This window comes from Phodopus roborovskii, unplaced genomic scaffold (assembly GCF_943737965.1).
Source record: "Phodopus roborovskii unplaced genomic scaffold, PHOROB, whole genome shotgun sequence".
NCBI lineage: Eukaryota > Metazoa > Chordata > Mammalia > Rodentia > Cricetidae > Phodopus > Phodopus roborovskii.
This window is the reverse complement of record NW_026126459.1, coordinates 13631456-13775634: the sequence shown is the minus strand read 5'-3', so window position 1 is coordinate 13775634 and position 144179 is coordinate 13631456. Positions and strand designations below refer to the sequence as shown.

Genomic DNA, 144179 nt, shown 5'->3' with positions numbered 1-144179 from the left:
ACATTTTAATTATCCATCCCTCAGTTTGTGGACATCAAGGCTGTTTCCACTCCCTGGCTAATGTGAAAAGAGCAGCAATGGACATGGATGGGCAGGTATCTCTGTAGTAGGATGTGGAGGCCTTTGGGAATGTACCCAAGGTTTTAAGCTCATAGAAATGGGATAATTTTTCTTCATTTATTTCTCAATAAGTGTGTGATTGGTGTCTAGAAATATATTCAATTTTGTATATTTATATCATATCCAATTACATTGCCAAAGGTGTTCTTCAAGTTTGAGTATTTTGCAACATAGTCGTTAGTGTTTTTCTAGTATAAGATTGTTTCATTTGCTCATAGGGATTGTGTGATTTCTTCCCTGTTTTATTTCTCTTTTTAATTCCTTTATCACTTTGATTTCTTTTCCTTATATTCTTATAGCTATGATGGCAAACACAGTATTGAATAAGAGCATAGAGAGTGGACACATTTGTGTCATTTCTGATTTTAGAGGAAATACTCAAAGTATTTTTCCATTTAGAACAGTGTTGGCTATACACCTGTCATATAGAATTTATTATAGCAAGTGTGTTCCTTCCATTCCTAGTATTTTTAGGACTCTTATTGTAAATGGATATATATTTTGTCATAAGACATTTGCCCATCAATCAAGATGGTCTTGCAACTTCTGTCTTTAAGTTTATTGATGCCTTATACACGTATTCATCTGTATATATTGAGTTATTTTTTCATCCTTAGAAAAAATAATTTTGGTAACAACATGGTTCTTTTAATGTATTTTTAAATTCAGTTTGCAAATATGTATGTGTGCTAATTTGGGAAATTAGTCTATACTATTTCTTTCATTGTTTTTATTGTTCTATATTAGATTTTGGTGTTAGAGCAATACTGGCTTCCTTGAATGAATTTGGTGGCCTCCTTTCCCTTTCTCATTTCATTCTTTCACATGTATATATCTGGTTTTCCAAGAACTATTTGTTGAATGTGTTGTCTCTTTTCTCCAGTATGTGTTTTGCCTCTATGTCAAAAAATCACAGCTGTGGCTGTGAGAACTCATGATTTGATCTTAAAGAATCTATTATTGACACTTTGCTGGATAAGCATAATCTCTTACTACATTCTAGAAGTTATCCTCATATGCATAAATAAGTTTAGCTGCCACCTCTCATCAAAGAATCCTCTTTACAACAAACAGAGACCATCACAGAAACCCACACTGGCCACAGGGATATACTTACATCACAGCTCCTGCTTCTATGGCTCAGGAAGCATTGCAGAAGAAGGGATAAAGATATTCTACAAGTTAGGACTCGTGTGAAATGGACTCTCCTAGAAATGACTGCACAAAATGGAACAATAGCAGTATCAATGGGCTCATTAGCATGGGAAGGAGAACAGTTTTGTGAAGCCTACCTCTAAACAATGAACTATAGGCAAATATTGACTCCTAGAAGAAGTATTAGCTTTTCTCAGTGATGAGCTCTCTCATTCCTCATCTGATGCAGAGTGATCAGCCTTGAAACTGTATATATACACACAGACAACAAAAATATACGCAGCAGGTTCCATTTACACACATGCACATATACACTCACGTGCATGCATACACACACACACACACACACAGACACACACACACTCAAAGATAAAGAGGTTATCAACTTGAGGAGGACATGGATGGGAGGGATTTGAGGGAAGTAACTGAGAGAACCTGTAGAGAAGGAGGGAGGGAGAAAGTGATGTAATTCTTCCAAATAATTGTTGGGACCCCAAAATCCGGGCCTCTACTAAAGATAGAGGGCTCAGCTGGAGAGTTCCAGTTTCCAGTGAGATCCGACTATCATGCAAAACCTTCCCAAGTTTCAGCTCAGCCTTTGTCCTCTTGCACCAGCTATTGGCTAGAGGTGAGTCTGGGCCCAATCTGGGCTGCCTCTCACCTACAACCTGTCCCCCATTCCCCCCCGAACTCCCTGGTTTGGCCCCTGATCCTGCTGCCCTGTGTCCTGTCCCCACCGAGAGCAACCTTGGAGCTCTGATACTCCCCCACCCATCCCCACTGCGAGCCTTCCCCACCCCACCCTGTGCCCTACCCTGCCCACTGTCCTGCCGCTCTGGTTGAGCACTGGGACAGAGGGTGGAGTCAACAGTCCATCCTACATTGGAGGCTCCTCAGAGCAACTCTGAACAAAGGAGACCTGCCTATCCACGCAGGACCACCCCTAATTTCCACCTGCTTGGTCTCTGACCCCACCTCCAGTCCTCTGCTGGAGTCCTGGGCCCCTCCCAGAGATCTGCCTATCTCTGCGGGTCCACTCTGAATTCCGGCCAGCAAGATCCTTGACCCCCAAATCAGGGCCTCTCCTAAAGAAAGAGGCCTCAGCTGGAGAGTCCCAGTTTCCAGTGAGATCCGACTATCCTGCAAACTTTTCCAAGTTTCAGCTCAGCCTTTGTCTTCTTCTGCCAGCCATTGGATAGAGCCATTGGCTAGTGGCATCTTCTACTGGATCCTCACCCTGACCCCATCCCTGGGTCCCTGTCTGTGGAGAGACCTCCTATAGAGCTTGGACCACCCAGAGCTACAGATATTGAATCTCTGGCCCACATAATCCCACCAGGGAAGTACCACAGAGAGAAGGGGAGAACACACCAACACCTACTGGAAGAAGCTATGGGAAGATGGCAATACAAGAAAACACCTAACAACAGAAAGACAAGCATGACACCACCAGAATCTAGGGAATCTACACCAACTAGAATGGAACACAACAACAAAGCAGAGGAAACATAAGGGAATGACTTAAAAATTACCATCATAAAAATGATAGAGGCCCTCAAAGAAGATGTGAGAAAATCTCTTAAAGAAATGGAGGAAAAAACAAACAAAAAAATGGAAGAAATGAACAAATTCCTTAAGGAAAGTACAGAAAGCCAAGAAAAAACAATTAAGCAGGTGAAGGAAACAGTTCAAGACTTGAAAAGTGAAATAGAAAAAATAAAGGCAACACAAACCGAAGGAATGGTAGAAATAGAAAAACTGGGCAAAAAATCAGGAACTACAGACACAAGCATAACCAACAGAATTCAAGACATGGAAGAGAAAATCTCAGGCGCAGAAGATAAACTAGAAGAAATAGATTCATTGACCAAAGAAAATCATAAATCCAACAAATCCTTAACACAAAACAACCAGGAAATGTGGGACACCATGAAAAGGCCAAACCTAAGAATAATAGGCATAGAGGAAGGTGCCAAAAACATTCAACAAAATCATCAAGGAAAAGTTTCCAAATCTGAAGAAGGACATGCCCATGAAAGTACAAGAAGCATTCGAAACCCCAAATAGGCTAGACCAAAAAAAAAAAAAGACCCCTCGACATATAATAATCAAAACACCTAGCATACAGAATAAAGAAAGAATATTAAGAGCAGCGAAGGAAAAAGGACAGGTAACATATAAAGGCAGACCTATCAAAATTACACCTGAGTTCTTCATGGAAACCCTCAAGGCCAGAAGGTCCTGGATAGATGTTCTAAAAGTATTAAGAGAACATGGATGCCAGCCTCGGCTATTATATCTAGCAAAACTCTCAAACACTATAGAAGGAGAAAACAAGATATTTAATGACAAAATCAGATTTTCCCAATGCGTATCTACAAATCCAGCCCTACAGAAAGTTTTGGAAGGAAAACTCCAACCCAAGGAAGGTAACTATGCCCACAATAATGTAGGCAACAGATACTCCAACTACACCAGAAACCAAGGGTAAAGCAGAACTGCCACCAACAAACCTAAATCAAACAAGCATTAACAATCAATGGTCCTTACTCACCCTCAAAATTAATGGTCTTAACTCACCTATAAAATGACACAAGCTAACAGAATGGATACGAAGACAGAATCCATCCTTCTGCTGCATACAAGAAACACAACTAAGCTTCAACAATAGACATTACCTCAGGGTAAAGGGTTGGGAAAAGATTTTCCAATCCAATGGAAATAAGAAGCAAGCAGGCGTAGCTATACTAATATCTAACAAGTTAGACTTCAAAATTAGTCAAAAGAGATGAAGATGGTCATTTCGTATTCATCTCAGGAGAAATCCATCAACACAAAGTCTCAGTTCTGAACATCTATGCCCCTAATACAAAGGCACCCATATTGATAAAAGAAACACTACTAAAACTCAAAGCTCATATAAAACCTCACACACTTATAGTGGGAGGCTTCAATACCACACTCTCAACACTAGACAGGACCACAAATCAGAAACTCAACAAAGAAACAAAAGAACTAACAGAAGTTATGTCTCAACTGGGGTTAACAGACATCTATAGAACATTCCATCCAAAGACAAAAGAATATACCTTCTTCTCTGCTCCACATGGAACCTTCTCTAAAATCGACCACATACTAGGTGGCATAACAAACCCCAAAAGATACAAGAGAATAGGAATAGTCCCCTGTATCTTATCGGACCACCAAGCCTTAAAATTGGAATTCAACAACAACACAAATAGCAGAAAACCTGCAAACTCATGGAAACTGAACAATGTGCAATTGCACCACTCCTGAGTCAAAGAAGAAATAAAGAAAGAAATTAAGGACTTTCTAATATTCAACAAGAATGAGGACACAACAAACCCGAACTTATGGGACACCTTGAAAGCAGTGCTATGAGAGAAGTTCATTGCACTAAGTGCCCATATGAAGAAAACAGAGGATAGTCACATAAGAGAATTAACAGCGCAACTGAAAGCCATAGAACAGAGAGAAGCAAACTCACCCCGGAGGAGTAGACACCAGGAAATAATCAACCTGAGGGCTGAAATCAACAAAATAGAAACCAGCAAAACAATACAAAAAAATCAATGCAACGAAGAGTTGGTTTTTTGAGAAAATCAACAAGATAGACAAATCTTTATCCAAATTAACGAAAATGCAGACAGCGAACATGCAAATTAACAAAATCAGAAATGAAAAGGAGAACATAACAACGGACACAGAGGAAATACAGACAATTTTCAGGTCATACTTTGAAAATTTGTATTCCACAAAAATTGAAACTTCAAAGGAAATGGACAAATTTCTGGATAACTATCACTTATCAAAATTAAATCAAGAACAGACAAACAACTTAAATAGACCTATAACCCGCAATGAAATAGAAGCAGTCATTGAAAGCCTTCCAACCAAAAAAAGTCCAGGGTCAGATGGATTCAATGCTGAATTCTACCAGACATTCAAGGAAGAACTAATACCACTACTCCTCAAATTGTTCCACAAGATAGAATCAGAAGGTGCATTGCCAAACTCTTTTTATGAGGCCACAATAACCTTGGTACCCAAGCCTCACAAAGACACAACTAAGAAAGAAAACTACAGACCAAAGCCCTGATGAACATCGATGCAAAAAATACTCAATAAAATACTGGCAAACTGAATTCAAGAATACATCAAAGAAATCTTCCACTATGACCAAGTTGGCTTCATCCCTGGAATGCAGGAATGGTTTAACATACAAAAATCTATCAACGTGATCCACCATATAAACAAACAGAAAAAGAAAAACCACATGATTATCTCCCTAGAAGCAAAAAAAGCCTTCGACAAAATTCAACACCCTTTCATGATAAAGGTCTTGGAGAGATCAGGGATAACAGGAACATACTTAAGCATAATAAGAGCAATATACAGCAAACCAACTGCCAACATCAAACTGAATGGAGAGAAACTTAAGCCAATTCCTCTAAAATCAGGAACAAGACAAGGCTGCCCTCTCTCTCCATATCTCTTCAATGTCGTACTGGAAGTTCTAGCTGATGCTATAAGACAACAAAAGGAGATCAAGAGGATCCAAATTGGAAAGGAAGAAGTCAAACTGTCTGTTCAGATGATATGATAGTTTACATAAGCAACCCAATAAACTCTAAAAGGGAACTCCTACAGCTTTTAAACACCTTTAGCAAACTACCAGGATATAAGATAAACTCAAAAAAATCAGTAGCTCTACTTTTTTCAGACGACAAAGAGACAGAGAAAGAAATCAGAGAAACATCACCTTTACAATAGCCACAAGCAACATAACATATCTTGGTGTAACCTTACCAAACAAGTAAAGACCTATATAATAAGAACTTTGTGGCTCTAAAGAAAGAAATTAAAGAAGATACCAGAAAATGGAAAGATCTCCCATGCTCTTGGATAGGTAGGATAAACATAGTAAAAATGGCTATCTTGCCAAAAGCAATCTACAGACTCAATGCAATCCCCATTAAAATCCCACCACAATTCTTCACCGACCTTGAAAGGATAATACTCAACTTTATATGGAAAAACTCAAGACCCAGGATAGCCAAAACAACCCTATACAATAAAAGAACTTCAGGAGGCAATGCCATTCCTGACTTTAAGCTCTGCTACAGAGCTATAGTTCTGAAAACAGCCTGGTATTGGCATAAAAATAGACAGGTAGACCAATGGAATCGAATTGAAAATCCTGATATTAATCCACACACCTATGAACACCTGATTTTCGACAAAACATCTAAAATTATACAATGGGTCAAGGACAGCATCTTCAAAAAATGGTGCTGGCACATTTGGATGAGGGTGTGTAGAAGACTGCAGATAGACCCATGTCTGTTGCCATGCACAAAACTCAAGTCCAAATGGATCAAAGACCTCAACAACAAGCCAGCCACATTGAACCTCTTAGAAGAGAAAGTAGGAGGTACCCTTGAACAAATTGGTATAGGAGACTAGGATACAAGGTGTATTCTAAGAGATTCATATAAAGTCCCTCACAGAACCGGGAAGGACAAGTCCCCCAGAGCATATGGGAAGTGGGGCGGGGGGGGGGGCAGCGAATGGAGAGAGAAGTAGGAGAATAAAAGGGGCAGGAAAGGAAAACATGTGTGACTAGGAAGATTGAGCCCAGTGAGGAATAGAAGACTGGAGAGCTGGGGGGGGGTAGAGAGAGACAGAGAGAGAGAGAAAGGGAGACAGAGAGAGAATACAAGAGGGAGCCAATATTGGTTTGAAGATAAAATTGAACACAAAGAAAGATCTAGAGAACTACAAGACTGCTCCCAACTAACAATTTGAGCTTCTGTGGAAAGGCTACCATAAATGCCCTTCCCGGATAGTGAGATCAACAACTAACTTATCCACGGAGCCCTTATCTAATACCTGTTGGAAACAGGAGTAAACACCCATACATAAACACTGAGTCGAAGTAGAACCCAGATGCAGACAGAGAGGACAAGACCAGGCTGCAGAAACACATAGAGACAGCTTACCTAAACAAGGAGGAGCTAACTAACAGGCCACCAGACTGATAGCTGGGAAGCCAGCATGGGACTGAATCAGGCCCCCCTGATTATGGGTCTCAGCCAGAAGGACTGAGCAGTCTAAGGGGCCTCAGACAGTGGAGCTAGGATGTATCCCTGGTGCACAAAAGGACTTTGGGAACACATCCCCCATGGAGGGATAACTGCCTTAACCTAGAGACAGGAGAGAAGCCCTAGTCCCTACTTCACATGACCTGTCAGATCTACATGGCCCCGACTGGATGGCATTCCCCTACATATGGAATTGGGGTGGGGAATGGGAGGGGAGGGTGGTTAGAGAGCATGTGAGAGGGCAGAGAGGGTAAAAGGGAGGGAAGGAGGGAGGGAGGAAGGGAGGGAGGGAGGGAGAGGTAACTGGGATCCATATGTAAAATAATAAATTAAATTTTAAAAAAATGCTTTGACTCCAAAATTTAAATTCAAGGACAAGTTACTGGGGCAAAGGATTTCTATTTTTGTTTCCACAGAAAATGAAAAGATGTGGATTCCTTCCAGACTAATGTGCTTTGATCAAGCCAGACCACCTGAAACAGAGTGCCAGGTGATCCTACATTCAAAACAGCTGGACAAAGCAGCCTGTCAGACTATAGCCAGGATTTCTGAATCTTCTTTGAATCCCCCATGACAGCACCCCTTACCTGCAGGAAGTAGTTTGGAAAGAACGACGCCCAAATTCCCAAATATTGTCTATAAATGTTTGTTTTCATTTAAATGGACTTGGTTATATAAAATAAATAAATAAAAGATGAACAAATAAAAAAAAAGAAAATAATTTTTGTAAGTTTATGTTATGTATTAGAGTTCTCTATATTTTAAGACACTTGTCTTAACAAACTTTCCCCTTAAAATTGCCTTTGCAGTATCTCAAAGCTTCTTATGTCATGTGTTCATTTTTACTCATGGTAGAAGTTTTTACTTTTCTCTCCAGTTTTTAAAGATAGCTTTGCTGGAAATAGTAATATTGGTTGGAATTTGTTTACTTTCAGGGCTTGAAGTATAATTTCCATGCTTTGCTCACTTTGGATTTCCTGTTGAAGGTTTGATATTACTGGGATCTGTTTGTCCTAGTGAGCTCTCATTTTTCTGTTACAGCCTTTAATGCTGTTTTTCCTTTAGGCATCTTGACAATAATATGTTTTAGAGGGGTTTTTCTCTAGGCGGGTGTATCTGGGGCTTTAAATATCTCTAGGCATTGGTTGTCCATTTCTTTCACTAGATTTAGGGAGGATTTTGCCATAAATACATTGGACAGATTTTTCCCTCGCCAGATTCTTTCCACACGGCTTCCAAGCTTCCCTTTCACATGAGCCTTCTATTTTTCTTCCTCAACTGATGTAGAATGTCACTGTGGGAGCCCTGAGCTGCTTGAATCTTTTCACTGACTCATCTTTCTATTTTTTTCAATACCTTTAAAGCTATCCTGTTGCTCCATTTGTGATTCCTAAATTTTTTTTATTCTTTATCACTGTAGAGCAATGTATTCTTTGTTATCCTGTTTCCTCATTGTCGTGCAGAATCAGCTTCTAATCTGTGGCTTTACCTAGACTTGGCTGAGCTAATTGAATTGAAAATGCCACAGTTAAATGTATAACTCAATGCTCACCATTAATGGTATTTTCTGGAACCAATACAACTAAGACATAGTGCCAAGAATACAATCTCAAAGACAAAAATGCTTCCATTTGCTTAATGTGATTGATTTGCAACTGTTGACCTGTGCACGCTCTTCATGATTGAAAAAGTTTTCACTGCGAGTAAATAACCCATTTTTGAAAATCAATTCCCGGGCTGGAAAAGTTTGTCAATGAAGAGCACTGGCTGTTTTTCAAATGGATTTGATTCCCAATACCCACAGAGTGGCTCACAACCATCTGTAACTCCAGTCCCAGGGAACCTGAATCCTCTTCTGTCCCTCCAGACATTGCACACACTCAGTACATAGACAAACATGAAGGCAAAATGCCCATTCACGTAAAATAAGTAAAATTTAAGAAATCAATTCCACTGTTACTGGATAATTGAAATAACTTATATGACTGAGTCATACAGCAGAGCTAATTTTAGTGTTTTGACGATAACTCCATACTGATTCCCAAAGTTACCAGGTTAGTTTGCACTCCCATCGGCAGTATAGAGGTGTTTCTTTCTTTGTCACAGTTATGAGTGTTTTCTTAAGGATTGTCATTCTGGCTAGGAATCTCAATGTAACTTTAATTTGCATTTCTGTGCTATGAATGAGGTTGCAGTCTGAGTCATATGTTTGTATTTCATGTTTTCAGAACTTCATGTTCACTGTCTTCACCCATTCATTGGTTCAATTATATGATTTGCTGTTTAGTTCTTGAATTCTTTGAACTTTCCAGATATTATGTAAAATTAGAGAAAGAGCTAGTAAAGATTCCCTTCAATTCATAAGCTACCTTTGCAGTCAGTTAATATTTCCTTTGTTGGGTGGGTGATTTTAAATTCTCTGAGGTCCCATTTGTAAACTATTGGCATTATTTGCTGAACAACTCGAGCACTATTCAAAAAGCCATTAAGTTGCTTGCATTAAATATTTTATTTTTCACATTGCACCATTTCAGTCCTTAAACGAAGATCTTGGCCATTAGTAGTCTCATATTCTGTGTATGGACATCCAGTTTCCCAGAATAATTTTATGAATTTCTCCAATGTATGTTTCCCTACATCTTTGTAAAAATTCATGTTTGCAGCTTGAGTTTAAATCTGAAGCTTCTGTTTTATGTCAATGAACTATGTGTCTTTTCTTGTTTCTATGAGTGTCAGCTTCAACAATATTCTTATTTTTAATCTAATTTAATTTATTTTATGTGTATGGATATTTAGGCTACTCATGTGTCTGAGTACCACATGTGTGGGTGAAGTGCCTGTAAAAGCCAGAATAGAGCACTGGACACTTGGAACTGGAATTACTGATGCCTGTGAGCTGCCATGTGGGAGTTGTTTATCAAATCTAGGTTCTCTAAAAGTAAAACAGTGTTCTGAACCATTGAGCAGTCTCTCCAGCCCCCATCTTTAGGATTAGTCTTTATGCTGAGGATCATTTTGGTTTTGCAATATCTTTTTATTATTTTATGAAGTTTTAGATTGTTTTCATATTCCTGGGAAGAATGGCATTTAATTTTGGTACCACTGAATTTGCAACCCATGAGAGGTCTTTCCATTTTCTGATGTCTTCTTCAGTATCTTTCTTGATTTTATTCAAGTTTTTAATGTGTTAAATCTTTCCATGCTTTTCCATAGGTTCATCTGTGGTATTTTTGTGGAATTATAAATTAGATTGTTACTCTGGTTACGTCTTTAGCCTGTTTTTATTGGAAAACAGGATACCTACTGTTTGTTGTATGTTAATTTTGTTTCATGACATTTTGCTAAAACTGTTTATCAAATCTAACAGTTTTCTTTTTTTCTGGTAGAGTTGTTAGAATATTTTATACATAGCCTCATAGTATGCACGTGTAAGAATACTTTGATTTCTTCCTTTCCTATTTGTAGCCTTTTCATCTTAGTCTTTTGTCTTCTTGACATAGCTAAAACTTCACACACTGGTACTGCCTTGTGTTTTTCCCAATTTATCATGTTGGAGTCCTGTTTTCATTACCTGTTAATGTAATAAAATACTAATAACAGAGAAGATGGAACCCTCCGAACTCTAGTTGAATGTTACTTGTAACAAAACACATACACAAACAAGCCTGATCTCCAAACACTAGAGAGGTGTTTGCTGTGTAAATGGTCATAACACATGAGACCCAGGGATTTAAACCAAAGCTCTCTTACCTGCTACATTCTCAGTAATGCTTTTGTTTTTGAAACAACAATGCTCTATCTATTCTTAATTCAATGTTGTCAATGTTGTTGAGACATTGGCCATTTCTGGGAGCACTCTCTACACACAAATCCATGCATATGCAAGACTCACATTTGCCTCTATTAAACCCAAGACATTCATGTGGCACCCAAAGGGCCTAGAATTTTCATCCTTAATTACAGTTCAGCCACCTGTTCAGGATCCTCTGTTGATTACGATGTTTGCTGAGTCTCTACATAATGGCTCATATTGACTAAGGTTGACAATATAATGGGTCTCCATAAGTGGTGTTAAAGTGTCCCTTCAATTGCACACATCATCCCTCATATCCCAGTGCCAGTTGGATCTGAAATTAGAATGGAAGAAAAAGTATCTTGTAGCCAGGGATATATAGAAAGAATAAGACATTAATATTCCTTTGTCAGTCAGAATATCATTAACCATCCTTATTGATGAAAATATCAGTGTTTTGCTCCTGAGACAGTGTTTATAATTTAATTGATTGTTGTGTCTGCTCAGTCCCATTCAATCTGACCATAATTGATTGCCATTTCCTTTAGCCTAACCAACAAATCAATCAAAAGTATCAAGGATGGCCCTGTCTCCTGGGTCACCATGCAATACCCATAAATATCTTCATGGAACTTTCTGATCCCAATTCTCACAGCTATTATTCAACAAAATCTGTTCATATGGTGACATGAACAAATAGGACAATGTGACTTGGACATAGTATAGGCTATCATAGGTCAGCCATAATGTAGCCCTAATATTACTACATGACCCTATTTAGGAGCTGCCTTGTGATATTTCACTTATAATATGTGCATGCTATGGGTAATTATTCCAATAGTGTGGTCAGTTAGCTTGAAAAGGCAGCAGAAAATTTGCCTCTGGCATTATCTCAAATAGTTATGTTATGACTTCAGCCTAAAAATCATCATCAGCGCAATTTACAGGTCAAGGCTATGATGGAAATGTATCCACAGGGCCTCTGGCTACTTATAGTCCTTGTGTTCCAGTAACAATGCCTAAGGTCACCTGGAGCTGTCAATGCAGAAACTAAAGTTGAAATTCACCAGCCTTCCAGGTGAGACTGCTATGGGTGGTGACTTCTATTCTGCTGGCGGCCTAGCTAAGTTCAACATAATTCAACCTCTTTGCAAAAAAGCACTGGTAGTAGTTGCTCTAAATGATTATGAGAATAACTAAATGTATTTGTTCCTGTCCTCTTTTAGATTGATCACATCTTCCAACATAATGGCATGTTCACAGAAAACATTTTCAAGCAAAGATATTGTGAACAGAAGGGTGCATTATGGTGAAACAAATAACAATTTGTCTTGCATTATTCAATGGTTTTTATGTAAGGTGTCACTTCTCCTCTTCTGGATAATTTTTTTTCATCAGGGCTACAGCATTATGAAAAGCTTTGAGAAACACTGAATGATCCACAGAGCAAGTCAAATTTGTTTACTGCCTTTGAAGAAAAATAATAGTGTTTTCATATGAAATCAAAAATAGCAAATGTTACTGTTTAGTGCAATAAAGATAGTTCCCCCTATGCACAGGAAATGGTAGACCATGCATTACAAAAGATTTAGTTTTCTAGAATTCAGAGTTTTCCTTATAAAACGTAGTCTGGTGTTTGTCTAATATTCACCTGTGTTGATGTTTGTTGATCCTATGAATCTACATTATACAAGTCAATTGTTCAGTGGGGTAATGTGATGTCATCAAGAGACATGGCAGTAAATACATGATTATTTTTTGTCAAGCATCATGCACTGTACTCACTGTTCTTTATGGGACTGGTAGTAGCGTCACTTACACATGCCTTGTAATGAACATGTGAACACCTTCAGAATGTGAGGGCTGTCACCTGGAGAGTGTGAGAGTTGTCACCTGGAGAGTATGAGAGCAGTGGTATGATCAGGTGATCAGAAACTCTTCTTCACTGTTATCTTACAGGGCTATGTATGGTGTGACGGGTATACTAGGCAAAAAAGCAATTAGTGGAGGAAGGGGTTTATTTCAGGTAAAGATCTCTGTCTAGTTCACATGTTGAGGGAAGTCAGGATAGGAACTCAAGCAGGAATTTGAAGGCAGGCCTACTTGTAACTCCACAAAACCTTATTTCTGATCAAGGAACTCCATTTACAGCCAATGAGTACAGCAGGAACAATGGAGGATTGCTGCTTGCTAGCTAGTTCACAGTCTCATGTGCAGCTAGATTTCTTATACAGCCCAGGGAATGGTGCTGCCCATAGTGGGATGGACTCTCCTATATCAGTTACCAATCCCCAACAGATGTGCTCACAGGCCAATCTGATGTAGGCAATTCCTTGATTGAGATTTTCCTCTCAGATGAATCTAGGCTAATTCAAATGGCCAGTTAACAATAACTAGGCTATCCTGTCACTGTGGATTTAGTGACACTGACTGAAATGGTGCTGTGCGTGGTATAGGTATACAAGCATGTACAAGCATGGATGTATAATACATGTATGTATGTATATAAAAGTAGGATAGTAGAGTACATGACTACTATTCCTTTATTTAAAAACCTGTGGTCATGCTTGCTGTATATCACAGGATTTCAACATACTAGTGTTCTCAACACTTTTGAGAAGACAACATCACTAAAATCCAGTGTGCAGATGAGCAGGTATGTTCCATTCCTCTGAATCTAATCAACTAGATCTTCATTAATCAAGTAAAGTGGCACAAAGAGAGCAGTAGTTCTCAATTAAAATAATTACAAGACCTACAGATCCCTCTGCTAGAGCACAAATAATTATATTTACAGAGGTTTTCTGCTCCATTAACACAAAAATCCCCACAGTAAATCCAAAAACAATAATACAAACAGCAAGGAGCTTAGGAAAACTAGACAAGTTCCCCTCTGAAGTTCCCATGACATTTTAGAATGGCAATAATGGCTCTAGAATTTCTGCTGTCACTGCTTGATGGCATTTATCTTTCAGTGGCAAGGTTTTAAGACAACTATATGCATACCAATCAAAGTAAGCAACTATAACCAATGTGTCCAGTAGACGTGTATGTATAGTATGATTGGGGAAAGATTGACACATCCTGGTGTCCAGTATGAGGACATTTGGATACCCTTCTCCATTACTCTTTGCCTTGTTCTCTTAAAATAGGTCCATTCATTGTCTCCAGCAAGCCCCTTATTCTCCTGTTTCCACTGCCCACAGTACAGGTTTTACATGAAAATGCTAATGTAGGGGCTGGGGAATTCAGTGTGTGGTTTTCACTCCTGTACAGCAACAGCTCTCACCTGTTGAACAACCTCCCCAACCTCCAGTTCCTTCTTTTCTTCACAAATGGCGAATCAAAAAGCAGTTAATGAAAATATAGATTGCACTGGATTCAAAATTATTTCTGAAACTGTTTACCCAATAAGTTTTATGGTTTAATAAATAATATACTTAACTTTCTTTTCCACCAGTTTTCAAATTAAAAAATCTTTAGATGTCACAGCTTCAACATCAACTTGACACAACCCAAAGTCACCTTGAGAGAGGGAATTTCAATTAATGAATTGCCATCATCTCAATGACCTGTGGGTATGTCTGTGGAAAAATTTCTTTTTTTCCTTTATTTGTGCCTTTCTTTTTTTCTTTTCTTTTCCCTGTGTGTGTGTGTGTGTGAGAGAAGAGAGAGAGAGAGAGAGAGAGAGAGAGAGAGAGAGAGAGAGAGAGAGGAAGAGAGAGAGAGAGAGAGAGAGAAGAGGGGGGTTCTCTGTGTAGTCCTGGCTGTTCTGGAAATTTCTCTGTATACCAGACTGGCCTTGAACTCAGGAGAACTGCCTGCCTCTGCCTCCCAAGTCTAGAGATTAAAGGGCGTGCGCCACCACCATCTGAGAATTTTCTTACTAGTATAGGAGGGTCAAGCCCACTGTGAGCAGTCCGGCTATGGACAGGTGAGAAAAGTAGCTGAGTTGATCCAGGGAAACAAGAGAGTAACCAGAACTTCTCCACAGCCTCTGCTTCAATGTCTTCTCCAGGTTCCTGCCCTGATTTCCCTTGATGATGAACTCTAACCTGAAAGCCAATTAAGCCCTTTCCTCCCTGTGTTGATTTTTGTAAGTGCTTTATCACAGGAACAGAAGCCAAAATTAAAATAGAAGGGTCAAAGAAAAGAAAGTTCTTGTTTTGTTTTGTTTTTTGTTTTTTTTTTTTTTCTCAACAATTCTTTCTCATTGAAACTGTAATAAATACTGAATGTTACTTTGGTTGTGTGTCCTAGACTTAATTGTCTCTGTTTCAGTTACTGTGGACAGATATTCAGTTAAAAGTTTTATCAACATTTTTCTTACATTGTTATAACCATAACAATTGGCTTTGTAGACTACGGGAAAACTATGGCTCTGTCTTTGACTACACTTTTCACATATAGCCCCTATATGTGAAATAAGCTAATGGAATGTTATTTGTTGAGTCCTATTCATGTTAAAGATACTTTATAGGCACTATCAACTTCATTACCTAAAACAATTATGGAAGGCACAGTAATACATCTATCTGTAGGACAAGGTGAAAGAACTTGATAATTCTGCATTTGTATCCAGGTATTAATGCCACTCATTGTATCTACTTGCTCAAGGTCACACAGGTAGAAAATGAAAGAATGCACAAAAACTGAAAGTAGACCAGTCTTGGGTATTTGTCTCAAGAAAGTGAAGTCAGTATAAAAATGTATCACTACATTTATTATGGTATTATTTAGAATACCCAAGACACAAAATCAGCTTAGATGCCTGTCAACTGATGATCTAACCCAAAAAAAATCACAGAAAATAAGGTCTGTAACACTATGGAATATTGTTTAACACTGATAAAATGGACTTAGAGCATTTGCAGTTTGGAGTTGAGAAAGGCACAAAAACGATCACATGCTCACTTTTATTTGTAGAAATATCTTTAATAGCTTTAGACTAGAAGAGGATCTATTAGTGACAAGAAAGGCACCAGGGGCAAGGAGGCAAGAGTGGCATCAGGGAGAGGTTAGAACATGGGCAGAGTGTGAAATGTGCTTGCATGGAAATGTCCCAGTCAACCAATTAATCTCCATGCACAATGTGCATGGTAGTTCTACTCCTAAAAGAAGCCAGCAGAGCTAAGGTCTGCACCCAGATCCATCTGGTTTAAAATCTTGGGGGTTTCTTTTTTATTGTAAGATGTACTATAAAAACTTTAGACTAATATCAAACAAACTTAATTGAATATATGCCAGATTTTTCTTCCTGCCAAAAGAATCTATTTTTTAAAAAAATGACAAATAGGAGGTAACTATTTTTAAGTAACTGGCAAACAACAGTAGGTGACAATGTTCTTTTTTATATATAATTTTTTATTAAAATTTGAAACAAGCTTGTTTTACATATAATTCCCAGTTCCTGCACCCTCCTGTCCTCTGTTCTCCTCATTATCCCTCATCCCATTCCCTTTCTGCTCCTCAGGGAGGGTGAGACCTTCCCTGGGGAGTCTTCAAAGTCTGTCATATCATTTGGAGCAAGGCCCAGCCCCCCTCCATGTGTCTAGGCTGAGGGAGTATTCCCCTATGTGGAATGGGCTCCCAAAGTCCATTCATATACTAGGGATAAATACTGATCCACTACCAGAGGCACCATAGACTGCCCAGTCCTCCCAACTAACATCATATTCAGAGAATCTGGGTCAGTCCTATGCTGGTTTCTCAGCTATCAGACTGGAGTCCATGAGCTCCCCCTTGTTCAGGTCAGCAGTCTCTGTGGGTTTCTTCAGCCTGGTCATGACCCCTTTGCTCATCACTCCTCCCTGTCTGTTACTGGATTCCAAGAGTTTGGCTCAGTATTTAGCTGTGGGTGTCTGCTTTTGCTTCCATCAGCTACTAGTTGAAGGCTTTTGGATGGCGTATAAGGTAGTCATCAATCTCATTGTCAGGGAAGGGCATTTAAGGTAGCCTCTCTACTATTGCTTAGATTCTTAGTTGGGGGTTATCCTTGTAGATCTCTAGACATTTCCCTAGTGCCAGATTTCTCTTTAAACCTATAATAACTCCCTCTATTATGGTATCTCTTTGCTTGTTCTCCTCTATTCTTTCCCTGACTCAATCTTTCTGCTCTTTCATGCCCATCTCTCCTCTACTTTTCCCCATAAATCCCTCTCCCCTCCCGCCCCCATGCTCCTAATTTTCTTGTTCTTTCCGCTTCTGCAGGGGACCATGTATGTCCTGCTTGTTTCCAGCTTTTCTGGTTGTATGGATTGTTGGCTGGTAATCCTTTGCTTTATGAGTGACAATGTTCTTTTAGAGAAAGAAAATCTTAGCATGAATTTCAAAAATCTCTCTGACTTTCAGTTGGGGGGATATTTGTGATATGAAGATACTAATTAAAGCCCCAATATAGCAGCAATATTGCTGAGCCCAGAATGAACACATTGGAGTTCAAAGGCAAGACATTAATCAAGGGAAAACTGTTCATGTGGAAATGCAATGCACACACCCAGAGTCAACAGAGTTCTCCAGATAACTAAGCCACACATGCATATAATACCTTAGAATGGTCAGCAGAACACACCTTGTCTGCACTGAAAACTGACCAGCGATAGCAGAGGTACTTCTACAGTGGGAGAGGGTAAAGAGTCAATCTACTAACACACAGAGAATTTATTGAACTTGTAGCTTGGACTCGAAGAAGCCTAAAATACATGGTTTAAGATTTGACTATACTGCCTAATAAAGAATATCAGAGCCCAACTCTACAAATCATCTGCCAATCATTTCACAGTGTTCCAGAAAAAGAGTTCAGCTCTGTTTAGAAGTAGCACCATTGGGGTTGGAGAGATAGCTAGGTGGATAAAGTGCTATCCATACATGCCTCAAGACAATAGTTTGGATCTGCAAAAACCACACAACTGTGCTAGTCATCTGGAATTCCAGCACTCCAATAGCAAGAAGGGAGCTAAAGACAGGAGAAGCCACAGAGCAAGCAAACAAGATGGAAGGTAACAAACCTCAGCCTTAACATATAAGGTTTTCCTGACTTCCATGTGCACACTAAGACATGTATGTCTGCCCTGGTGTACAAGAACACTAACAAACACAAATAAACAGATATAAACATTACATGCAAAAAAATTAAAAACCTAATGTGAATCACCTCTAGACTCCGTATGATGTGGAAATTGCATGTTTAAAATACAAAAATTAAATTTGACATGGGGAAGTTAAGATAACATTAAAATATTGATTAAACAAAGGCTTCCAAATAGTCAAGCTCCAGATGTTGGGATAAGTCTAGAAAGCATTTATACCAGACATAGTGCATGCTTTAAATTATTTAAAAGATGCATAATAAAAAGCAGAACCTCTTCTAAAACCAACTGAAAGTCTATATCTAAAAATGCAATGTCATTTTGTTTGATTACTTTTGGAGTGAGGGAACCAAACCATGGGCTCTCCACATACTATGCAATCACTGAGCCCCTGAGCTTTATCCAGTCACTAATATGTGACATCTAAATGAAAAACAAAAGATCAGGAAGAATGTAACAGTGAGAGTAAATTGAAAATAATATTGCAGCAATGAAGATATTAAACTTGAAACCAATTCTAGATAATATTCTAATAGTAAAATCATACAGTGTGAATAACAAAGAAATTATGAAGAAGAGTAGAAAGCTTGTCAGTGGCAAAGGAAACAATATTTATCAGTTTAACATCATTATAAGGGATTTCCAAAGGAAGAGGGACATTGGAAAATGAAGAGTACCTGGAAGTCATTCTCTTGAGGAGAAAAGGGGATGACGAGGAAGAATAAAGATTATTATATATTGGGCTTAATAGAAAGGATGTTAAACATTCTACTCATGAAAAAGAAGCACATAAAAATGAAGAGTTAGACTAGGACATGCTCAAAAGATTCACAGCACATAATCTAACACACTCATACCTAAAATATAAGAGCTATCCAAAACAATATTGTAATTAATATTAATAATTATCCTCTCTCCAAGCATGATCAAAAGACAGAGCTGTTCTCCCCATGAGAACATCTATATAAATAGCCAGTGGATGCATGAAACAATGTTAAAATCATAGTAAAATGGGATTCGATGTCCCCTGTAGTAGCTATATTTGAGAACTGTTCCTAAGTTGCTGTTACAATCAACCTAGGAAGAATTTGATACTTCTTAATATAAATAATCCTAACATAAGTAATCCAGTTCTGGCACAATTGCATTCAGGAGTATTTACCCAAGCATAAAAGAAAATAAATGCCTAACAATAGTCTCTAAGCTTGATGTTTGCAATTATATTTTAATAGCTAAATGTTTGTTACCAGGAGAATACATTAAAAGTTAAGATATATTCATTCAATGGAACCATTCTATAATCAGAAATATGTTATGAATATGCACCTCTAACCCCTATATTCTAGAATCCAGTGCATTCTGGCCATGAATACAGACATGCAAAAAAAAAAAAAAAACACACACACACACACACACACACACATATACACATAAAACAAGAGTAAATAAACCTTAAATTACTGTTTTAAACGAAGAGAATAGGAACACATAGTAATGCAAAGAAAAGACTACTAAGAACAATAAGAGCTGCATTGATCCACTAAGAAACTCTTGTCGTAAACATGAAATGGCTTTAAGGACAGTAAAGGAAGCAAAGGCACAAGGATGTTTGTAATCACAGCTTGGTTGTCATTATCTAAAACTATCACATCTATAAGATGCTGCCTGAAGACTCATGGAAACCAACACACAAGTGAAGAATCAATTCCACAAGTGGAATACTAATAAAAAAATCATTTAATGTAAAAAAAAAATGTCAAGAAAGCAACAGAGGATATGCTAACCATACAGAAAGTAATGAACACGTTTCAGAAGTCCTTTCTTGAGTATGAAATGGATTAAATTCTCCAATCTAAAAGAGGTGCTAAATACATTTTTAAAAATTCTGTTCTAAATATGGGCTGTTTGGTTTACCCTTATAAACACAAGTAAACTGAACAAACAGATAGAAGATAAAATAAAATTCCATGCAAGTGGAAAGAATAGAAGACTCGATGCTAACATTTGAAGTGATCAAAATCTATTTAAAAAATGAGTCATCCTACGTGAGTCAGAGGTTATAATAAAGCACAGTGATGGAATAAAAGACAAAAAGCCTATGATTACCTCAAAATGCCAGAAAAAAAGAGCGTTTTGACAAAGCACAGCATAGATTAACAAAAATTACCATAAGAAGGTACAGAAAGAAAATGATGTCAACATTGTCTATATGAAAATTTCACAGCTAACATCGTTGTAGAGACTTGAATATTCTTTTAAGATCACAAGATAAGAATGTTTCTTATTAAATATATGAAAGACTATGAAAAAGGTTTCTTTAATATGCATGTATGAGAGAGAAAGAAGAGTATGTATGTCTGTGTGTGTGTGTGTGTGTGTGTGTGTGTGTGTGTGTCTCCACATGTATGTGTGAGACCAGAAAGGGACTTTAGATGTCCTCTTCTATTTATATCTACCAGTTCTTTTTTGAGGCAGAGCATCTCCCTGAACCTCTTCTCGTGTTTACTGGACAAAGCAGGAAGACAGCAAGCCAGAGTGGCTCTCCTGCCTCCACCTTCAGGGCTGGGATAGGCTGGGATTATAGGCAAGCAAAAGGCACCTGGAGTGACACCTAAGTAGTGTAATCAAAGCAGCAAGTGCCCTTTACTACTGAGTCATCTCTCCAGCCTGAAAATGGATATATTGAAGAAATAGAGCCACTCCCAAGTTCAGTGAAGAATTATTCACAACAGCCAAAATAGAGACACACTCTATTTCCATTAAACACCCTCTCTCTCCTCTCTCTCTCTCTCTTTCTCTCTCTCTCTCTCTCTCTCTCTCTCTCTCTCACACACACACACACACACACACACACACACGGAATATTATTAAAGTTTTACAAAGAAGACATTGCACAGAGGAATTTGAATTGAATTATACATTGTGAAACTGGTCAGATAATTATACTGTATGGTAAAAAGTTGAACTCAGTGGCATAAGGGTACAATAATAGTTATTACTGACTAGAATTGGAGAAACAAGAGAGATACTAATCAAAGTATTAAAACTATTCTGAAATATAATGTAGAGTCAATACATCCTGATCTAACATTCAAAATGGTTATTATACATTTAGTAAAGAAATAGACCCTGAGCATTCTTACCAGGAACCAAAAATAGTAAATATATGAAATGGTAAACTAATAAAATTTATTGTTGTGTTCAATGCACAACATGCATATGTGTATATATGTTTGCATACTTTAAGTCATCATATTGCACAATAAATGATAATATAATTTACTAAATGGTTTAATTAAAACTGAATGACATATCATTATTTTTAAATAAATAAGTGCTATGTACTTAGATAAAGCAATAAAGAGCAGAAATTTATGACTGGGGCATAGGCAAAAGTAGAAAAAGTAACCATTTGAAAGGTATGCCTTTTGAAGAAATGAAGTTGATTGAGGTAGGAGAAAGTAAACCCAGGAAATTGACACTAGAACTGAAAGAAAAGCTGGGGTTGGTTATAAATCTTTTTAAAGGTAAAAAGGGGATTATGGTATAGATATGATTACTTTGTTTTGGAATGGATTTTCATTTATTGATACAATTTAAGGTCAATTTTGTGATATGTATATTTCTCCTCTTGTTTAAGTATTGTTTAGAAATGTAATGTATAATTCAATACAGATTATAGACAGTACCTATGATAGTCAGATCTTATAGTTAAGTTAGTTAAGATTTCTAGATACACAGACGTGTATTTGAGATAAATAGGCATTCTTCAAACCTTTCAAAGAATATGGCATTTAAAATGATTTAGGGTTTTTCTTGACAGTGAGACATAAATGCTCCTGGCAACACCACCTACAACAGAAAGGAAGGTGGACATCGAAGAAACGCGTTATGAAGTTTACTTCCAATATGACAAGACTAGCCATTTAGACAAGATACTGCTCTTGTCTGGACTGTTTGACTTTATGCTGTATAAACTGGACATACAGGACCCACAAAAAAGTGACTGCTGATTCAAGATGGACATTTCTACAGAATTTCTGCTTTATGGCAGAGTCTGCCAGTCTGTAGGACACAAAAATAAAAGTGACTGACAAACTGCCAATACAAGAAGACAGTTTAAAGTTTCCTACTTTACTAAAGAGTCTGCCAGACATACTATGGCCTATGGGCTAAAGATGAAAAATTACAGAAAAACTTCAGGTGACTGACAAGACAAGATGTCTCTGTCATTTCTAGCATTTATATATTATCCTTCTGTGGCCTTTGATGGAGTTGAAGACAAATAGTTATGGTCATAGTTTTCCTTAGTTAAACTTAAAGATAAGTTACATATAGGACTTTAAATTCACAAAAATAGGATGGATGATGAAATATTTTCTTCAAATGTTGCTAAATGTTAATAGACTAAATATTGTTAACTGTGATTCTTACTTGATAACTGTTGTGTATATATTTTGCTATGTTAAGGTTAAAACTCTTCTTTTTATTTTAGACAGAAAAAAGGAGATGATGGGAGATGTCATTCTGTATGTGTTTCTCATACTGGTTAATGAATAAAGCACTGTTGGCCAATAGGAAAGCTAGATAGGCGGGACTAGGAGATGAGGAGGAAAGAGGAAGTAGGAAGGACGAGTCAAGATGGAGAGACTGGGGAGACACTGGCCCCTTTCCCTGGTAAGAAGACCACGTGGAAATATTAGATTAACAGAAATGGGTTAATACTTGAGACAGAGCTAGCCGATAAGAAACAAGTAACGGGCCAACAGAATTATATCAAATACAGAGTTTCAGTGTGTTATTTGGGGTTGGCGTGGTGGCAGGACAAGACTAGGCGGCAGGCAGAAAAACCTTACTCCCTACAGAAAAGCTGGTGCTATGTTGTTCACACACCAAAGCCAAAGGTGTAATGCTGAGCTGCAATGCCTTTACTAACTTGAGTGTCTTTGGGGCACATCTTGTAAACCACCAAACTATACAAGATAAACAGAACAAAGTTTGTTTCTAGTTTTCACAGAAATCTTATTATCAGCAAACTTCTCACAAAGGAAAATTTCAGGTACATATGGTCTCCTTAGTTGATTCCTACATATAGTTAAGGCAGAAGTAAAATCAAAATGAGACATTTATTCAGAAAATAAAAGAAAGAGGAAGATTTCTATGATGTCAGTAGAAACCTGACATCAATCCTTAACATTGAAAGAAAGAAAAAGTGACCAAAGGCTTAGAAATCTATAAAGTAGGTAATATAGCACGATGAAATGATACAAAAATATCAAAGGAGGGGAAACTTTATATAATTATACATGAATATTTATAAAGACTAGTAATGAAAAGATAAGTAACATAAAATATCCTAGTAAGCATGTATCAAAGCATCACACTGGACCATAAATATATAGTATATTAGTATTTGTCCACTAAAGATAATAAAAATAAATTAAAAGTGGGTATACAAGACTTGATATAAAAATGTTGGATGGCAGGAAAAGAGGATGTTAGCACATGGCACAACCTGAACACAGATGGGTGCATTGGTTATCATTTTTCTCCTAATAGACTGTAAATGCTACTGGTCAGACTTGCAAATGTGGAATAACTAACTAGCAAAACCCACCTGTGATATCCAATGATCAGAATATTATCTTCAGAAAATAAAAAAGCTTTAGATCTTAAAAATGACATAACAAGATATATATGACTTATAACAAGATATGCTGAACATGAATATATTTTAAAGAGTAAAAGAATATCAAGTATGAATATTTGATAGAACTGTAATATTCTTGCCATCATAATACATAGATTAGAAATTTCCTTGTTTCCTGCTTGAGTTTTAAGCTAATTGTTAATTACATACTAAACACTATATAGTACATATGATGTTCCATATTTTAAAAATACCACATTATAATTACAAAATAGGCAATAAAGTCCTTTGAACAAAGAACTTGAGTTACAGGGGTATCTGAATCTTCAAAGCCATGTTCTTCCCACCCACCAACTGACCCCTCAAAGAAATCACATTCACATGACAGGATGCTAAAACCTTAGCCAAAGTCAGAACCTGTCTAGGGATGCTTTAACTGAGTAAAAGGAAGCTAGCTAGAGGTTGTCTCTCATTTTCTACCTTGAATTTCAGTTAATACCACACCCTGTTTGTGTTTCTCACTAGGCTAGAGAACTAATATTTGCACATCCTTCAGATGTCACTAAATTTAGTTTAATGTCCTTTATGATCTAAGTAGAAAAATGATTTTCATACCTTTAGTTCTTGAGAATCATAAGACATATTCGCTCTCCAGAAATATGAAAATGTAAATGGTCTATAGTGGGAACATAAAGCTAAGCTCAGGCCTTGGCAGTACCAATTCTATGATCATCCTCACATTTCCCTGATTACAGGTCTAGAAGTAAGCAAGCATCCATACTGGGAATTTCTCAGAGGCACCACATGGTGAGGAACTGGATTCTCTATGTGAGCTGAATCCATTCTCGGGCTGCTAGTAACAGTAATCCAAAAATAAGTATAATCATGCATTGCATAATAATGTCACTAATAGATTGCACATATGAAGGTGGTCCCATGGGATGCTAGCACCCACTGATGTCATAATTTTCTTACTTTGTGTTTTCCACAATGACAAAGTTGCCTAAATTATATTACTCAAAACATGTCTAAGAATGTATATCTGTGCTTAACTTCTATTCAAACCTGGTGAATAGACAAGAACATTGAGCTGTAACAAGAACACAATAAACCCAGTGTTGGTTTAGCCTTGTGAAATCTTGAGCAGAGAACCCCTGACTTCTGTAAATAGGTGATCTTTTTATTATTTTACATATCGATCCCAGTCCCCTTTCCTTCCTTCCCTCTCTCCGTCCTTCTCTCCCTCCCTCCCTCTCTCTCTCCCTCCCATGCCCCCCAACTACCCATGCCACCCTCCCATGCCTCCCATCCCATCGCCCCCCTCACTCCACAGGGAGGGTGATGCCTTCCAGGAGGGATCAACAAAATCTGTGGAGTCATTAGGAGTAGCAAATAGGCCCTCTCTCCTGCCTCTAGGTTAAGGGAGTATCCCTCCATGGGGAATGTGCTCCCAAAGTCCTTTAGTGCACCAAGGATACATCCTGGTTCCACTGTCAAAAGAGCTCCCTTAAACTGCCCAGGCCTTCTAACTGAGACCTATGTTCAGGAGGTCTGAGTTGGTCCAATGCTGGCTTCCCAACTATCAGTCTGGGGGTCCATGAGCTCCTCCTTGTTCAGGTCAGCTGTCTCTGTAGGTTTCTGTAGCCTGGTCTTGTCCTCCCTCTCTGCATTTGGATTCTAGTTCTAGTCAGTGTTTAGTAAAGAGGTGTTTTTTAAACAGCTAAATTTGCAGTTATTTGTAGTGAAGTAGTACATGAATAATGTGTGCTACATATCACTCATGAAAATTAAAAATCTGTAGTACATGCATGAGGTCTGAAATGTCCCCCAGAAGGTCACATGTTTAACAAGTTGATCCAAGCTGATCGTGCTATTTGGGGATGTTGCAAGAGTTTCAAAGGAGCTGCCTAGCTATCAGAGATGTGGGGAGGCTTTTACTTTCTCACCTGTCAAGATGTTTTCCAAGGAGCACAGCAACCCACCACCACCATAGTTGGAGGTATGGTCTGTTCTTGCCACTACAAACTGAATGAAGCACTCCACTCAGCACACTGTATTTTTAGTTTTAGTTTAAAGGTAACTTCAATTTAATCATACAAAGCAAAAACAGGAACTGAATGGCTACCCTATAAGAATTCAAACTTGATAAAGAGCGTATCATTCTGAGCTGACCTTTAAAATAATCTTCTTCAGGGATGGAGAGAAGGTTCACTGGGTAAGGACACTTGCATCTGGGTTTGAGAACCAAAATTTGATTCCCAGAACCCAAATGGTAAAAAGAGAGAGCCAACTCCTGGCAAGTGTCCTCTGACCTCCACAGGTGTCCCATGATCTGTATGACCCTCCCACACAAAATGACAAACACTAAAAAAATTAAAAATGATAAATGTGTTTTTATTGTTCTTTTTTTCCTTAGCTGTGGCCTGAAGGACTTGCTAATTCAAACCACCACAGGACCAATGACCCCAGGCTGATCTGTAGACCATTTAGGGTGTACTTAATGCTTGATAGAACTTTTATTCTACTGCTTCTGCAAAGGCATGGCTTTAAACAATCAGTGAAGTCACATCTTGTATGTTTTTTCAGAAGAACTTTTCCAACAGATATATGGCATGGCTGACAGCTCAAAACCAGACAAAACAGCTCCAATTTATTACCTAGTTGAGGATGGAGGGACAATTGCTGGTTGCCTGTGCAGACCTATGTGCCCATGGTTTTTGGTTGACATCCTGACCCCAATGCTCTCGTTTGGACCACCAAGCTCCATGGATGTTCGAACTATTGATGGGCTTCCCAGTGAATCTCTGGCTAACAAGACACTTTTTCTCCAGGAGATGAGAATATGACCCCATCCTTACGCAGATTGTATCATGGCTACGTTTCTTGCACCTGATGCCCTCGAAAGTAGAAGCACTTTCCCACCACTGTGAATCAAGAGCTCAGCCTTACTTAATCCATTCTTCAATTCCCAGACACACTGCCTTTTCTTTTGATGTTCATCTGTACCAACTGCAGCCTTAGTCATCCATGAAGGGGCATCATCTCTTCAAGTCTTCTCTTTGGTTTCTTTCCTTAAGGCCACAAAATAATTCATCTCAGTCATGTCCTCCTGACTTCACTTTGGCCAAGCAGAACCCTTTGACCATCCATCCTGCCTTGTGTACTTTGTGGTGGAGAACCTGAAGTAACACTTTTCAGTCCAGGAGGAACTTCAGCAGATCTCAATAGAAACATGCTGGTTCACATAATTATTGTGGATGCAAAGATGGAGACTCAGAGGGAGGAGAAACTGGCTACTAGGCTAAGCCATGTGCAAGAAGATGAGCTGCTGTCAACAGCTTGCCCAGGACCCCAGAACACCAACTGTTAAAGCTATATGACTAGGGTAGACAGTGACAAACACTCACACAGCCCACATGCCCCAATCCATGTCCTCTTTCTTGACCTCCACCTAGCCAGCCCTTGGTTTAGGAGAAAGGAAGGGGGTAGCCAGATTGCCCATCAAAATCCATTAAACCTCCACTTGTTCCTCCACTATAAAAGCTTGAGTGAGAATTATTTTGTGGAATATATTAAAATCATATCTTTCTTCTGGTAAACAATCTTGTTTTCCAATTTGTATAGTGTGGATGATTATAATACATCTTGACTCTTTTTGTTTGACTTGTCAAGGATCCCAGGGCTGATTTCTATTCTCAGACACAGAAATTTTGTCTTTGTCTAATAATTTCCTTTCTCCCTTTTCTTTATTCCACAATCCCTAATTATCATTATTCATTAACCTTATTATACAAGCATTGCATAATAACTTATATCTTAGAGTTCCTATTATATGTCAGCATACACAAGACATTTTATTATCATGACAAACCCTAATGATGAATATTATCAACCTACGTTTTGTTTGAGAAAGTGGATGTTTAAATAACCTCGAAATTTTGTCCAGAATCTTGCTGTTAGTAAGTGATGCATATAAAGTCTGAATAAGGAACCTGTTTTAAAAAATATATTGTCTATAGTCGTTTCCAGTTATATTGATACTTTTTAGTGTGGTATAAAATAATTTTTGAGTGGGAAGAGAAGAGACAAGAAAAGGTTGTACTAGATGAGAGCTCTATAATGGTAAATAAGTTAGTCATGAATCTCATTATCTGGTAAGGGCATTTAAGGTAGCCTTTCCACTGTTGCTCAGATTGGTAGTTAGGGTCATCCTTGTAGGTCTCTGGACATTTCTCTAGAGTGGTGTGTGGAGTGTGTGTGAGGAGGAATGGGATGGGAGGGTGGCCAGAGGGCATGGAAGGGAGGGAGGAGAAAAGAATGGAGGGAGGGAGAAAGGACTGGGATCGATATGTAAAATAAGAAAAATTAAAAATTAATATATATATATATATATAAAGAAGAGGCTGCACTGTAACAATTGATACTTTGCATATTTATTATGGTAACTATTCTGTTGTGTTATCCTCACACTTTCTTATCTTCACACCTGAAACAGGTAAGTGCACATACCAAAGTAGCACAGAACTTCATAGAATCTACCATCGTCCTGGAAAAAGAACCTTCCCAGGAAACAGGGACACTCTTCTCCAATTTAAGAATGGAAAATAGCTTCCTTTCACCTTGAGCAATGCCTCTGTGGACAGCTATGTAGTGTATGTCGAGTTCCTTCTCCACCTTCTTAGGAATAAGAGCCCATATACAGCCCCAGGAGATGGGTGGCAGGAATCACTCTGGCATCTGTTTCAGTTCTAGAACCCACGCAATGTCATAGGTGACTGACAATATCTCATACCTCAAATCTCCCGTATTTCCTGGATTTTGTGAATAGCACCCTATGTTTCCATTGACATGACAACACCTGGTCCCCATTTGTAACAATACCAGCAGGTTTGAATTAGTCACTCCACTAAGCCAAGTTGGCTCCTAAGGCTGTTATTATTGAACCAGTGACGGAGCAACTATGAAGTTGCAATGATGATAATGTATAAGGCTTTCTGAACCCCTATCACAGTCCAAATTCAGACAATAGGTTTCTCAAGATGGTTTGAGACTGACACACCCTGAGGATTTACCAGCATAACAGACAGCATTTTCCAAAGCCGGAATATTGTACAGTCATCCCAACAGCAAGAACCACCATTGGATGAACTGACAGCATCTCCTGGGACTGTTTCAGCTTTGTCTAATGGAAGGTAAATTCCCTTCTCACTATGCATGGGTGATGGCTCTACTTTTCTTACTATGTTTGTTGTCTCATGCTCCAAGAGTATACAAAGTTTCCATTTTTCTGGTGAATCCCAGCGTTACCTTCTGGTCTCCAGCTGGTTACACAGCTGTTACTTGGGTTTTATCTTGTGGGAGATCAGGTGAGTGCTGGGCGCATTTATTCAATCATCTTGGGTATCTCTGATTACCATTCAAAACAGTTTTTATTCTTTGGTTTAGGAGGGAAAAAACAGCTCATAGTCTTATTTAATAAACCATTCTCCATTTTCAGGGCTAATTTACTTTGTGTTTCTTATGTCTGAAGGGAATTGGTGCAGCACTGTTAAATTTGTTTCAAATACTTTTTCTGATGGATATTGTATGGCATCTCTCTGGGCTCTAGTCGGTGCTTTGTACTGAAATACGCAATAGAAACAGAATTATTTGGATGTCCTGAAACTGAGAAGGTTCTGTAAGGCAAAAGATACAGTCAACAAGACAAAACAGCACTTGACAGACTAGGAAAAGATCTTCAACAGCCCCACATCTGACAGAGTGCTGATTTCCAAAATATACAAAGACCTCATTCAAGAAGATAGTCACTGAAACACCAAAGAATCCAATTAACAGGTGGGGTACAGAACTAAATAGAGAATTCTCAATAGAGGAATCTAAATGGCTGAAAGACACTTAAGAAAGTGCTCAACATCCTTAGACAACAGGAAAATGCAAATTAAAACAACTCTGAGATACCATCTTGCTCTTGTCAGAAATGGCTAAAATCAAAAACATTAACAACAGTTTATGCTAGAGAGGATATGGAAAAAAGGGAACACTCCTCCACTGCTGGTGGTAGTGAAAACTTGTACAGCCACTTTGGAAATCAGTATAAAGGTTTCTCAGGAAAATGAGAATCACTCTACCACAAGATCCAGCAATTCCACTCTGAGGCATATACCCAAAGGATGCACATGTATACAACAAGGACATCTGTTCAACTATGTTCATAGCAGCATTATTTGTAATAGCCAGAACCAGGAAGCAATCTAGATGCCCCTTAACTGAAGAATTGAAAAAGAAAATGTGGTTTGTTTACACAACAGAGAACTAATCAATAGAAAAAAAACTAATGGAATCTTGAAATTCACAGGCAAATGGATAGAACTAGAAGAAACCATCATAAGTCATGTAACCCAGTCACAAAAAGACAAACATGGTATGTACTCACTCATATATGGATATTAGACATAGAGCAAAAGGTTAGCAGCCTACAATTCACACCTCCAGAGAAGCTAAGAAATAAGGAAGACCCTAACAGAGACATACATGGTCCCCCTGAGAAGGGGAAAGGGACAAGATCTGAGCAAATTGGGAGCATGGGGAGAAGGGAAAGGAAGGTAGGAGAAAGAGAAGTGGAGAAGAGGAGAGGAGAGGAGGACATGAGGGAAGATTGAGTCTGGGAAAGAATAAAGAAGAGCAAGAAAACAGATAGATACCACAATAGAGGGAACCATTATAGTTTTTAAAAAAATCTGCCACTAGGGAAATGTCCAGAGATCTACAAGGATGATCCCAACTAACAATCTAAGCAATGGTGGAGAGGCTACCTTAAATAACCTTCCCTGACAATGACATTGATGACTACTTTATATGCCATACTAGAGCCTTTTATCCAGTAGTTGGTGGAAGCAGAATCAGACACCCACAGCTAAGCACTGAGCAGAACTCCTGGAATCCAGTTGCTGAGAGGGAGGAGTGATGAGCAAAGAGGTCAACACCATGCTGGGGAAACCTACAGGAATAGCTGAGCTGAACAAGGGGGAGCTCATTGATATCTGGGATTAATAGCTGGGAAACCAGCATAGGACTGACCCGGACCCCCTGAACATGGGTATCAGTTAGGAGGTCTAAGCAATCCTCTGGTGGTGGATCAATATTCATCCCTAATATAGGAATAGACTTTGGGAGCCCATTCCACATAGAGGGATACTCAGCCTAGATACATGGGGAAGGGCCTAGTCCCTGCTCCAAATGATATGACAGACTTTGATGATCCCCCATGGGAGGGGGATCGGTGAAGGGCATGGGAGGATCAAGAGAGAGGGAATTGGAATTGATATGTAAAACAATATTGTTTCTAAATTAAACTTAATAAACATTAAATACAACATATCTATCTGATAACAATTCATTTCTTATTAAAGGCATATTGACTTTTCTATATAGGCTTGAATTGCAGAAGGAGAGAGAATATAAATAATATAAAACAAATTTCATATACTCCTATTAAGAAATCATACAAATTAAGGTATTAGAAAACAATGCTTTTATAATTTTGTCTACTTACCATCTTTTTCATACAGAGAGACACTGGAATTTCTATTACACTAACTGAAGATTTACTCTTTTTACTAATGCATGTTGTCACAAGCCTTTGAACTACACGTGACAGTATAATGTCATCTAGTTCAGTCTGAAACACCCATTGTGTATTTTAAGGTAACATTTAAATGTTTGCATATTTAGATATATAAAATCTTTCCATAATGTTGTCTGTGATTATGTATATTACACATAATAAATATGTAATAAATATTTATAATATATATGAAACATATTTCATATACTCTTGTTAGGAAATCATACAAACTATATATTACAGAATATAAACATCTTTTTATAGATTTTATTTAAATTAGAAAACAATATTATTTTACATATCAATCCTGGTTCCCTCTCATCCTCACATACTCCCCAATAACCTCCCTATCCCATCCCCCAACCACTCCCCAGGGAGGATATGGCCTTCGATGAAGGAGCATCAAAGTCTGTCAAGTCATCTGGACAGGGCCTAGGCCCTCCCACATATACCTAGGCTAAGACAGTATCCTTCCATGGGGAATGGGCTCCAGAAGTTCATTCATGCACTAGGGATAAATAATGATTCCACTGTCAGATGCCCTATAGATTGCCTGGGCCTCCTAGCTGACACTCATGTTTTGGGGGCCTGGTCCAGTCCTATGCTGGCCCCCCAGCTGTCAGACTGGGGTCTTTAAGCTCCCACTTGTTCAGGTCAGGTGTTTCTATGGGTTTCTCCAGCCTGGTCTTGACCCCTTTGTTCATTACCTCTCCTTCTCTACAACTGGATTCCAGGAGTTTAGCTCAGTGTTTAGCTATAGATCTCTGCTTCTGATTCCATCATATACTGGATGAAGGCTCTAGGATAGTAATTAAGGTAGTCATCATTCTCATTATAGAGGAAGGGCATTTAAGGTAGCCTCTCCACTATTGCTTAGATTGTTAGTTGGGGTCATCCTTGTAGATAGCTGGACATTTCCCTAGTGCCAGATTTCTCTTCAAACCTATAATGGCTCCCTCTTTTGTGGTATCTCTTTTCTTGCTTTCCTCTATTCTTCCCCTGACTCAATCTTCCTGATCCCTCATGTTCTCAACCCCTCCTCTTCTCCCCTCTTTCTCCTAACTCCCTCCCTCCTCCCACCATGCTCCCAATTTGTTCAGGAGATCTTGTCCCTTTCCTCTTCTCTGGGGGGACTATGTATGTCTCTCTTAGTGTCCTCCTTTGTGCCTAGCTTTTCTGGTGGTGTGGATTGTAGACTGTTAATCCTTTGTTCTATGTCTAATATCTATATATGAGTGAGTACACCATGTTTGTCTTTCTGTGACTGGGTAATCTCACTCAGGATGGTTTCTTTTAGCTCCATCCATTTCCCAGTGAATATCAAGATTTCATTGTTATTTTTTGCACTGAGTAGTACTCCATTATGTAAAAGTACCACTTTTTTTAAATCTATTCTTCCTTTGAGGGGCATCTAGGTTGCTTCCAGGTTCTGGCTATTACAAATAATGCTGCTATAAACATTTGAATATATGTCCTTATTATATGAATATGCATCCTTTGGGTATATGTCTAAGAGTGGAATTGCTGGATCTTGAGTTAGATTCCCATTTTCATGAGAAACTGCCATACTAATTTCCAAAGTGGCTATATGAGTTTGCACTCCCACCAGCAATGGAGGAGTGTTCCCTTTTCTCCACATCCTCTCCAACATAAACTGTTGATGTTTTTTTATTTTAGCCATTCTGATGAGTGTAAGATGGAATCTCAGAATAGTTTTGATTTGCATTTCCTTGTTGTCTAAGGATGTTGAGCACTTTCTTAAGTGTCTTTCAGCCATTTTAGAGTCCTCTATTGAGAATTCTCTATTCACTTCAGTACCCCACTTTTTAATTGGATTGTTTGGTGTTTTGGTGACTTGCTTCTTGAGTTCTTTGTGTATTTTGGAAATCAGCCCTCTGACAGATGTAAGGTTGGTGAAGATCTTTTCCCATTCTGTGGGTTTGTTCAGGACTTGGAGATTCCGAGGGTTAGAGTCCATGAACATCACAGCAGGGAGTATAGCAGCACATTGGCAGTCATGGCACTGGAGCAATAGCAGGAGCTCCCAACTTAAGACACAAGCATGTGGCAGAAAGAGTGAGATTTGGAACCTCAAGCCCACCCCCACTGACACAGCTCTCTAAAAGGCCACATTTACTAGTTCTTCCCAAACTATTTTGGAATCAAATTTTCACATATATGAACCTGTGGAGGTCGTGTTATCATTATTTTAAATAGACCTATAGTTACTGGGCTCTTTCATTTGTTCTTCATATCTGGTCAGGGTGATCAAACTTCCTTTCCTCATACCTTATCATTTTTTTTTCTCTAGCTGGCATATTGGGCAGATGGCCTAGCACAGACAACTGAAGCTACTGGAACTGAGGATTATTTTTATTTTAAAATTCAAATTATACAATAAATATAAGTAAATTTGGCTAATTTGTAGACTGTAATGTTTATAAGTGCTCAATTACCTTATAAAAGAAATTGAATCAAATCCCTCACTCTCTTCTCAAGCCTATTAGCAAACCATTTGCAGGGACCTGTCCATTCCTCTGTGACCCCCAACCCCCCCACCCCACCCCACCCCCGAGAATCCGGAGCTCCTAGTGGCAGATCCAGATTTGCTGCCTTCTGAGGGCTCTCTCTAGTCCATCCACATTCCTTCATGTCAGGTATTGCTGTCAAGAAACTCATTCTACCCAGGACTCTCAGCAGCCATACCTGGTAGGAGCTTTGAAGTACTCTATGCCAGACAACTCACACAAAACACACTCCTAAGGTCCACAGAGGGAAACAGAAGACAAGGAGTGTAACACCCACTCAATAAAGGCAAAAACAGATACCAACACTTGGAATTACAATAGCCCCAAACCCAGACACCTACATGTAAAAAACACAATAATAGATAGGACAGTGTGTCTCCTTCAGAATCCAGTAACCCCCCTATAGTAGGGCCTGAGAAATACAACATAGCTGAAGCACAAGGACACCAAAATAGCTATTACGGCTTCCAGTTTAGTGTTTTTATTGGATTCCTGAGTTGCAAACAAGTGTGTCTCCAATTCTTATACCTTCTTTTTGGCTCTTTTCCTTCTGTAGATTTCTCCTGTCCAACTTCAATGTGATAGTTTTTGTTTTATCTTATTATGTTATATTTTGTTATATTTAATTAGAAGCCTATTCTTTTTTAATGAGAGAAGGGGAATTGGGAGAGGAGGTGAAGAGGATCTCAGAGAGGTAGAGGGAAGGGAAACTGTAATCATAAGAAATGAATCTACTTTCAATAGGGAGCGGCATAAAAGAAAACACAAAAAAAAGGGTTGCCTATCTAGTTACAAGAAGCATATATAACACTAAATAGACAGGACCAGAACAGAATTTTCTGATACAACACATAATCAAAACACCAAATGTACAAAACAAAGAAAGGATATTAAAAGCTGCAAAGGGAAAAGATTGAGTAGCATATAAAAGCAGACCCATTAGAATAACACCTGATTTCTCAATGGAGACTATAAAAGTCAGGAGGGACTGGAAGGATGCTCTACAAACTCCAAGAGACCACAGACTTCTATACCCAGAAAAAAATATTTAAATTATAATAAATGGAGAAAGAAAACCATCCCTCAATAAAACCAAATTTAAGCAGTATAAATTTACAAATCCAGCACTATAGACATCACTAGAAGGAAATTTTCAACCTGAAGAGATTAACCCCAGAAGAAAAATTAATTCTAGAACAGTAAACCGAAAGGGAGCAGGGACCCATATCATACCAACAAAATAAGAGGAATCAACAAACATTGTTGATTGGTAATGCTGAACATCAATTGTCTCAGTTCCCCAATAAAAAGACACAGTCTAACAGAATGGATTGGAAAACAGGATCCATCCTTCTGAATTCAAGAAATACATCTTAACATTAAGGCTAGATATCATCTCAGGGTAAAAAGATGGAAAATGTGATTAGAGGCAAATGAACACAAGAAGCAAGTTGGTGTAACATTTTATAAAACTGACTTTTAAAAAAAGTTAAATATGCTTTGACTCCAAAATTTAAGTTCAAGGACAAGTTACTGGGGAAAAGGATTTCTATTTTTGTTTCCACAGAAAATGAAAAGCTGTGGATTCCTTCCAGACTAATGTGGTTTGATCAAGCCAGACCACCTGAAACAGAGTACCAGGTGATCCTACATTCAAAACAGCTGGACAAAGCAGCCTTACAGTCTACAGCCAGGATTTCTGTATCTTCTTCGAATCCCCCATGACAGCGCCCCTTACCAGCAGGAAGTAGTTTGGAAAGAACGACACCCAAATTCCCAAATATTGTCTATAAATGTTTGTTTTCATTTAAATGGACTTGGTAATATAAAATTAAAAAAAGTTAATCAGAAGATAAAAGGAGACACTAAAGTCATCAAAGGAATATCCACCAAAAGGACATTGAAATTCCAAACATTCATGTACTAAACACAAGAGCACCCATGTTCATAGAAGAAAAACTACTAGCAACTAGTATAACATATTGACCTTCACATAGTGATAGTGGATGACTTTGATACCCCTCTCTGGAACCAGAAGACAGGTAATTCATACAAAAACTAAACAGAGAAATTCTGAAGCTAAACAATGTCATAAATCAAATGAACCTAGGCGATATTTGCAAAACATTTCATCTAAACATCAAAAAACCAAAATTTACCTTCTTCTCAGTAGCTCATAGAACTTTCTCAAAACCTAGACACATATTTGAAAACAAAGAAAGTTTAAAAAGATAGAAAAAATTAAAATAACACCCTGTATCTTTGTGTGACCGCCATGGATTAAAACTGACACAAGAATAACAGAATAAAAGAGATGGAAGAGAGAATCACAGGTGCTGAAGATAAACTAGAGGACATAGATTCATCGACCAAAGAAAATCATAAATCCAACAAATCCTTAATACAAAGCATCCAGGAAATGTGGACACCATGAAAAGACCAAACCTACGAATAATAGGCATAGAGGAAGGCGAAGAAGCCCAGCTCAAAGGTACAGAAAACATATTCAACAAAATCATCAAAATCAAAATCAACAAAAACTTTCCCAATCTGAAGAAGGACATGCCCATGAAAGTACAAAAAGCAGCAATTTGTAACAGCAAAAACCTGGAAGCAACCTAGATGCTCCTCAATTAAAGAATGGTTAATGAAGATGTGGCACATCTACACAATGGAATACTACTCTGCAGAAAAAAATAATGGTATCTTGAAATTCGCAGGTAAGTGGATGGCACTTGAAGAAACCATCATGAATGAGGTAACCCAGTCACAAAAAGAGGAACATAGCATGTACTCACTCATATATGGATTTTAGACCTAGAGCAAAGGATCACCAGCCTATAATTCACACCACCAAAAGAACTAGGATACAAGGTGTATTCTAATAGATTCATATAAAGTCCCTCACAGAACCAGGAAGGGACAAGTCCCCCAGAGCATATGGGAAGTGGGGCGGGGGGGGGGGCAGCGAATGGAGAGAGAAGTAGGAGAAAAAAAGGGGCAGGAAAGGAAAACATGTGTGACTAGGAAGATTGAGCCCAGTTAGGAATAAAAGACTGGAGCTGGGGGAGAGAGAGAGAGAGAGAGAGAGAGAGAGAGAGAGAGAGAGAGAGAGAGAGAGAGAGAGAATACAAGAGGGAGCCAATATTGGTTTGAAGATAAAATTGAACACAAAGAAAGATCTAGAGAACTACAAGACTGCTCCCAACTAACAATTTGAGCTTCTGTGGAAAGGCTACCATAAATGCCCTTCCCGGATAGTGAGATCAACAACTAACTTATCCACGGAGCCCTTATCTAATACCTGTTGGAAACAGGAGTAAACACCCATACATAAACACTGAGTCGAAGTAGAACCCAGATGCAGACAGAGAGGACAAGACCAGGCTGCAGAAACACATAGAGACAGCTTACCTGAACAAGAAGGAGCTAAAAGGCCGCCAGAATGATAGCTGGGAAGCCAGCATGGGACTGAATCAGGCCCCCCTGAATATGGGTCTCAGCCAGAAGGACTGAGCTGTCAAAATGAAAAGATGTGGATTCCTTCCAGACTAATGTGGTTTGATCACACCAGACCGCCTGAAACAGAGTACAAGCTGATCCTACATTCCAAACAGCTGGACAAAACAGCCCTACAGACTACAGCTAGGATATCTGAATCTTCTTCGAATCCCCCAAGACAGCGCCCCTTACCAGCAGGAAGTAGTTTGGAAAGAACGACGCCCAAATTCCCAAATATTGTGTATAAATGTTTGTTTTCATTTAATTGGACTTTGTTATATAAAATTAAATAAAAAATACTCTATATGCATAAAAAAAAAAAAAAAAAGGACTGAGCTGTCTAAGGGGGCTCAGACAGTGGAGCCAGGATGTATCCCTGGTGCACAAAAGGACCTTGCTAACACATCCCCCATGGAGAGATAACTGCCTTAACCTAGAGACAGGAGAGAAGCCTTAGTCCCTACTTCACATGACCTGTCAGATTTACATGGCCCCAACTGGATGGTATTCCCCTACATATGGAATTGGGGTGGGGGGATGGGAGAGGGGTGGTTAGGGTACATGTGAGAGGGCAGAGAGGGTAAAAGAGAGGAAGGGAAGGAGGGAGGGAGGGAAGGAGAAGGAGAGGGAACTGGGATTGACATGTAAAATAATAAATTAAAAAAATGCTTTGACTCCAAAATTTAAGTTCAAGGACAAATTACTGGGGAAAAGGATTTCTATTTTTGTTTTCATAGAAAATGAAAAGCTGTGGATTCCTTCCAGACTAATGTGGTTTGATCAAGCCAGACTGCCTGACACAGAGTACCAGGTGATCCTACATTCAAAGCAGCCTGTCAGACTACAGCCAGAATTTCTGCATCTTCTTAGAATCCCCCATGACAACGCCCCTTACCAGCAGGATGTAGTTTGGAAAGAACGACACCCAAATTCCCAAATATTGTCTATAAATCTTTGTTTTCAGTTAAATGGACTTGGTTATATGAAAGAAAGAAAGAAAGAAAGAAAGAAAGAGAGAGAGAGAGAGAGAGAGAGAGAGAGAGAGAGAGAGAGAGAAAGGAAGGAAGGAAGGAAGGAAGGAAGGAAGGAAGGAAGAAATTAAAGAAGATAACACAAAATGGAAAGATCTCCCATGATCTTGGATAGGAAGGATAAACATAGTAAAAATGGCAATCTTGACAAAAGCAATCTACAGATTCAATGCAATCCCCATTAAAATCCCACCACAATTCTTCACTGACCTTGAAAAGATAATAATCAACTTTATATGGAAAAACAAAAGACCCAGGATAGCCAAACCAGCCCTGCACAATAAAGGAAATTCAGGAGGCATCATCATTCCTGATTGTAAGCTCTACTACAGAGCTATAGTTCTGAAAACAGCCTGATATTGGCACAAAAATAGACAGGTAGACCAATGGAATCGAATCGAAAATCCTGATATTAACCCATACACCTATGAACACCTGATTTTCAACAAAACAGCTAAAATTATACAATGGAGCAAAGACAGCATCTTCAACAAATGGTGCTGGCACATTTGGATGAGGGTATGTAGAAGACTACAGGTAGACCCATGTCTGTCACCATGAACTAAACTCAAGTCCAAATGGATCAAAGACCTCAACAAAAATCCAGCCACACTGAACCTCTTAGAACAGAAAGTTTGAGGTACCCTTGAACAAATTAGTATAGGAGACCACTTCCTGAACATAACTCCAGTAGCACAGAAACTGAGATCGGCAATTAATAGATGGGACCTCCTCAAACTTAGAAGCATCTGTAAGGCAATGGACACAGTCGACGAGACCAAACGGCAGCCCACAGACTGGGAAAAGATTTCCACTAATCCTATATATGACAAAGGGCTGATCTCCAAAATATACAAAGAACTCAAGAAGCTAGTCAACAAAACACCAAATAACCATATTAAAAAATGGGGTACAGAGCTGAATAGAGAACTCTTAATAGAGGAAATCAAAAAGGCTGAAAGACGCTTAAGAAAGTGCTCAATGTCCTTAGATATCAGGGAAATGCAAATCAAAACTACGTTGAGATACCATCTTACTCCTGCCAGAATGGCTAAAATTAGAAACACCAATGACATCTTATGCTGGAAAGGATGTGGAGAAAGGGGAACACTCCTGCACTGCTTGTGGGAGTGAAAACTTGTACAGCCTTTTTGAAGATCAATATGGAGGTTTCTCAGAAAAAAATGGGAATCCATCTACCACAAGATTCCACTCAGGGATATACTCAAGAGATGCACATTCATTCAAGGACATCTATTCAACTATGTTCATAACACCATTATTTGTAGTAGCAAGAACCTGGAAGCAACCTAGATGCTGCTCAACTGAAGAATGGATAATGAAGATTTAGGACATCTACACAATGGAATACTACTCTGTGGAAAAAAAACAACGGAATCTTGAAATTCACAGGCAACTGGGTGGAACTTGAAGAAACCATCCTGAGTGAGCTAACCCAGTCACAAAAAGAGGAACATAGTATGTAGTTGCTCATATATGGATTTTAGACATAGAGCAAAGGAACACTAGCCTATAATTCACACCACCAGAAAAACTAGGATACAAGGAGGAATCTAAGAGATTTATATAAGGTCCCTCACAGAAGGGGAAAGAGACAAGATCTCCAGAGCACATGGGGAGTGGGGGGGGAGTGAGTGGAGAGGGAACTAGGAGAAAGAGAAGGGGAGGAGAGGAAAGAACATGGGACTAGGAAGACTGAGTCAGGGGAGGAATAGAGGAGAGAAGAGAGAGAGAGAGACCATAAAAGAGGGAGCCATTATAGGTTTGAAGAAAAACTGAACCTAGAGAAAAGTCTACAGACTTACAAGACTGAACTCAGCTAACAATTTTAGCAACAGTGGAAAGACTACCATAAATGCCCTTCCCTGATAATGAGATTGATGACTAACTTATCCACCATCATGGAGCCCTCATCTAGTAGCTGATGGAAACAGAAGCAAACACAACTAAACACTGAGCCGAACTGGAATCCAGATGCAGAGAGGGAGTAGAAGACCAGGATGCAGAACCACATAGAGACAGCTGACCTGAACAAGGAGGAGATAATGCCCACCCCCCCCCCAGACTGATAGCTGGGAATCCAGCATGGGACTGACTCAGGACCCCTGAATATGGGTATCAGCTAGAAGGACTGAGCAGTCTAAGGGACCTCAGACAGTGGAACCAGGATGTATTCTTGGTGCACAAAAGGACCTTGCAGACACATCTCTCATGGAGGGATACTGCTTTAACCTAGAGACAGGAGAGAAGTCCTAGTCCCTACTTCAAATGACTTGACAGATTTAGATGACCCCTCCTGGAGGGCATCATCCTACATGTGGAGTGGGGGTGTATGAGAGAGGAAGGTGGTAGGGGGCATTAGAGGATGGGAGAGAGGGAAAGAGGGAGGGAGGGAGGAAGAGGGAACTGGGATCAATATGTAAAATAAAAATAAAAAATAAATTAAAAATTAAAATAAAATTAGAAATGAAAAAGAGGAGATAAAACACACATGAGGAAATCCAGAGAAATGTAAGGACATACTTTAAACATCTGTATCCCACCAAACTGAAAAAAGAAATGGATGATTCTCTTGATGTATACAACTACCAACATTAAATAATGATTAGATAAACAAGTTAAACAGACTCATAATCTCCAGGGAAATAGAAGCTCTACCTTAGTAATGGCTGATATTGTACTCTGAACTCATAATCTTCTGTAGCCTCGCAAAGTTTCCAGTGGTGGGACTGGGTCACATTCAGTTGAGATTCTGGCAAAGAGGGGGACTGTAGAGTCCTCCAAACAACCCAGATAGTTGCTAGAACACAGGATTGTTCCCTAAAACTGACAGATGGACACCATTGACAAGAACAACATCCATACAGTTCATTGAATGTAGAGATGCTGAACTGGTGCCTGCATGGAACATTTACCCTTACATTCTAGTCTTTTGGCATAGGAGGGTACTCTGCAGCCTATCAAAAGAGAAACCTGGACACCAACCTAGTAGGCACAAGACCTTCTACTTACAATGTATCCAGACTGCAAGATATGCTGGGGCAATGGTGGTACAGACATATTGTATAAAAGAAGAACCTATTTTCAATTTTTAAAAACTAATAAAGACCAGAACCAAATGGATTCAGCACAGAATTTTACCAGACTTTCAAAGCATTATTCCATAAAATATAAACAAAAGGAATATTGCCTAATTATTTTTACAAGACCACAATTATCCTTACCTTAAACCAAATAAAGATCAAACAAAGAGAATTATAGATTTTCCATATATACTCAATATATATATACTCAATAAAATATTTGCAAACTGAATCCAAGTACATTTCAAAGACTTCCTATGCCATGATCAAGCAGGCTTCATCCTAGATATGCAGGGTTGGTCTAACATATGTAAACTGGGTAACCCACCATATAAACAAACTGAAAGACAAAAACCATATGAGCATCTCATTAGATGAAGAAAAAAATCTTTGACAAAACTCAAATGCCCCTTCGTGACAAAAAGTCCTGGAAAGAATCGGATACAAGGGACATGTCTTAACATAATGAAGACAATTTACATCAAGCCCACAGCCAACATCAATATATAGAGAGAATCTCAAAGAATTTCCACTGAAATTAAGAACAAGACAGCATTGCCAATTATCCACATACATATTCAATGTAGTATATGAGGTCTTAGCTAGAGCAATAAGACAACTGAAGGAGATCAAGGGGATATAAATAGGAAGGGAATAAGTAAAACTATCTTTATTTGATTATGTGATTGCATACATAAGTGATCCTAAAATCTCTACCAAGAACTTCTATAGCTAATAAACACTTTCAACTAAGTTTTAAGATACAAGATTAACACAAAATCAATAGCCTTCCTATATGTAAGTGATAAACAGATTGAGAAAGAAATCATGGAAACAATATGTTTCACAATAGCCTCAAAACAAAATGTCTATGGTAACTCTATCCAAGCAAGTTAAAAGCTTGCATATTAAAAATTTTAACATATTAAAAAAGAAATCAGGGAAGATAACAGAAGACAGATAGGTCTTCCATGCTAATGGATTGGTAGCATTAATAGAATGAAAATTACCAGAAGTAATCTAAATATTCAATGTAATTGTGAGGAGTAGTTTTTTTCCTTGCCGGTCTGGTCCCACTGCCATGCCAGCCCCAAATAACACACAGAGATACTGTATTTGATATAATGCCATTAGCCTGTTACTAGCATTTTTTATTGGCTAGCTCTGTCTTCAATATTAACCCATTTCTATTAATCTAAGTATTTCCACGTGGTCTTATTTTACTGGAGAGAGGGCATGGACCTCTCTGCTTTCTCAAGTCTCTACATGTTGACTCCTCCCTACTCTTTCTCAAATCCTCCTTGTCTCCTAGTTCCACCTATCTTGCTTTCCTATTGGCCAACAGTGCTTTATTCATTAACCAATAAGAGAAACATATTTACAGAATGATATCTCCCATCATCTCCTCTTTTCTGTCTAAAATAAAAAAGGTTTTAACTTTGACAGAATAAAATATATAACAAAACAGTTATCAAATAAGAACCATAATTAACAATATTTAGTCCATTAACGTTTAGCAAGATTTAAAGAAAATATTTTATCATTTATCCTATCTTTGTGAGTCTAAAGTCTTATACGTAACTTATCTTTAATCTTAATTAAGGAAAACTATAATCATAACTATCTGTCTTTAACTCCATCAAAGACCACAGAAGAATAATATATAAACTCTAGAAATGACAGAGACAACTCACTGCCTGATCAGTCACCCTAAGTCCTTTTGTAAAGTTCCATCTTTACCCTATAGGCCATAGTGTGTCAGGCAGACTCCTCAGCAAAGTAGGAAACTTTAAACTGTCCACCTGTGTTGGCAGTTTGTCAGTCACTTTTCTCTGTGTCCTGCAGACTGTCTGGCAGACTCTTTTATGAAGCAGGAACCCTGTAGCAATGTCCATTTGTATCAGCAGTCACTTTCCTGTGGGTCCTGAATGTCCAGTTTATACAGCAAAAAGTCAAACAGTCCAGACAGGAGCAATATCTTGCCCAAATGGCCAGTCTTGCCATACTGAAAACAAACTCCATAACGCATTTCTTCAACGTTCGTCTTCTTTTTTGATGCAGGTGGTGTTGCCAGGAGCAGTTATGTCTCACTGTCAAGAAAAGCCCTAAACCATTTTAAATGCCATATTCTGTAGGTCTTTGAAAGGTTTGAATGTGTATCTAGAAAACGTCTAACTTAACTGTGTTTTGACTATCATAGGTAATTATCTATAATCTGTACTAAATTATATATTATATTTCTAAATCAGCTATATAAACACAATACCTAAAGAAGAGGAGAAATATACATATCACAAAATTGACCTTAAATTGAATCAATAAATGAAAATCTATTCCAAAACAATGTATTTATATCTATACCACAATCCCCCCCTTTTTTCACTTTTAAAGAGATTGGTTGTAGTCATTAACCATTTATAACCACCCCCATTTAAATGAAAACAAACATTTATACATAATATCTGGGAATTTGGATTGGTAGCATTCGTGAAAATGTGCATCCTACCGAAAGTAATCCAAATATTCAATGTAATTCTCATCAAATGTCCAACACAGTTCTTCAGAACTTGAATGGATAATTTTCACCTCATGTAGAAACAACAAAAAAAATCCAGATAGCTAAAACAATCCTGAGAAATAAAAGAACTGCTAGAAATGTCATGATCCCCAATTTCAAGTTTACTACAGAGCTATAATTACAAAGACAGCATGGTCTTGGAAAAAAAAAGAAAAGAAAAGAAAAAAAGATATGTGATCAATGACTCAAACTGAAGATCCAGACAAACTAAAGACGTGAAGACACACACCTATGGATACCTGGTTTCTTATAAAGGAACAAGAAATACACAGCATAAAAAGACAGCATCTGGTCAAACTAGGTGGCTGCATATAGAAGAATACAAAAAGACCCATATCTATCACCCTGCACAAAACTCAACTCCAGATGGATCAAACACCTCAACATAAAACCAGATGCACTGGACATAACAGAATAAAGTGCGGAATAGCCTTGAACTCATTGGCATGGGAAAAGGCTTTCTGAACATAACACCAGTAGTGCAGGCACTAAGATCCACAATTAATACATGGGACCTCATGAAAGTGAAAATGGTGAAGGATATCATCATTTAGATGAAGTGGCAGGCTACAGAATGGGGAAAGATTTTTCCAATTACATGTCTGATAGAGGGCTAGTTTCTAAATTACATAAGTAATTTAAAAACCTGGACATCAAGAAAATAAATTTAAACAATTTAAAATGGGGTACAGGAAGTATTCAAATGAGGGAACACAAGGACTGTGAAGCACTTAAAATGTTCATCTTTCTTCACCATCAGGGAAATGCAAATCAAAATCACTTTGAGATATCATATTACCCCAGTCAGAGTGGACAAGTCCAAAAAAAAAAAAAAAAAAAAAAAAAAAGAGATAGCTCAGGTTGGCAAGGATTGGGGTAAAGAAAATCCTCATCCATCTGGTGGGAGTGCAACTTGTACAGTCACTATGGAAATCACTGTAGCAGCTCCTTGGGAAGTTGGGGATAGAGCTAATATAAGACCTAGCTGTAATACTCTTGGGCACAGTGAGATAACTGTAAGTTTACTACAGATACTTTGCACAACCATGTTCATTACTGCTCATAGTAACCAGAAAATTGAAACAGACTAGCAGTCAGTCAATGGTTAATTGAATAAAGAAAATATGGTACATTCACACACACAAAGGAATATTACTCAGCTGTTTTTTTTTTTTAAAAAAAAAATGACATTTACAGATAAATGAGTGGAGCCAAAAAAAAAAATCATCCTGGCTAAGGTAACCCGATGACCCCAAGCAGAAATACAGCATGTATTCTTTTATTTGTGAGTGTTAGCCATTAAGTCTTTCATAAACAGACTGTAATAAATATAACCATGGAGGTTAGGTGTTGTTGGTATTTACTCTTTTGGCTTTTTGAGGGGCCCTGCCAACCAGCTCCCAAATAAATTTCACACAGAGGCTTATTCTTAGTTATAAGTGCCCTACCTTAGCTTGGCTTATTGCTGGCCAGCTTTGCTTATCTTAACCCATCTACCTTTTTCCTCTGGGCTTTCATCTTTTTTATTTCTGTCTATCTTTACTTCTGTAGATCTTTCCTTCTTACTCTGTGGCTGGCTGGGTGGCTGGGTGACTGGGTGACTGGGTAGCTGAGTGGCTGGATGACTGGGTGACTGGTTGGCTGAGTGGCTGGGTGACTGGGTGTCTGGGTGACTGGGTGGCTGGGTGGCTAGGTGGCTGAGTGGCTGGGTGGCTGGGTGGCTGGGTGTCTAGGTGAATGGGTGAATGGGTGAATGGGTGACTGGTTAGCTGGGTGGCTGGGTGGCTGGGTGACTGGGTGGCTGGGTGGCTGAGTGGCTGGGTGGCTGGGTGGCTGGGTGGCTGGGTGACTGGGTGGCTGGTTGGCTGGGTGGCTGGGTGGCTGGGTGGCTGGGTGACTGGGTGACTGGTTGGCTGAGTGGCTGGGTGACTGGGTGTCTGGGTGACTGGGTGGCTGGGTGGCTAGGTGGCTGGGTGGCTGGGTATCTAGGTGAATGGGTGAATGGGTGAATGGGTGAATGGGTGAATGGGTGACTGGTTAGCTGGGTGGCTGGGTGGCTGGGTGACTGGGTGGCTGGGTGGCTGAGTGGCTGGGTGGCTGGGTGGCTGGGTGGCTGGGTGGCTGGTTGGCTGGGTGGCTTGTTGGCTGAGTGGCTGGGTGACTGGGTGTCTGGGTGACTGGGTGGCTGGGTGGCTAGGTGGCTGGGTGGCTGGGTATCTAGGTGAATGGGTGAATGGGTGAATGGGTGACTGGTTAGCTGGGTGGCTGGGTGGCTGGGTGACTTGGTGGCTGGGTGGCTGAGTGGCTGGGTGGCTGGGTGGCTGGGTGGCTAGGTAAATGGGTGAATGGGTGAATGGGTGACTGGTTAGCTGGGTGGCTGGGTGGCTGGGTGACTGGGTGACTGGGTGGCTGGGTGGCTGAGTGGCTGGGGGCTGGGTGGCTGGGTGACTGGGTGGCTGAGTGGCTGGGTGGCTGAGTGGCTGGGTGGCTGGATACTAGTTGCTAGTAGTTTTTCTTCTATGAACATGGGTGCTCTTGTGTTTAGTACATGAATGTTTGGAATTTCAATGTCCTTTTGGTGGATATTCCTTTGATGACTTTAGTGTCTCCTTTTATCTTCTGATTAACTTTTTTAATTTTATATTACCAAGTCCATTTAAATGAAAACAAACATTTATAGACAATATTTGGGAATTTGGGTGTCGTTCTTTCCAAACTACTTCCTGCTGGTAAGGGGCGCTGTCATGGGGGATTCGAAAAAGATTCAGAAATCCTGGCTGTAGTCTGTAAGGCTGCTTTGTCCAGCTGTTTTGAATGTAGGATCACCTCATACTCTGTTTCAGGTGGTCTGGCTTGATCAAACCACATTAGTCTGGAAGGAATCCACAGCTTTTCATTTTCATTTCCTTTTCCCCAGTAATTTGTCCTTAAACTTAAACTTAAATTTATTATTTTACATGTCGATCCCAGTTCCCTCTCCCTCCCTCTTTCCCTCCCTCCCTTTTACCCTCTCTGTCCTCTCTCATGCACCCTAACCACCCCCCCAATTCCATATGTAGGAGAATGCCATCCAGTTGGGGTCATGTGAAGTAGGGACTAGGGCTTCTCTCCTGTCTCTAGGATAAGGCAGTTATCCCTCCATGGGGGATGTGTTAGCAAGGTCCTTTTGTGCACCAGGGATACATCCTGGCTCCACTGTCTGAGGTCCCTTAGACTGCTCAGTCCTTCTGGCTGAGACCCATATTCAGGGGGGCCTGAGTCAGTCCCATGCTGGATTCCCAGCTATCAGTCTAGTGGCCCATTAGTTCCTCCTTGTTCAGGTAAGCTGTCTCTATGTGTTTCTGCCGCATGGTCTTGTCCTCTCCATCTGCATCTGGGTTCTACTTTGACTCAGTGTTTGCTCCTGTTTCCAACAGGTATTAGATGAGGGCTCCGTGGATAAGTTAGTTGTTGATCTCACTATCCGGGAAGGGCATTTTTGGTAGCCTTTCCACGGAAGCTGAGATTGTTAGTTGGGAGCAGTCTTGTAGTTCTCTAGATCTTTCTTTGTGTTCAATTTTATCTTCAAACAAATATTGGCTCCCTCTTGTATTCTCTCTCTCTCCCTCTCTCTCTCTCTCTCTCTCTCTCTCTCTCTCTCTCTCTCTCTCTCCAGCTCTCCAGTCTTCTATTCCTAACCAAGCTCAATCTTCCTGGTCGCATGTGTTTTACTTTCCTGCCCCTCGTTTTCTCCTACTTCTCTCTCCATTCGCTGCCCCCCCCACTTCCCCTGAGCTCTGGGGGACTTGTCCCTTCCCGGTTCTGTGATGTACTTTATATGAATCTCTTAGAATACACCTTGTAACCACTTTTTTCATATAACATATTCTGGTCATGTCTGTTAGTTGGAAGAATATTAAGTCAGACAGAGGTGGACAAAATATAGCTATTGGAAGGACTAAAAGGCCCAGATATTGTAGCCCTGAGTCTCCAAAAGTCCAATCCGCCACAGCTGTGCAGCTCTACTCATTCAATCAGCCTTATAGAACTATTAATATAGATGATTTTTCTGGAAAACTCAGTGTAGACCATTCTACACTAAAATCTCCTTGATTTTAGTAATGAGTGGTTGACTCATTTCCATATAACACTATTTTAATCAGAAAATAAAAACTAGATGCCATCTATAGTAGAATTATAAAACTGAAAAAAAATCATAATCATGTAGATTATTCTTAAGGTTCAATTTTCCTTAGGTGTTTATTGAGATCCTTAAATACATTTGAATATATTCATTTGGTTTATCTTGAATAGTAATTACCTTTACAGTCAGATAACTGAAATTTGTTGTTGATGGAATGGGCATGTCTTTCTAGTGTCACTAAACTGTAAAACCTGTTGGGAAAATCCATTCACCTAAAACTTTTAGTGTTATTAACTTGATCAAAACAGGACAAATAAGAATCCGTTCATTCTGAGCACAAATGAACGAAGTAGACAAGGAATGAGAGGGAATCAGCTGCTTTTCCCTGACAGCTATGAGCAAGTGCTCTTTTTTTAATTTATCAACAGCTTCATTCATATTCTGTTTTGGTAATTTGCCTTTTGGCCCAGATCACTAACTGCTACCCAGCTTAGAATTAGCATTTGATAGGTGATGTCACTTCCTGTTTGTAAGAGGAAATGCTACAGGGTGCACCCTACTCTTCACCTCTGCTTTCAGCCTGAAGATGCTGGCTCCTCATGATCCTGCCTCTCTCTTCCTCCAAATTATGCACACCTGGTTTCTTCTCTCATCATACTGCTGGCATAATTTATCTTTTCAGCACTAGCTTCCTAACTTATGAGTACATGAATGCTTTCCCTCATGTTATAACTGGCATGCCCAGAAAGAATGTGGGCAAGATCATCACCACCAAGCCTTCCCAGAGGTCCTTTCCAAAGTGACTCAAGATCCCATGAAGTTGACAATTGAAATGAAACATTACACTGAGACATAGAGCAAAAATTTATTACAGTGTTTCCAAAATGTATCTAAAATTCTAAAGTGAATAAACAGGAGCTTAAGTTTATGTTAATAAGACAAAAAAAAGCCTCTAAATATTATACATGGAAATCTTTTTGCTAGATTATTGGGGTGGTATTGGGTTTTTTTTTTTTTTAGGAATACTTCTCATGCAAATGATAATGAGATTTTCATTATAGGTGTGACATATAACATGGTGGATGTATATGTCAAAGATCTTTACATTAAATTTTCTCTTTACAATGAAAACAAAGTGTAAGCCTTGCTTAAATGGTAGCTCAAGCCTAATCCTAGCTACTAAGGAGGCTAAGGCATAATTACAAATTCAAAGTCTACCTATCCAACTGTGTGAGAATTAACCTCAAAAATAAAATGCAAAAGATGCTAAAGATGTAGATCGGTATTGGGGTGCTCATCTAGCACACCATAGATGCAGTTCCCAGCACTGTAAAAGAGATAAATATGCATTAAAAATAGTTACAGAGTCAAAAGCACATTTGTTTTACACCTGTCCATATAAAGATTCCCAAAGAATAGAATGTATACATCAAGGCACTACAGCAAAGGGGCCTAGGGCCTATAATTCCATTGTGCCATCCTTTGGTTTTATTTGAATAAAAATTTCATAATAGAGCTATCAGATACTACTGGCCAATATCAACTATTTCTAGACACTATCTCTAAACCCCCCCCCGCGCCCCATGCCTGCAGTTTTGGAAAAGGTGTCTGAGGTATTCCAGACTTTGTTGACTCCCCAAGGGACTCCTTACCTGCTCTGAGGAGTAGATGGAGATGTGATGGGAGAGATGAGGAAGAGCAGGAGAAGGGGAGAAAGGGGAAACAGGCTGGTATGTAAAATGAATAAATAAATAAATAAATATAAACAACCTACCTTGACAGTCTCAGGGGGAAAAAAACAAAAAACAAAACAAATAAACAAAAAACCTTACAGTGGTAATACTAAGAATCAGCAGAAGATAGTCTAGATAAGAGTGAATCAGTAGACCTAAAATAAAAATTTTAAATATTGCATACTGAGGGGTTTTTCCCCATCTAATTTTGGTTTTCTTCCCCCCACTATCCCCTCTTAGGTAATTTTGTGTGTATATGCTCTGGAGAAGCCTTTATCTTTCTGTGTACTGACTTGGGATAGAAGTAAAAGTAGACATTAGAAGAATTTTTCTCAGTCATATTTACATTTTTTTTATTTTTGACATAGTTTTATTTATTTATTATGTATACAGTATTCTTTAAGCATGTATGCCTACACACCAGAAAAGGGCACCATATCTCATTACAGATGGTTATGAGCCACCATGTGGTTGCTGGGAATTGAACTCATGACCTCTGGAAGAGCAGCCAGTATTCTTAACCTCTGAGCCATCTCTCTAGCTTGACATTGTTTTAAATGTGCAAGAGACATTTTTTAAATGGCCCCAGACTTTTTTTTTTTGCATAAACATGAATAGAAATAAAGCTGGGTCAATGTCAAACCAGGTTAAAACAGCCAAGTACTGTATTTGAATAGCTTGGTACTGCAATTTTCTGTATGTGTTTCCCTTACCAAAGTAAGGAAGAAAAAGATCTAATTTATCCTATCTTACCGATTGATCAGTAGCCTTTATCTATTATTTAGGCTTTTCAGTAGTTTCTACCTTCATTTTAGGGGGAAAGATGGGTGTCATTTTGTTGCACAACAACATTGTGAGACCAATTAAAATGTCCTACACCAAGCTCAGAGCCCAAGAAGATGGATGAACATAAGCATCAATAACTATTCTTACCCAGGACCATTTGAAAATGTAATGCAGGGAAGAGAAAGAAATCCTAGCTCCACTGAGCTGACATTAAAGGATAAAATTTATCAGAATATTACCTTGCTTGACCCAAAACTTTCAGTGAAATGAATCTATGGGCATTAGAAATATAGTTCTTTGATGACCGTGATACTTCAAATTCTCAAGAAAAAATATTGTGTGTTCTGATCATATCAGAATTACAGCTTTTTATTATCTTATTATCATAGTTTATTTTTGGTTGGAGGTGTTCTATAACTAATATAAAAAAGATTACCTCCTTTGCTCTGCCTTCTTTGTTTGCTAGCCAGAGAGCAATGTGTTCCCATGGACGAAGTAAGAAATATGTGAATAGCCCGACTAACTATAATTTGTTCTGTTTTCTCCACAGTACATCCAGGAGGCAAAGCCAAGATAACATTTAAAGCTAAGTACATAGATTTTCTGTATTTCTTTATTAGAAAAAAATTGCCAGCATTTCAAATGGATGGAACAAGAAGAAACCATCCTAAGTGAGGTAACCCAGTCACAGAAAGACAAACATGGTATGTACTCACTCATCTATGGACATAGAGCAAAGGATTACAATCCACACCTCCAAAGAAGCTATGAAACAAGGACTGTAAGAAAGACATACATGGTCCCATGGTGAAGGGGAAAGGGACTAGATCTCCTGAACAAATTGGTAGGGGGCCACAGCAAGGAGAGAAGGAGTTAGAAAAAAGAGAAGTGGAAAAGAAAAGGGGAGAGGAGAACATGAGGGAGCAGGAAGATTGAGTCTGGGGAAGAATAGAGGCGAGCAAAAAAAGAGACACATCAATAGAGGAAGCCATTATAGGTTTAAAGAGAAATCTGGCACTAGGGAATTGTACAGAGATCCACAAGGATGACCCCCAACTAGGATTTCCAGCAATAGTGGAGAGGCTTCCTTAAATGCCTTTCCCCTATAATGAGAATGCTGATTACCTTAAATCCTTAAATGCCATCCTAGAGCCTTCATCCAGTGGCTGGTGGAAGCAGAAGAAGAGATCAGCTAAGCAATGAGCCAAACTCCTGGAACCCAGTGGTAGGAGGAAGGAATGACGAACAAAGGGGTCAAGACCATGCTGGGGAAACCCACAGAAACAGCTGGCCTGAGCAAGTGGGAACTCATGGACCTTAGTCTGATAGCTGGGGAACCAACACAGGACCACACCAGGCCCCCTGAAAGTGGGTGTCAGCAAGGAGCACTGGGCAGTCTATGGGGTCTCTGGCAGTGGAACCAGGATATATCCCTAGTGCAGGAATGGACTTCTTAGCCTAGATACACGAGAGAGGGGCTAGGCTCTGCCCCAAATAACTTGACAGATTTTGATGATCCCTCTTGGAAGACCTCATCCTCCCTGGAGAGTGGATGGGGGATGGGATGGGGGGGTCAGTGAGGAGCATGGGAGGGAGAGGGAACTGAGATTGATATGGAAAATAATATTGTTTCTAATTTAAATAAAATTTATAAAAAATAAAGGAAAAATTGCCTGAATTTTTAAATATGTAAAGACATTTGGGTAATAAGTTCAAACAGAGTGTCAGAGCTATTCTTTCTCCACTAAAGAACAATAATAGATTATGAAACATGTATTCAGGTGTTGTTTTGCCAGTGAAGATCTGAAGATATGAAATTATGTGGTTATAGTCTACTATCCCTAATTTTCCTCTGAAGTGATGCAAAAAAAATAAACAAAATATGATAACATATTAATTCTGATTTAGGGGATGTTTCAAGACAAGGTTTCTCTGTGTAACCTTGGCTCTTCTGGAACTCACTCTGTAAACCACGCTAGCCTCAAACTCACAGAGATCTGCCTGCCTCTGCTTCCCAAGTGCTAAGAGTTAAAAGTATGTGCCACTCTGCCTGGCTTTGACTCTGATTTTTATACCAGAACTGAATGCACAAATAAATTGTTGAAATATCCATTGTGTAGACCTAAATAGTGACTGGAATTTGTGACAAAACCAGCTTGCTTCAGATTAAATGACAGTAAAATGTCTTGTGATATATAGCCTGCAGTCACTGGAGCAGGCTCAACATCCTATTCTCTCTGTATGTTTAATATGTATTCATACAGAGTATATATGAATAAACATATGTAGTTCATTCTCTTCTCCAAGAACACTTGTTAAGAACACAAAAATAAGACACTGTGTTCCCTGTAACTTTAGCTCTTAGACAGAAGCCATAGATGCCTTAACCTAGTTTCAATCTTATCAGCCTTAATTTGACAAACAAAATACCACAACCAAGCAGGTTGAGCAGTAATAGATATACTCTCTTTAGTATAATTCCCTATTAGATTAGAATCTAATCCATCCATCCATGGGCCCCCAAAACATCCCATAATCTTTCTATAGAATTAGTGCTTACTAAACACCCATGATGTGTATTCACTACATAGAATAGATCCAGGCGAAAGCTACAAGCAATTAATTCAGAAGTCCTTTGAAAAACCCCATGTGATTAGAAGAGGTGGGTTATATAAGGACAGGCACAAGTCACATGAAAGGCAGATCACATGATTAATAACCAGACTGTGTGATCACAGTATCTCCAGAAATGTTTCTAAAATAGAATCTTTACCTCAGCTCCACCTTTGGTAAGGTTTACTTCCCATCTAGACTCATCCATGAAGAAAAAGCAGTCACACAACTAGTAAGAGCCAAGACATCCATCTCCTTAGGCTCAAGATTAGTGGAGGCAAAGATAATTAACAGATAATGTCAATGCGATGAAGTGTTGTCACAAGATAATGGTCTCCTGCCGCTATACAAATGTAAAGTGGAGCTCATTCTTCAGAAACAAATTTCAAAGTTGAGGAAGGGTTTTCATCCTGCAAAATAATAACCTTTACACAATGCTCTATTGCAGTAATGTATTTCTAGCACATTATACTTTGCTCTAAGAGAATGTTAGAAAAAAATAATAACCTGAGAACAGGGATGCAGTAATTGTATCACTTGTTATTTGTACAATAGTCAATGTTATGGTTATTCAACTTGGTCCGAATCTGGCTGTTTTTATTCTTGATCATCACAAAGCCTTCTTGCTAAGACAGCTAGTTCTTTCTCATGTGTGAGGGTTCCTTGTACAAGCTCACTTTGGTAGTACTGATTACAACGTGAGAGCCTGACTGACGGATTTATGCTCTGTCCCCATTATCAATAGGAGTGCCTTGCTATTAATGGGACATTTTAAAATTAATTATTACATTTAATCAGATATCATCAGTTAGCGTTATATTATAATATGTATATTTAGGAAAATAACTTAGTTTTTTTTCCTTTTAATAAATGCATCTTTCTAACTTCCTGATAATTGAAAGTAATATCATAGAACAAGAAAACAGCAAACAAATGAATAAAAAGCATTTTTAACAGAGATAAAATCATCTAATCTCATTAGTAGACTAATTTTGTGCCAGTTGCCTATTTACTGTCTCTCTGAAGAAACCTTGCCTTCGTTCCCTGCTGTGCAACAGCGCAGGTAAATCTTGATACACTTCTTCACTAGCTGACATGTATTATGCTTTGTTAGTGTTCAGTGATGGTGGGCAGTGTTGGGACAGGAAGACAAGCCTTCTTTTCCTTGCTTCATGGTGTTCCTTTCGGTAGACCTCAGAATGCAGCAGGTAAGGGTACTTCCCTGTGCATAGCTTCTCTCTCAAGGCATACTTATCAAATCCTGATCTTAGATTCTGATTTTTCATGATCAAATATGCTATTACAGGACTTTAAGTTCTTTAATACTATGTGTCATATCTACTCTATCTTTGGGTTTCTAGTGCTGCAATGAAACACCATAACCAAAAAGCAAGTTGGGGAGGAAAGGGTTTACATTTCAGGTTTGCTGTTCATCACTGAACAGGGCAGGATCCTAGAGGCAGAGGCCTCTATGGAGAGGCTTGTTTCCCATGGCTTGCTCAACCCACCTTCTTATAGAACCCAGGAACAACAGCCCAGGGATGGCACCGCCCACCATGAGCCAAGCCCTCCCACATTGATCGCTAAATGAGAAAATGCCTTACAGCTGTATCTCATGGAGGCATTTCCTCAACTGAGGCTCCTTCCTCTCTGATGACTCTAGATTGTGTAAAGTTGATGTACAAAACCAGCCAGTACACTATCTAGTTTGCCTTGAATTTTTATTATGAAAACATGTCAAATTTCATTAAATGATTGATCTAAATGGTTTATCCTGATTATGAGAGTTCTTTCCTTGTGTCTCATTACAGTGATTTTTTTTTTTTATCCAAGTTGAACCACTTTGTTGAAACAAAACCCCCAAAGTCACAATGTGCAATCTTTTTCATACTTGGTTTGCTAGAATTTTATAGATTATGTTTTCATATTTGTACAACAACCATTTAGTTTTGTTTATTATGGAGTCTTAATATAACTCTGCTAATGAGGTACTATTGGCCTAAACATGTTCCTCCACCTTTTAATTTTTAGGAAAGTTTTAAGTGGATTAGTTTTAATTCTTTAAATGTCTGATAGGAATATCAGACCCTGAATTTATTTTGTTGTTGTTGATTTATTGTGTGTGTATTGGAGATTGGCATGCGTGTATGTCTTGTGTGTGTGTGACTTGTGCCTGTGGAGGTCAGAAGAGGGCATCGCAGGTCCCTGGAACCGAAGTTACAAATGACTGTATGGGTGCTGGTAATCAAACCCAGGTCCTCTGAGAGAGCAGCCAATACTCTTAGCTACTGAGCCATCATTCTAGCTCCAAGGCATCCACTTTGGGAGGTTTCTGATGTAATGTTTTACCAGTTTAGCTGTGATGAATCCATTATGCTTCTTAAGTCAGTTTGATTCCTTAAGTATTTCAAAGAATCTTTCCACCTCATTCATTCCATCTAAATTGCTACCAGTATTCTTTTAGGACTCTTAATTTCTGTAAGGTTAGTATTAATTATTTTCTCATCTCAGTTTTGTTCACTTTCTTTTAATATGTCTAGATAAAGCTTTGTCAAATTTCTTACTGGTTTTTTTACTTTATTGACTCTTGTTTTTTCTATTTTCTACTTATCGTCATTATAATATTTCTGTTAAATTCTGGCTTATTGTTTTCATCTAATTATTATTGCATGAAGATAGGTAATTTTCCAGGTTAGTTTTCACAGCAGAAACAACATAGTCCCAGCTGGAAGAAAATCTCAATGAGGAATTATCTGGATCAGGATTGCCTATAGGAATGCCTGTAAGCCATTGTCTTGATCGTTAATTGAAATGTAAAGTTCACCCTGGATTTTGTTGGCACCATTTCAGGGACTTGGCCTTACTTACATTGTATAATAGTTAGGTGCTGAGCACAAACTATCAAGCTAAGATCTTTGCCTTTATTTTCTCTCTGCCTTGAAGTGTGAATTTGATACTTTAATTTTCTTCCTTGATTTACTCATAATAATGGACTATATCCTGAAATTATGAGCCTAAATAACCCCCTTTCCCTCCTAAATTGCTTGCTATCAGGATATTTTATCACAGAAACTGAAACAGAACTAAGACAATTATTGATTTGACATCTTTCTTCCTTACTTAAATCTATTCCTCCCCTACTGAGCATTACAAATGTTTTCATATAGTGTGATTTTGTTTTTCCATCAATACATTTTGTTCTTAAGCAATTTTATGATAATTTTTATTTAAATTTGAAACGAATTTGTTTTACATGTCAATCCCAGTTCCCTCATCCTCCCCTTCTCCCCTGTCACCCCTAACCCCCATCCTATTACCTTTCTCCTCCCCAGGGAGGGTGAGGCCTTCTGTGGGGAATCATCAAAGTCTGTCATATCATTTGCAGCAAGGCCTAGGCCCTCCCCCATGTGTCTTGGCTGAAAGAGTATCCCTTTCTGTGAAATGGGCTCCCAAAATCCATTAGTATACTAGGGATGAATACTGATCCACTACCAGAGGCCACATAGACTGCTCAGTCCTCCCAACTAAAACCACATTCAGGGAATCTGGATCAGTCCTTTGCTGGTTTCCCAGCTATCGGACTGGAGTCCATGAGCTCCCCATTGTTCAGGTCAGCTGCTTCTGTGGGTTTCTCTAGCCTAGTTTTGATTCCTTTGCTCATCACTCCTCCCTCTCTGCAACTGGATTCCAGGAGATCAGTTCAGTGTTTACATGTGATTTCATCAGCTACTGAATGAAGGCTATAGAATGGCATTTAAAGTAGTCATCATTCTCATTATAAGGGAAGGGCATTTAAGGTAGCCTCTCCACTATTGCTTAGATTGTTAGTTGGGGGTCATCCTGATAGATCTCTGAATATTTCCCTAGTTCCAGATTTCCCTTTAAACCTATAATGGCTCCCTCTATTATGCTTTCTCTTTTCTTGTTCTCCTCTATTCTTCCCCTAATTCAATCTTCCTGCTCCTTCATTTCTTCCTCTTCCCTCCTCTTTTCCACTTCTCTTTCTCCAAACTCCCTCTCCCTTTCCCACCATGCTCCCAATTTGCTCAGATCTTATCTCTTTCCCCTTCTCTGAGGGACCATGTATGTCTCTCTTTGGGTCCTCCTTGTTTCTTAGCTTTTCGGGTGGTGTGGATTGTAGGCTGGTGATCCTTTGCTCTATGTCTAAAAGCCATATATGAGTGAGTACATACCATGTTTGTCTTTTTGTGACTGGGTTACCTAACTCAGGATGGTTTCTTCTAGTTCTACCCACTTGACTGCAAATTTCAAGATTCTATTGTTTTTTTTTTCCATTGAGTAGTATTCCACTGGGTAAACGTGTCACATTTTCTCTATCCATTCTTCATTTCACAGGCCTCTAGGTTGCTTCCAAGTTCTGGTTATTACAAATACTGCTGTTATGAGCAGAGTTAAATAGATGTCCTTGAATGAATGTGCATCTCTTGAGTATGCCTGAGTGGAATTTCTGGATCTTGTGGTAGATGAATTCCCATTTTTCTGAGAAACCTCCATATTGATCTCCAAAATAGCTGTACAAGTTTGCACTCCCATCAGCAGTGGAGGAGTGTTCCCCCTTTCTCCACATCCTCTCCATCGTAAGTTGTCATTGGTGTTTCTAATTTTAGCCATTCTGGCACTAGTAAGAATTGTTTGGATTTGCATTTCCCTGATAGCTAAGGATGTTGAACACTTTCTTAAGTGTCTTTCAGCCTTTTTGATTTTCTCCATTGAGAATTCTCTATTTAGTTCTGTAACCCACTTTTTAATTAGATTATTTGGTGTTTTGGTAACTAGCTTCTTGAGTTCTTTGTATATTTTGGAAATCATCCCTGTGTCAGATGTGGGGAGGGGGAAGATCTTTTCCCATTCTGTGGGTTGCCATTATGTCTTGTTGACTGTGTCCTTTGCCTTACAAAAGCTTCTCAGTTTCAGGAGGTCCCATTTACTAATTGTTGATCTCAGTGCCTGTGCTACTGGTGTTATGTGAAGGAATCGGTCTCCTATACCAATTTGTTCAAGGGTTCCTCCCACTTTGTCTTCTAAGAGGTTCAGTGTGGCTGGATTTATGTTTAGGTCTTTGATCCATTTGGACTTAAGTTTTGTGCATGGCGATAGATATGGATCTATCTGCAGTCTTCTTCACACCAAAATCCAATTATGCCTTCCTGGAATTCCCCTGATCTTGCTTAAAAGAAGCATGTGAGTTTCTCTCAAGGTTGCTATTTGCTCATTTTGCTGAATAGTTTACCCCTTGCATGCATGGAAAAAATAAACACTCTTGTTAATTGCATATGTGACTGGTGGTCTTTTTGTGGGACTTCTCGAAGACCTTAATGTAAGGAGTATGGGTTTTTCCTCCCGCCGCCAGTCTTATCCCGCCGCCGCATGGCCCCAAATAATACACAGAGACTCTGTATTAAATATTATACTGTTGGCCAGTTACTACTTTCTTATCAGCTAGCTCTGTCTTAAGTATTAACCCATTTGTGTTAATCTATGTATTTCCACGTGGTCTTCTTACCAGGATCCGGCTGCTGCATACTGCTCTCTCCAGACCCTCCATCTTGACTCCTCCTTACTACTTCCTATTTCCTCCTTGTCTCCTAGTCCCTCCTATCTTCCTTTCCTATTGGCCAACAGTGCTTTTATTATTAACCAGTATGAGAAACATATATACATAATGACATCTCCCATCACCTTAACATTATTGGTAATGGTGGAGGCAGTGATGTGTGTGAGTGAGTGTGTGTGTGTGTGTGTTTGTGTGTGTGTGTGTGTTTGAGAGAAAAAAGAGACAGAGAGAGAGTTCGGGTGTGTGTGCTTTCCTTCTTTTGGTTTTTCTGGTATAAGATTATTTATTTCCTACACTTTCATGAATGTAGTTAATCTTTTATGTTGGAGTTTTCCTTCTAGTACCTTCTATAGCACTGGATTTGTGTATAGATATTGTTTAAATCATAGCCTGAGTACCCATGGGGTACCTTTGACCTACAATTTGATTAGATGTAATTCATTCCTGGAATGAAAGCTTCCTTTGGTGATAAGAGATAAGTTAGTCATTACTCCAATGTATGTTATTGACAGCCTTGTTTTTTTAATAAAAAATAGCTATAACCTTTGCATGTATTTATGGGTCTTCTATTCAATTGGTCTACATGTCTGTTTTTCCATCACTACCATGATCTTTTCACTACAGCTCAGTGAACTTTCCTGAAACCTAAGTTTCTTCACAACTAAGGAAGTCTCCTAACCTTAACCACAGCCCCAGAAATTGGATCGGTAAGCTTGGAAACTGTCTTGCTTGTCATGGGCACCCAATTCTAGACCATCTGGTCCCAAATTCCACCATGCAATTGCTGGTAATCATGGCAATTGCTTAACATCTGAATAAGTGGAAGTCTTATAAAGGAAGAGGTTATATCTGTGTTTAGACCTCAACCCACCTCTAGCCACAGGTGCTGCTGATCCTCCTTGAAAATCATATCTAACACCTGGGATTCCAAACTGGTTGGAAAGGAGACTTTCACATGTGTGTTCTCAGGCAAGCCTCTGCTCAGTTCCTGAATATCCCTCTCAGATGATGCCATCATCTTAACACACAATGATGCTGACTTCGGTCATCTCAGGATAAAGTAACAAAGGAAAATAATGACCTCTTCTCTAGTTTTTAGGTTAGAGCCAACAGCATGTAGAGGTAGAAAGTCCTGAACAGGAACACTTGTAAACACAGCAAAAATCTGTAAACAATAAACCTACCATCAGAACTATGATCATCACAAGAACAAATGCTTCTTGGATAGTGTCATACATAAGTCCACTTTTAGTCCCATATTCTGTGAATGTCCTGGGGAACCAGCAGCACTGTAATGAGGCCAAGGCTATGAATATGTCTATATGGACATCAAGGAACTGAGGAATCTCAATGAGAACAAGACATTGGTCCAAAAGATGCCCAAGAACTATGATGCCTTTATTCTGTCTCTGATCAAGCAGATCCCATAAATTCTAGGCACAGACCTGAACAAAGTTGCTAAGTTTCCTTTCCTGGTTATATACAATGGAAACATAATGGCCAAAGTCAGAAAAGTAAAATCCATACTCAAATTCCTTTGAAAAAAGTTCAATGCCATTGGTTATGTGAAGATGACAGGTGATGAGCTGGTCTACAACACCCACTTTGCGTTCTGTTCCTCAGTGTTATTATTGCTCAAGAACTAGAAGAATAGAAAGGCTTTATTCATCACCAGAACTATGGTCAAGCCCCAGCACCCATGTCGGGGAACACGTTAATAAATCCTACTCCTGCCAACCACAAGCAAATAAGAACAGAAAACAGTGAACTCAGAGGTGGAATTGACCAGCTCTGGGTACACATAAACAATCTAAATCTCTCAAGGAGACTTAGGGCTGAATAACTAGGCTCCATCCAAGCCCTTATCAAAATAAATGACTTACAACACAAGTTAGAGTCTCAGACTCTAAGAGTCTTGGCAATTGAAGTGAGGATACTTATTGGGAAAGATTCAATAATGTAACTTGGGATGGAGGACCCTGGTGAGGCTCAGGGCATTGAACTTTTAGATTATCATAGGTTCATTTTGACTGAAGAACTAATCTCCCTAGCATTAGTGATGGATGCATTCACATTTTCCTCCTCTGCAGTATTGCCCTCTCCAATCTTGCCTTGGGGAAATTAATCCTGTATTGCTTGTGAAATCAGCAATGACATTTGACTAAAGGAGATACCCAGGAAGACAGTGTTGATACTCTTCATGGCCTATGCATCTGCACCTTTAGACTTAGAACCACACTCAAGGCTGTGGTGATATATTGTTTATGATTTATTAAAGCCACTGGAGATCAAAATAGCAAAGCAGTCATACTAACTAGCCATAGAAGCCAGGCACATGTCTTTAGTCCCAGGACTCAAGATTAAGACGTAGATGGATCTCTATTAGTTCAAGGCCATGACTACATGAAATTGATCCAACCCTAAAAGAAACACTTCATGCAAAGGTGATCTCAGCCCCTGGGATCACATACCTTTAATTCCAGCACTAGAAAGGTGGAAACAGGAGTGATACGCCTGGGCTTAGAAAAAAATAAAGGCAGGAGACAGGATCTGAGAGCCTTTTTGCCTCTGAGAATTCCTTGGAATAGGATTGCCATTTTACCTGAGGTAGTGGTAAGATCTATTGGTTTGGCTGCTTTGCTTCTCTGATCTTTTATTTTTCATGTTACACAAGGCTCAACATGCTACTAGAGAGGAGGAAATTAGTGCAACCCTAAAGAACTTCCTGAGTTTTCTAATTCATTCTAGTGTAAGTCTGGATGGGAGTAGATTTTTTTATTTATTTAAATTAGAAACAATCTTATTTTGTATATCAATCACAGTTCCCTCTCCCTCCCATCCTCCGATGCCCCCCCACCAACCTCCATCCCATCCCTTTTCTTCTCCATAGGAAGGGTGAGGCCTTCTATGGGGGATCATTAAAGTCTGTCACATCATTTGGGGCAGGGTCTAGGCCCTCCACCATGTGTCTAGGCTGAAAGAGTATCCCTCTTTGTGGAGTTCATACTTAGTGTCCATTCATAACTAGGCCCAGGCCTCCTAACTGTCACCAATATGCAGGGGACCTAGTTCTGTCCTATGCTGGTTTCCAAGCTGTTAGTCTGGGGTCCATGAGCTCCCCCTTGTTCAGGTCAGCCGTTTCTGTGAGTTTGCCCAGCATGGTCTTAAGCCCTTTGCTCATCATTCCTTCTTCTCTACAACTGGATTCCAGGAGTTTGGCTCAGTGCTTAGCTGTGGGTCTCTGCTTCTGTTTCCATCAGTTACTGGATGAAGGCTCTAAGATGGCATATAAGCTAGTCATCAATCTCATTATAGGGGAAAGGCATTTAAGATAGCCTCTTCCCTATTGCTTAGATTCTTAGTTGGGTTCATCCTAGTATGTCTCTGAACACTTTGCTAGTGCCAGATTTCTCTCTAAAGCTATAATGGCTCCTTCTACTAAGGTATCTCTTTCCTTTCTCTCCTCTATTCTTCCCCTGACTCAATCTCCTTGCTCCCTCGTGTTTTCATGTTTTTCTCTCCCCTTCTCTTCTCCCCTTCTCTTTTTCCTAACTCCCACTTTCCTTCCCCACCACCACCACCACCAATGTTCCCAATTTTCTCAGGAGAAACTGTCCCTTTCTCCTTCTCCAGAGGACCATATATATCTCTCTTAGGGTCCTCTTTGTTTCTTAGCTTCTCTGGAGGTGTGGATTGGAAGCTGGTAGTCCTTTACTCTAGGTCTAATATCCATATATGAGTGAGGACATATTATGTTTGTCTTTTGTTATTGGGTTACCTCATTCAAGATGGTTTCTTCCAGTTCCATCCATTTGCCTATGAATTTTAAGATTTCATTGTATTTTTCTGCTGAGTAATACTCCATTGTGAAAATGTATCACATTTTCTCCATCCATTCTTCAGTTGAGGGGCATCTAGGCTGCTTCCAGGTTCTGGTTATTACAAATAATGCTGCTATTAACATAGTTGAACAACCATCCTTGTTGTATGAACATGCATCCTTTGGATATATGCCTAAAAGTGGAATTTCTGGATCATGAGTTATACTGATTCCATTTTCCGGAACCACCATACTGATTTCCAAAGTGGCTGTACAAGTTTGCACTCCCACCAGCAATGGAGGCATGTTCCCCTTTCTCCATACCCTTTCCAGCATAAACTGTCATTGGTGTTTTTTATTTTAGCCATCCTGACAGGAGTAAGATGTATCTCAGAATTGTCTGGATTTGCATTTCCCTGATGGCTAAGGATGTTGAGCACTTTCTTAAATGTCTTTCAGCCATTTTAGATTCCTCTGTTGAGAATTCTCTATTTAGTTCTGTACCCCACCTTTTAATTGGATTGTTTGGTGTTTTGGTGATTAGCTTCTTGAGTTCTTTGTATATTTTGGAAGTCAGCCCTCTATCAGATGTTGGGTTAGTGAAGATCTTTTCCCATTCTGTGGGCTGCCTTTTTGTCTTGTTGACTGTGTCCTTTGCCTTACAAAAGCTTCTCAGTTTCAGGAGGTCCCATTTATTGTCGATTTCAGTGCCTGTGCTCCTGGTGTTATGTTCAGGAAGCAGTCTCCTGTATCAGTTCTTTCAAGGATACCTGGGGGAGTAGATTTTTTAACAGTGGAATACTGGTAAAAGGAACCTAAAAGCTCATCAGGCATAGTTTATCAGTGTGGATATAATAAGAAGGTTAGATAAATACATATTTTGTTCTTTTCTATATACACCTAACAAAATAAAATCACTACTCTATTATGATAGCTTAATAGAAATCTATGCCTAAAACCATAGGATTATATGAGAGTCAGGTAAGCTGAGTTTTGCCAGCTTGTGAAAACCCCTGCCCCTTTTCTTGGGAAAGCAAACACCAGAAACTGCCTGAAGGAGAGTTTGTCAAAGCTACTAAGACTAAGATCCAAATGCAGATCTTATTTCTGTCTTCTAGATATGATTAGACTGATGCACCCATGAACTCACAGCAGTTGTGGTTGCCTGAACAAGACCTACACAAGATCCAGCTAATCAACATTCTAACCCAAGGGTTTGTGATCCCTTCCCTTCAGCTGAGAAGAAAGTGATAGCCAATGGCTTCTAGGGAAGAAAGACATTTTAAGTGAAGGTCCCTTGGTAGATCAACTGTGTGTGGCTTCATCACCATAATTATATCATCACTACAAATTGAACTTGGTGGCTTATTCTCTTCAAAAGTTTATAGAGGATCTATAGGAAGGAGTAAGGTGTGAATATGGTAAGAATACACTGTATGAAATTCTCAAAGAATAAAAGAATATTTTAAACAAAGTAGAGAGGCAATTATGGTCCTGAGTTGTGTGTAAAATGTAGAAAAGGAAAACACTAATTGAACTCTTGACTCTGATCTTTATTCAGGCTGATATTTCTTCTAATCACCCTCTTATTTCCCATCTTTGGGGTGGGATCAAGTAATATCCAGGAGTCTAGTCTTTGTAATTATTCCCATATATCTCTTATTGTATGACTTTTCCTCCTTGAGGCTTGGAAAAGGGCTTCAAAATGGGCAAAGAAGGAAACGGAAGAGTCTTCAGCAAATGGGACATAGGGGAAAATTACAACATTGAACATTCAAAATTAGCTCTAGGGATTGCTCTTGGAATCTTCATTTCCAAACCAGTTTCTCTTATACATCATACAGAAGCCACTGAAAAGTAGTGACAGAGGTCATAAGAAGGAATGGTTTTGCACTGTTGTTGTTGTTGTTGTTGTTGTTGTTGTTGTTTGACAGCATCTCATTATATAGCCCTGGCTTGGGATTCACAGATATGAGTGCCACCATGTTGTAACAAACAGTGCTCAATGGCTATCACTCTAAACAGTTCCCTACTTCAGGACCTCCTTCAATATGTGTGATCTGGACATGAAGGCATGTCTGTATAGCTGCATTTACTTTGTAAGCTGAAATAATTGGCAAGAAATAATAGTACTAAAGACTATAAATTTAAATTCTTGTCATCTTAACCTTTAACACTGGGGTGGGAGTTGGAGGGAGGACCTTGCATGTAGTGTGTTCACCAAACTCCTACTGAGCTAGTAACAAAGACAGGTAACAATGTTTTGATTCATTTGTTATAAATGATTTGTGGAAAGGGCCAAACAACCAAGAGAAAAGACAGAACTTTAGAGCATTCATTTTAGATGAAACCAGGAGGAGAGGAGGAGAAGAAGGGCTTCAAACAAATGAACAGCCATCTGAAGCCACAGATCTCAATTTGTGCTTCAAAACCTTTTGAGAGTGGAGTGACCCTCACAGGAGTAACCTAAGACCATTGAAAAATACATATAGTTATATTAAGATTCATAACAGTAGCAAAGTTAGTTATGAAGTAACAAAGATTTTATGGTTGGGGGGCCACCACAACACAAGGAAGTGTATCTAGTCACAGCACTAGGAGGGTTGAGAACCACTAAGAAGTTTATCCAGGTTACAAAAACACCAATGAGAGCAGCAATGGGCCAGGACACTGTAAACAAATACTTTCAGGATGCGTTTACTTAATGCTAAAGCAGAAATCAGTTATAAGAGGGTTACTAGAGGGATCTGCATCATTCTGCTTAAGCAAGTGGAGTCTGCAAGTGGCATAAAAGATAAATTACTCGTTTGTTCCTCCACATAGCATTTTGCTCACCCAGTGCTTTCAAAAGCAAACAATACACTGCACACTGTTCTGCCCAGACTGTAGACAAATGGAGGGCAGGGACGACTGAGAAATGCTCTACTAAAATGTGTTACTTAACTTTCAGCATACTGTAGATAGCATTTTTAAACTAGCACTTAAATTATTTTTTATTTCCAATTAGAAACCACCACTCATTATGCAATAAAGAAAAAACTCAAATGAAGCCAGCAGATTTTAGTGTCTCTTAATCCGTGGTAAAAATAGTCTCAGACCACCCAATTTTCCTATGAATCAGGTAAAAATGATTCAACTAATGAATACTTACAGCACTGCAGTACCTAGTACTTACCGTGAGATTTACCAGAGTGTCCATCCAACAGACAAGAACCATGGACTGACTAGTAGTTTAAAATAAATTATACATTTTGCCAGAATGGGCAAGCAATCATGTTCAGGATGTTCATTTTCAGAAATTATGTCTCCCTTACCTAATAATAATCAAACCCTCAGGTTACTATATGGGAACAAATCATGTGAAAATGTGGGTTTTTTTCTTCTATTTTCCTTTTATTGAAGATTTCTTATTCATACAATATATTCTGATTATGGTTTAATTCCCCCAACTCCTTCCAGATTCTCCCTATCTCACCTCCCATACAAATCCACACTCTTTCTTGCTCTCCCTTGTCAGAAAACAAACAGGCATCTCAAAACTAATAATAAAATAAAAGATAAAAAAGAGGAATGTGACAAAACAAACAAGAAAAAAGCCAATGAAAAACACTTATAGATGCAGAGACATACACATAACTCCCATAAAACACAAAACTATAAGCTATAATACATACACAAAGCAACTATAAGGTTAAAAAAAACTGAGACAAAGAACCTCCAAAAGCATGCCATTGAGTTGGTTTTGTCGTGACCATCTACTGCTGGACATATGGCCTGGCCTTAAGTGTGGTTTGTTCCCCCAGTGAGACTCAGTTGGAGAAAACTAATTTTTCAATTGCAAGCAGTTACTTCTCTTTTCAGCACTAGGACCCCAGTGTGGCCCAGACCTGTGCAGGCCCTCTTTGTGCTGCCTCCCTCTCTGTGAATTCATGTCTGCTGCTCACTGTGTTCAGAGGGCCTTGTTTCCTTGGTGCCCCCCATCCTCTCTGGATCCTACAATCTGCCTTCTTTTCTGCAGGGTTCCCTGAATCTTGAAAGCAGAGATTTGATGGAAACATCCCATTAAGGACTGGGTGTTCCAAAGTGTCTCATTCTATATATATTGTCTGACTGTGTATCTTGTAATTATCCCCATCTGCTGCAGGAGGAAGCTTCTCTGATGATGGCTGAGCAAGGAGGCACTGGTCTATGAGTATAGCAGAATGTCATTAGGAGTCCCTTATCTATCTAGTCTCAGGTTCTCGGCCACTCAAGCACCATTGTGTATGAGTTCCATTTCCTAGAGTAGGACATACATTCAATCAGATATTGGTTAGTTATTCCTGCAATTTTTGTACCACTACTGCCCCTGTGTATCTTGCAGGCAGGTCATAATTGTAGATGAAAGGGTTTGTAGCTGGGTTAGAGTTTACCTTTCTCTTTGGAAGCATTCTAAGTACCTTCCAGTAACACGAACACCAGTTCATAGGGGTGAAGGCCCTACGTAGGCAATAGCTCCACTTCTCCATGCTCAGTGGGTTGTGTAGGTGTTGAATGTATCAGTAGAGCTTTACTATCGGCTAGTGGAGAGCCACCAATAACCTTGGCAATATCTTGGGCTGTTTGGGAGTTCCCATGGGGCCCCTTTGAGCAACAACTCTATTAGATGTAACTTATTTCTAGAATAAGAGGCTTCCTTTGGGGGTAAGAGCCATTCAGGTGGGGCTCCGTTTCCTCCATTATTTGTGGATTTCAATAAGACCATTTTCATATATGTACATATTTTAGAAGCTTCTGTTATATTAAGTTTCTATATGACCCCTCAAATGGCTCTTAGTTTTAAGTGTCCCTCCCGGTATTTCCTCTCTTGTTTGACAGTCTATTCCAGTAACCCTCCCTTGTGGTGATTATAATGAGATTGACACCCCCACAGGGTCATAGATTTGAATACTTAGTCTCTGGGAAGTGGCACTAATTGAACAGGTTAGGTGTGCCTGGCAGGGAGTGTTTCTGAGACCCTGTCAGGAATGGCCACTGCGGTCTGAAGTAGAAAGTCTTCCTAGGTATTGGGAGCTGACCCAAGAAATGGGGATGGGCTAGAAGGAGTTGTGAGGCTGAGAGGACTCCTTGGAGGGAGGAAAGCTGGGTTTACTGGCAGGACCTAACTAGTACCCTGAGGATAAGGGGCAGAGAGGAAGGTGAGGTCCTAGCAGGTGGCCTGCTTCAGGTCTGGGGAGTGAGTCTAGGTAATCAGATTTGAAGGACAGAAAAAAAGTGAAGATTTGCCTCCCTGATTCCCGGGCTGGTGTAGCTAGAGGGTTTCCAGGGAGAACCTCCAGAGTTTGAGAGGAAGGGCGGGGGGGGGGGGGGGGGGGGATTGAGGGTCTGAGGCTGTGGGAGAGGCTGTCTGCATTGTTTCCCTGGGAATGGGGCAGAGACGAGGTGAGGCAGCAGCAGGTGGTCTGCTGCACAGCTCAGGAGAAGACTGAGGAACTGGACCTGGAATTAGTGAAGGGGAGAAGAGTGAAAATTGTCTACCTGACACACTGGCCAGACTGCGTGCAAATGGCTTTTAAAGTACGTAGTTGCAGTTGCGTTTATCACAGCCTGTGGCAACTGTTTCTAATTTTATTTTGTATCTTCAGCTTCATTGGTGGTTTACACCCATTTGAATTAGAGAAAGTCAGACAGGGGCATTCAAGACGCTCCAACTAAAGCCTTTTGTTCTAAACAGGCTGAGAAAAAGACATCAAAACAATTTCTTTACAACTAAGCGCATGCCTGCAGCAAATTGCGCTTAACTTAAACCCCCACATTCCTCCTTTTGACACAGAAGTCACGTTTAAGCGACTAGCGAGAAAGGAAGATCAAGCTGCGCCTCTCAGTCACCAATTGTGGTTTTAATAACTAAAACCCTGACGGGTGGCGTGTTTCGTTCTGTTATGTACCTGAGAGAGTTAAGTGTAATGAATTAAAAATATCTGTTCACAGCACCGGGTAAACCAGCTTCGGAAAAATTAAACTGCTGCAGCTGAAGTGCCCTCACTTAGGATGCTCCCTGTCCCTAAGTCATCATCGTCCCAAGTCGTTTGAAAACAAATTTTAAACAGGTGCTTTGTATGGACCTGTCCTCTGGTTACTCTTGTAATATATTCAGCAGGTCTGGAATGGGAAATTGCATTTATTATTATTATTATTATTATTATTATTATTATTATTATTATTATTATAGAGATGCAGAATCTGGGAGAGACCAGGGAAAGTTGGATTGAAAGGGGGAGATGACAAGAGAGTAAGCGGGCTTCAGATGGATGTGTGGGAACCGAGGGAGGACCGGGTCGCCTCTGCCCCCGCTGCCCCCGCTGCCCCCGCTGCCCCCGCTGCCCGCGCGAGCCTGCGATTGGCCCCGCCGACTGGCACCCGGGAGACGCCACTCTGCGCGCCGCCGCCCCTCGCTCCCCGCTGGCTGGGCTCGGCGCGCCTCCGAGCGCTCCGAGGAGAAGCGCAGACCTGGCAGCAGCTTCCGCCAGTCTGTGCGCGCCGCCCTCCTGCTCCCTCGCCCGCCATGGGGCCAACTCACAACTCCTAAGGCTCAGCCTCGGAACACGGGAAATCACAGAAGCAGCAAGCAGACGCCAAGATGAGTTTCCGCAAGGAGGATGGCGTGAGCAGCCTGTGCCAGAAAGCACTGCACATCATCACCGAGCTGTGCTTCGCGGGCCAGGTGGAGTGGGACAAGTGCTCGGGCATCTTTCCCGCTGATAGAGCCAGCCAGGGAGGAGGCGGCACAGGTAAGGGGATAGGCCTGCTCTGCCTGGGACAAGGGGTGTCTTTGGGGCAACCTTCCTAGCTGGCGCCTGTCTCGCCTGGCTAGGGCGACTTGCTCGCTTGGTTTGTTGCCAGCACCTGCTGGGTCACTGTTCCTAGGCGGCTCTAGCGCTCTCCCACCTGCTGCTGTGGCGCTTCAGGGACTCAGTGCCCTGGCTTGTCCTGCAGGTCGCAGCTGGACCACCCAGCCTTGCTGAAGAATCTGCGCTTGGCCTCAAGGAACCTGCGGGTTGAGTGGGCCCTAAATGCCAAGAGGATCCCTCAGCTCTAACTTTCTGATGCAACCTGTCGAGCTCTCCAAAGCTTCCGAGGCCTTTCATAACGCATATGTAATTTTCTAGTGCCTCTTGTTAATGATGGCTAAAGGGTAGGGGTTAATGATACCTGACACTCAAGTCACTTGTCAAGGAAAAGGAAAATATTCTAAACCCTTTTTACACTACTTACTGGCTTCCAGAACCATGGAAGCAAATGGCAGGGGGAAGAGACGTGACCAAATGACCCCAGGGTCACTTGATCTCATTGGGAGATGCACCATTGCCTTATGTAAAGTCTTGTGGCATTCACTTTGTTTTCTTTGGTCCTTTTGGTCTCTGGGCAAGGGTTTCTGGCTGGAGAGGGAGGATAGCCAGGGCAACAGGTAAACCCAACCACCAACTCAGGCTCCAGAGAGAAGTGCGAAGGTGAAGGGAGAGCACAGTTATTGCTCCAGTGTCTACCCTGAGTACTAGACAAAGGAAGGGAGTGTGTGGTGGGATGGGAATGGGTTCGGTTTAGCTGGGACTTGGGGTTGTTTACATGGACTGTCTCCAAGGTTTTCAAATGCTCTGCCGATGGCAACAGAAGCAAAGAGGGGGGTTGTCTGAGTCTGTCAGAACCAGAGGTTCATGAAGCAGAATGATACATTATTGCTGCTGTCAGTGTGATGGAAGCAGTCAGTTTTTGAATGTATAAACACAAGCCAATGTCATTTGTGTTGTTTAGTGGCTGCGAGATTCTTGAGATTAAAGGAAACTGAACAGTGGAAGGGGCCATTTAAACAGTGTGTGTGTGTTTGTGTATGCACCTGTGTGTGATATGTATAATGTACTAAGGGTGTGATAAAAACCGAAGTGCTAGGACTGTAGAGACCTCTGGAAAGAAAGTAAGTAAGCTTTACTGAAATGTCTTAAGCAACCATTAAGCCAAGGCTCAAAGTGCAGGAAGGGAAAATACTTAAATTCTAAGGGCATGTGTTTTGGTCACTAACATTTGATGCTGAAGTTATAGCTCCTAATTCTTAATCTTTCTTGGCCCTTGTGACCACACTAAGAAGTAGTTTCATGACTCTCATTGGCTAGCAATGTAGAAATTGCTTCACGATTGGAAACTAAAATAAGACTAGGTTCTAAACTGTCCAAAATGTGTGCTTGTGTAAATTTGTGGTAAAACAAGGTTTTCCTAGTCACTATAGTGCAGCATCATAGTCAATTCTGTAAAGACATTCACCTGGGAATGAAAATGAAGAAAAATGACTCTAAAACAATTGTGTGAATATTTTCCTCTCTTTAAGGAAAATGTGTACTAAGGATAATCTAACATGGGAACACACAAAATAGTTCTCACTAGAGAGTAGTCAACAAACTGCATATGACTATGAAGACAAACAAGATTCTTCTGCTTTTTCCATTTGTAAATTGTAAAATACTTAAAAACAAAGTAAGTGCTTTGATTTTAAGATAACATTCCAATATTAATGGATCATTGAAACAGATCCAATGATTATTCACTAGTTTTTTAATTACATCAAGTAGGCACTCAGATGCACGTCGTTCTATAGACTTTCTTACAGTATGTTCCCCTTATGATGTTTCCTACATAAAAGCACTTCCAATAGTTGATGTTGGCTGCATTGTAGGTAGGAGAACATCAATTACTTTTATGGATACAATAGTAGTTCACTTTTAAAGGAACCAGTTCATGGTGTTCGTTTAACCTTACAATAACAATCTTGAGATTTGAAATTGCATCACTGTTCATTCCTTCACACAGTCATAGCAAGAGAAAGGTTCATATAGTCCCAGATAAATTCAAGACCACAGAAAGGGAGTTAGAATTCAAACTTGTCACTAAGACAGAAATATGGTCCCCTGGGTCCACAGTCCAGCCTAACAAGCACATGTATTGGTAAAATGTTGAAGATTTAGGTTGTAGCAGCTAATGTTAATTACATTGCCCTTTTAAAATGCTTTGTAAAAGTCTCTCTGTGAATCAACATTACTAGCACTACAAATCCCATCATGTGTAAGTTTTAGAAAATTAGATGCGGGAGAAGTTTAAAAACAACAGCAACAAAAATCATTGATCGATTGACTGTCTTCTTCCTCAAAACGGATATGTTATCCTACAAATTCATTTAGTGCACAGCATGATATAATCGAGAAAGCTTACAGAAATTGAAAAAAATAGCTTGATCTTGGGTATTATTTCTAAAATACACTATACGTAATCATTTTAAAGTGGTTTTAGGCTCATTTCTGGACAGTCTCCCATTACTGTTTAGATGTTTATCGAGTTTAAGAAACTTGTATTGCTTGAAATCAGAGCTCCAAATCCACAGCTAATCAAGACCGTTGATGTTCACAGCCACACTCACATGACAGCTGTGGATAGCTAACCTTAAGATAAATATTCTAATAGGCATTTAACTCATTAGAGTTTCAGATTTGTTTTTTGTGCAATTTCAACATGGGAATATGGACAAATTATTCCAAGTTTGTTCTCTTCTTTAGATGCATATTATTGAGCAGATATTTAACAAAAAATTCCTTTCTGATTGATGTGGATACAGATAATATGCACATTAAGTTCATAAATATATGCCTAAAGAAATCTGGGTATATTCTAAAGATTCAATAAACATTTGCTGAGTGAGCAAAGTATCAAAAAGTAAATGTACTGAGTTTATTGAAATTCTAGCAAAGCAGGATTTTCTGTATAAGAGAGATATCCTTAAAGTTAAAGCGAGGTTGTGTCCCAATTGGAAGCTGATAGTCAATGTCTAAAGAGCACTTACTAAACCCAGCCCACTGAGCTAAAAGGGTGACCCACTTCATTCCCACCTATACTACATACGCTCAGATCATTTCTTCAGCCTGCAGCCAAGCATCGCAAGAAGATTATGCCAATATCATCAACTTAAGAAAAGGCCAGCAATCCAAATTCAAAATATGGTTTCTACCTTATCTCTTGTACCATTATAAAATAAAAAGGTCATGAATTGGAGCCACTCAGTGGCAATTGTCTATATTTTGAAAGCATAATAAGACTCTCTAGATTCATATTGATAAGATTAATGTGCACTTTAAATCACTACAATATTATGTCTTTGAAGACAGAGGTTTGTTTACTGTGTCCTCCCCAGTTCTGGAAACATCCAGGGCACAGACTAGAGACTTGGTAGATAATTTACTGAATAAACAAAATGGCTTCCTTAATGATCCCCAGTAGCAAAGGAAAGCATATGACTTTAAGTAGAAAGTACTTGATGTAATAAAAACCCATCATTAAAACTTTTGTTAGTTATTCCAGCTTAACCAGGAGTCATTGTTTTGCAGATGTGAAAACAGAAGCAAAAGAGAAAAAGGAAGAAAGAAAGAAAGAAAGAAAGAAAGAAAGAAAGAGAAGAATTTACATTTTAATCACAAATCACAACTAGTTTTTGAATATATTTAAGAGCCTTGGCCTTAAACCCCAGCCTTCTTAAATCTTAGCTGCCACAGCAAATACTGGTAAATGTGAAATTTTAACTATTTATGTGCTGTTTGCTATATAACATATGAGAAGGTGCCAACAAAATTTTTCCCACTTACAATTAACTCAAATCCAGAACCTTCCTTCATGTTAGATTTCCTAACACTCATATAGAACATAAGTTATTCATTTGTCATACTTGAATGTGCATTCATGTGCACCTAAGTGTATGTAACTATTTGTTCACCCATATTCTAGTCTAAATAGAATTGATTCATGTTAACAATAAAACTGTGTAAAAGATTACTATTATTATTACTATTTATGTATGGGTGTTTTCCCTGCATATGTCTATATACCATGTGTGAACAGCACCCACAAAGGCCAGAATGTCAGATCCCCTAGAACTATAATTACAAATGGCTGTCAGCTACCATGTGGGTGCTGGGAACTGAGGCTGGGTCCTCCACTGAGCAATCTCCCCAACCCAATGTAAAAAAAATTAGCATATTAAATGTATTAATGTTGAATTGAATTTTATGGGCACATAAAATAGATAAATGTATCATAGAGAAAGATGTTAGAGCAAAATAAATTATTTTTTCTAATTTTCCATTTTTTTTTTAAATCAGTAAAACTCTGATTTGTATATTTTCTTGCCAAATTTAGGAACTAACAGTCTATATTATTACTAAAATTAATTACTGTGAAACAATGAAAACAGTGTGACAATGGAAGAGAGCTAAATTACTCTTCTCAAAGGTTCTGAAACATAATTAGTTTATGCACTAAACTCCCTGATAACGAGTATTTTAATAAAGGTCAGTAAATTATACTCTCTCGTTTCTAACTTGTACAGTGTCAGTTGTACTGATCAAGTTGAGAGATTTAATCCCTGTGTGAAGGTGTAGTTTCTTATTACTAATACTAGATTTCCTTTGCCTCATAGCATCAAATATCTCATAAGGACCCCCCGGGCTGTAAATCTGAGAGGAATATTGGTCCAGTAGACCATCATGAAAAACTACATACACACATTCTATTACCTGTGAGCTCAATGCAAACTCATCCCCATAAGTCTGAGGGCTCCACACCGGTGGATGGAAAACACTTAGAGAAACAACTGTGTCTAGTTTGTGCAGATTCCTTTTCTTACCATTGCTCTTTGAACATGCAAGGTTGCAGCTATCGCATAGGCTATACATAATTCTAGGTACTGCAGGAAATCCATGGATGATTTAAAGTGCTCTGAAGGATGTGTGCTGGTCTGGCAATATTACTCCATTTTATGTAAGAGAATGGAGCAGCTGAACAACCATATCCACCCAATTCTGTGGAGTAGTTAATTCTCATCTGTCTCTCGGCAGGCCCTTCCTTCTTCTCCTCTGTGAAGTTGTGCTATGATGGTATTGTAGTCAGAAGGATAGAGTCATCTGGAATAAAAGAAAGAAAGGACCATTTATTATGTTACTGTTGAATAAAAAACATCACTGCCAGTTTTTAACTGTTGCCCTCTCCTTAGTCTTCCCTTAGTCCCATTTCAGAACTCAGAGAATTATAGCAAAAAAAAGCTAAATGTTCTAAATCTTATTGTCATTTCTAATCTATTGCAGTGGGAGTTGATAATACATCTAAAAGACAGCTTTAGCCTTGTGTTTCCATTCAAATGTGTGTTGAGTTCTTGCTGTGGGAAATATGATGCACCACTATTGTATATGGTATCAAGGAAACTAAGAGAATGTTGTCAATAAATTGGGGTTCAATGTTTTCTTTTTTACACTTAATTGATTGATTTTAAAATTATTTCTTTTATTTTTGAGCTCATACTACAATTATATCATTTTCTCCTTCCCTTTCTTCCCTCTAAACCAGTGGTTCTCACCCTTGTTAACACTGCAACCCTTTAATATAGTTCCTCATATTGTGGTAACATGCCAACCACAAAATTATTTTCATTTCTAATTCATAACTGTAATGTTGCTGTTATGAATCATAATGTAAATAAATATTGGTTTTCTGGTGGTCTTAGGCAACCCCTATGAAAAGGTCATTTGACTTCAAATGGGGTCACAACCCAAAGGTTGAGAACCACTGCTCTAAACCTTCCCACATACTTCTCTTCATGTTCTTTCAAATGCATGGCTTCTTTTTTCATTTATCAATACATGTATATATGTTCAGATATATGTATACATATGTATATTCCTAAGCAGAATCTGTACAGTCTCTATGTTATTTGTGTGTATGTTTGCAGGCTGACCATTTGGTAAAGATAGCCTCTTGGTGTGCTATTCCCTGGAGAAGACTATTTCTCCTACTCCTGGCTTTCTTCGGTTGCCTGTAGTTCTTTTTGTAGAGATGAGGCCTCCTGGGCTTTTCCCTATCCACTTGGGAACGTCCATCGTTGTTGTCCTTGTTCGGCTCATGTTCAGGCAGTCATGCTGGTGAGACTTTATGAGCATAGCTTCTGAGACACGGTATCACAGCAAACTCCCAAATATTCTGGCACTTCTGCTCCCTCTTCTACAATGTTTCCTAAGCCATGGGTGTGGGGTTCAGTGCTTTTTCATCACATGGAATTTTATTATCATACATGTGGAAAGATGTCTTTTAAACTTAAAAGTTTTTCTTTAAATCACATATCATTTTCCTAAACATGGAAGAAGAAAAAAATAAAAATAAACAAGTATATTGATGTAATTTTACAACCTAACATCTTTATATTTTCCTTTGCAGTGTTGGGAATTGAACCCAGGGTTTTATGTATGCCGTGCAACACTCTTAACACTGAGCTACAGCCCAGGCCTCACAACTAAAATTTTGTGTTCAATTTTTATAAAACAATATTGCATTTGTTCTTTAGCCATCTTCAGACTGTGTCATGGAGAGAATTGGAGCTTCATTTCTTTCTAAAAAGAATTCATATCAATAAAAAACATTAGTTATTGTTCTGTACAGCTTTCTGTGCAAAATGTTGAATGTTAGCAATGTTGCCAAATACATTTTATTCATCGCCTTTATTGCCAATTTCCACTAAGAACTTAGTGTGTGAGGATGAAGTACTATATTACCATTTGCTGAAGTACATTTTTTTCATCCTATGAAATTCTTACAGGGATTTGTATGTGGACACTTATACTTCAGTACAGACATAATAACTACACCACAGAAGCTTCCTGACTATAATAAACCATAACTAGTAATAAATATTGCAGTGGTTTTCAACCTTCCTAAAGCTGTGACCCTTTAATACAAGTTCCCTATGTTGTGATAACACAATAATAAATATTCATTGCTATTTTATAACTGTAATTTTGCTACTGTTGTGAATCATAATGTAAATATCTGATATACAGGATATCTGATACATGACCCCCAAAATGGTTGCAACCCACAGATTGAGAATTACTGATACATTGTGACCTCAGCAACAGGAAATATTTTAAAAATACACATTTTATCATTGGTAAGTATGGTATTAATGCAAACTTTTTTTCATTTACTGTAACTCAGAGGAAGAGCAAGGGGAAATGAAATTAAAATGGAGCTCTTCATAGGCACCGTGCAAGGGCACGCTGATTGCATTACAGGGCTAATGTAGAAATGAAGAACAGTAATTGTTTGCGAGTGTTCATATCCCCTTTCCCTTATAGAACTCTTTGTCCCCAGTTGAGTTTGTGGTGTGACCATCTGACTAAATTATGAAGATGTATGGGGACATTAGAATGTGAGCAGCAGTCTAATATGCCAAAAATTAAGGCTGTATCCTCCATAACCATGATGAGGTATTCCCTTGTCCTCCCTTCCCCTGGATATTTTCATTCAGACACCTGGGTGTAACACGATAAATAAAAGACCCAGAGACAAATATTGGGGTTCAAACTTCAAGCTAAAGATCAGAATAGCAAAGGAGCCAGTCACTAGCTCTTACCTCTACCTCAGTTCAGATCAAAGGGACGGTTCTCAGACTGCTCCTTGTTGTAATTTAAGAAATGCATCATTGGAAAGAAAGACACCATGTGACAGGGTTCAAGCAGAAAAATATTTTTATTAGGGAAGGGGATCATAAAAGGGGAAAGGGTAGGGGGAGACTGGCCTCCAGAGACAGAAGCAGCAGGAGAGAAGAGGGGCAGAGAGAGAATGAGACAGGCAGACAGACAGACAGAGTGAGAGAAAGAAATGAGAAAGGAGGATGGGAGGTGGGCAGGGTCCTTTTAAAAGTAAGCATAGTGAATAATATACACAGGTTGTGCTCTTAGTGGCAGCAGCTGAGGGTGTATCCTGTCAGGACCCCACTGGCAAGCCAGTGCAGATGCCTGAATACTAACACTCCTGACTTCACTGTTCCTCAGATTCACTCAGACTGCTATGCTCTACTCAACATGGCTAGAGACTCCTGAGGCTGACTACTGAAGATCTGCTCCTATCTTTTATACCTCTCTAGTGCTGGGATGAAAGGTGTGAGATCTGTTACTCTTTTAGACTGATTCAATTTCATTAGCCCTAGATGACCTTAAACTCAGAGAGATCCATCTGCCTTGGTCTCCAGAGTCCTGGGAGTGAAGATGTTGCCACCACTGCCTGATCTCTATAGCTTGAGGCTGACTTTGCCTTCTGAATCCTCAGGCATGCTTTAATAAATCATAAATAATGTCTTCACACCTGGGATGTGGGCATGGTAACTTTCTGTGTAAATTTGGAAAGAAAAACTGACCAGTAGAGAAAAACAAAATGAAACAAAACAAAGAAACATCCTTGGTGTTGCTGAGTCTGCCCTTAGCTACCTAAGTTGGCAGTCTCTCCCTTCCTGTCTAAGTCACTATTAATTTGGTCCTTTGTTATAGAAATCAGAACTGTGAGTTAGCTATTATAATGAGAATACCAAACCAATAGTATAAATAACTTCACCAATAATCCCCAAATGTCCTTTCATTTTATAAAATACATTGATCTGAGGTTTAGCCTCTTTTCCCTCTCACTGTGGTATGGTGACATAAACAAAGGTGTGACCTGTGATCTAGAGTCTGTGCTCATGCAATGAGGGAACAAAAATACCCATGAACAAAACTCATTAACTTTTTTTTTAATTTAAAGTAGAAACAATCTTGTTTTATATATCAATCCCAGTTCCCTCTCCCTCCCATTGTCCCATGCCCCCCATCCCATCCCACTTCTGCTCCATAGAAAGGGTGATACAAATAACTCATTAACTTTAAAATCACACTGTGACACATTCTGAAAAGGTAAAATGAGTATAACATTCCAAATTAAAAGCTAACATAAGAAGTCATGAATTTGAGAGGGAAAGGGGACATAGGAGTTGGGGAAGATAGGTATGATATAGATGCATTGTTCATAAATGGAGTTCTCAACAAAAAGTGAAAAACATAAAATAATCCAGAAAGGTACACATAGAAATAGTATTAACCAAGCAAAGACTGTTAAGTTGGGGGCATGACATTCATTGTATTCTTTTCTAAGCGATTACCACCAACTGTGTAGATCAAATTTCATCAGATCACCAGCCATAGTGAATCCTGAACTTTGAAATGTAAAGACCAAATCACTTGGTTTTCAACAAAGATTCCATTCATGTGGAAGTTTCTGAAGACACACGCCTCCTTAGAGTGGTCTTTCATCTTCTTTCAGAACGCTAATGCTTTATTTTGCTGTATTAAACATGCGAAAGAGTAAGTTAGAATATGTGTAGTCACACAGATGTCTCTATGTACACAGCCATAGAGCAGTGCTTATGCAAATTTATGTACTCAAACCACAGTTTGAATAATTTTAACCTGATTGTCTGCAAACCTAATCTAGTTTCTTTAAACTTTATTTACCGCCAATCTTATCAAGATATAATGCAATGACAGTTGTATAATGAAATCTTTTAAATTGTCTGGAGACTGAAAATGTCAGCTCCAGAGGTCCTGCTCAAGCTTGTCCATTGCAGTGGGTAGCTTGATTCAAAGTCAAGGTGCTCAGACTGTTATGGGGGCAGACTCTGGGCCTCTTTGCTTAGTGGTCCCCCTTGTCTTCCTTACCTCTCTTCATTAATGATCTCACCAAACTCAAACCACTGGAGATTAACAAATTTGAAATATTCCAATTCTCAAACCATGTGTCATGCTCCTCAATTGGAAACTGCCCCCCATTTGCCAATGTCCTTAAAGGAATCCCCTTACTAAGGACAGACTCATACTATGTCATTTCATAAATGTAAGCACTTATGCCCTTGGGGTTTACCACATTCTCCTGGGGAGCCAAATAGCAAACAAAATCAAAGTCATGGGTAGCTCCAGCTGACTCCAAACAGTCATGGCGTCCACATCGCTGAAGCAGACAGGTGTAGACACAAGCACCCTGTGTTTCCCATGCAGTTTTCTCCCTCCTTTCTTTATAGACCCTGGTTTTATTTTTTCACCCTCTTAAATTTCCGTAGACTCTCCCAAATAGATTGACAACTGACTGGAGAAATCATAGTTCTAAACAAAAACGTTTTACTTTTCCTGTCCTAAGACCTATCGTCACACCACCTTTCAGGATGTTTCTTGAAACACCAAGTGGGCCAATTCTTTCATCTTTGCCTCCAACCTTTCATGGCACTTCGGCTTTTGACCTTGGCCCACGCCTAATTTGGTATTGTTTATCAATTCCTTCACCAGTTTTAAGCATGCTGAAATATTTCATTTTAATGAAAAAAAAAAACCTGTATCAACTCCATATGCTACTCTAGTTATTGGCCTTCCCTTGACTCTTTCTCTGAGTAGTTTCTTGAAGTACTTCTCTCTGCCCACAGAATAATGCAATCCCTCCCTATCATTTGTTTCTTTATTACAATTTGTCTTTCAGATTTATTTTATGTGTGTGAGTGTTGTATGTCTGTGCACCACATACATGCCTGGTGCCCAAAGGGGACACCAGGACACAGGACTCCTTAGATCTAGACTCCTATGAGCTGTCATGAAGAGGCTGAGAATGACGTCCAGGTCCTGTGCAAGAGTTCTTAACTTTGCAGTCATCTCTTCAGCCCCTTTCATTTGTTTCTTAAACCATATTAATCATGTGTAATCACAATTACAAAAGTACCTTTTAAAGATTTCTAAATCCTCATTTCTTCAATGGTATTCTTACTCTATTGAATTAATTTTGTTGTAAAATATTAAATCATAAGCATTGACTCTCATTTTTAATACTTATACATAATAAAGTGCCAAATAATTTCTCTCAAGTTTCACAGTGGTAGAATAGATATCAACGCCAGTATCTGAATGGTGATGTAAGACAGATGTATTGTCTTATCTTCCTTGTAGAGGGATTTCTGCACATTCCCTCCAAATAAGCCTTTAGCTATCAAGCCAGCTAGAAATCAACAATGAAGAAGCTCCTTAAACATAAAGGTTTGAATCTCAAATGTACTCCACAAACTCATGTATTATGAACCAAATCTCCAGCTAGTGATACTATTTTTGGAATGTGTAGAAACTACAGTAGGTATAGCCCAGCTGAAGAAAGTAGGCCACTGAGGCTGTGTGTGTGTGTGTGTGTGTGTGTGTGTATTAATTTTTTGAGCCAGCATCTTACTGTGTAGCTCAGACTTCCTTGAACTTGCTCTGTAGTCTAAGCTTATCTCAAACTCCTGTGTTGTTCTTCCGTCCTGAGTGCTGGGATTATAGGCACCAGCAACCACTTGGGAGGCCATCTGTATCTTATCCCTGAGCCCTTTTTAATTGTCTACTTCCTGTGTACTATGAAGAACTTACACACTTGCATCAGCTTGGTGTTTTGCTCCAGCATGTGTGGCTAAGTGACCATGGGCTGAACCTTCTGAAACTCAGATACAGAAATCTCCTTTCATTTGGAGGTGTTCAATTAACTCCACAGAATTTTTTTTTTTTTTTTTTTTTTTTTTGACCATGCCATAGAAAACAGTCACTGAACTAGAAGGGTGAGCAAGTGTGTCTCCAGTCTGAAGTGTCAAGCGGTGGGGGTGTTGGCAAGATGATACTTGTTGAAGAGGGAAAACAAGAGTAAATTCACAGTCCATATTATGAAGCCCTCAAAACTCTGAAAGTTGATAATGAGTTTATGAAGTTTAGTAAGCTGACGCTAGTAACTTATGAGAGTTGGCATTAATTAATTAAGATTGTATGTTATCATAGCCTGTATAGTAATTCCACATATGTATATATCCAAATGAAAACGTACTTCAAATATATTATGTCTTAACAATTTGGATTAAAAGAATGGCGTGACAGACCAATTCATAATTATAATACTTGTGTCCAGTGTGTGTGCAAGAGAAAATCATGGAAAAGAGGCAGAAAGGAACCCATGGCATCATTGGGCCTTGCTATTATAGGATAAACATAAGTATACTTCGTGACAAAAAAAAAAAAAAAAAACAGGAGGGAAATGCATTAAACTTCAGGTGACCTCTAAATCACGACAAAGTAACACTGATCAGAGTAAAGAACAGATAGTGAAGATAGACCAGAGGCAGAATCACAAAGGTGCTGTCAGAGGTCCTAAGAAATTTGGATTTATCTAGAGGGATGTGAGACTGAGAGAGGTGGAGTGAACAAACATCTCAGCTGCAAGAAAAGACTTGTTGCTTTCTGCTCTCTTGTTTGTGCTGAGGGGGTAACCTATCATTATCAGAAATGTTCTCATGGTTTGCAGAAGCATTTGATGGCTTTTGAAATGTGATAATTTAGGCACAAAAAATAGTAGAAGAAAAATAGAAAATATACTCACATTTGCACAGGGCTCTGAACCTTTTTAAATGGAGTACTTTGAGTGCCAAAGCCATCTCTTTGGGTCAGTGCTATTAAAGGATTTTCCACTCAAACCTGTACCCCATTAGGAAAGGGAGAAAGAAGTATTTCCAATGACCACCGAAAACTTTGTTCATTTCACATAATCCTACAGGTCTACATCTTGGTTCTTGCCTTCAACTTTGTTAGAATAACTTGTTGAAAACTTTAATTTTAAAGTATACAGGATAATATAAGTCAAATGGTACAGAAAATACATGAAGACACAGAATTGAGTCTGTATGTTACTCCAATAATAACACAGATTACATAGTTGATAAATATAGGCTTTCTTCATAGTTATAAAGCTAATAAGTCTAATATCAAGGGCCTTTGTGCTGGGCCAGAATTCACGAGTCTACAATTACCGTTCGATTACTAACCACTCTTGGAACGATCACAATCCACAACTTAACCAGGGCCTTCAATGGCTATGGGACCTCTTATTGAGCCCCACTTTGCAGCCCTGCTGATTTTGTGATAATGTTTCCAAGATAAGAACCTTGGGGAATATTTTAGAAGCATAGCACATATACGATAATGTCTATTCATATTGCAAAATATAGTTGGTAGACAGAAAGCACATTAATCTAATGCATTTTTCTCTTTTCCTCAAGTTATGATGATAATAAGTAATACAACAATTTAAAAAAAGTAAAATTTAAAGTGTCAAATAAAGCCTTCCTTATTAAAAGGCTACAAATAGGAAGCATTCAGTAGTTACTCTAGTTTCATAAAGAAAGTTAAGAGAAATATTAGTGCCTATCACAATATGTCGGAGACATTTTGTTTTCATAATTAGGTATTAGCAAAAAATGGAAAATCATTAATTTCAGAATGGCCTCCCATTTCAGTCAGAAAATAACAAATTTGGCTTAAGCTATATATCTGTTATGATGAATTATTATAGAAAATTATATCAACATGAAATTATAACCCATTACTCAGGGCAAGCATATTGAAGGAAGAATTATACAATAAACAATTTATACTAAAATATATTATATAATTGTAAATATTTAAGATTTTATAAGATATATTTTATCTATAAGTGCCTGACTTAGACATACATATCCAGTTAGTATCAATGGTTAATTCCAAATAATGTGACATAATGTCACATTTGGATTTATTCAACATTGTTGTACTGGGACTGTCATAAAAATATACTCCTGAATGAATGGCCTCAAGAATAGGAATTTACTTCTCCATCCAGGCAACTAGAGTCTAAGGTCAAGGTATTAGCAGGGTTGAGTTCTTCTGAGGTTTCTGTCGTTAGCCAGTGTGATGGCTAGATTTATATCAACTTGACACAAGCTATAGTCATCTGAAAGAAGGGAACCTCAGCTAAGAAAATGCCTCCTCAAGATTGGGCTGTGAGTCACCCTGTAGAGCATTTTCTTAACCCAGCCCATTGTGTGTGGGGACACCCCTGAGAAGATAATCCTGGGTTCTATAAGAAAACAGGCTGAGCAAGCCATGGAGAGCAAGCCAATAAGCAGCACCCTTCCATGGCCTCTGCATCAGCTCCTGCCTCCAGGTTCCTTCTTGCTTGAATTCTTAGCCTGACTTCCTTCAATGATGAACATTGATACAGAATAGGTACATTGATACATAATAAGTAAATAAACCCTTTTCTGACTTTTTTTTTTTTTTTTTTTTTGGTCATGGTGTTTTGTTGCAGAAATAGAAACCCTGACTGATGACCATCACTATCACTATCATTATCTATGTCTTTATGGACTTTTCTATCTGTATGTATCTGTATCCTCATCTTGTCTCCTCTTTAACCTCCAGTAAATGGAGTAATACTAGTTTGTGTTACTTGATTTTACCATAATTACTAAAATTGCTTTTCTCAAATATAGTCACATTTTAAGTATTGACTGTTATTACGTAAAGAGACACATTTTGAAAAAGATAAGAGACAGACATGATCAGTTTGTGATATATTCCTAACATTTTTACTTAAAACAAACAGAGGAAATTGGATTTATATTTTATATTGAGGGTAAGTAAATTTGGAAATAGATAAGTATTAGGTTAATCAAATCTAGAAAAATCATCCTTTATTGAGAATCTATTTGACATTCAAAATTTTAATAATGCTATAATGCCATATGGCTAATTTGGGTCACTTTGGAAAGATAGAAATTAGAATTGGGAAGATAAATTTGTATTTGTTTAGACTTCATGTTTTCTAACAGTTTAAGACTTACAGGAAAACAACATAGTACAGACTTCTGTCATATCCATATCCAGTTTCTCCTCATACTTATGCCTTACACTGAAATGACACATTTGTTATTATTCATACACTGGTACTGGGAGATTAACTACAGCAAATACCTTTTTAAAATTTTGAGCTTTCCTTCACTTTTGGCTAATGCCCTTTAACTATTTCAGGACCCTATCCAAGAAGACTTGCAATATTTGGTGGTTAAGTCTGCTTAGATTCTCTTCGACTGGCACATTTTCCTCAGAACCTTTGTTGATGACCTCGTAGGAGTACTTGGTTAGGTGTTTTTAGAATGTCTATTTCTTAGAACTTGTCTGAGTATTTTTTTTCATGATTAGACTTGGGCTATTAGTATGAGGCATGATGACTACAGAAGTGAAGGACCATTTACATTATTCCATGTCAGGGTCACATACTGTGACTACAGGTCATCACTGTGGACTTCCATCACTTTCATTGTCAGTAGTACTCTTGGAGGGAATGTCACCCCAAAGGTATGCAGCTCACAACAAAAAAGAAAGGAGATATGTTTTCCCTGGAAAGTAAACTATATACATAAATTGCTTAGAATTCTTCTAAAGGGAACTTTTTTATTTTCTCCATTCATCTGTTTATTCAGCCTCAATCTTTAAACTGCATTTTTTTCTATCATTTTACATGACAAGCATATATTCTTAGTGTAATTATTTTAATGTGAATGTTTTTAAATTCCTGAGTAACAATATTTTAGCCTATTCAGATAGCTATTATCAAAAAGTAATAACTGGGCAGCATATAAAGAACAGAAATTTGTTTCTCAGAGTCTGCAGGATGGGAAGTTCAAGATTAAGTTACTGGCAGATTCAGTAGCTCATGGGAGTATTTCTTTGTTTTCTTTTACCACTGGAGAATACCTAAGATTGGCTAATGTGTGAAGGTAAGAGATTCATTTTGATTCATCATTCTGGAGACTGGTAAGACAACCTCCACCTAGTGAAGGCCTCTTGCCTCTCTGGCTCATAACAGACATTTAAAGATGGAAAGCAAGGAGCAACCTTGCTATTTTAAAAATTCCCTCTCAAACCCACTAGTCTACTCCTCAAAGAGTTAAAACTCTGGTATTACAGTGGAGCCATTCATGAAGGCTCTATCCTTGTCACCTGCACACTTCCCACAAGGCTCTTCCCTCCTAGAATTGGCATTGAAGAACTCAAGTTCTAATCCATGCACTTTGGAGGAAACACATTGTAATTGACCTTTATTCTCAGTTCATAGTTGGCAACTACTTTCTGTAGCCTCATGTGTTAGGAGGGCAAAACAGCTCCCTTGAACCTATCTTAAAGGGCACTATAATCCCATTAATGAAGGCTTCTCCTTCATGACCTAGTACCAACCCCAAAAGTGTATCTTCTATGTGCTAGCAACCATTGCATTGTTGTGTATATAATATCTGAGAGAACAACTTGAAGAAAAGAATGGTTTACTTTGTGTTTCAGTTGATCATTATAGGACAAGAAACTGAGAATAAGAATGTGAATGTCAAATATCATTTGACTTTCTCTTTCCTGTTTTTTCTTTTATGTCTCTAGATAGTATGATGGTATTATTTACATTCTAGGTAGTTCATCCTGCCTCACCCACCCATCCCCAGTTAGCCCTATCTAGAAATGTCCTTAGACATGACTAGGGGATGTGTCTTATAATCCAAGATTTAGGCAAGATAGTTGAAGTTAACCATTACATCCTAATAACACAGCCTGCCTTGGGATTTAGGATTACCATAAGAGTTTTAGGAGGATACATATATTCAGATGATAGCCCAATTCATTTATTAACTCAGGACTTAAAATTGTCTGCATACTAACTTAAAACTGCATACATACAAAATTATCAGAAAACACTTACTGAGTTTGAAAGCCTTGTTATAATCTAAGCAATAGTGGTGAAGCTACCTTAAATGCTCTTTTCCAATAATGAGATTGATGACTTATATGCCATCCTAGAGCCATCATCCAGTAGCTAATGGAAGTAGAAGCAGACACCCACAGCTGAACACTGAGCCAAACTCCTGGAATCCAGTTGCAGAGAGGGGGGAAGGGATTAGCAAAGGGGTCAAAACTACACTGAAGAAACCCACAAAAACAACTGACCTGAACAAGGGGGAGCTCATGGACCTCAGACTGATAGCTGGGAAACCAGCATTAGACCAACCCAGACCCTCTGAACATGGGTGTCTGTTAGGAAGCCTAGAAGTCTATGGTACCTCTGACAATGGAACCAGGATTTATCCCTGGTGCAGGAACAGACTTCAGGAGCAATTCCCCCATAGAGTGCTCATAGCATGGCGTTAGTACTTAATAATATTCCCTGCATAGACAGGAAAAAGAGCTCATTAAATAAAAAGAGGAAGCAAATAGTTTCTATTATAGACAACTTCAGAATTTAACTTCCTGGCTTTGTGGCAGAAGGCATGTTGGCTACTTTCACTTGGAAGATCTTGAATCCCTTGTGGTATGCTTGGGTATGGCATGAATATGTCCAGTGTTCCCTGAATACAGTTGGTAATTTCCCACTTACATCACCATTTCTGCTTCTTCTTTACAATGTTTATTGATGTTTCTTTGGTTGGGATTTTTTTTTCCAGATGTCTCAGTGAGCCTGTTGGCAGTTGTCGTGAGCTTCTGTGGCCTAGCCTTGTTGGTTGTCTCCCTTTTCGTCTTCTGGAAGTTGTGCTGGCCATGCTGGAAGAGCAAGCTTATGGCTCCCAGTGTCAGTGCCCTTCCGCAGAGCATTTCAAGTGCTCCAACTGAAGTTTTTGAGACTGAAGAGAAAAAAGAAGTTGAAGAAAATGAAAAGCCAGCACCAAAAGCTATTGAGCCTGCAATAAAAATCAGCCACACTTCCCCTGATATCCCAGCTGAAGTACAGACGGCTTTAAAGGAACATTTAATTAAACATGCTCGTGTGCAAAGACAAACCACTGAGCCTACGTCTTCATCCCGGTAAGGAAGGGTAGAGTTTGTGATCCCATGAGAGAGAGAACAGAAAAGAAACAAGAAAAATCAACAGTAAGAATGGGGGTGGACAACCATAAATAGCTCAGCCTGTTCCCATCCCCCAACCTCTCCCCTTTACATTCCATCCCAGCCCCCAGTTTACCCAGCAGAGCTCATCTCCTCCTCTGGGTGATCCATGTGGAGAGGGAGGAGGTATTATATGAGCAAGGGGTGGGATCAAAATTATGACCCGGGAAACCCACAGAGATAGACCTGAACTTGTGGGAGCTCTCTGACTCTAGACCTACAGCTGGGGAGCCTGTATGGGATTGCATGTAGGTGACGTTTTGTAGCCTGGCAGTGGGAACAGATCCTGGTGGGATGCCTTGCTCCACCTTTATGGGGATATGGGTGGGTTTGGGGGTAAGGGGGAGACTTTGTTGACTCTCCATTGAAGAGTGGATGGGGGTGGGTTAAGGGAGGTGGGAGGATAGGGAGGAGGGGAAGGTACATATGTTGTTGGTACATAAAATGAAAAAAAGACCAAAGGACCATAAAAAAAGAATAGAAGTATGATCAGGAGAAAAAAGAAAGGAGAAACAGGAAGGAAGAAGAAAACATGTAAACATATAAGGGAGTCAAGTGACAAGGGGTGGCACATAGAAAGGGACATAGAGAGAAAATTAAAGGCAAAGAACAGATAAAGTGGCATATGGAAAGGACTTGGTTGTAAAGAGTAGTTTTTCCGCCCACCATCTGGTCTTGTCCCGCCGCCGTGCCAGCCCCAAATAATACACAGAGACTCTGTATTTGATATTATGCTGTTGGCCACTCTGTATTTGATATTATGCTGTTGGCCAGTTACTTGTTTCTTATCGGCTAGCTCTGTCTTAAGTATTAACCCATTTCTATGTATTTCCACGTGGTCTTACCAAGAGAGGAGGAATGGCGGTTCTGTTCTCTCCCATCTCTCCATGCTGACTCCTCCTTCCTACTTCCTCTTTCCTCCTTGTCTCCTAGCCCCTCCTATCTTCCTTTCCTATTGGCCAACAGTGCTTTATTCATAAACCAGTATGAGAAACATATTTGAAATGTCATCAGCCCATAGCTGCCACTTTCAAGTTTTCAATTTAGTTTTGTTAACTAATAAGCAGTGTACAAACAGCCATTGAAAATTTATATCACAGAAGCACACACACACACACACACACACACACACACACACTGAGCCACTCACAATAAAAACAAATAGAAGATAGTTTTTAAGTCTGCAGTTAGTCAGCACCTAAACTGAAAACACAAAACTGCACTCCTTATCTGAGCCCATGTAGATGAAACTTTCATAATAGGCAATTCTACAGGAACCCAAATGCCACGGGCATACCGTGCAACACAGACTTCTTTCAGAAATGTGTTCTAAAGAGATGAGTAAGAGACTGTTTCCACTGAGATAAAAAACTTGAGGACAAGGAAAGCAGGTAGTACTATCACTCAGGCTAGCCTCCTGAACTGGTTAAAATGGGTAATCAAGCCCCAAATGCTAGCTAGTTATTTTGAGAACATTTTAACCAGTGGCATTTATGGTCATTTAAAACTGTGTGCATGTATGAAATGATCCCTATGCCTCCTTGATTATTATTCTATTATTTCTGAAAACCTCTGTAACATGAATAATAAAAACCCTGAGATAGATACTGGAGTTCAAGCTGAAAGATCAGAGAAGCAAAGCAGCTGGCTACTAGCTCTTACCTCTACCTCAGGGTGAAAGGGCTGTCCTGTCTTCAGTGCAACTGGAGAATAAAACTTACATGAGACACCTTGCTTCTTTCTTTTATACCTCTCAAATCCTTGAATTAAAGGTGTGGGATACCAAGTGCTGAGATCTCCTTTGTGTGAGCTGTTGCTCATTTAGACTGAATCAATTCATGTAGCTCAGTATGGCCTTGAACTAACAGAGATCTGTCTGCTTCTGTCTCCTGAGTCCTCGGGTTAAAGGTGTGTGCCTCCATTGCCTAGCTTCTATAGCTAGCTAACTAGTGTGTCTAGCTTTGCATTCTGATACTTCTGACAATCTTTTTTAAATCATAAATAATATATCACCACAAACCACAAAGCAGTTTTTAAAATAAGCAGATCCCTCTTTCCACCAGGGGTGTGTTCTAAGACCCCAGAGGATTCCTTAAAGCACTGAGCTTTATAAATGAGATAGTCTCCTGTTATACACACTTACAGTGTTAATAATTAAATAATAATGAATACTATGTGGATCTGGTCTCTGTCTCAAAATATTGCATTTATTATATACACAATAGCTTTCTTTTTGTTGCGATATGCAATGATATTCCCCCATGATGCAATAAAGGGAAATAAATGTTGCAGGTATTGTGACAGTGTTGTACTTCTGCATCAGAGTAACTTGATTGAATGCATGGTGGTACATAGATACAGCAGTGTATCTGACCACCAAGATGATATGTTAGTGACTGAGAAGCAGGCTACATAAATTGCATGGATGTGATAGGAAGTAGAGTGAACCACATACCCTGGGAGACAGAGTAAAGTGAGTAAAAATTCATCTCACCAGTCAGAACAGTATTCATTTTTACATTTATGAATTGTTTACTTCCGGAATTTTCCATTCAGTATTTCAAGCCTTCAGTTGGTCACCGGTAACCAAGACAACAGTTGACAAAGACCAGAGAACATAAAACAGGATAAGAGGAACTACTGTCCTAACAATTATGAATAAATGACAGCATAGTGTTTAGATTTAGTCAGCTTTAACTGGTAAGTTACACCTCACATAAATAAATTCAGGTGTTGAAGATGGTGCAGGTATTCTATTTGAGTGAAAATTTATCTCCAAAACACTATCAAAAGAGTACAAAGAGGCCATCTGACTGTCCCCAGCTAAGGGACAATGAAAGACTGTACTGAAAACGCATGTGAAGACTGAGCTTTGGCAATGGAATGGCCTCTTACAGTCAATGCAAATAATTTAATCTCAGGTTTTTCAGCAATTATATGCAAAAGAAAACAGCAATTAGGTCAGAAAATTTTTCTTCCCTCAGTCTTAGAAAACATAAAAATAAGTCGTATGCATCTGGTATTTTCTAAGTGAAAACAGACTGCACAAATCAGTGATTTAGCTGGAATGTTGCTGCTTGATGTACTTGTTGGAGTACCCTTATCTGCATGGGAGGTTGTGGAAGAAGAAAGGAAACCCCTTCCTTGCTGTGCCTTCACTATCACACAGAAAGTATTAGCGATTGTCTCTATTATTTGTGAATTAGCCAAAGCCAAGGGAGATTAAATATTTTGCCTGACATAATGAAAGCCTCCAGGACTGATAATTCAAATTTATCCATGGATGGAATGTTTCAATTTTTAAGTCTAATGTGGGTTTTATACAAAGAAAACTGAGTTACAAAGTCAGATGAAGACAAGCAGTTTGGAATTTAAAAATATCTTCCTTCTTGTTCCACTAAATTAAAGGTCTGAAATTGGGTGTGGCTACTAAATGCTTGGCATGGGGATGAATGCCTTGTAGACAATTTCATCACTCCTATTTCTCAAAATTCCTCTTCATCATGGATCACTTCATCATATTGCCTGTTCCCTTATACAAAGAAAAAGAGGAGACTGCAAAGTTCATTATGCAGTCACCTTAGACACGACATGGAAATTACGTTTTAATAAATCAAATTGTCCAGCTCAAATGCCAATTTTGCCTGACAAGGCAAAATCAGAGCTACATGCATATACATGTACACATTCCCAAAATAAACTTAACTTTAATTTTCCATTTCCACAACTTATTAGTTCAGACAAGAGATGACATCATGCTCTTTCAAGGTTCAGTTATCCCTTTCTCTATTGAAATAACATTTTGACAAATCTAGATATTAGCAACATTACTGGACACCGGGAAAATTTTCAATTTCTCATCCCCATTTTCAAATCCCTGGACATTTGAATCCTCCAGCTGTCTGACAAACTATTCAGCTTCACTTGTATGTTTCTTTGTTACTAAAATTTTCACATGTCCCTCCTGATTGGCCCTGCATTCTCACTTACATGTTTACTTCTGAGTGTAATAAATGTGTTCTGTCCTCTATCCACTCAAAGACTCTGAAAATCTATAAAGAAATTTACATTGTGTGATACTGACTTCAATGTAAGTAATTATAAATGTCACCTGTGTATTGGAGAAGGTGAACTTCAGAGCACAGAGAGGTTGTTTCCAGCAGAGTCATGAAGAAGTGTCACTAAGTTGAGAGACAAATATGAGTTCATAAATTTCCCATGGAGACTTAGCAGTTTATTGCTGATGGAAACACGTGGAGTCATAGAACACAAAGTTCAGCTAAAAAAAAAAAAGTGATTCGGGGGCAAAATAAGCAGAGTCAGCTGGAATCAAAATATATGAGGCCTTAAAATTATGGCTGAGATGTTCAAAGGCTGTCCTTTCAAATATGTGTCCAGTAGAAGTCACTTGTTTCCAAGAGTTATGTTTCAGAATAATTAACTCAGCAGCTGTTTATGGGAAAGACTATTATGGGATGACATGTCTTTTGAAATGCAGTAAATTTATAAAGGAAAGAAACAGGAGGTCTTATATCAAAACTTACTTAGATGATACTTTAGTGGTCATCTGTCTTGTTCAAACTTTCAGAAACTTGAAACTGCAAGATTCTGTAGTCTGACTTTACCAAAATTCTGGATGTTTCTACTTGTATAGTTCTGTGCATTTTCCTGATAGGTATTCACTTCTATTCTGCTTTTCATAGTAAAGAATGCACTACAGAAACTCTGCACAATGTAGTGAATTTGAAAAGTCAGTCAATGGATTCCATCTTCTTCCCATGCCCATCCAAATGAATAGTTCATGGTTACATACTCTTCTAAGCACCCTGAAAACCTAGACTTCTGTCTATTCTTGCTCATGTTGTTTTCCGTCTAATGGTGATCTTTTTATCTACTCTAAAATATTTACTGAAAATATATCTGAGTCTACTTGTCTTCCCAGACATAAGCTCTTATCCCTGTTATTTCAAACTGAAGTTATAATCTAGCATAGTGTCTCACTATTAAGATCGTAGAACTAAGTGCTAAATTCTCAAACTATAAGGACATGTAACCTACTTTTATACCCTCCTATCTTCCAGCACTGTGTAGGGACACAGCAATTATCAAAGGGTGTTTTTGATTGATTGATCATTGCTTCATTTCAGTTTAATCAGAAAGGCATCAGGTGGTAAAGGGGCACTGTGCTCAAATTAGAAGTAGGTTAATGGTGGTGCACTCACAGGATGAGTATGAAACCAATTTTCTGTTCATTCTTTCATGGTGTAAAGATTCATCACAGTTCAAGGACTCTAAGGACCCAGAAAAAAAAGATAAGGAAACATGAGAGCATGAACAAAAACAGGGAAATGTGTATAAGATAGATGCTGACCACATGTTCTGATGGAATTAGCTATGACTGATTATAAAACAATTCATGCAATGACCATGCACAATTTTATGAAGAATAATTCAATGTACCTTGTTATAAGGAAAATGAAAAATTATGTAAAACTGTGTGTAATTTTATTTACTGTAAGGTTTTTTTTATATAAATTAAATTTCTTTCAAAAGAGAACAAAAAAAAAACTGAAATTACTCATTCCAGGTCATTGTAAGGAATAGAAAACAAGATATAATAATGATAAAAAAGGAGCATTTGAAAAATATGTAGCTATTAAGAAGCAATGTTTGCCCAGAACATTAGAAAAAACTAAGGTCAATCTCCTTAAGCTGAAAGTTCATGAGACATGTGGTCATGTGCATAAGCTCTCATAAAAGGGGTATATTTGGTGTGTACACATGCTGCTTTTCTCAAATGTGGTACCCCCTTCAATCAGGTCTGTACCTAACACAACAACCAGAAGACAAATTCAAGTTTGAATCTATTTTAGTTTTCTGGCACTAATAGATAGTATTTTTTTCTCCAGAGAGACTAATTTTAGATTGACTGGATGCTTCTTTATGATGTAGGTAAGTCCTAGAGTATTTCATGGCTTTCGTCACAAGGATCCTATCATAAATCATTTATATAAACAGCCATTTTATAGCCCCATAAAGCTTTTAATTAAAAATATAGGAAGATAAATCATAATTTTGACATTATGAACACCACAGTCTAATAAAATACTGAAAATTGACAGACAGGAAAGAAAATGGGTAATTCCAATAGGTCAAGGACATTGTGCTAAAGGACGAGGAGGATAGAAAGTGGCAAATAGAAGGAGGTCAGCTCAGTTCAAGATGGCAACTGTTTTTCAGAACCTAGCTTGGCTCACCCAAGAGCTGGGCTCATGATGGTTAAAAGAGTGCTACTATATAAAGAAAGCCTAAACTGGCACACTGAGTATAGAAATTTAAGTCCAAAATACATTCAGTCAAAATGCTTTTGGAGGTTCTGGAAACAATATAAAATGAGTCTAAGATTTCTTCTATTAATCATGTTATTGATAATTTTTTTAAAAGTACTTCTTTTACTTTTGAGTGTTTAATGTAATTACATCATTCACCTCTTCCTCTCTCCAAACCTTCCTATATACCTATCTCTACTAGCTCTCTTTTAAGTTCATGAACTCTATTTTCATTAATTGTTATTTATGTATATGCACATATGCATATATATTTCTATAAATACAATCTGCTCAGTCTATGCAAAGTTACATGTTTTCAAGGCTGACAATTTGTTGTAGGATAACCAATTGGTGTGCTCATCCCTAGGAAAGACTATTTCTCTTGCTTTCAACTTTCATTAGTTGTCTATAGATCTTTATGTAGAGTTGAGGCCCTCTTGGCTTTCCTCATCCACTCTGGCATGTCTGTTGTTGTTCAGCTCATGTTTAGGCAGTCATGTTGGTGAGACTTTGTGAGGATAGCTTCTGTTATTTCTAGGAGACACAGTCTCACAGTGAACTCCTTGATCTTGCCACTTTTTTATTTATTTATTTTATATAACCAAGTCCATTTAAATGAAAACAAACATTTATAGACAATATTTTGGAATTTGGGTTTTTTCCCCCTCTTCTACAGTGTTCCCTGAGCCTTGGGTGCAGGAGTGTTTTTAGATGTATCGTTTAGGACTGGGCTCCACATCGATGCTTTTTCATTGGTTATGGTTTTATATAATGACCTTCCTCTGTTGCAAGGAGAAATTCCTTGGTGAGGGGTGAGAACTACACTTATCTGTAGGTATAAAGACAAATATTTGTAAATTATTTTAATAATTTTGCTGGGTTACTAATGTAGTTGTAGGATCTCTAATATTTATGACTTCACTAGTTCTGAGTCATTGGCTAGGTTTCCCATCCCAGGCATGGTTTCACATTTTATTGAGTCTCAGGTCTTGGAGAACTGTTGATTGCCTTGGAGAACTGTTGATGCGGCACTAATGCACCTTTTAAGTCTTCATGCTGGTCATTGTTGTGCTTCTTAAGTGCCATACCTGAGTAGGTCTTCTGGTTGCTTCCCTCCTTTGGAGGCTTGCATGGCAACTTCTGGTTTCATAAAAGCTAGATCTCAAGGCATAGGCTTTCAGGTCTTACCCATCTCAAGGCTTCTGGGCCCTGGGTCTAAAGTGCATGGATTCTTCAGCAATAACAACTTCCATCACAGGGGAATAACCAAAAGCAATAATAATATTCTATAATATTTGGGGAGTCTTTTGGAATACCCTGACTCAAAAGAGGGCTTTCCTCCTCCTCCTCCTCCTCCTTCTTCTTTTCTTGATGAAAGCCAATCATTATCTTTTTTACATGGACAGTCGGGTTTTTTTTCTTACTATTTTACATATCCCAGTTCCCTCTCCCTCCCTCCCATTACCCCCAACCGCCCTTCCCACCCACCCCCCACTCCACAGAAAGGGTGATGCCTTCCAGAAGGGATCATCAAAATCTGTCAAGTCATTTGGAGTAGGGTCTAGGCCCTCCCTCCTGCCTCTAAGCTAATGGAGTATCCCTCCATAGGGAATGTGCCCCCAAAGTCTTTTTGTGCACCAGGGATACATCCTGGTTCCACTGTCAGAGGTCCCTTAGACTGCCCAGGCCTTCTAACTGAGACCCAAGTTCAGGGGGTCCGAGTCGGTATAAAAGAGGGCTTTTTATGATTAGTGTTGTGGGTTTTGTTAGATAGCCTTTGGTTCTTGGAAGGAGTATTGTTAGCCAAGATAGAAAAATGTAATTTAAAGTATGATACACTGACTTACTTACATTTATATAAGTATTTTAATGTAGGTAATAATTTACTCCTTATGACTAGTTCAGACATCCTTACTTTGATTTTCCCTCCTCCATCTTTTGTATTTATCTCCCTCCTCCTCACAAATTTTCCCATTTCCCCTTTCAGATCACTGGTATTCTCTCTGGTAGTTCCTCTCCCTATTGCACCTCCACCCTGGAAGTGGTCCCTTTTTATTTTCCTGGTTTTTGTAGTTAATTCCAGGATACATACTCACATATGAAGATCTGGAGTTAGAAGCCTCAAAAGAACATGCAGTGTTTATCTTCCTGGGACTGGTAACTTTTCTAGTTCCACCATTTAACAGCAAATGTCATGGCTTCATTTTCTGTGTAGCCAGATAGTATATCATAATGTACGTGTATCACATTTTCATTATCCATTTGCCTGTTGAAGGGCATTAAAGATTGTTTCTATTTCCTAGGTGTTGTGAGTAAAAAGAGTATCAACAAACATGGCAAGTATCCATAGAGTAGAATATCTAATCCTTTACACATATGCCAATATGACATTAAAGCTGGATCACATGGTAGAGGGGTTTTTTGTTTTGGTTTGGTTTGGTTTTAGTTTTAGTTTTGGTTTGTTTTGTTTTGTTTTTTATTTCCAGAGTGGTTGGACCAGTGTTAAATCACCTAAACAGTGAATGAAGGTCATTTTCATCATGTGGCCCCCACCACTGCATCCCCCTAGTATTTGTTGTCAATTGTTTTGTTGATATTTGCCATTCTTACTGAGATAAAATTAAATCTTGAAGTTGTTTTGATTTTCATTGCCCTAATTGGTAAGGAAGATAGACATTTTTTATATATTTCTTAGGTTTCTTTTCTTCTTTTGAGAACTTTCTGTTCAGATCCCATGTCATTCGAGTCATTTGTTTTAAGACTTTTTTCTTAGCTCTTTGTATATTCTGGATATTAATACTCTTATCAAGTGGGTAACTAACTGACAGAGATTTTTCTCTCATTTGGTGTAATTCCTCTTCACCTGGTTGATCGATGTTTTGTTTTGTTTTAGTTGGTTTGATTTTTTGCTGTACAGAGCTGTTTTAGTTTTATGAAGTCCCACTTGTTAATTTTTGGTCTTACTTCTTGGGCAAATAGAGTCCTAGTCATAATGTTGTTTCCTACACCTATATCATTAGGGCCCTGCCTGTGTCCTCTTCTAGTGATTTCAGTGTTTCGAGTTCGACACGTAAGTCTTTGATCCATTTGCAGCCAGTGTTTGTACAGGTTGATAGGTAAGACTGTAATTTCATTCTGCAAGGGAACATCCAGTTTTCCTAGCACCATTTATTGAAGATACATTTTTTTTTCTTCATCTTATGTTTTTGGGATCTTTGTCAAATATTAAGTGCCTGAGGTTATTTGTACTCATGTTTGAGGCTTCAGTTTCATTCCATTGGTCTATGTGTCTGTTTCGGTGCCAGTAACATATTGCTTTATTAATATAACTCTGAAATATATGGCTTATGTCTTTTGATAGGAGAATTGAGACCATTAATATTTAAAATTATTATTGAAGTGTTTGTGTGTGTTAATTGCAGCCATCATATTGTTGGGGGTTTTTTGTGTGCATTGCTATTTGTGTTCTCAGTGGTACTTTGTGTTTTAGTAATTATGGCTTCATATTTCTTTCCATGATCTCTGTTAATGCTCATTCCTCTTTCCAGCCTTAAATGTGCTTCCCGTATTATCTTTGGGTTTCACTTGTTGTATCTAAATAGGTTTCAGGATGTTAATATTATTGAAAGTTTTCCTTTCTTCTTTAACTATGAGCGATAATTTTGCTGGATACATTCAAGTTTGGCCATCATGGTCTTTCAGGTCTTGGAATGCCCTGTCTGCTCCAGGCTCCTCCTGCATTCAAAGTTTCTACTGAAAAATCCTCTGTTATTCTGATGAGTTTTCCTTTATATGAGACTTGCATTCTTTTTCTCTTTGCAGTTTTCAATACATATTTCTTTTGCTCTGTATACTTAGTGTTTTAACTATGATAGGCTACAAGGATTTTCTTTTCTGGTCTTGTCTACTCAGTGTTTTGTGTGCTTCTTCTAACTGTATGTGTATGTTTTTCTTAGTTTGGGAAAGATTTCTTCTATGATTTTGTTGATGGTAGGTTCTATGCCATTGTCTTCCATTTCTTTTCTTTCATCTATGCCTATAATTCAATGGCATAGTCCTTGCTTATTCAGCCTAGATCTTCTACTTTATCTATGAGTTCTGATAGTCTGTCTTCTGCTTGATTCATCATTCTGCTTATAAGGCTTTCTATCCTTTGAATTTTGTAGTTCTGTTTTTACCTATGAACTTTAAGTTTGGGTTTGATTTGACTGTGATTATCCCCTGGTTCTTTGTTCTTGGCATAAGAAAACTTGTAACTTGTTTTTTGTTTGTTTGTTTGGGTTTTTTATTTTATATTTTATAAGAGCCAACTATTGAGAGGTTTTAGGTGTTTTAAAGAGGCTGAACATTTAAAATGGTTGAATTTTAGGACTGTGGGACTTCTAATGTTATTTATGCTTTATATTATAATATTAGTATTAATATGAGATCTTGGGATCGAGTAAAAAAAAGAATGTTTACCATTGAAGTGATGTATTTGTGTGCTAAATTTCAAGGAATCAAATGTCATGGGGTTTTTGTTGTTGTCATTTGTTTGTCTGTTTTTGTCAACTTGACACAAATTAGAGTTATCTGGGATGGAGAACCTCAATCCTCCAAATGCCTCCATCAAGACTACCTATAGCGAGTCTGTAAGGAATTTGCTTGATTAATGATTTAAGTGGGAGGATCCTGGCTTTTTGGGTGATGCAACTCCTCAGAAGGTGGTCCTGGGTTGTACAAGAAAGCAAACTGAGCAAACCATAAGAAGCAAGCCCCCCCCCAAAAAAAAATAAGGAAAAAATAAAAAAGAAGCAAGCCAATGCTTTCTGCTTCCATCCCTACCTCCAGGTTCCTGCCATGAATCCTTCACTGGATTCTGTCAGTAATAAACTGTTCCCAGGAAATGTAAGATAAAACAAACCCTTCCCTCTCCATGTTGTTTTTGGTCATGGTATTTTATCACAGTAGTGAAACCCTCCCTAAGACAACAATCAATGCCTTGATCTTGTACCAGATCATCACTTGTTGCTAAGTCTTCTTCTCCTTCATAACATCTAAAAATTCTTCTCTTTGACTCTGCATCATTAATTCTCTTTACTTGGTAATTCTTTGATCTCCAAAGAACATGGAAAGGTAGGAAATATGCACTAGAAGTATGCTCAAAGTTGGAGCTGTGGAATAGTTTCAGTTGATGATAAAAACAGAATCTAACTAGTCACATGGTAGTGATTAAAACAAAAGGCATCACAGTAGGGAAGTCAATCATTGAAATTAAAGATCAATCTTTGGGAAGTATATGGTGGCAAGCAGAATAGAAGTCTCCAAAATGATATGGAACCAGGAGACTAAAATAATGTAGTTTCAAGGGAATGATTCAAGTAACAATACAGGGCTAATAACAGATGATTGCCATGAAGAAGTGCTTAGCTGACAAATCACCCAACTATTTTATTTCTGAACTGAATAAACGTAGTAATGGGGGACAAGAGCTATGGAGTATTCCAGACCAAGGTGCAGTAGAATAAGAGATGTAGAGAAAACATCAGAAACCACATGAGAAGGCTAGAGCAGGTTTCTAACAAACAACTGTAAAAAAAAAAAAATCAGAAATCTATTCACTCAATTACTTGTGTAGTTAGCCTTTCTATGTAAGACAACTGAGCCCCAGTTGTAGTTCTTTACTGTCCAGCACTTCTCCCAGAGTGCTTGCATGGGCCTCTGGAAGTTTGAGGGGTAAGAGGTTCAGCAGTTCACATTTTCATTGTTTGAAAATTTGCTAATCACTGTCATTCCAAAAGAGAAAGAATGGAAGAGGGAGACACTGTGTATTGTTAATGGTGATAGTTCAACACTGTGTCATTGAACACTTTTGTTAACCTACTAGCTGAACTGACTTAGAATGTGCTCCATTTACCCTGTAATTAGGACACTGTGAGTTGTACAAAAGTGACACTACTGTTTTTGTTCCATTAGAAGGCACCCTGTAGACATGAATCCAATATGTAGCTTTACAACCATTAACATCACATTCAGAGAAATAAAGAAGAAATTTCTAAGTTTTGAAAGGACACAGAATTAAATTAAACTATATTTGAAAGTCTTTGAAATTATGAAAAAAGCTTATGACATTCAGTGATCAACTTCTCTCAGATTCTGTTTATATAAATCACAATTGTTGGACAAGTGAAAATGATTTTAATAGGAATATTGTTGTTTAATGAACCTTCTAAGGGCTACCCCCATTATGTACTGATGAGCACCCCAGACTTGATTTGCAAATTGGATTATAGTGAGTCACTTTTATGGTTCATAACAACAATGGAGCCTATGGGAATTGTACTGCTATTTCATAAATTCTCTCTGGCCTTACTCTGAATATAATGCAGGCTTCTGATCATTTATTTTGGGATAAGTTTAGGGTCAATATACATTAAGTGGAATGTCTAATGAATTATAATGGGATATGTCTAAGGAGATGATTGCTTCAGGGTTCACAGTCAAATCTTAGTAAAGACTGTTATATATATATATATATATATATATATATATATATATGTTTATATGCTCAGTTACAGAAACTTAAGTACTGAGTCCTAATTAATAGCTAATTTTTATCTGACCAAAGATTTTTTTTTCTTGTCACCCATATTGTATTTATTGTTTTAGCAATGACTGACTCCCTGAAAGTTTTTAAACAGGTTTGTGTAGTTTTTAACTACATCGAGAAAACTCCCTCAGCAACTATTTGTGAGTCTGTGACTTTTCTTTCTAAAATCTTTCTAAAATCTGAAAACTTTTTTTTAATTTATTTTATATAACAAAGTCTAATTAAATGAAAACAAACATTTATACACAATATTTGGGAATTTGGGCGTCGTTCTTTCCAAACTACTTCCTGCTGGTAAGGGGCGCTGTCATGGGGGATTCAAAGAAGATTCAGAAATCCTGGCTGTAGTCTGTAAGGCTGCTTTGTCCAGCTGTTTTGAATGTAGGATCAGCTTGTACTCTGTTTCAGGCAGTCTGGCGTGATCAAACCACATTAGTCTGGAAGGAATCCACATCTTTTCATTTTCTGTGGAAACAAAAATAGAAATCCTTTTCCCCAGTAACTTGTCCTTCAACTTAAATTTTGGAGTCAAAGCATTTTTTTTTTAATTTATTATTTTACATGTGGATCCCAGTTCCCTCTCCCTCCCTTCCCCCAGCCCTCCCTCCCTCCTTCCCTCCCTTTTACCCTCTCTGCCCTCTCACCTGCACTCTAACCACCCTCCCCTCCCATCCCCCCACCCCAATTCCATATGTAGGGGAAAGCCATCCAGTTGGGGTCATGTAGATCTGACAGGTCATGTGAAGTAGGGACTAGGGCTTCTCTCCTGTCTCTAGATTAAGGCAGTTATCCCTCCATGGGGGATATGTTTGCAAAGTCCTTTTGTGCACCAGGGATACATCCTGGCTCCACTATCTGAGGTCTCTTAGACTGCTCAGTCCTTCTGACTGAGACCCATATTCAGGGGGGCCTGACTGACCAAAGACTTCTTTGTATAAAAACAACTTTTAAATTATGGTCAAATGTTAAGTCATTATTATTATTTAATAGCAAAATTATTATAATATTTATGTTGCTGCTTTCAATACTTATTGAATATATAGGCATATTACAATATTATACTTTAATAATATACTTCATAGAATGTTTTACTCCATGGAATCATTATAATTTGGCTTACAAATTCAGTGTCCTTATGCCATTATGGTTTTAAATAGCTATTTAAAGAAGTGAAAAAAAATTCTAAAATTATACCTTATTCAACCAAGTAAGCTTTGAAGTTATATGTGTGTGTTTATGTAAAAATATTATATAAAGCATGTATGAATATTTTCAGTATTTTCATGATTACTTAATACAACACATTATTTAGTACTGCTAGAGACTGTAGGAAAGAAATTGCTCTGGCAGCAAAAAGAAGAAACTAATAAATTTGCTTGAATTTGGGGAGGGTTCTTAGGACATCAGTTTTGAAATCTTAGGGATTTAGCGACATGGGAGTAGAATTTTATATAGCTGTGACATATCTGAGGACTATCTAACTCAACCAGAAATTACAGTCCAAAACTGTAATTTTTGGATGGATAGAGTGAAGAGAGATAAGAACAAAAGACCTGGAATGGAGCCTGCAAGAGGTTTGCGGACTAGTTCATGCTAGACAGAAATAAAGAAGGATGTAAAAGAGAAATGGATCTCAATTCAATTTATACTTACATGACAAGATTAGTGTATTTAATATATTGAAATGTGAATGGGTAATTATGAGTATGATATATTCAGTTGGAATTTTAAGACTCATTTTTGCACCATTAAAATTGTTCACTTATTTTGTCCTTAAAGTTTCAAAGCCCACTTCAAATTAAACAAAGGAAATACACTCACTTGGGTTGTCACAACTCTGTTAATTTTAAAAGTGAATAATCTAGTTATCTTAAGGATGAGAAATAATTGGCATGTAAGAATATGTTTTATAGGATTTTGTTTTAGTAGCAGAGTTACTAAAACATGAAATTATCTAGATATTATCTAGACATAAAGAAGTAGACAAAGTGAAAAACTTTCTTCAGTCTAGATGTGAGAGATGAAGACATGCATAGTGTTTGCGGAACAGAACATTGTAGAGTATCCTGTTTCTTCACAATGGTGTTTAATAATGTGTTTATGAGGGGGAAAAGCAAAACATCTAAAATATGAATATGTGGGTTTCAATTATTATCAAATTTTAGGCTTTTTCTTTGACTACTGTCATTCTGGCTTTTCAAAATAGCTCTTTGCATCACATGAGGGTGGGGCAGTGTTGGTACAGACAGAGGTATAAAAATGACATTTTTCCTGATCCTGGATGGTGGGGAGGGTATGTGTGCCACTTTATAACTGCCATCAGAAGACTAACCAGAATGATTGTGTGTGTGTGTGTGTGTGTGTGTGTGTGTGTGTGTGTGTGTGTGTGTGTGTGTGTACAGCCACAACTCCTTCAGGAGACACCTACCAAGGCAAATGAACGTCTCCAGTGTTGACTTTACCATGGGCACTGAACCGGTTTTACAAAGAGGAGAAACAAGGACCAGCATCGGGAGGATCAAACCAGAGCTCTATAAGCAGAAATCAGTTGACTCCGAAGGCAACAGAAAAGATGACATCAAAACCTGTGGGAAACTTAACTTTATGCTCCAGTACGATTATGAAAATGAACTCCTCGTTGTTAATATTATCAAAGCTTTAGATCTCCCAGCTAAAGATTTTACAGGAACTTCTGATCCTTATGTGAAGATCTATCTTCTTCCAGACAGGAAAAAGAAATTTCAGACGCGTGTCCACAGGAAGACATTAAATCCTCTGTTTGATGAGATATTTCAATTCCCAGTGGCCTATGATCAACTAAGCAACCGGAAACTACACTTTAGCATATATGATTTTGACAGATTTTCCAGACACGACATGATTGGAGAAGTTATTCTTGATAATTTATTTGAAGTCTCCGACCTCTCAAGGGAAGCCACAGTATGGAAAGATATCCACTGTGCAACCACGGTAAGCAATAAATCCTCCAATTTCTCTTTGACTCCTGGTGATATTTAAGACCAACCATTACCCATATTATTAGATTAAACTCTATAAAGCTGTAGAACTTAAACCCCAAGTTCCTGTAATGGTACTATTTGATTATTTAGCAATATAACTTGGGTACCTAATACAGTATAGGAAACACATGCAGGTGTAAAAGCAAAGCAGCTTTTACACGTTGCTTTTTCTTTTTCTTTCTTTCTTTTTTTTTTTTTTTTTTTTTTTTTTTACAAAATACTTATGTATAACCTGTTCCCAGTACCAGTTTCTCCATAGATGATGCTGAATTTCATTATTTAAAGTAATTTTGTTTCACAGGTCAAATCTGAGATGTACACTGAGGCAATGTGGTTTGATCTAAAAAAACAGCCCATGACTTTAGAAGCTTCCATGGAATGGACATGGTTACAGTACATTACTGCGGTTAAATAAGGATCAGGATAAACAAATAGGCCAAATAGATGTTTATTCAGGGAGAAATTACAACCTAGACAGATGAACACCAGGAAATTCCACCCGATGCTCTCAGACCCTGTCTGAGTCTTGACAGCAAGAGAGCTTTTCCCGGCTTTCTCGGACCTCCCTCCACAGGTCACTTCCGCACATGGCTCCACCCCCAATGGGCGTGGTCAGTGCCACAGAAGGACTATCACGACAGTACATGGGATGCTAAAGAGCAAAAGATAATTTTCCATATTAGGATTATTTTTTCACAATGTGTATTTTTCAATTACAAAATGATACCAACTATAGTGCTGAAAATTTTGAAAGCAGTATCAACACAATAGAAACAAAGTAATCAACATTGCTACCAATTATGTAAATGTTTTAGGTATTACTATCCTGTTTCTGCTCTGAATACATTAAAAATAATTGTGAATTTTTACACTGAATTTTTATTTTCAAACTCACTTGATTCCATGATAATTTGTTTCCATCATGATCTTTATTGTTTTAAAATTGTAAGCTATGTGTGTGTGTGTGCACGCGCAGTCTATGAGGGTATATTTACCATGGCACACAATTATGGAGGTCAGAGGACCAGTCTGTGCAGTTGGTCTTTTTCTACCCTTAAATGGGTTTCAATAAATTGAATTCACATTCCCAGGCTTGCATTGCAAGTACCTTTACCTGTTGAACAATATTGTTGGGTACATAATGCATGATATCTAAATATGTTATCCATTACTTAGCCATTTTCTTGTTATGCACTTCAAAGAAGCATAAATTTTATTTTTTAAAAATGTGAGTTTTTTCAACTAACTTTTATAGGGCTGTGTATCACCACAGAATTACAGACTAGAAATTAGAGAATTGCTCGCAGGTTAGATTATTAACTTGTTTTGACTTAGTAATTCTAAAGTCTGACCATTTTACTTTTTACCAACAGATTGTCTTCATATATTTATTACTTTTTTGTAACATTTATTTTCTAACTCAGTGTTTGCCAAGTATTATTTGCAAGTATTATATAAAAGAGTTGACCTTGATTTGAAAAGTAAAAGGAATATTTTGTTCCTGGTGCCAACCATTCAGAGTACTGACTGCTCCCAGTGATCTTCCAATTGAATATAAATAAATACATTTTGTCATTTAATTATTAAATGTTTGAGTACTTAGATCTTTTAAAATAAATTTTCTCATTCTGGTGCAATATTCTTCATTTTACCTTCAGTTGTACTCGATCTATCACAGGATCAGAGTGATGCCTTTTTTAAAATTTGCTATTACAGAAGCTTCTAAGTTTGAGGAGGTCCCATTTATTAGTTGTTAATTTCAGTGTCTGTGCCCCTGGAGTTATGTTCAGGAAGCCGTCTCCTATAGCAATTTGTTCAAGGGTACCTCCTACTTTCTCTTCTAAGAGGTTCAATGTGGCTGGATTGATGTTGAGGTCTTTGATCCATTTGGACTTGAGTTTTGGGCATGGCAACAGACATGGGTCTATCTGCAGTCTTCTACACACCATCATCCAATTGTTCCAGCACCATTTGTTGAAGATGCTGTCCTTGCCCCATTGTATTCTTTTAGCTGTTTTGATGAAAATCAGGTGGGTTTATATCAGGATTTTCAATTCGATTCCATTGGTCTACCTGTCTATTTTTTGTGCCAATACCAGGCTATTTTCAGAACTATAACTCTGTAGTAGAGCTTAAAGTCAGGGATCGTGATGCCTCCTGAAGTTCTTAGCACATGGGAAGTGGTGGGGGGCAGTAAATGGAGAGACAAGTAGGAGAAAGAGAAGGGGAGGAGAGGAAAGCACGTGCAACTAGAAAGATTGTGTGTGTGTGTGTGAAAGAGAGAGAGAGAGACAGAGACAGAGAGAATAAAAGAGGAAGCCATTATTGGTTTGAAGAGAAAACTGGACCTAAAGAAAGGTCTAGAGACCTACAAGACTGCTGCCAAATAACAATTTGAGCAACCATGGAAAGGCTACCATAAATGCCCTTCCCGGATAGTGAGATCAACAACTAACTTATCCACCATCATGGAGCCCTCATCTAGTACCTGTTGGAAACAGAAGCAAACACCCATAACTAAACACTGAGTCAAACTAGAATCCAGATGCAGAGGGAGAGGACAAGACCAGGTTGCAGAAACACATAGAAACAGCTGACCTGAACAAGGAGGAGATAATGCCCACCCCCCCCCCAGACTGATAGCTGGGAATCCAGCATGGGACTGACTCAGGCCCCCCTGAATATGGGTCTCAGCTAGAAGGACTGAGCAGTCTAAGGGACCTCAGACAGTGGAACCAGGATGTATTCCTGGTGCACAAAAGGACCTTGCAGACACATCTCTCATGGAGGGATACTGCCTTAACCTAGAGACAGGAGAGAAGTCCTAGTCCCTACTTCAAATGACTTGACAGATTTACATGACCCCACCTGGATGGCATTGCCCTATATATGGAATTGGGGTGGGGGGGATGGGAGTGGAGAGGGGTCAGGGTGCATGTGAGGGGGCAGGGAAGATAAAAGGGAGGGAGGGAGGAAGGGAGGGAGGGAGAGGTAACTGGGATCAACATGTAAAATAAATAAATAAATAATTTTAAACATTTTAAAAAAGTTTTCTATTAATGAATTTTCTTCTAGGCTTTAACTATGAGATTGTATGTTCACTGATACAATTTTCTTTTCTTCTTTACCAAAATTTTTTTCTTCTTTTGTTTAATTTTACATATCGGATCCCAGTTCCCTCTTCCTCCCATCCTCCCATGTCCCCCACTGACCATCCCATCCCCCACACACTCGCCAGGGATGGTGAGGCCATCCATGAGGGATCATCAAAATCTGTTAAGTCATTTGGGGTAGGGCCTAGCCCTCTTCCTTGTCTCTAAGCTAAATGTCTCCTAACTGACACCCACTTTCTGGGGGTCTAGGTCAGTCCTATGCTAGTTTCCCAGCTATCAGACTGGGGTCCATGATGTCCCCCTTGTTCAGGTCAGCTATTTCTGTGAGTTTCTCCAGTCTGTTCTTGATCCCTTTACTCATCACTTCTCCCTCTCTGTAACTGGATTCGAGTTTGGCTCTCACTGATACAATTTTCACAATGACCATATTCCAATTTCCTTTTTAGTCTAAATGTTGGTGACTGGGGTGTTTGTTTCATCATTTAAACAGAATGGTAAACAGTAGTATAGGCACTGGCCACAGTTAGCAAAAACTCCTCCCTTGAGTTAATTAGTATTATTCATAAAAATTGGAACTCACCCGGACAGCAGAGAAAATTAAACTTGAGATAAAGTTCAGTTGACTGGATGTGTACTTTGTGTGCCCAAAGCCCAAAATTTAATTTCCAGCATCTTTTAACTGAGTGCAGTGGCATACATCTGCAATCCCTGAGAAATAAAGACGGAAAGATCAGAAGTTCAAGGCCATCCTTCATTATATAGAAAACAGACTGAGACCCTGTCTCACAAAACAGGAAAACAAGCAAACAACACCAGAATGCAGAAAATCCTCATTCCTTAGGTCCTTCAGATGACAGGCCATTTAGTATACAGCCAGTGTTATCAATGCCATTCAAATGGTATTGAATGACAATTTGAATTGCCCTGGACATGTTTCCTGCATGGCCTGGTCCTTGTCCATCCTCCTATCCCAAAGCCTCCTTGGATGCTTTCACAATGCAATCCACTTACTTCAATTTTCCTCAGATTATTCGACACCCTCCCTTGAAAATTAGAAACATTGCAAAGAATTGGGTAGGCTTTTCTTTAATCATTTTTCTATTATTTGAAGCCCCCCAAATCCCTAAGACGCTTTAAGATGATAGAGATCTGCATTTTTATTCTGTGTTGTCCCCTAATTTAATTGTGTGACATTTTGAAAGGTCAGGTACTCGTTCAGAATCAGCTATAAGAACCTTAGGAGACAGCATTTATCTTGATCACTAGTGTCCCCATGACCAGCCAGGTGCCTGGTGTTTGGGGGTGTGCTCACTTAACGTGAGCATGGTGATGGATGAACAAATCTTTAAAGATTGATAAGGTCTATGATACAGTTGGAACCAGAGTTTGGGAGCTATGAGAGTAAAATAAGAAATTCATGGTGATAATAATAATGATGATGATAAGCCACACTTTTAAGAGCCGTGTGTGTCATGAAGTTTGGACTTTATGTTGTAAGAGCTCTGTAAGACACACACTAGATTCCTTTGAAGGTTTTAACAGAATCAAGTGTTACTGGAGTTGTTGAAGGTCAGAGCCTTCAACTCATAGGCCCAGTAAACTATGTTCTGCCAGCTATACTTAGTAAACCAACTAATCAAACAGGAAATATTAAAAAGCAGTAAAAGCTGATTCAAAGTGGCCAGACTTGGGAAAGGAATAAAAAGATCCAGTGACACCATCTTCTCTCCTTTGCCAAGTCCCATCTTCAGAGTTCTGACATGAGGGTAAATTTTAAATTGAAGGAAGAGAGATAATGCATAACAAAGCAGTCTTGGTTCTGCCCAACATTGACCCAATCTGTCTCCCCTGCTGGGCAATCTTAAAAGTTGTTGGTAAAGTGTATCATCTCTGGAAAGAACCAGGATTCAGCCTTTATCTTTTCCCAGCATGAGATTTCTTGGAAAGAAATCCCAAGTCCCTGGGTGCATTGTTTCAATCGTCCAGGTTGTTAGTATGAGGGACACTGGGTCTCTTTAGAATGTCCTTATTCCTCCCAGGCTCTTAATTATACAAGCACAATATAAATAACACTGTACAACCATTAACCTTTATGGCTTTCCTCATTAGTCTCCACTTAAATGAGCCTAGATGCTGACTGATTTGAGAATTCCCACCTCCTTCATCAGGCACGTTCTGTAGCATTTGAAGTGATAGCTTTGTCTTGTGGCCACTTTTTCTTCTCTTGAATTTTAATGCTAATTGATTCTTTTCCAGCTTTCTCAACTCTCCACCTGCAAAAGCAAACAAACCTGAAACTGTTGTTCTGACTTTTTTTTTTTTTTTTTTTTTTTTTTTTTTTTTTTTAGGGTATTTCCTTTATGTGTATATGGGTTTTTTGGTTTTTGGTTTTTGCCTGCATGTAGGTCTGTGCACCATGTGTGTGTACGCCTGGTATCTGTGGTGGATCACAACAGGGTGTGAAATCTTTTGAGACCGGATTTGCAGGTGGTTGTGAACTACCTTGCTGGGAATTGAACCCTGGTCCTCTGGGCAAGTAACCAATTCTCTTACCTGCTGAGTCATCTCTCCAGCCCCAGGTTTAGATGTTCAGAGCATGCTTCAACCAGACATCTTCCAGTGCCTCAATTTTACTAGTGCTTACAGTTATAAACATTGAGCTGGGAAACAAATTATTCTACCTTATTTAACACCTTAATTTTATACCAAAGACAGAGAGGCCAAGGAAGTGTAGGTGGATTGTTGGAGATTAAATTCCATGAGTTGTGTCAAGAAAAACATAATAAAATTTTATAGTTCTTTGAATCCAGTACACCATTCTGATTTTCACTATAAATACATTTCCTTGGAGGTGGACAAAAGACTAGTAATTTGATGAAGGAGCTCACTTGATCTACTTAGTGTCACATCTTGCTTTTAGCAATATACTACAGAAAACCATCTGTTTTCTTACCCTCAAGGAAATGTGGAAGGCAGGCTACATTTAGGGTGCTAAGTAGATGTGATGACTGTTGTAACCATAGAAACCAGTGGCTTTTTGAGGTTTTTTTCAATAAGTCTTCATTAGTCTACTTCCCAATATATCCCTAATTCAGAGATTTTTCCTCAGCAAACACCCCCATCCTTATTTCACTTAATTTCCCTCTTCTCTCTTTTCTCCTCCAAACCGAGGTCACAAAAGGTAAAGACAGATTGAAAATAGTATTGCTATCATTATTGTGCTCTGTGTATCTGTTTACATAAACTGCTCGCATGACCTTGTAACGTAAAAGTTACTCCCATTTTACTTGCAATTAAACCCAGCTTTAAGGAGGTCAAGTTTTTTGCTTTATGTTTGGAATTAATATATGGAAGATGCATGGTTTTTGCTGGTGTCTATGTATACATTCATACATTTTGCGTTAGCATGCATGTAAAGGCCAGAGTTTGAGGTGGGGTATCTTCTTCAATCATTCTCCACGATATTTTTGGGACAGCGTCACTTGCTGAAACTAGAGATTAACTGTTTGGCAGGACCATCTGGCCAGCGAGCTCCAGAGATGCCCATGCCTTTACTTCCCTAGAAGTGGGATTACAGATGTACACTGTTCCACCAAGCTTTCGCATGGGTGTTCTGGGCGCTGGGGATTGAACACAGGTCCTCATCCCCAGATGGAAAATATTGTTATGATTGGCTCCTCTCACTAGTCCTGATGATTTACAGTTTCATCTCCATCATTTCTGACTGAGTCCTTTCCACCTTGCCAAGGTCCTGCTCTTCTAGCTCACTAACACAGTTGGATTCTAGCTTCCTTAGAAGCCATCAGCTGCCCATCCTAAGCCTCAGTGTACTACTCATTCTTGTTTTTGAATAGCTACCATAGTAGAGATATGTGTGTGTGTGTGTGTGTGTGTGTGTGTGTGTGTGTGTATTATTCTTTGTGAAATATCATCACTTTAATTTGTTTAACCTGTATAAAATGATGTTACAGCCAAGACAAAGAAGTCAAGTGCACAAACCCTTGCATCAGCCTCATGTAGGCAGTTTTCCCATCCTACTAGTCCACTTCCAAATTACCACACAGAGTCTTAATATTAACTATAAATGTTTGGCTAATAGCTCAGGCTTATTACTAACTAGCTCTTACATTTTAAATGAACCCAAATTCCTTATTTATGCTCTGCCATGTGGTACCTTTATCATAGCACATTTAACTCCTGTTCCCTCTGTATCTGGCATCTAGCTAGTGACTCCTCTCACTCCTGTGACTCCACCCTTTTTCTTCCCAGGATCTTCTTAGTCTGGATTTCCTGCAACCCCTCCTACCCAGCTATAGACCAGTCAGCTCTTTATTAGCCAATAAGAGTAATCCATATTCATAGTGTACAAAAAGATTGTTCCACAGCAGCCTTGTTGTTATCTTTCTTAATAGTCTTCATTTTCCAACTATGTACTTAGAGTATTGTCACAGCGAACACTTAACTAAGTTAGTGTGTATATGGACTAAATGAGTTAAAGATACTCCTTGAAAGAAAACTTATAGAATGCCAAGTATTAGACTTTCTGATAGGCTTTCAAGTAGTTTTTTCCCAGAGATACAAGAGTTTCTAAAGGGCTAAGAAAGGAACTCTTGCACAATACTGCAGAGATAAGGACTATGGAGGAATTTCCAGGTGCCCCTCAGAAGCCAGCCTCATTTCAAGCACTTTACAGAAAAGTACGTGCAGCAATAGTGCATTATTCCCTACTTAAGAAGAATATACAAAATACACTTCCTTGTCTTGATGACACAGGTCATCATTTGGTGTGCATTTTTGTTTACATTTCTAATAAAATGCTAAGAATATAATTGCTATGTATTTAGGGCTATTTCCCATTATTCATTATCATATTCAGAATGACTCTAGACTATTGTTTTTAGAATATTTGCTTCTTTTTTACCTACATTGTGTCTTTATAGGTCCTTTTTTATTTTTTGACAGCATTTTTATTTCTGCTATTAATTGTCTCCTTGGATTTCAAGTGAGTTTCCACCTTTTGTAGATTGGCATGGCAGACAAGCATTTTTGTTAGAGTTTTCTCTAAAATAATAATAATAAATAAGTATTTAACAAGCAGCCGTAGTCTCTTCAGGAAGAAGAACACTAATGTACATTTCCTGTATTTACGCTGAATGTTTAAAGCCCTTTCAACTAGACCCAGGGTTACTTACTGAGCACCACATTGTAGGGATTAAATGGGGCTTTGTAAGTCACCATGGTACTGGGGAGACTAAGAAGAGACTATAATTGGAACTCCACCTGTGTATTGCAGTAGACTAGCAACATAGGAGTGCCAGGGGCACTGCACTCAATTAGTGCAAACTACAGCCCAGAACATTGCAGCTGCACACACAGATCAGCTTTATATCAGATATGTGTGGGACCTTGCTTAAGGTCATATGGCTGTTCGTCTTCATTAAATTCATCTCTCATGACTGTGGTCATGATTGTCTCTTAGATAACTGTGCATTTTATTCATTCATATCTTTGCTTCGTGAATGAAAAACACACTTTCTTGGGGAATTCAACTTCTGTGACATTATTATGCATATGTACTACATCAGTTTTTACCACTTCATTGATTCACTTACCCCTAAAATTCCCCACCATAAGGAGTTTAAACATTTAAGCGGAACCTTATGACATAAGACATGAGATTCACTAAGTAGTGACTCAGAGCCTCTAGATAATGCACATTCATTGTGTGTTTTGCTTTCTTCTTACTCCACTGGATGCCTTGACCAAATCACCATTTTCATGTCTATGTTTACCTCAATAACAGTTAGCCAAATGATATTGTTGTGAAACCATGTAAAGAATCTTTGGATGATGAGATTTAGTCACCAATAAGTATAAAAAATTAATATAATAGATTGTGTGATGAAAGAAAGAACATAATCAGTTAGAGGTGTGACTGATTATTCATTAAACTGTTTAGATTACTCTGGTTTTGTACATTTTATCATTTCTTTTTCAAATATATTGTATTAATCATAGTTTCCTAGACAAACAGGGCTGGTAGGACAAATATATGAGTGGTTTATAGCTTATGATCCAACTATTCCAACAATGGCTGCCTGTATTTGGTCATTGTAGTTCCTCATTCATTTTAATCACAAGACGTGGTAGCACCAAGAAATAGCCAAAGGATCTCCTATACACTATACATAATCTTTCTTACCCCCATTGTGGAGAAGCAATACAATTTCCCCTTGGGAATCTAGATCAATCACCCCTCATAACACTGTTATTCCTTTATTAGCCTGTTGGTTTAAAGGCATCAGAAGCCCAGAGTAGTCAGAGAAGTCCAGGTTTCTGGTTCAATGTTTGTTGTGTTTCCTAGCAGGAGGGCTCCCTGACCTGGAACCAAAACTTCTAGGCCAGAAGAACTTAAGCTTATGGGAACAGGAAGCAATTCTTTTTCTAGTGTTTCAGTATGGTTGGTAGTGAGTGGAACTGCTTCCTTTCTCACCCCTTAATTTCTGTGCTCATAGATACCTGGCTATGGGAGAAACCACACCATATATTAGATGCTGATTCAAAGGGTATACCACCTTCTGGAGAACCCTGCCCCTCCCAGGTTTCTACCACCTAATTGACCCTGAAACTATATCTTCAAAGGGCCACTCCATTGTTATATCAGGCTATCTACTTTGGGATGACAGGGAACATGATAATATCAGTGGATTCTGTGATCATGGGCCTACTGACATACTTCTTCAACTGTGAAGTGAGTTCCTTGGTCAGAAGCAATACTGTGTTGCAAATACCATAACAGTGCATAAGACATTCTCTAATATCACAAATGGTAATTTGAGCAGAAGTACTTCATGCAGGAAAGGCAATTTCATAATCAGAATGAATAAGTATCTACTTCAGTAAGGACAAAGTGTTGTCCTTTCCACAGAGGAAGGGGTCTGTGTAATCAACCTGCAACCAAGTCATTGGGTGGTCACCCTGGGGAAGGGAGCATCAGTGTTGGTCTCTGCTGTTGGCCTATCTGGCACTCAGCAGTAGCTATAACCAGCCTTGGTGAGTGACAGTCAATGATGTCAAGCCCACATAACTCCATCTCTGCCATCATGGTCACTTTGTTCATGGGTCTGTTATGCAATGATAGGGATAGCTAGGAAAAGAGACTGACTGTCCACATAATATGTCATCCTATCTACTGGATTATTGAACTCCTCCTCAGCTGACATCACCTTTTTATGAGCATTTACATGGGACACAAGAATCTTCACATCCTTCACTCATTTGGAGAGATCTGTCCATATATTCTTCCCCAAATGTCTTTCTCACAAATTTTCCAATCATGGCCCTTGCAAGTCCTTGACCATCCAGGCAATCCATTGGTTACAGGCAATGAATAATCATACATATGACCATTCCTTCTTCCAGACAAAATATAAGACATGTGTACTGCCCAAAATTCTGTTCATTGCAAAGATTTCAAAGATTTCCCTTTGATAGTGTCATTCAGACTTCTCCCAGAAAGGGGTTATAATGCTACAGCTGTCCACTTCTGGGTGATGCCTGCATAACATGCAGAACCATCGGCAAATCATGCCATAGTCTTCCCTTCCCAGCTGATCATGTGGAATACCCCAGGAGGCTACAGGTGCATGCTTGGAAACAGACAGCATTGTAATGGGAGCAGAAACCATAAACATTTGGTGAGTTTCTTATGTAACTTGCTTGTGCCTTCAGGACTGTCTCAGGTCTGATCACATGTATACCACTTCACTTGATAATAGATTGCTGTTGTATATGTCATACTCTATGTTTTGACAGGTTAGAATACCCAGCTTATGGTGGACAGCTCATGATGGCCTCATGGTACCTTGGTGGCCTATTGTTAAACATTCAGTTTCAACTAAGACCCAATAGCAGGCCAAGAGCTGTCTCTCAAAGGCAGGGTAGCTACTTGCAGATGATAGTAGAATCTTGCTCCAAAATCCCAAGGATCTCCTGATTCAACTATAAGGGCCTGCCAAAGGTTCCAGACAGCATTGCTATCAGCCACTGGCACCTTAAGTACTACAAGTACTGCTGGACCATGGTTCAAATGGTTGAGCAGCTTGCACAGCAGCCTGGACCTGTTAAAGCACTTTCTCCTGTTCTAGGCCCCACTCAAAGATAGCAGCTGTCCAAGTCACATGAGGCAGAGTAACACACTCAAGTGAGGGGTGTGCTGTCATCCAGTAAGGCAGCTGCAATTGGAGTCACTACTTGATTGGTAATTTGATTGTCAACTGTCATTCTCATTCTCTTTTGCACTGGCCAGATAGGAGAGGAAAATGTGATGGAAACTACCACCCCTGCATGTTTCAAGTCCTTGGCAGTTGCACAAATTTCTGCAATTCCTTCCTGGATGTAGTGTTGTCTTTGATTCACTATTTTCCCTGATAGAGGCAACTCCGGTGCCCTTTGGCTTTTTCAACCATAATAGCATGAACTTCCCAGATCAGAGAATCAGTGTGGGAATTAGGCCAACTTCTAAATGCATCTTCCCCAATTACACATTCTGGAACTGGAGAAATAACTACAGGATTATTTCAGGGAATCACTGGACCTACTGTAATTTGAACTTCAGCCAAAACACAATTGGTCACCTGACCGCCATGAGCCTCTCCTTTAACTAGAGGGGATGCTTCCTTGAGTCTCCAATAGTCAGAGTCATTTCTGAACCAGTATCCAATAGACTCCAAGACATCTGAATGGATAGAAAGACTTCTATTTCAATAATGGCTATCTCCCAGTGGAAAGGCAAGAATCCAGTAGTTGTTCCGTTCACTAGAATGGATGTCTCAGGTGTTCTTCAGACTCCCAAAGAAGGCTCTAATACCAGTAGAGAAATGAACTTACCAGAGAGAGTGAGGGCAAGCTGGCAAAGAACAAGAGCATCCATCTTCCATGTCCTTTGTATGGGCTGCCACCAGAGGTGTGGTCCAGATTAAAGGAGGATTTTCCTACCTCAAAAGATACAGATTTATGGTAGGTCTTCCCAATTAAAATAATTCAGTTATGAAAATTCCCTACACAGGTGTATCTAGCTGCTTAAAATTTAGTTAATTCCAGATGAGTCAAGTTAATAACCAAGAATAGCCATCACACTACTTGGTCTTTGACAATTTCATACATATATACAGTGTATTTTGATCATATCTTCCCCCCCCGCCAATTACCCTCTTCTAGTCCTCTGAACACTTCCCCTTCCCCAGCCATCCCATCTTCCCTTTCCAGCAGTACTCTCCATCTCCCATCTCATTTTCATTTTTTTCTTTTTACATAATATATCCTAATTACAGTTCTCTTTAAAGAATTTTTACCACTTCTTCCAAGAGGGTCCCAGAGACTTTGCAGCAAAGATATGATACAGATGTTCCATTTAGGACTGGCCCTTTACACTCAATTATTCTCTGTATTTTGACCAGTTGTGGACCTTTGTAGTAACCTCTGTCCACTACAATAATAAGTTTCTCTGGTGAGGTGCAAGAACCATACTACTCTATGGCACAGGGACAAGTAGAGTGCCTCTAGAGTCTTATGTTCATTGAACAAAATATATTAATAGTAGGTTCTCCCCTTGTGACTATGGCCTCCCCAGCCAGGGACTACAGTACAGCAGGCTTTAAATTTAATTTTAAAAATTATGTTAACTATCTCCATGACTTTATGCCACTATGTCCCCTAAGGGCATATCTTGTAATTATGGCCCCCAGGGTTCACAGCTAGATAAGACAGTTCTTGATTTTTCTCCCTGAACAGTCTCCACAGCACCTTCCTGCCATACCACCCTGAATGCACGTGATTGTGCCTGTGCATTTTTAATACTCATTACCCTACATCCTCATCTGCTCAGACCTCTCCCTGTTTGAATCTTTCTGTATCCAATTTACCATCTTCTCTCCTTCATTTTATCTACATGCTATTTAATCTGTGTGCTACCACCCACTTCCTTTAAGGCAAGACACGTCTAGACCTTTCATCTATATTCTAGTGCCCTGGTTTTGAGAGGAACTCCAAAGTAAAACCCACAATTAAAGAGTCAGGTCTAGGAACTGAATAGAAGGGAGAACATGAGTGTTTTTGTTTCTGAGGGTAGTTTACCCCATTAAGTATAGTTTTATTTCATTTTTCTTTAGAGCTGAATATAATTCCTCTGTATATATTTTCCACATTGCCATTCTCCATTCAACTGGACAACTGGACTAATTCCGTTTCCTTTTGACTGTGAATAGAGTGGCAATGAGCATGGATGTGCTAAAATAAAAAGCTCCATATTGAGATATAGAGTCATTTGAGCATGTGCCAAGTACTGGTCATGTGGCAGATTTACTTTGGAAAGACCTCCAGATTTATTTCCAAAGTGACAGTAGTAGTTTGCATCCCCACTAACAGTGGAAAAAGTTCTTCTTTCCTTGTGTCCACACCAAAATTTATTATCATTAGTACAATGATAACATGAGATATAATCTTAGACTAGTTTTAGTCCGCATTCCCTTGAATGCTAAGAACACTGGATACTTTCTGAGTGTTTCCTAACCTAGGGAGAACTTCCTGCTCAGTTCAAAATCCCATTTTTCAGTTGGGTTGTTTACCTTGAGTTTAGTTTTGTGTATTTCTTGTATATTCTAGTTATCAATCCTGTATCATTCTATTCACTCCATTAACAATTTTCTTTGCTGTAGAGAAGCCTTTGAGGTTGATGAGGTTCCATGTGTCAAGCATTGGTCTCATTTCCCATGTTACTAGAATCCTGTTTAGAAAATCATTATCTATATTTATATTGCAATCAAGGCTACTGTGAACTCACAGCTAGACCCCTCCATTGGTGAAAATGAAAATTTTTAATCATACTGCCAGGGCTATCTCTTGGGATTCAGAGAAAATAGAAAATGTTGGTGAGATTCTTGACAGTTATAAGGGGTTCTGTTGCAGAAGGAGGTAGGCAAGTTAGCTGGAACAGCCTGGGAAATAGCAGGGTTTGATCTGTTGAAGGCTTTGAGTTAAAAGGGAATTAGATGCCCATTCTAGGGGTATTTGGCTGTTGGGGACAGATAAAGCAAATAATGACTTTTCCTGACAAATAGAAACCCACTTGTCAAAGTTTGGAAGGCATGCTTGTTTAGGCAGCAATCCTTCTGTTTACCCGATTATAGTCCAGTCTAAGCTGAACCTAGACTGTCATTTCAGACATTGCCAGTGGCCCCTGCCATTTGTGGGGGTTAGGAGCCCACTTTGAACAATATATATATATATATATATATATATATATATATATATATTGTTCTCCTTACTTTAACTTTAACAGTTCTGAGGTATCTGGATTTTATAAGATCTTTAATTCATTTACAGAATTAAGTTTTGTGCAGGGCAAGATAATATGATTGCAGTGTCATTCTTCTATATGTTAATTCCCAGGTTGCTAACACCATTCATTGAAGATGGTATCTGTCCTGTAATGTATAATTTTGAATTCTTTGTTTAAAAAAATCAGCCACAATTATTTGTACATATACCTGGTTCCTCTCATCTATTTCATTGACCTATGTGTAAATTTTTGTACCAGTGTCATGCTGCTTTTATTACTGGGGTTCTGTGATTGTTACTTAAAATCAGTATAGTGATGCCTCCTGCAACATTACTTTTGCAAATGATTACTTTTGCTATCTTTTTTTTTTTTTTGCCTACATCCATACATATATTAAGGTGTGTGTGTGTGTGTGTGTGTGTGTGTGTGTGTGTGTGTGTGTGCGCGCGCGTGTGTGTAGTATATCCCTGGAATCTTGATTGTGATTTCTTTGAATATATAGATTACTTTTGGTAGAATGGCCATTTTCACTGTTTTGATTCTTCCCACACATTATTAAGGAAGGATTTTCCACTTCTTAGTGTCTTCCCCAATTTCTTTCTTCAGTGTCTTAAAGTTTTGTTATAGAAGCTATAGAAAGCTTTTTCATCACACATTTTTTTGAACCACTAGCCCACAAATAATGACACAGAGACTTATTATTAATTATGAAAACTTGGACTTATTTCCAACTAGATCTTGTAACTTAACTAGCCCATATTTTTTAATCTACATTCTTAATCCACATGGCTTTTCACCTTTCCTCAGTACAATACATCCAACTTGCTATGAATCTGCTGGCAAATTCTGTGTACCAAGGTTCCTCCTCCCAGTTCCTCCCTCTGCCTGGAAGTCCCACCTACCCTCTCCTGCCAAACTATTCAGCTTTTTATTAAACCAATCAGAAGGTGCTTTAGGCAAACATGTCTTTACAATGTACAAAAAGATCATCCCACAACAGGAAGTCTTTATCCCCAAGTGTTTAATTGTTTTAGTGGCTACTTTGAGTAAGAATGTCTCACTGATTTCTTTTTCAATGTATTCATCATTAATATAAAGGAAAGCTACTGGTTTTTGTGTGTTTATTTTGTATTCTTCCTTTTCTGAAGATATTTTTAGTTTTCAGAGCTTTTTGATAAAATCCTTAGGGTCTCTTGTGTATAAAATCATGTTGTCTACAAATGGGAGTACTTTGACTTCTCTTCTTATTTATATCCCTTTTATTTCCTCCTTCATAAAATTGTTCCAGATAAAACTTCAAGCATATATTGAGTAGGAATGAAGAGCATATACATTCTTATTTCTGATCTTAGTGGGAATGTTTTGAAGTTTTCTCCACATAGCATGATGTTGGCTGCAAGTTTTAGATACACTACATCGATTATATAGGCGATAATGTACTATTCGCTGCCAAAGTATACCGATGAAGATAACAACAACCCCTGTCATATGCTGAATATGTTGAATTCCTTATGCTCTATTTAAATTATCTCACTCAATGTTTATAATGCTTGTGGCTCTCGACCAGTTGGCAACAAAATATTTCTCTAATTGAAAGTGTGTGTGTGTGTGTGTGTGTGTGTGTGGTCATGCTTTATATATCTTATAAAATATAGCAACCATGTATGAGAGAAAACATGTATCTGTCTTTCTGACAGTGGCTTAATTTGCTTGATATGATTATATTCAGTTGTCTCTACTTTCCTACACATAACATAACTTTGTTTGTCTTTATGGCAAAAAAAAATTCCACTGTGCATATGTCCTACATTTTCTTTATACATTCCTCTGTTGTTGGACACCTGCATTAGTTCCATATGTCAGCTATTGTGAACAGTGCTGAAGTATACATTGATGTGCAGTGTCTCTGTGATATGTTGACTTAGAGTTTAGGGTAAATACCCAGGAGTAGTGCCTCTGGGTCACTGGTAGGTCTGTATTTAATTTTATGAAAAACCACTATAGTGGTTGCCATAGTGACTGGACTAGTTTATATCCCCACCAGTATTAAGTAAGGCTTCTAATTTCTCTATGTCATTGGCAACATTGGCTGGGGAGAAACAGAGAATCAAGGTAGTGTGTGTGTGTGTGTGTGTGTGTGTGTGTGTGTGTGTGTGTGTGTGTGTGTGTGTGATCCCATGTGCCGTGGTGCATGTGTGAAGATCAGAGGGCAACCTTAGGTGGTGGTCTGCCTTCCACCTTGAGACAAGGTCACTTATTTACACCTGTGTATAGAATAGGTAGCCTGTAAATTCCCAGGTGTTCTGCTCTGTATTCACCTCTTGTCATTGTCAGAGGACTAAAATGACAAATGCACACCATTAGACCCAGCTTTCCATGGTTCTATGGATCTGAACGCAAAATCTTATGCTTTTCTGGCAAGTGCTTTACCACTGCACTATCTTCTTGGCCTTTGATTTGCATTTCTCTGATGGCTTGTGAAGTTGAGCATATTTTCATATATATACTGACCATTTATTTTTTGGGAGCTATCTGCTTGTTTTACTAGCCTAATCGCTGATTAAGCTGTTTTATTATTTAGCTTTTGCATTATTTGTATATTCTAGATATTAATCCCCCATCTGATATGCAAATAGCATAGATTTCTTACATCCTTACATGTTGTCTCTTCACTCGATTGTTTCCTTTGCTGTGCTGAAGGGTTTTAATCTGATGAGGTCTTATTTGTCCACTTTTATTCTTATTTCCCCAGTGACAAGATCTCTATTCCAAAAATTGTCCCAATGCTAATATCTTGAAATGTTTTCCCCACTGTTTTCTCTAACAGTTTCCAAGTTTGCAGTCTTTGATCTGTTTAGATTTGGTCACATACAGGATAAGAAATAGGGATTTATTTGATTCTTTTGTATGTGCATATCCAATTTTTTCTCAGCACCATTAGTTAAAGAGCTATCTTCTTTTCCACTGTGTATCATTGACATCATGTGGCTGTTGCTGTGGGTTTTTATCTGGGTCCTTTATTCTACTCACTGATCTCACTCTGTGTTTGTGCCAGTGCTGTGTTTGTTTTGTTGATATGGCTTATAGCATAACTTAAAATCAGCATTGTTTACCTGCTGAATTATTCTTTTTGCTCCAAATTGCTTTCATTATCTGGGATCTTTTGTGTTTCCACAAACCTGTAGCCACCATTGTACTAAGCAGGGAAAAAAATCTCCAAGCATTTCCACTAAATCAGAAACAAGACAAGGCCATCAACTTTTTCTCCTATTCAATATTATGCTTGAAAGCCTTAGATCTTAGTAGGAAGTAAAACAAGAGAAAGAGATAAACAGGAAGAGAAGAATGCCAAGTATTCTTGGTTACAGATGCTGTAATTCTGACATGAGACCTTGAAGGCTCTGAGAAAGCTAAATGCTTTCAGGAAAGTGGCAGGATACAAACTAATAGACAGGTTAATAGACGACTTCCTATATACCAGTAAGAAACATGCTGAGAAAAAGATCAAGGAAATACTCCCATTTAAAGGGGTGAGGGGGATGGAATAAGCATGACCAGGGAAGGGAGAACTTTGCAATTAACCTTTAACACAGACAGACACAGAGACACAGACAGGAATAAAAGAAAAAAGCCAAACAACTGAACAGAAGAGATGGTTAAATTCCAACAAGCAGCACCTTCAAAAGCAGAGGTAAGTGCCACTTGATTTGTGGGAAAGAGGCCACAGTGCTTTTAACAGGACTAGGTTGGTACATTAGAGATGAAGTAGAGTGGTAGGATCCAATCAATGTGAGTTTACATATAGGGCTTTCCAGTGTGTTATCTAATGGAAGACACACAGAAAGGAAGCTCTTGACAGTCACACTAAGGGAGCTGTGAATCAAGAACTTTCCAGGCACCACATTGGAGCTTATATTCATTCCATCTCCCTGCTCCCCCCCCTCTCTCTCTCTCTCTCTGTGTGTGTGTGTGTGTGTGTAAAATTTGCTTTTCATTTTATAAATGACCACTTTGATATGTAAACCTTAATTTATGGAGTGAGAGATGAGTTTTAGACACCATTCAATGCTGGTGGAAGATAGTGGCTTGAATAGTAACATTAAATCCCAAAAGAGTCAGTAATAGATGATATATTTTGTCAATAGTGTAGAGAAGACCTGCTCTGGCTTGGCTAGATACAAAGGTAGGAGGAAATGACTCATTTCCTAGTAGGTGTCTACTAGGTTTGGCTTCAGCCTCTGAGTAAATCATACTGTCATTTGTTCCTTGTGACAAATTTAAGACTAAGGTGGTTAGCAGGTGGAATCGGCAGTCTGGTTCTGTCTGATATTTACAGATGGTAAGTGGGCACTGGGATATACTCTTTTTACTAACTACATTCATAAAAACCTTGTTACAATCCGAATCCTCAGTGACATTATTTAAATTTTTACAGTATTCTAATAATGTGAATTTTTTACACTTCTCTTCCATTTCATTTTGCTTTCACTGTTTATTGTTTGAAATTGCTAACATTACCAATTGCCAATCTAGGAAAGCATAGACCTGGGCGAAATCATGTTTTCCCTTTGCTATTTGCCAACCGCTGGGCGTATGACTTTGACAGTGATCAAGTGCAGAAATCTGAAGGCAATGGACATTACTGGGTCATCAGGTAAGTACCCAGCATAGTCAATGGCACATTTCTACATAAATAATTTTGCATATCTAAATCTGTGTGGCTGTTAATTATTTCTCTGCTGTGGGATAAAACAAAAGCAGAGAGATTACAACTCAAAATGTTAAAACTCACCTTTTTAGATATTAAAATTATGAAATCTTTAAAAACTATCAACAGATTGACTTTGAACTTTGGTTTTGTCTCTCTTTCTTCCTTCCTTTCTTTCCTGATCTAGTCTATCTAAATGAATAATTAACTTCATTCTCCCAAGCTTCCAGCTAGTCTGTTTATAAGGTCCTTAGACTTTCAGCTGTGAATCAAGTCCATACAAAGATGTTTAAATTGATTTTATTTCCTTTACTTGTCTGCAGAGAAACAGATAAAATTTAAGTTCACCATTTCTGCTTACATTCTTGACTCTTTTCCATTAAAAATTTGGAACATCTCAAGAAACTACAAGAAACAAGCAAAATCAATATGTCAAGAAACTCTTAAGGGAAATTTCTCTTGTAGGAAATTTGACAAAGGAGTGAAACACACATGTTTCCTTCTCCCTTCCTTTTATGGTTTTGAACATAGACTTATATTGCAGTGTTTGCCTGGAGAATTATGAAGCAATGTAAACCAACAGGTGGCAAAGGAAGGGACCAATTATCAGGGAGGTTTTTATGCATATACCACTGATATCTTAATCTGGGGAGCATATAATGAACTACCTATTTCTTTTTAAAATTTGCAAATTATAATATGAAGAAAGAGGTAGAGGAACAATTAAATGTATTTTGGTAAAAACCACCAGGTCAATATATATTGTTGAACATCAACAAAGCACCTATGTTCATTCTATGTTTTTATTGTACATTTTGGGCCAAGCAGAACAGTGTTAGAGTTGGTACAAAATTTGGAGTTACTCCTCAGTTATGTGAAGCTTTTCCTCATAAGTGTCTGTGTTTGAGAGTGCTTTCTCATTCTACCTCACAGTGGGCATATGCATCAACCAAAGAGCCATTGATCTTGTGAGAAGCAAAGAATGTCATCAGAGATATAATAGGGGAGCAAAGGGCACAAGGTCTCATTCCCTTATTAAGATGCTGTCGCTCACTCAAAGGATGTCTCCCTCTGAATAGTCTTCCAAGGGTTTTTAAAAAAAGGTTTGTAGGACAGTTAGATATTAACATCTCCCTCTTACATGTACCAGTATGCACATAATTCCCATTCAAAAATAGCTTTTGTTCCTTGAAATATATAGATACATTTTTCTAGTGTTTAAAATGTGCATACTTGATCAACAAATTAAAATCTGATTCTAAGGAAGTAAAAGTTATGACTATAGGCATAGACAAAAATAAGATCAAGAATCTGTTCTCCCAAAGCAAGTAGATTAATTTTAAAATGATTCATGCTGAAGGGCTCATACACACTTTCTTATTTAGTAAGAATGAAATGTAGTATTTCATTCAGAGCAGGGATGTTAACTTTAATAAAACTACCTCCCTTCTCACAGATCCTTATGTTAAAGTGTCTTTGATGTGTGAAGGCCGAAGACTTAAAAAACGGAAAACAACCACAAAGAAAAATACTCTTAATCCTGTGTACAATGAAGCCATTATCTTCGACATCCCTCCAGAGAATGTAGACCAAGTCAGCCTGTGCATTGCGGTCATGGATTATGACAGGTGGGTGAAGGCTGCTAGCCCTGATGCAGACCTTCAAGTTGTCATAGCCAGGTCACATCTACTTTCCAAGTTACTCACTGTTACAGCAGATCAAACTTAAACAATGGGGCAATAATTCATAAGAATCTACAGTTATAGTTTTGCCTTGGTTTCACCTCCAATGTAGTCTTTCTTAACATGAAGCTCATGACACACAAAGGAACTATTGAGAAGTCTTTGTTCATATTACCAAATACCGCAACCCAGAGTTGTCTTCACTAGAGGGGCTACCACACAAGGATAGTGGTGCTCTAGAATGAACTGCCTTTGAGGGCCAGCATTTCTTTGGAATTCACTTTCTACACTGGGAAGCTATTAACATTCTGTGGAATGTGGGTGATGATGGGATTAGAAGATGCACGGCAATCTATTCAACGCTTTTATACATTGTTTTGTTGATAACTCTACTACTTGTGTAGAACATGAATATAAAATGCCTAAGAGAATACACACTGAACTATAAGGAGTGGTAGTAATTTGCCATTCAATGTCTCAAAGCCAGCCCCTAAAAATAAAAATAAATAAATATGATTGTTCTGATCGATTTGAGTTTATATTAAAGGAAAAACACCTATGATAACTTTTCAGTGGTAGAAAACTCTTGAATTATCCTACATTTCAAATATTAAAAATGTTGTAAATGTTTTCATGACAGCCCTATTTTGCTTTAGCTCTTACCCCTATTGACCTCTCAAAGCAGTGAGTTTGGGTGGATACAGCTGAGCATGTCATCTACCCAATTTGAAGGAAATAGATCTTAATACTATATAAATCAGGAAGACAAAAGTCATTTCTCCAAATATCCCTAATGAAAAACTTCATATTGAGATGAATTTACATAGAAGAAGACCAGAAAAACATACTGGAGCATCCTAAAATCACTCCCAAAGCCTCCTCAGAGATGCTTATCAAAGTGGCTCTAATAGAAAGTCTTTCAGATTCTTTCAAATTATATTCTACTTCAAGAAACAGCTTATGAAGTAAGTTGTGATGACAGAGACACGTAACTTTAACACTCAGGAGGCTCATATCAGCTACATAGTGAGTCTGAGTGCAGCATGGGCTGCATAAGACTTAGTCTCAAAAAGATTAAATAGAAAGACCCAGCTTGTCAAGTGTTGTCTTGACCCACCTGATGGGACCCAGCTTCTGCCATTGTCTTTTGGGAATTCTACTGGGCATCCAGTCTGTTTATGAAATGAGATAATAATAATGTTATCCAGGGTCAGAGTCATGGGTTTAGGATTGATTGTGTCATTACACTCAAAATACTTGGACATAGTGGACTCTCAAAAGAATTAGTTACCCCCAGTCCCAGTGGATACAACTACAGAACATTCCTATGCCTAAGGCTCATGGAACATTGCAGAAGAGCAGGTAGAAATATAACAATTGCCAGAGGGCCAGGGAGCTTGCTGTGAGACTGTGTCTCCTAGTAATGTCATAAGCTATGCTCATGGAATATCACCAACTTGAGTGTCTTTGTGTGTGATTACACCAACTTCCATGCTAAAGTGGATAGAGAAAAGCCTACAAGGCTCCAGCCCTGCACAGAGAACTATAGGTGAATTAAGGAAAGCTGAGAGCAGAAAAGTTGGTCCTCCTCGGGGAAGGAGACACCAATAGGTTGTTCAGTGTCAACTGGTTGGCCCTGGAAACATACATACAAGTAACATTCTACAGACTGAAGAACTTGCATTTAGGAACATAGGTATGTCTGAACATATACCCATATGCATACAATAGCAATTAATGAATGTAAAAGAGAGTAGAAAGTAGTCTATGGGACTGTTTGGAGAGGGAGGGAGAGATGGTGTAATTATATTTTAATGTCAAAATAAAAAAGTAAAAATAAATATTAGCCATCATTTTTATTGGTTGCAGTGAAAATGGGGCATAAGTAGAAAATAATAATGTCAAACAGCATGCTTAGTTATGCAATGATAAATCACAGTGGTGGTACTAAACATAACCCTGCCCCACTTAATTATACTGCCAGTAACAGCATACTTACTCATATAATTTACAGTCAGTAAAATAGAGACTATTATGCAAGAAAGTGAGCACTATCCTCTTGGCACACAGTCAGAACACCATTACAGAACAAGCCTTGCGAAAAGAGTGGGATTTTTCTCTATAGTGTACAGGTTGTGTAGGCCTCCTTCCCAGAAAGCACCATTGCAAAAGTGAGGGGTCTGCTGGTGTCCCTCATGCATGCGTTTTCATTGTCAACATTGCAGAGAGTTAAATAGGCTTTATATAAATTCGTTTTGTATGTTGATGTTATTTAGTTCATAATCTCTGTGTCTTGTTTGTTTGTTCTTTTATTTGTTTGTTTGTTTGTTTGTTTTGAGACAAGATACCATGTATCCCAGGCTGGCCTCAAATTTCTCTGTAGATAACTTAAACTTCTGACCCTCCTGCCTCCACCTCTCAGCCATGCCCCACACTTGGCCTTTAATTTTTATTTAGGAATTTTCATTTAATCAAAACTGGTACATAACAAAAACTGGTACCCAACAATCCCTTCTCTGTAGGAAATATGTTCCATCACATTCCATAGATAATGGAAACCAAAGACAGTAGAGAGTCCCATATATTCTGTTCTTCTTACATATACAAATCTTCGTAAAGCCTACTTTATAAATTGTATACAAAAAAGGAAGTGACCAACAATGAATAATAAAATAGGATAATTATAGCAATATATGTTAAGAGTAGTTTTTCCGGGCAGCCTGACCCCACAGCCTGACCCCAAATAACACACAGAGACTGTATTAGATAAAATGCTTGTTGCCCAGTTACTAGTTTCTTATTGGCTAGCTCTGTCTTAAATATTAACCCATTTCTATTAATCTAAGTATTTCTACGTGGGTGGCCTTATCTTACCAGAGAGGGGGGCCATCGGTCTGCTGTCTCTGTCCTCCATGTTGAATCTCCTCCCTACTACTTCTGGAATCCTTGTCTCCTAGTCCCGCCTATCTTGCTTTCTTTTGGCCAACAGTGCTTTATCCATTAACCAATACAAGAAACATATTTACAGAATGACATCTCCCATCAAATATACTGCATAAAGCACTACTTAATATTGATGTGTTATTTGTTTCTAGAACTTCTCATTTGATATTTCCAGATGGTGATTGGCCATGGATCACTGAAAGTACATCAAGTAAAATCTGGGTCTGCAGAATCTATTGCTTTTGATGATGTGTTTAAAAATATACTAAAATGTGGAACATTTCACTTACTTTGAATTATAACAGTGAAAGTATGATATTCCACAAATCCTAGGGTGGGACACAATGAGGTCATAGGCGTGTGTCGAACTGGACTAGATGCTGAGGGTCTTGGGAGAGACCACTGGAATGAAATGCTTGCCTACCATCGAAAACCAATTACACACTGGCACCCCTTGTTGGAGGTAAGGATGGGATGTTGCATCTTCCCTCGGTTATATTGCTGTTATTTAAATATTTCTTATCTGCTAACTTTCATTTGACATTTCACTTTTCACCTTTCAAAAACTGTTCTTGCTCTTGTTTCTGTCTCTAGCATCATCTATTCAAAGTTCTATGTGCCTTGAGGGATTTGAAAAACATCCACTAGATGTCTGTCTGAGGCTTCTTGTTCAGTAAGCCTGTGAAAGGAGTGTATCATTTCTTTTGCACAGCTTTAGGCTTAAGTCAGTGACCAGGCGCCATTGTGTTAAGTTCATTACTCAGTGGGAACTGAGCTCTGGTTCTGCTTCTCTGTGGAAAAAGTCCTTTTCCATTTATAAATCCTTCATAAAGCACTGCTGTCAGATACATCTGTGTAAGGGACACAGAGATCCCATCCCATCCAACTCTGGTCAGAAAGAACATACAGAAATTTAAACTATCAAGGCACCAACTTAGCTGCATTCATGGCCTGGCCATGCTGAGTGGCTTTTATTGCAAAGCTTTGGTAAGTGACAGTGACTGAGTTTCTGCTATGCTTATTCAATGGAAGTAACTTATAATGACGATGGATAACACAATGTAGCACAGATTGACTTGATGTCAGATCTTAGCAACTGTGTCCATGCCTGAGTTTTGTTAGTAAAGATGAGTACCTGTTTTTGCTTAGAACTTTTAGTCAAAGTTAGTCTACTGGACATACTAAGCATTGCTTGGCCGAATGCCTTTCTTTCCAATTAAGACAGCTACTGGAACCCCAAGGGCCATATCGTAAACTGAGACATAATGTGTTCACAGAAGGATAATGGACTTTGTGAATTTCCATTAAATTAATACTTAAATAACCACAAATAATTAACAGACTTTTTGAGGAGTAAGTTGAAGCTTTCTACAATAAGCTTTGGTTTTAAAATAGGAGAGACTGTACATTGTAATTGACTGAATATGTCAGTAGGACTGGGTTTCAGTCTCAGCTTAGTTACAAGAATGAGAACATGGCTGTGTTATTCATGATATTTTGTGGAAACTGGGTGAACATATCATGTTCAGGCCTTGAAAGTAAACTGCCATCATAGATCCTGTTTATACATTAAATGTATAAATTTTGCTTGACTTCATAGTTTAATGTAAATCATAAGACACAGATACACATAGTCAACACAGATACAGACACACATACAAACATACACAGACACACATACAAAGAACCACAGACACCCACACATACACAGACCTACATATTTACAGAGCATATTACACAGACATATAAATACACAGACATATGCTGTGAAGAAATACCATGACCAAGACAACTTATAAAAGAAAACATTTCATTGAGGTTACACTGGGTCTTATGTACGGGGGTTACATTGGGTCTTTTGTACAGTGGTTTTATTGGGTCTTGTGTACAGGGTCTTATGTTAAAGGATTAGTCCATGATTATCATTGTGGGAAGCATGGAGACAAGCAGACAGGTAGGCAAGATGCTGGAGCAGTAGCTAAGAGCTTACTTCTGATCCATAAGCACACAGCAGAGAGAGACTGGGGTAATCTGGTGTAGGGTTTTGAAACCTCAAAGTTATGACACACCTCCTAATTCTTCTTAAACAGTCCACCCACTTGGAAACAAACATTCAAATATATGACCCTATGGGACCAATTTCATTCAAACCACCACACATATATACACAGACATACATATACACATATACAGACACAAAAACACATGTACACACACACATACATAGACACATAAGCACACAGACATGCAGATGCACACACACATATACAGATATACACACATATATAGACAGAGTCAAATATCTGCAAACACATGAACACACATAAATAGACATACTCTGACACACACACACACACACACATGCATATAATACATGGACACATACACACACACATAAGCACATACACACAGGCAGATATGCAGAAACATACCAATATGCACATATATACACATAGGTGCAAACACATACACATATCTACACAAGAATACATATATGCACACATACACACATGCACATCACAGAGTATTCCCTGAAACTTTCTGCAGTAGAGACAGATGTATTTGCTGGATAACTCAACACTTACTAAAGTATATTTTATTTGGTCTCAGTGGTAAGTACTGTCTAAAACACGCTTCACTGCTTGCTATATAATTGTGCCCCTTTCCCTGGGTCTCATTCTTTTAGTTTGAAAAGGAGCGTAAGCTTGAGAACATAGAAAGGGAAAGAATACTTTGCTACACAGGGAGCCACACTGAATGGAGGTGTGGACTCTGGTGTCTGTTCCTCTGATCTTGGAGAAGCTATGTACCCATCCATGCTGATGAGATGGTGCCAGGAGAAGTGAGAACATATGAGCAAGATTTAAACACGTATAAAGAAAAGCATCTAGTCTGAAGTCTGAAGTATACTAATTATGTTTGTCTGATGAACAACTGTAGTTTGTATCAAGACCAAGAATAAAAGAACCCTTTTCAGTCCCCTTTCTAGGAACACAGGATATAATATGGCATTAGGTCACAGAGAGTCTTCTGGTAACTGGATCAGGGGCAACTGGTATTAAAAGATGAATGTACTTTCCTCTTTTTCTCATCCCCTATGTCTCCATTCAGCGGACAGATTATATGGACCACAGGAATATGCCCAGCCTAAATTTAGCATTACAGAAAAATTAAGAGTGAAATTATATTTTTCTTGTTAGAGAAGGAATAAATGAGAAAGTACTAGTTATTCAAGAGCTGAGTAAATTGGTAGGCAGAGGTGAAAGCCTCATTCAGAAAAATCTACTTACTTCAACTTCATTAATCAAACTTCATTAAACTCTCAAAATAGACATATAAGGGTCATGAGGAGTACTCTTGTCACTTGGGGTTGCCACCTGACACGCTGACCTTTTCAGTTTATTAATTCCCCAGATGAAAATCACTTTCTGCTTCAAAGCAAAGGGAATACGGCCTTGAATTAGTTACAGGTTGTTGCTGTGATAAAACACCTAGACAAAAAGTGACCTCTGGCAGAAAGAGCTTCTTTTTGACTTATGGTTCCAGGGGGAATGTCCATGTGGTAGAGAAACATAGCAGCAGGGGACTAGAGCAGGAAGCAGAGAGAGCCCATTTTTATCCACACACAAGAGACAGAACAAACCAGAAGAGGGGCACTGAGGCTGTCAAGCCTCAAAGCCCTCCCAACAAGGCTATCCCTTCCAAAGGTCCCAGAAGCTTCCCAGACAGTCCTCAAATATGTGAGCCTATGGGCACCATTTCTTATTCAAACTAGCATATGTCTCTGATGTCTACAACTTCTTGCTCTTATCCATAAAGTGTGGAACCCTTCTAAAGCCTAAAAGTTGCCATGAGATATTCGGTGTACCTTTTATATTCCAAGCTCTGTGTGTTATAGGAAATATTTGTGTTTTCTCTCTGTGCCTCAGAAGGTAAGTTATGAAGAATATGGTTACAGAAATCTCTTCAGGGATTTACAAATTGTGTATGAACATCCACAATTAATGGAGAAACAAGCTTGCAATTATGTGCTTTTTCTTTGAGTCAGATATGAAATTCCTATGTTTCAGCTACCTGGCCGGGCAACCAGCTTTGATAGTCAAGGATCCTGCTCTTCTCCAAGACCACCATCCACACCATAAAACCTACAAGTAAGACCATGTCACAGAAAAACCTAAATTCACAAGCTCATCAAACCAGAAACACACACACAGAGAGAGCATTTGATTTCTGCATTTAAAATATACCCATATTAATGAATAACTTGATGCATAATTTCTTTTTGTTTTACCTCTTGGTTTATTTTTTTGTTTTTAACTTTGAGCATATCAATACATTTTATCTGAGTACTAATAGTCCTTAGTTATATAAGGTGTTTTATATTTCATGTCATCCATTAGCATCATGTTTTAATATGTTTTCATTCTTTGCTTAAGCAAAGAAATAAGAGAATCCACATGTGTGTAAAATCAGTTTATGCCTGTGTTGTATGGAATAGTAAAATGTGTCATTTCCAACTGCACACACGGTTCTGTATAAACATTGATGAACATATTTAAATTAAGTCTACAGGATCAACTCCCTCAAATTCCAATTAACATCACTTGTCTGATAATAGTTTTTCCTTTGTAATCAGCATTTTTGTCACTGAGGTTTGTCCCTCATGCATCCTTTTTGGGGACACTCAGCTAAGCTGCGAAATGAAAAGACGTTTTGATTATAAATGTACAAAGTATAAATGTACAAAGTGACGTTGAGTAGCTGGTAAACGAGGCTACCAGCTAACAATGTCTCACTGTCAACATTAGTTCCAACACCTGCCATACCACTTAGTAGGTAGTTTTAAAACTTCTAACTGTCTTCACCTCAATCATTGCACTGGCTTCCCTAAGTGGCTACAGTCATCACTATGTCTTTCAAGGTTCTCTCGTACTGTGGCATGTCTGTTCTGTAACTTGGGGCTGTCATGTGGCTCTTATGCTTTGGATGAATTACACTGAACAGAAACCAAAGGTGGAGCAAAACTCTGTGCCGTGGTCCTTTAGCTAGACAGGTGATGACTCCACCCACTCAGGAGCGCATCACTAGAGCTAGATCACACTGAACAGAAACCAAAAGTCTAGCAAAGCTCTCTATCACCTTTAGATAGGTATGTGATGCCTCCACTTACTCAGGAGCGCATCACTAGAACTGGAGAGTCTCCAGGAAAGCTCACCAAAATACAGATGTGTGTTATAAACAGTACAACTTTCACACTTAATAAAAAGCAAATAGCATTCCAAAGGACCAGACAGCCAGTCCTTTAATAAAAGGCATTAACCTTCAAAGGGAAAAATGATCAGACCATTAGAACTATAGTAAAAACTATGCAAATACTTTTGTTTCTACAAGAGAGAACTTTTTTGAAATCAGGTTAGCTTTTTATTGTCTCATTTGAAAACCCCATTGGAAGGAATCCATATGGAATTATTCTAACCTTATTTTTGAGGTGTGCATATTTAAAGTTTATTCCAGGAAAAGGTTTTTATAGTTGGAGTTTTAAAACAAGTTCATTAGGATGAGAAAGTTTTGGACAATGATTTTTTTATATTTGTAAAATCCCTTATTTCAAATATTAGGAAATATATTTAAAAGTCTTGACATTTCTCTCATAAAGATTCAATTACTAGTTAACAAGGATGTAGGCATGTCTCACATTAATATTTTCATTGTAAACTCAATTCTGCATAAAACTTTTCAAAAATGCCTATGGCAAGCTAATGAAAACATACTACTAAACTTTTTCTTATTAAAAATAAGAGAAATCTGTCTGAAAACACTTGACTATCCTATCAAGCCAAAACAAACAAGCAAACAAACAAAAACAAACCCTACTCATTACAGACAGAATGACTCAAGAGGACAACTAATCTTGATTCTGTGTTTTACTGTAAAATGCAAGCTGTTAAATGGAAAGAAAACCTTAGAATCTTAGTGTGGTAACATTTGGGGAGATTTTCTATCAGTAGCTGTGACATTTCTTAAGTCAGTAAAGTATGCATTTTCACTCAAAATGATATCTTACGGACTTACTCCTTGCAAAATTACAGCTAATATCCTAAAGAGAACAGGTTAAATCTCCTGATAAACAAAAGGAAACTGTCAGATAACCAGAATATTTTAAATAAGAAGGCAAGCAAATGATAATTAGATTGAGAAAAAAAAATTTAACCTAAAATTGCACAAGAATTAGGTCATTTATTTCTTATAAAAATTACATCAACACATCTGCTAAACCTATGAAAGAGATTAAAGAGGGAAAATCACAACTTTCAGCTAATGTGTGAGCATTCTCTCTCAGAGTCATATACAAAATTCATTAGAACAGCAGAACATTCTGAGAAAATACAATCCTTCTGTGTCTTACACAACACCCCCTCATACTACCCATCCACACACAGAAACTTCTCTCTGCTTGTGAGGTACTGTAAGTTTCTCAGTATTTAAAATACAGTCCAGTGTTCTAGATGCCCTCTACTAACTTGTGAAATGGCATGGACTAATGTAGGTCAATGCAGCATGAAGCTGTAATTTAGGTATATAATAAACTCCTCATTTCAGGGACGCATTCAGGGACTTACCAATATATGCATCTAGGAAAAAAGAGTCAGTGTTGACTAGTGGGCTTGACAGCACAGTTGTTAAGTACACTGATTATGAAAGACACCAGTATGTGTCTAGTGCACAGTCTTTCTAAAAGAAAACAGCAACTGATTCATTTGGGGTTTTTATTTGCTCCTCACTGGGTGTCCTATGTTTGATTTTAGTCCAAAGGTCCAGGAATGATCACTGGCTTCTGAACGCATTTTTCTCTACAATTATTGTTTTATTTCTCAGGCCACCCTGTGTTGCTGGTACTTCACTTGTAAAACTCACCATATTCATACACGGTCAGTTCAGTAACTAATGTTAGGACAAATGCCAGGGAAGTCGTGGAAGGAAGCAGAGCCAATCATGTACCTTCATGTAGCTTTGTGGTGTGTGCACATGCTAGCTACCGCAGGGATCTCACAAATGATCAATACTGACTCAGGGTTTATATTAGAGCAAATGTATTTGAGCTATTTGGCTGTGATATTTTATTGATATTCACAACTGTGCTTGTTCTCCTGTAGTGTTTATTATTTTCAAAGTTCCCAGGCTCAATAAAGAACTCTCAAAATTCCATTCCCATGCCAACTCTACTACCTATAATACAGAATATAATTTATTCCAGAATGAGATGTCCAAACAGCCAGGGATTATTACACTAAAGGAACATAAAATCAAAACATTGAACACAAATCAATTTCTTTCTACCTCTTCAAAAAGACTACTTGATATTATTCTTGATCAGAATTTGTCTGGTTTTTGTCATAATAGATGTGATAGTATCAACCAGTTTAATTGCAAGTAGTTAGAAAGTCAGATTGGTAGGGCCTAAGAAACCATTCAGCCTCTTTGTTAAATGTAAAGAAAGTGAGACCTTGTGTTACAACTTGGTCTTATAACAATTACAGTTTTTCTGAGATGACCTAGTTGGTTTTAATGCTTGTAATTTTTAGACTAAAAGTGTACTGCTGTCAACAAGTAGATTTAAAAACCTGAAAATAAAATAATTTAGTTAGTGAAAAAGACATCAAAGCATAGGAAACAAAGATATTGAGTTGTCCAAAAAGGGAACTCCTTTGTATTTTAAGTCTTAGTAGGCAATAAATTCTCAAATAATGTTTCAAAATTCCATGATCCATCATTTAATCATTACTCAAAGACATAGCTCAGGTTGCAACTTATCTGAACCTGCTGTAAGGACCTAATATTTAAGAGAAAATGACTTTAATATTTTATATGGGAAAAGGAGCTGATTAAATAAAATGTTATTTCCTAGATATTCTGTTAGCTACGAATTTTCTTTCATTAAAAGATTAATATTTATCCAATAATCTGTCAGTTAAGATTAAGATAACTACTTATCATCTACCACTAACAGTTAATCAAAAAATATGTATTTGAACAGTGTGGCATTGCATAATTGATCAAAATGCATCCTCATTTGATCAAAATGCACTTAATTGTATTCCATCAAAATGCCATTAAATCATTATTTTCCTTTCATCATGTCTATCATGTAACTAAAAGAACTTTGATTTGGTAGTATCATAATGCTATGCTAAAGAGACAGAGAAAATCATTCAGTTAAGGACCCAGCTAAGCCTTAATGATTTACTTAATGAAAACATTTGAGTAGTAAAAACGAGTGGCTGAAAAAAAAATAAGTAAAAGATGTTTAAGAGAAATAGTAGTATTTTGTATGTTTGAGATGATTAAATACACTCCTCCCAGATTGAACTATTTATGTAAAAACCTATTTTTATCTCTATTGTGACCAGAAATACTAATTGCTCTTGATATATTTATATGGAAAAGTTTTAGTATCAAGACTACAATAATTTTTGCTGTAGACCATGAGACCCTTTGCAAACAGTGAAACATGACTGATTTTATCACATAGGATAAACCATTGTCTTCTGGTGTTCTGTTGAGCTGTATCTACTGTGCACAGAATGCCCTACTTACTGAATTGTGTTTTAACTATTCAATCAATAAGGATTTTGTTTCCTGAAAATAATTTACTAGATAACAGTACAATTTGCAGATATAAGTCAACACTCACTAAGAATAGGTGTTGATGTTGCAAAGTTAATGCATGAGATGGTTAGATTCACTGGGGCTTTCCATATTGCTTCCTATGTGCCTCATCTGACCATTAAGACAGAAAATTATATCTTTCCATGATTCGCTGAAAACTTTGCACACCCCAAATAACTGCTATCCCCAAGATTCTGTAACACAACAAAATAATTATTCTCTATAAATACTTTTCATTGAGATTTGCTGTTTTTCTTGTAATGTCCTTTTAAGCTTTGCATTTAAAGATTGTAGTAGTATCAATGTGAAGAGGTGACTGCATAAAGGAGAAGCAGATGAAACACCAGTATGTAAAATATTTGCATGTCTAGTTTGTTCCTTAAACAAAGAGTGCAACAAGCAGGTTGTTGACATTAGCTGTTATTAACCCAACAGAACAATGACTGGGTTCACATTCAGATTTGGAGGAACCACAGAACACTGGGAATTCAGAATTAAAATAAGTCAAACTAGAAAAGAACTGGCTACCATGGTAAATGTGATGTTTCCTCTAACTCCCTTGCAAGTCAATAGTCACTGTGTATACTACACCATAGTTCATCTTTTTTGGATACGTTTAAGTCATTGTACTTAATGTAACTTTTCAAGTGGAGTTTGTGACTTAACACTTAGCCATTGTTTAAGTCAGTATCTTTTACTTCTACATTATAGAACAGAAATAGAACTCTTGAAATTTGTGGTCTCTGACTTTTGTACATTGTGACCAGTCATTTGTGAACCTTGACATCTTATCATCATATTACTTAGAGCAGATGTTTCTGTAAACACTATGAAAGATGTTACACATTGTATTTTGGAATTTTTACTATGTCTTCTTTAGAGTGTATGAACATACTTGTCGGGATCAGATGAAATATGTAACAAAGAAACCTCAAAGTTGTTATGAAGGAGAGTTCGTAATTACTTTTGTAAAAGAAATGGAAACGCACTTGAAATATAATTTTACTGTTTCATATGTATTTTAAAAAGAAATAAAGTGATTATAAATAATCTTATGTTACTAAAAATATTCCTTTTTCAGATTTAATTTTGCAAGATAAGGGTGAAGCTTTCTTCATTGTGAATTAAGCATAGTTTCCGGTTGCCTTTAATACTCACTAAAGTGAGGACAGAAAAGCAAAGCACTTTTCTGTGCCATTGTTAAGTGCCTTTGTAATAAAGCATATTTTACTAAGAAAGGAATATAACAGGTTGACTGTAGTTGGATCCTAACAGCCCCGTGGGAGAAGTGGGTGAGAAGGCATGGCAACAATACACCGGAAGTCAGGTGAAAAGAAAAGCAGGAGACTTGTTTGTTTAGCAATGGGGAGAATCTTCTACATCCTCTCAGAGCCCAGGCATTCTGATTTCCTTGACATTGGGTAGCCACCCCTCATTGAATAAGAATGATCAAGACCTCTGACAGTGCCTATTGCTTGCTGGGCCTTCAGGCTGTATTGCTAAGTCACCCCTCACTGGCTAGGCACAATCAGGACTTCTGACAGCACCATGCAGACTCCAGGTTGGCTCATCTCTAGGCCCCATAGGCCTTAACTTCCTACAGTGAACTTCATGGTTTCCAGGGTTTGACTGGAACTCAGTCATAGCATTCACCTAGAATTTGAAGTGGGTTCCAACTCCAACAACACAACAAAGAAAACTGTAACTTGTCATGAAACTTCAGCTATGAACATCCAGAAATACAGAAAACTGACTTCTGTGGTTAGCTCTGATGAATGGCAGCTGTAGAAATGTTGTAGGACTAGAATTTCATGACTTGATGATGAAACAACAAGAAACAAAACAAAAAAAATCTGGACAGAAACCACAAAGAGCATGGATAAGTTTTTCTTGCTGTCACTGCAGCTAACAATATTTTAAATTATGCTTATCTTGAAATAAAAACTCACCCAATTCTAAAATTAGCATAAATTTTGGTAACAGAAATTGATTGTCATCATTAATGTATTTAATGAGTCTGATTAATTAGGAGCAAGGCTTTTGGTGTGCTCAGTTGGTTCTTTGAGGGAATATATATTTAAAATAAATTGTCCACATATACACCAATAAAATATTTACCTTAATAGGAAACAAAACCTGAGTTGGTGCCAAGTACTCAAACACAACTGTTAATTGGGCTGATATGCCTGAAACATATTGATACACAAAAGGACCACAAAATCCCATAGCTCCAGCAGGTGTCACTCACAATGTACGTATTCTGTCTGAATGGTGCCACCAGGAAACACAAAGCCAACCACCACAGCTTAGTAAGTAGTAAGGTACAGGTGCAAGTGAAACCACAGAACTACTTTAACTAGAGGCTATCACTGGAAGTTCAAATCAACAAGAATTTAAATTCAAATTCTTTTAATTGGTTGTATTGCCTAAAACAGACAGAACATGTGTCATGAATCAAGCTTGATCATATACCTTACTCCTACTCTGTATAAATCCTTAAATATGATATTCTGACCATTTTTTAAAAGTGAGAGAAAGTTGGGTTGATACACGGTAATTAATGGCAGAGAACAACATTGCTCTAAACTTTGAACTATATTCAAATCTGAGCTTTTATCCTATACAAGTCATGAACTATGGAAGTAAATTTCAAAATACTTTCACATACACTTTTCTTAATCCCTAAAACAATTCTGCACTTTCATTTAACAAAGATAGTAACTGTGATTGAGAAGTTAAATGAAAATACAAGGACACATAGTTGGGGCTGCATTTTAAATCTGAAGTCTTTCACCATCAAGAACACATACATACCTTGTGCTTTGCCAGGGAAACTCATTAAACCAACAATGAAATAAAAGAATATAAGTTTTCCTCTTGGATAAATCATCAGACTCTCATATGCAAATAAAAATCAACTGTCTGACCAACAAAAAAAATAAGAAAGAAAAATTTTAAAAACTGTACAGTGTGCCCAATGAAATCAGATCCAGATACCCAGCTAATCACTTTCATCTTAAGTTTCTTATTTCCACTATCTAGTTCAGTTTTTGCAACCCCTTTTCTGTATTTTCTGTATTAGCCTTAATAAGCATTGTTAAAACTTCTGGATTCCCATAGGCAGATTCTGTAATGTGCATTTCTACCTCTTTAAATGTACTTATAGATGCCCTATAAGCTTACTCACAAACCTTTAAATGAATTTTAGATGAGTAAAGTGGTAATGAAACAGCTGGAATTCTGTGAAAAGTAAAAGAATTTGAACTTTGACCCTACTCTAACAGACACACACCCTCTACCCTGCTCCTCCAACCCCACCAATTGATTCCAAGCCAACCCCACAGTATTTTTCCCATTGCAGGGACTTTGGAAGGCCAGCTTCACCCACTTCTCACTGCCTCTCTATTCTCCTCATCTCCTGTCACTTCCTCAAAAACTCAATCTTGTTTGCTAACCTAGATTTTCCATTTTGAGGCACATGGATCTCTCTGGGAAGGTGAAATGTAATAGAACTGGGAGCAAGTAGAGATGAAAACAGGAGGAATCAGATGGGTGGTTATAGGAAGAATTGAATTGAATTTGGGGGGCTTTGGAGGAGTCAATGTGGAAACCTAGTGCAATGGGAACTCCACGGAGTCTACAAAAGTGACCCTAGTGAAGATAATGGGGGATATGGGACCTGGGCCATCTTCTATAACTAGGCAAGGCTTCCAGTGGTAAAACTGGGACACCAATTCATTCACAAAAGCTTCAACCTACAATTTGTCCTGTCTGCAAGAGATACTGGGATAATGGTGGCAGAGAACTTGTGGGAGTGACCAACTTGAGGCCCATGGCACAAGAGGGAGCCCATACCTGACACTACCTAGACGGCCAGAAACCAGAGACTGGATAGCCCAGAAACCTAGGATAGAATAAACATGATATTATGCTATACTCATAGATTGATGCCTGGCCCAATTCTCATCAGAAAAGAGTCATTTACCAACTGATGGGAGCAGATGCAGAGACCCACAGCCAAACACTAGGCATAGCCAGGGGAACCCTTCAAAAGTGGGGGAGGTAGGATTGTAGGAGCCAGAAGAGTCAAGGACACCATGAGAACATGGCCCACAGAATCAACTAAGCAGGGCTCAGAGGGGCTCACAGAGACTGAATTCACAATCATGGAGCCTGTATGGGTCTAACTGAGGTCCTCTGCATATATGTTATAGTTGTATAGTTTAGTCTTCTTGAGGGACTCCTAACAATGGGAGTAGGTAGTGTCTCTGACTCTTTCTCCTGCTCTTGGGACCCTTTTCTTGCTACTGGATTTCCTCGTCCAGCTTTGATATAGATATAAGGGTAAGTGCCTAGTCTTATTGTAATTTGCTTTGCTGTTTTCATTTGAAATTCCTGGGAGGTCTGCTCTTCTCTGAAGGGAAATGGAGGAGAAGTGGATCTGGGGGGGGGAGAGGATATGGGAGGGAATGACTTGAAGGAGAGGAAACTATAGTAATGTAATATATGAGAAAATAAAACACTCGCTTCTTGCAAGACAGTCTTCTTTAACTTTTTTATTAAATTTTTTTCATTTACTATATCAGCTCCAGTTCCCCCTCCCTCCCCTTCTCCTGCCCCCCCATCTCATGCATACCAGCCTCCATCCACTCCTCAGAGGGGTAAGGCCTCTCTTGGGGAGTCAACAAAGTCTAGCATACCAAATTGAGGCAGACCAATGCCATTATATCAAGGCTGAGCAAGGTATCCCACCACAGGGAATGGGCTCCAAAAAGCCAGTTCATGCACACAGAATAAGTCCTGGTCCCACTGCCAGGGGCCCCACCAACAGATCAAGCCACACAACCGTCACACACACTCAGAGAGCCTAGTTCTGGCCCATCCTGGTTTCCCAGCTCTCAGTCTATATTCAGTGAGCTCTCACTAGCTCAGATTAGTTGTCTCTGTGGTTTTCCCGATCATAATTTTGACTCCACCCCCACCTTGCTCATTTGATCCCTCCTCCCTCTCTTCAACTGAATGCCAGAAGCTCAACTCAGTGCTAGGCTGTGGATCACTGCTTCTGCTTCCATCAGTTACTGGATGTGGGTTTTATGGCGACAATTAAGGGAGTCACTAATCTGATTATAGGGGAAGGTCAGTTCAGGTACCCTCTCCACTATTGCTAGGAGCAGAGCAGTCTCTCCTTAAAAAATTTTTTGATTGAAAAGTAGGGAGAAATGACAATAAGGACTGGATCTGTGAGGAGCTAGGAGGAAGAATGTAAATATGATCAAAATATATTGTATAAAATTCTCAACAAACTCATAAAATATATTATTGAAAAAAACAACATTCAATTCTCATGTTTCTACAGACCTTCCTGTTTAAAGAGGATGCTGTCCTTAACAAGTTTGAAACAGTAAGGAATATCCTTCATGTTCACATTCCTTTCTCCCTCGCTGACCTTTCCCAGATTGTAAAATCACTTTGTGCTGATACTAAGTCGATAGACCAAGGCACTGCAGTACACCTTACACTCCTGCATTCTGTCTTTACAGAACATTTATGTTATTTGTTTCTCTGCCATGATGGAATGAAAAACCCACATCTAGGCTTTGGCACTGGCTTTTGCAGAATCTCCATACCCAGGATCTTTACTTCACTCTTCTGGAAAGAAGATAGCCTCTTCTACCAACCCTAAGCAGAATCACCTCGGTTACTCCCTGATCTGGTGCACTTCCTGCCTTTTTCTGAAACAGGATGTTTCTCAGTACAGGATCAGATCCAAGAAATTATCCAGAAGCTTTCATGAAGTGCCTTACAGACTATCTCCTTTAAAATACTAATCTAGAAACTGCTCTAAGGCAAGAACACTGTACTTGTGTGCCAGCTTAATCTCCCAGTCCTCCCTAAACATTAGTGGGAGAGGTAGAGGACCTCTAAGAACTAGAGGATGTTAGGTTGGTGTCTTAGTTAGAAGTTTCTACTGTTGTAATAAATCATCTTGACCAAAAAGCAAGTCAGAGAGGAAATAGTTTATTTGGCTTACACTTCAACATTGCTCTTCATCACTGAAGGAAGTCAGCACAGGAACTCAGACAGGACAGGATCCTGGAGGCAGGAGCTGATACAGAGGCCACTGAGGGGAGCTGCTCACTGGCTTGCTTCCAGTGGTTTGCTCAGCCTGTTTTCTTATAGAACCCAGGACCAGTAACCCAGATATGGCACTACCCACCATTGATCACTAAAAGAGAAAATGCCTTACAGCTGGATTTCAAGGAGGCATTTCCTCAGCTGAGGTCCTTCCTCTCTGAAGACTCTAGCTTATGTCAAGCTGACACACAAAAGCAGCCAGTGCAATTTGTTTTGATGGAAATAAAAGCAGGCAGTCATTTACAGAAGCAGAATAGTCTTTTAGTCAGAATGACTGAAAAGCCACACTCTCTATGGAATGGAGACAATGAACATATGGAGTGGTTGTGTTGGGTTTTTATAGGATGGAAAAGGGGGAAATGTGGAAATAGACGAGTCCACCTGCAGGTCAGTTCCCCTGCAATGGGGAAGTGGTTGATCCCACCTGGTTTGTATGTGCCTCTCCTGATTAGAGGCCCCCCTGAATATGGGTTTCAGCCAAAAGGACTGAGCAGTCTAAGGGACCTCAGACAGTGGAACCAGGATTTATCCCTGGTGCACAAAAGGACCTTACGAACACATCCCCCATGGAGGGATAACTGCCTTAACCTAGAGACAGGAGAGAAGTCCTAGTCCCTACTTCAAATGACCTGACAGATCTACATGACCCCACCTGGATGGCATTGCCCTACATATGGAATTGGGGTGGGGGATGTGAGGGGGCAGAAAGGGTAAAAGGGAGGGAGGGAGGGAGGGAAGGAGAGGGAACTGGGATCGACATGTAAAATAATAAATTAAATTTAAAAAAAAAAAAGAAGTTTTCACGGGTGTTGTCAGTCAAGTAGGCTTTCTTTTCTAGAGCTTCTCAGCTCACCTGAGGTTATCAGGTAATCAACTCTTCATTCCAGACCCTTAAGACAAGAAGAGGAATGTTGTGTTCTCTCATTAGCTACTTCCTGAAGATGAGTGATGATAGAGAAAAAGGCTAGGCTCTGTCCCCAAGATCTAAGGGAAAAGAGGTTGGATTGACTTCATACAGCAGGAGGAGAGTCTTAACTTGGTCAACTTCAGTGTTCATGCTATTTCCATAATGCTCTCATAAAATAATCACTAGAGGGCTGAAAAATTATGATTTGGTCACATTTTAACCATATTTTAATTTAGTCATTCTGAATAAATCTATTACCTGGTGTATTCAGGTTCTCATGTTTGCTACTCCCTCTCACAAGTAATTCTTTTTTTATTATTTTTTTATTTAATTTTATATAACAAAGTCCAATTAAATGAAAACAAACATTTATACACAATATTTGGGAATTTGGGCGTCGTTCTTTCCAAACTACTTCCTGCTGGTAAGGGGCGCTGTCTTGGGGGATTCGAAGAAGATTCAGATATCCTAGCTGTAGTCTGTAGTCTCACAACTAATTCTTATTGTACATTTTTAGGCCTACTTTTCAATTTTTCAAGTGACATCCAAGTGATCTTCGAGTTGTACACTCCATCACTTGCCTCTCCTCTTCTGCACAGGTCACAAAGAGTTTGAGACTATTCCTTCTACATGACTCCTGTTTGCCATCACATTTTTACTCTCTGGTTTTATGTCTCCCAGCATCTTGTTCTGTATGTTGTACTTTTTCTTTTCACTTTATTTCTAAATTTGTCTCATTCAATTTCTTTCCTCCTTTTATTATGCTTGCTGAAGTCTTCAAGAAAAATGATTGATTTAAAATTTTCTGGAACCATTAATGTTTTGGGTATTGGATACCTTGAGAATTTTGTGTACACCTAGCTTGACTTCCCCTTGGTTCAGTGAAGCAGCAGACACCCTGGATGACTTGAAATTGGTGTGGGCTTCTTTAGCCATTAGTGTTGTTAACTTGGCGAAAGCTAGAATTAACTGGGAGATGCCTCTGGGTATTTCTTCTGGGAATAATCTTGATTATACTCACTGAAGTGGGAAGACCTGCCACTGTGGATGGGACCATTCCCTGAGCAGAACAATCATGGACTACAGCAGCTGAGGAAATTGTGCACTGGTGAATTCTTTCCTTCTGACCATAGATGTAATTTGAC

General features: G+C 38.6%; 1 protein-coding gene across 1 annotated transcript; it reads left to right on the top strand.

Moving 5' to 3' along the window:
* The first annotated feature begins 69459 nt into the window (after positions 1 to 69459).
* Syt10 (synaptotagmin 10) lies at positions 69460 to 131526 on the top strand. Its single transcript, XM_051189670.1, has 7 exons — positions 69460 to 69717; positions 87165 to 87522; positions 102924 to 103491; positions 122526 to 122646; positions 124157 to 124328; positions 127659 to 127788; positions 131396 to 131526. Exons 1-7 carry the CDS (start codon positions 69567 to 69569, stop codon positions 131465 to 131467), a joined length of 1572 nt encoding a protein of 523 aa, XP_051045627.1. The 5' UTR covers positions 69460 to 69566; the 3' UTR covers positions 131468 to 131526.
* Positions 131527 to 144179: the final 12653 nt, after the last annotated feature.

Coding starts and splice junctions, on each gene's coding strand:
- Syt10 (XM_051189670.1), top strand. CDS start 69,567: ATGAGTTTCCGCAAGGAGGATGGCGTGAGCAGCCTGTGCCAGAAAGCA. Junction 122,647..124,156: donor GGACATTACTGGGTCATCAG/GTAAGTACCCAG, acceptor CCCTTCTCACAG/ATCCTTATGTTAAAGTGTCT. Junction 124,329..127,658: donor GCGGTCATGGATTATGACAG/GTGGGTGAAGGC, acceptor CACAAATCCTAG/GGTGGGACACAATGAGGTCA.